Source organism: Carcharodon carcharias, chromosome X (genome assembly GCF_017639515.1).
Source record: "Carcharodon carcharias isolate sCarCar2 chromosome X, sCarCar2.pri, whole genome shotgun sequence".
NCBI lineage: Eukaryota > Metazoa > Chordata > Chondrichthyes > Lamniformes > Lamnidae > Carcharodon > Carcharodon carcharias.
The window spans coordinates 24,284,341-24,428,519 of record NC_054507.1 but is presented as its reverse complement, the minus strand read 5'-3'; the positions used below and the strand labels follow the sequence as shown (position 1 = coordinate 24,428,519).

Here is a 144,179-nt window from a genome sequence, read left to right as displayed (position 1 = left end):
GATTTAAGCAGAGAAACTCAGTCACTGTTCTTTCCTGACTTTATTTTGCAGTCATGTCAGATCTGTCGAAAAGGGGACAAAGATGAGTTTTTGCTGCTGTGTGACAACTGTGATCAAGGATGCCACACCTACTGCCTCAAGCCCAAGATTGTTGAAATCCCAGAGGGAGACTGGTTCTGTCCTATCTGCACTGCCGCGGTAAGGAGCTTACAGTTTGACGGGATTGAGATTCTGAATCGGTTCTCAGGGTCAGACACTGTCTTTTAGTAAATTCCTTCAGTACCGACACTCCCCTGACCTCCCCTCACATCCTTACACATTCTTCTTTATCAGATATTTAGAATTTTTTTTTAAATGTAGAAAAATTTACAGCACAGAAGGAGGCCAGTCTGCCCATCATGTCTGCACTGGCTGAAAAATGAGCCATCCAGCCTAATCCCATTTTCTAGCACTTGGTCCATAGCACTGGAGGTTACGGGACTTCAGGCATCTTTTAAATGAGATGAGGGTTTCTGCCTGTCCTACCCTTTCAGGCAGTGAGTTCCAGACCTCCACAGCCCTCTGGGTGAAAATGTTTTTCCTCATCTTCCCTCTAATCACGACCATGTAGAAGGACAAGGGCAGCAGACACATGGGAACACCACCACCTGGAAGTTCTCCTCCGAGTCACTCACCATCTTGACTTGGAAATATATCGCCGTTCCTTCACTATCGTTGGGTCAAAATCCTGGAACTCCCTCCCTAACAGCACTGTGCGTGTACCTACATTACATGGACTGCAGTGGTTCGAGAAGGCAGTTCACCACCACCTCTCAGTAAATACTGGTCTAGCCAGTGACGCCCACACCCAATGAATGAATTTTCAAAAATAATCCTTCTACCAATCACTTTAAATCTATGCCACCTAGTCACTGACCTCTTAGCTCAGAGAAATAGGTCTTCCCATCCACTCTGTCCAAGCCCCTCACAACCTTGTACACCTCATTCAAATCTCCTCTCAGCCTCCCCTGTTCCAGCCTATCCAATCTTTCCTCATAGCTGCACTTTTCCAGTCCTGGCAAGATCCTTGTCAATCTCCTCTGGGCCAAGGAGACAGTGTAACTGGCTGTGGAGACACTGCAATAGGCTGTGGAGACACTGTGACAGACTGAGGGAACACTGTAATGGGCTGTGGAGACACTGTAATGGGCTGTGGAGCCACTGTGACAGACTGAGGGGACACTGTAATGGGCTGTGGAGACACTGTGACAGACTGTGGAGACACTGTAATGGGCTGTGGAGACACTGACGGGCTGTGGAGACACTGTAATGGGCTGAGGGGACACTGTAATGGGCTGTGGAGACACTGTGATGGGCTGGGGGACACTTGACAGGCCATGGAGACATTGTAACAGGCTGAGGGGATGCTGTAATGGGCTGTGGGGGTACTGTAATGGGCTGTGGGGACATTGTGATGGGCTGAGGGGACACTGTGACGGGCCAAGGGGACACTGTAATGGGCTGTGGAGACACTGTGATGGGTTGAGACACTGTAAAGGGCTGTGGAGACACTGATGGGCTGAGGCGACACTGTAATGGGTTGTGGAGACACTGTAATGGGCTATGGAGAGACTGTGATGGGCTGTGGGGACACTGTAATGGGCTGTGGAGACACTGTGATGGGTTGAGACACTGTAAAGGGCTGTGGAGACACTGATGGGCTGAGGCGACACTGTAATGGGTTGTGGAGACACTGTAATGGGCTATGGCGAGACTGTGATGGGCTGTGGAGACACTGTGATGGGCTGAGAGGACACTGTAATGGGCTGTGGGGACACCGTAACAGACTGTGAGGACAGTGTAACGGGCTGTGGAGACACTGTAATGGGCTGTGGATGGACTGCAACTTACTGTGGGGACACTGTAACGGGCTGTGGGAACATTGTAATGGGGCTGAGGGGACACAGTAATGGGCTGTGGAGAAACTGCAACAAGCTGAGGGGACACTAACAGGCTGAGGGGACACTGTAATGGGCAGAGGGGGATACTGAAACAGGGCTGTGGGCGCACTGTGACCAGCCGTGTTTCTGTTTCCAGGCGAGCAGCCAGTCTGTCAGGAGTGGAGCACCCCAGAGACAAAGCAAACGGAGAAGAGATAGAAGGCATTTTGCAAACAAAGCCAGTGACTTTGAGTATTTTGACCCACACTGTCCCAGAAAATACATGAAAAAACGAAGAAGAAAGTGTCCAATGCGAGGGGGATCGCCGGCTGCCAAGAGGAAGAAAATATCAACCAGAGACCAATCCAGTGACCTCATGCTATGCGAGTAAGAGCCAGGAGAGCTTAGTCCCTGCACAAGGCTGTTTCATTGCTGACGTTTTAACTAATTCCATATTTCTGTTCCGGGATGTCAGTGAAAGAATGTTGATTTTCTTCTGAGTTTTTCTCCTCTCCTGAAGGTGTTGTCTTTCTGTTCTGCAATTCCACAGCACCAGATACCCTCCATTGCCTTACTTTAGTTATTCTTCATGCGTGAGCTTAGACAATGAACGTCACTGGCCCATTGAACTGTGGGAGACATCATCACCACGTCCCATCTGCCACCAGCCATTGACCAGCAGTGGGAACTGTGGCTGATTTTTATTCTCCTACCCCTTTCCTAACACTGAGGCCAGGTGTAACTGCCACCATTTGTGATCAGCACAGATCAGGATTGAACTGATAATTTCAGGTGCTGATCTTTGTCAAGAGTTTACGAAAGTCATGGACTAGCAGGCCCCTGCCAATATCTCTTTATAATTGACTTTTGTATGCCTGCCTCTCGTTGTCATACTCTGTAATCCTATGTCTAGTCTGGGACAAATCCGACTGCACGATTTGAGTCTAATGCTGAGAATTGTTCTCCGCAGGGTTATCCTCATGGAAATGGAAGCTCACGAGGATGCCTGGCCCTTCCTGCATCCTGTGAACCCACGGCTGGTGCCTGGCTACAGGAAGATCATCAAAAGACCCATGGACTTTTCGACCATCAGGGGAAAGCTGATTAGTGGAAAGTAAGTATCATCACAGCGATAGTTGAAGGTTAAAAGGAGAAGCAGTCAAATATAATAGATTCTGGCTGGGGGTTAACAGGAGCAAGGTATGTTCCAAGTGGACCTGATCATTACAGTCAATGGATAAGGGGGTTTCCTGAGTTGTTACCCACTGATAGGATGGGCCTTCTTAATGAGCACATGGAAAGTTTTAGCACATCTCTCAAGTGTCAGCTGTGGTTCAGTGGGTAGCACTCTTGCCTCTGAATCACAAGTTTCTGGGTTCAAGTCCCACTGCAGGGCTTGAGCACAAAATTCAAGTACTGAGGGAGTGCTGCACTGTTGGAAGTGCTGTCTTTGAGATTAAATGTTAAACTGAGGTCCAATCTGCCATGCTTGGGTACATGTAAAAGATCTTGTGGCACTATTTCAGAGCATTGGAGTTCTTCCTGATGTCCTGGCCAATATTTATCCTTCAATCAACCTCACTAAAACAATTTGGTCATTATGACCTTGTTGTTTGTGGGAGTTTGCTGTGCGCAAAATGGCTGCCACATTTCCTTCATTACAACAGCGACTACACTTCAAAAAGTATTTCATTAGCTGAAAAGCGTTTTAAGATGACTGGTGGTCATGAAAAGCTCCATATAAATGCAGATCTGTCTTCCTTTAACCTCTGTTAGAGACAGGGGCCTACCAAGTGGGACACTTCTGGCTTAAATGACTCAGCACCACACTGTGTTTTTAATTCTTTCATGGGATGTGGGTGTCGTGGTTAGTTCAGCATTTATTGCCCATCCCTAATTGCCCTTGAGAAGGTGGTGGTGAGCTACCTTCTTGAACCGCTGCAGTCCCGTGTGACGTATGTGCACCCACAGTGCTGTTAGGGAGGGAGTTCCAGGATTTTGACCCAACGACAGTGAAGGAACAGGAGAGCCCAGTATTGGATAATCTGACAGGCCCCATGTGAAACATTGTTTTAAAAAGGGAAATTAATCTCCTGCACTAACACTTGCTGAGTGTCCTCTACATCCCTGGGTATAACATATCAACAGATGACCCAGTGAAAATCTACACCACCCTGCATCCATCCTTGACTGCGAAGTTAAAGTCTGACAAATACTCTAAAGACAGAATCAAGTTTTCTCCTCCATTGAGTTGGAAGTAGCCACTTTGAGAGGAAGTGGACTGTGAGAAAAGTGAAACAGGAATCTCTGGAATGACATCTTTCAGCACTTCTATATAAACTCTTGCTGTACAAGACAGGATAAAAAAAAAGTGTTCAAAAAGTCTGTTGCATATGTTTCAAAGATGATTGACATCAATATGACTGGGATTGTTGGTTGCTGCTCATGATTTTAATTCTCATGTGTGGACAGGAAAGGGATCACCTTCTTTAATCAAATGATTTTTCTCCCAACATTTTTCAATAACTACAAGCTCATGAATGAGAAAGGTCACTTCAGTGGGGACCAGCATGTGAATCAATGTGGACCATCCTGTGAGACACTGTGCACCAGCCTGTGTGTCAGTGTGAACCAACCTATTTGTCAGTGGGGACCAGCCTGTGTGTCAGTGTGAACCAACCTATTTGTCAGTGGGGACCAGCCTGTGTATCAGTGGGGACCAGCCTGTGTATCAGTGGGGACCAGCCTGTGTGTCAGTGGGGACCAGCCTGTGTATCAGTGGGGACCAGCCTGTGTGTCATTGGGGACCAGCCTGTCAGTGGGTACCAGCCTGTGTGTCAGTATGGACCAGCCTGTGTATGAGTGTGGACCAGCCTGTGTATCAGTGGGTACCAGCCTGTGTGTCAGTGTGGACCAGCCTGTGTATCAGTGGGGACCAGCCTGTGTGTCAGTATGGACCAGCCTGTGTATGAGTGTGGACCAGCCTGTGTATGAGTGTGGACCAGCCTGTGTATCAGTGGGGACCAGCCTGTGTGTCAGTGGGGACCAGCCTGTGTATCAGTGGGGACCAGCCTGTGTGTCAGTGTGGACCAGCCTGTGTATCAGTGGGGACCAGTCTGTGTGTCAGTGGGGACCAGCCTGTGTATCAGTGGGGACCAGCCTGTGTGTCAGTGGGGACCAGCCTGTGCATCAGTATGAACCAGCCTGTGTATCAGTGGGGACCAACCTGTGTGTCAGTGGGTACTAGCCTGTGTGTCAGTGGGGACCAACCTGTGTGTCAGTGGGTACTAGCCTGTGTATCAGTGGGGACCAACCTGTGTGTCAGTGGGTACTAGCCTGTGTATCATTGGGGACCAGCCTGTCAGTGGGTACCAGCCTGTGTGTCAGTATGGACCAGCCTGTGTATGAGTGTGGACCAGCCTGTGTATCAGTGGGTACCAGCCTGTGTGTCAGTGTGGACCAGCCTGTGTATCAGTGGGGACCAGCCTGTGTGTCAGTATGGACCAGCCTGTGTATGAGTGTGGACCAGCCTGTGTATGAGTGTGGACCAGCCTGTGTATCAGTGGGTACCAGCCTGTGTGTCAGTGTGGACCAGCCTGTGTATCAGTGGGGACCAGCCTGTGTGTCAGTGTGGACCAGCCTGTGTATCAGTGGGGATCAGCCTGTGTGTCAGTGTGGACCAGCCTGTGTATCAGTGGGGACCAGCCTGTGTATCAGTGGGGACCAGCCTGTGTATCAGTGTGGACCAGCCTGTGTGTCAATGGGGACCAGCCTGTGTATCAGTGGGGACCAGCCTGTGTATCAGTGGGGACCAGCCTGTGTGTCAGTGTGGACCAGCCTGTGTATCAGTGGGGATCAGCCTGTGTGTCAGTGTGGACCAGCCTGTGTATCAGTGTGCACCAGCCTGTGTATCAGTGGGGACCAGCCTGTGTATCAGTGGGGATCAGCCTGTGTGTCAGTGTGGACCAGCCTGTGTATCAGTGGGGACCAGCCTGTGTATCAGTGGGGACCAGCCTGTGTATCAGTGTGGACCAGCCTGTGTGTCAATGGGGACCAGCCTGTGTATCAGTGGGGACCAGCCTGTGTATCAGTGGGGACCAGCCTGTGTGTCAGTGTGGACCAGCCTGTGTATCAGTGGGGATCAGCCTGTGTGTCAGTGTGGACCAGCCTGTGTATCAGTGTGCACCAGCCTGTGTATCAGTGGGGACCAGCCTGTGTATCAGTGGGGACCAGCCTGTGTGTCAGTATGGACCAGCCTGTGTATCAGTGGGGACCAGCCTGTGTATCAGTGTGGACCAGCCTGTGTGTCAATGGGGACCAGCCTGTGTGTCAATGGGGACCAGCCTGTGTATCAGTGTGGACCAGCCTGTGTATCAGTGGGGACCAGCCTGTGTATCAGTGGGGACCAGCCTGTGTATCAGTGGGGACCAGCCTGTGTATCAGTGTGGACCAGCCTGTGTGTCAATGGGGACCAGCCTGTGTATCAGTGGGGACCAGCCTGTGTGTCAGTATGGACCATCCTGTGTATCAGTGGGGACCAGCCTGTGTGTCAGTGTGGACCAGCCTGTGTATCAGTGGGGACCAGCCTGTGTGTCAGTGGGGACCAGCCTGTGCATCAGTATGAACCAGCCTGTGTGTCAATGGGGACCAGCCTGTGTGTCAGTGGGGACCAGCCTGTGTATCAGTGGGGACCAGCCTGTGTGTCAGTATGGACCAGCCTGTGTATCAGTGGGGACCAGCCTGTGTGTCAGTGTGGACCAGCCTGTGTATCAGTGGGGACCAGCCTGTGTATCAGTGTGGACCAGCCTGTGTGTCAATGGGGACCAGCCTGTGTGTCAGTGGGGACCAGCCTGTGCATCAGTATGAACCAGCCTGTGTGTCAATGGGGACCAGGCTGTGTGTCAGTGGGGACCAGCTTGTGTGTCAGTATGAACCAGCCTGTATGTCAGTGGGGACCAGCCTGTGTTAGTATGAACCAGCCTGTGTGTCAGTGGGGACCAGCCCCATTGAACTAAAATGTGAGAGGTGCCAATTGTTTATAAACATCCAACGATCACATTGACATCACATGCAAGAATAAACTGTTTTGGGCTCCACAGATTGCTGGCTGAACTCACAGTCCTATGCGGGACTTAACCAGACACACACACACATCACAAAGTCTTGTTCCTCAGCCTGTGCTGTCTTAGCTACCCTTAGTTGCCCTTCTGCAATTGGCTTGGGCATCTTTGAGCAAGCTAGGCGTTAATATCAGCTGCCATTCTCACTCTAGATCGCTATACAACTCGCTGTCCCAGAATTGCTTGTGTGTAGACATCAAATGAGGATATGATCATGTTTGATGTGATGCCGACATGGTCGACTAGCCATCTACTGCTCACTGTCTAGGTCCACACATGAATGGCTCTATGGGTATGGTACACACATGGGCAAATTCTGGCAGGGATCATTGGACAGAGATCTCATTTTTCCTTCTCTCCCTGGATTGGTGACACTGAGGCTAGCTGACCTTTCAGAATGCAGCTAACTCAGCTTAGACCAGGGATTGAACTTGGCACTTCTGTACCACACCGGGCAGTGGATTTTCCAACTGAGCTGCAAAATACACAGCACTGTCGAGTGGAATAGCAAGAATAGTGGAGAATGCTGAGAGCTATTTTTCAAGTCACTAAATATTTTGAAATTGTTTCTCTGGACAGATACTTGAGCTGTGAGGAGTTTGCTGAAGACACTACCTTGGTATTCGATAACTGCATGACCTTTAATGAGGATGACTCAGAGGTTGGACGGGCCGGACACACGATGAGGAAATTCTTTGAGAATCGATGGGCCGAGTTTTATCATTCCAGCTAGAGTCGCCAGGAAATTGGGGCAAAATGAGTTCAAGATGAGGCCCAGCAACATTGCCCCTCACTGCTGGAGCTCTGTGTACAATCTGAGCTCGGTGTGAATTGACAAAAGCCATCTCTGGCTGTTGGCTGCTCAGGACTGGAAACAAAATTAGGCTTTGGCAGTTTCGAATGGCTCGATGGTGGATTTGAATCCACAGTATTTAAAAAAAATAACCCTATCCTTAATGTGTCAGTCTTAGCTTTTAGATGCCGAGGTTGAATATGTGGGGAATGGACATCACAACAAGAGGTGCTCTATAGACTGCTTGGATACCATTAGATTTTGCTGCAGTTACTGCACTTCATCATTAATTTCAAGAGGGGTGAGAACAATTGGAAGCAAGCTCTTTCAAACTAGGAAAGGCGCAGGTTAATTATGTTCCATGTTCATCAATTAGTGAAGAGTGGGATTTAAACCTGCATTCTCATGCTCCCACTGTGACACCTGAGAGCTTTCACTAAATTGTTTAAGTAGTCGCCCCCTCAGCCCAAGAGAGTCACTTATTTCCCCATTGCAATGTTTGCTGTGCTGACTCATGACAGTGACATGTATATTTTAGGAACGTGACAGGTCAGCACTCGTCTAGTCGAGGCTTTTCAATTGGCCGGGACAAGGCTTTCTGCTTTGAGTAAATGCAGGGGCTGGGAGAGGTTACAAACCAGATGAACAATACAGTGACAGCCAAGGGCTACGTGCCATACACATAGTCTGACTCTTATCTCATGTTGCCCAAGGTCATGCAGGAAGCATTCCACCTCTGTGGAACAGAGTAGCCACAGAAACACTCATCTTAAAAACAGCATTCCAGACATTCTCTGATTCTTTCTTATGTTCTGACCCTCTCTTCCTGCCCCAACCTCCCCCACCAATGAGGCAGATATCATCACACACAAGTGACATAAACAGTACAAAGAGCTGTGCCTGTAAGAGACGTAGTTACCTGTCGTGTCCAGATTTCACTAATATCTATTTATATTTGTGACATTTAGTAAATAATGTTATTTATGTTTTTTTTTAAACTTTGCACTGAGCTACAGAACTGTACTATATGCTCAAGGTGGGTGGTGATGTCTGGAATGATAAGTTCCCAGTCCACACATCACAATGACACCCGGTAATTCCAGTTCTATTGAAATCCTCGGCCAACCATAACCATTTCTGGAAACGTAGTTACAGATTTAACAAGTGTCATCTGCCGCAATATAGCAATAATTTTTTTTCCCAGGGATGAATATGAATGTCATAGCTCATGCTCAAAGTTGGATATATACAGTCATAGTGAAATCCATGTTATTGTCTTTCACTACATGCCTCTCACTCCCCTGCCACCCTACCACCTCCGCCCCCCCCACCCCAACCACCACCACCACCACCACCACCACCACCACCCCCCCCCCCCCCCCCCCACTGCCCGACTTGAAAATGAACAAAAGCAAGCTGAATGAAAGAATAGTGCGATCAATCACACTGAATTGGGACCCCTGTACCGAGTCACAACATGTGGGCCCCTATTGTGCTCCTCAGAGTTCTCAGTACAGGTTACAGTAAAGTTCAAACTGTGGCTACAGTCCAGACACAGCATTCCCATCAAACCTCAATGAAAGCCATGGTATGATTTGCTGGTGATCATGTCGTGTGTGACTGACAGGATGTTGGGAAGGAAAATAGATTTGATAAAAGGAAGAGTGAATGTGCACAGTAAACTTCGTGGAAGTTTTTCAGACTGCTCCAGGTATGGTTAAACACCACCTGACATACATTACAAAATAGATGTGATTGTGCTTTCTGCTTTTGAGTAGGTGTGTTTTTAGTGAACAATTCTATCTGAATTATGCTTGTATCTGACACACTTGTGATAATAGATGGTGATTGAAAATTTCACTGGTTTAAGATGGGGACAAGGAAAACAATCATGTTTGTGTTTGTAAATAGCTGTATTGCAGCTGGGGAAATAAATTCGCAAGTCAGTCTGAGAGCTAAGATCAAAGATCAGGTCTCTCCAACAGTGATAGATCTGGTTAAAGGAGGAGCGCAGTTTGGTCAACCTCTAGCTTTTCACTTCTTAGAATTGATGTACAAACCCAGACAAAGGTAACTGCTGGAAAGATTTTAAGAGTTTTCATAGCTTCAGTTGAGTTTCCAACAGACAAGGGCCCACAGCACGAAATTGTCAAGTTCACTGCAAAAGGCCACAAAGAATAGCATCCATGGGAAAAATGCCCTTCTGGGGCAGTACAGAGTATTATTCTGAGATTGGGTTAAGATACGTTGGCCAGGATTCTCCTCAATGTTTCCACTGGAAACCTAGCACGATCTCAGTGGATAATGATGGAATATTCTGTCTGTGGGACGGACCATCACCATATCGATCCAACTGGGATTCCACTCCTTCCACCCGCCGCATGCAAGTAGAACTGAGGCCCCTGTCTGTAGGTAATTTCCTTCCATCTGCTCACTTCTTCTTCCCGGAGACACTACAGGGTAGTGATAGGCCCCGGAAAATATCGGTAACATCCTTGAGGTAGCCCTTATGGACAGATCAGGCCTTGTTAGAGGCCTTCTATCCCTCCGGTCTGACTCCAAACACTTATTGGCTGATGGTCCCGATCTCAGCTGAGATTTGCAGTGATTCCAATCTTTGGGGTACTTCTCCCCTTCAAATGTCCTTCAGCTCACTGTTGTCACTGGCAGGTTCCTTCATGAGACTGGAATCTCACTGAAAGCTTGCCACGTGTCTCAGTGAAATAAGTTAGGGTGGGGTGGATTTGGAGAAGTGGATAGAGGTTGCTGACACTCCTGTGCAGTACTGAGGGAAGGCTGCATATTTAAACATGCTGTTAGACCAAGGTATCATTATTTCTTTCTTTCTCTGTGAGGTCAGAGTAGAAGGGATTGGCACAAGGTGCTTGAAACCTGTAGGGTGTTCCATTTTCCAGAACTATCATCCTTCAACTTGATGGGCACAAAATTCACCAAAAATAAGTGTGGTTACAAACAATTTTTAGAATTTGTGTATTATTTATAGAGGAGGGAACTTTAACTGGTATGATACAGTCCTGGAAAGGCCAAAATAATTTGTAATGTTAAATCCTACAAAGGGTCCCTGTTGTAACATATATGCTCAGTGGCAGTGGAAGCTCTAAGTCTCATCCCACTCTAGAGCAGGTACTGTGGACAGTGAGAGTACAGCAGGAAGTAGCCCTCAAGAACATTCTCTTTGCCTCCTGCTCCCACATGTGTATGTAGCTAATGATGAAAGCTGATCATTTTATAAATAATATCAGGTAGTATACAAGAAGCATTAACTCCCTGCTGTAGAGTATTGATGAAAATGGCAGTCATGGACAGGGCTCCTAGATCAACTTGTCAACATATGTAAAACTTTGGGATCTATTCAGTCCTTGACTAGTGTTTTCAGGAATAGAAATATACCACACCCACACACACCTATAAACACACACACATATACACACACATACATACATTCTCCCATTCTCTCTCTCTTACACAGTGGCCCAGAACAGCTTTTGTTTCAGCTGACCTCTGGATGTAGACAACACTTACTAAACACAGAGTGGGAGGGGCAAGAGAAAGGAGGGAAAATATCCTATTATTAAACACTACCAACCTTCACAGAAAAAAGTCCATCAGAAAACAATATTCAAAAACAATCATTTGAGTCAACATGGAAATTAGGTCACTAGGATCAGTCACGCAGAAACTGGACTGGTCTGCATATGGAAGAACCCATTCCTTATTCCTTTTACGTAAAGGAACACCCTTTTATATGACCACCTTTGCTGTTGAGAACTGTTTTATAATGTACAGTTTTTTTTGTGACTGAAAGTTCATTTGTTTCTATATATTTTTAGGACCAACAACCTTTCTAAAAAGAAGCTATTAAAAGAGAGGACCTCTCTGAATCATGCTGTGACGGGTGTTGTAATGCAAGTGCAACTGTAGAATATATTGTGAGTTCAATAAAGTCACATTATAATGAGAAACAAGTGGAATCTGAGGCTTAACATTTTGAATGTTATTCTTTGCATCATTTGTTCATTTATCTCCATAATCTACACAGGTATAAATCTATTGTTTTTAGTGGGGGAGGCTGGATGGCACATTGAGTTAGGATGAGTGTCAGTGGACAAAATGGCCTCACTCCTATTTGGAGAGAAGTATTTTCAGTGAATCCACCTCTACACAGAGGTGGCAAACTTATCTCAGATAAAATCCAAGATTTGGCTGTATACTCCCATAGATTCTAGCTTCATCATGAGGGGTAACATGAAAATTCAATGTACCTTTTGTAAATTAATTAAAGCATTGTAAATGGGGTTCCTGAGCCTCATGTGCTCTGTCATCTTTTATAAACCGCAACTTGTCCTATACCTTTCTCATGACCCACCTTGTTCCTTTCTAATTACTGGATGGATGTGCAAAGCAGTTGATGTGTGTGTTGTTGCCAGCTTAAAAGCCATTGACTGATGCTAAATAGTTTTTCAAGCTCACTGGGATCCCCTTTTTGTGATTGGAAATCACAACTGCATTCTGGAACACAGGATATGTGTACTTCAAATTGAATCCTATTCAGAAGGGCAGCTCTGAGGTGAGTTAATTCCTGCTGTTGTTCTCCAAGACCATTGTTATTTCTTTCTTCCTTGTCCAGAGCACCATCCATACTGACTGCTCTACCATTAACTAAGTGCCACAACATGAATCCAATTCCTTTCACAGAACTAATTCATTTAAAGCCTTCAATCTGTGTAGCACATTCCACGAGCTTTTGCAATCTCCATGGGTCCTTGCTATGGTCTATTAGGTCAAACCCTAATGCTCTCCTCATGGGTTTGTCCAATGTTGGACTAGTCTGTCATTGACAGCAAGCCCGAGCAAACCTTCCAACCATGACAGATGATAGGCTTTGGCAAATGGAAATATTATTTAGAAGCATTTTTGAACATTAGCATGGAAGTGTGTTGATTAAAAAGCACTTAAAGTCTACTTTACACTGTTGATCATAAAAAGAAGAAATACTATCTAAATGTGACTATAGAAGACTATAGAAATGTGAAACCACATTTTGGGATCATTATCTTTAGTAGTGTGTTTTGACTTGGCTGGAAATAACAATTTAAATTTACATAGTGCTTTTAACATTGTAAACTGTTCCAAGCCAATACCAGCTATTACTGCGCACGCAACATTGAACAGTTAAGAGATTACAATTAGTTCACAACATATGTAGTTTAGCTGCCTCAGAATGGAAGAGACAATTACATAGACAGCACAGAAACAGGCCATTTGGCCCCTCAGATCTATGCCTATGTTTGAGATCCACACGCACTTCCTTCCACCCAGTACTTCAACTAATCCTATCAGCACAACCTTCTATACAATGTCTGTCTTGTTATTCTGTACTTTTCACACAGAACGCAGACAGGCTGATGACAGAGCTTAAAGAGACTCACCAGACTCTGACTGTCAGGTGGTCTTTATAAAAAGGTGGAAATGTTGGATTTTTTTAAAAATTCATTCACGGGATGTGGGCATCACTGGCTAGGCCAGCATTTATTGCCCATCTCTAATTAAGGGGAGGTGGTGGCATAGTGGTATTGTCACTGGATGGTAATCCAGAGACCCAGGGTAATTCTCTGTGGTAAAAGCAGAATACTGTGAATGCTGGAAATCTGAATTCTCCGAAATCTGAAATCTAATTCTCTGTGGTGCTGGTTTCAAATCCTATCACGGCAGATGATGGAGTTTGAATTCAGTAAAAAGTCTGATGATAACTATGAAACCATTGTTGACTGTTGTAATGCCCTTTAGGGAAGGCAATCTGTCGTCCTTGGTATCTGGTCTGGCCTACATGTGACTCCAGACCCACAGCAATGTGGTTGCCCTTGGAACAAGGGCCTAGCCAGTGATGCCCACATCCCATGAATGAATAAAAAAAAACTATCCTTGAGAAGGTGGTGGTGAGCTGCCTTCTTGAACCACTGCAGTCCATCCAAATCTGAAACAGCAAGTACTAGAAATATACAGATAAAAGCAAAAAACTGCGGATGCTGGAAATCCAAAACAAAAATAAAAATACCTGGAAAAACTCAGCAGGTCTGGCAGCAATGAGGTTTGGGGTGACATTCAGCACCCACAGGTTTCATTGGGCAGAGTTAAAATCAGGCCCGTGACCTTTAACCTGTGTCTGCCGGTCGTCGCAGTTTCTCTCAGAGGAAAGGAGGAAGCGGCGACTCGGTCGGTGGGTGGGTGAGTGAGGAGGGGGGTGGGGGGGAGAATATCGGCTCCAGGTGCAGCTTCTTCACTCGCTTTTTTTCAACGTAGAATCTGGTTTGGAGCCGAGACGTTTCCTCGGGGCCGCGGCTGAGGGTTGATCTTGTGACCGGGAAAGCAACACCGATAACCGCGGCCTCGGGCCCGGGGAGAGGTTTGGATTCGGGCCGGGTCGGCTTTACAGGGCCTAGTTTGTTGGGAAAAACCGGCGGAGGCTGGGCCTGGGCTCGGGGGGGGGGGGGAAGGTCAGTAACGACGCTGTTTATCGGAAAAGGTGAACCGAGTTAATTTGATCCTGGGTCCGGGACTCCTTTTCAGGGATTTGGAGCAAAACGCCTCCACTGACTGACCAGCCCAAGAAAGGCCTGGGCTGGAGGCAATGATGTGGGGACTGCATTTGGCCCCCCCAGTCCCCTTCCTTGAACAGCCAGGTTTTGCTGCTGCTGCCTGGGTTCATGGCCATTACAGTGAGGAAAGGGATTGTGCACTGTTAAGGTCAGGCTGCCCTGCTTTTGATTTGTGCTTGAAATCATTTATCATTAAAGTCAAGGTTAATTTTATGTACCCACCTCTGGCCAGTGTGTGTACGTTTTATCTTTGCACTCTGGATTTATGCTTACAATTTCTTAAATGGGACACTATGGTATTTAGTGGACAAAGTGCAGTCCTGGTGAGGAGTAGACAATTGAAAAACAATCAATATACCAGCAACTTGGATTTAACTGTGAAGTGCCAGGAATAAGGGAAATTTAAGGGCCAATATAATAAAATAATATAAATAAATCCAAAGTAGATTCAAGTTAACATAAGGGAAGTAGAGTTAAGACATGGCAGGGCAGCTCAGTCAAGTGGAATGCGTGTCCTGTAATATGTGTAAAGTCATGGGCACTACCGGTGTCCTAGCTGACCACGTGTGCAGGAAGTGCTGTCAGCTGTAGAAGCTTGAGCTCCAGGTTTCCAAGCTTAAGCAGCAGCTGGTGTCACTGTGGAGTATCCACGAGGCCGAGAGCTACATGGATAGCACATTGAGTGGTGGTCACACTGCAGCTTAAGGGTCTGAAGACAGAGAGAATGAGTGACCACCAGGCAGTCCAAGAGAGATAGGTAGGAGTCCTCTGGGGTCCCACTCTCAAGATCAGTGTTCCATTTTGGAAGCTGGTGAGGGCGCTGGTTCCTCAGAGGAGGGCAGTCAAAGCTAAATTTGTGGCACCACAAGCAGCTCGGCTGTACAGGAGGGGAGAAAGAAGAAAGGAAGAGCTAGTCATAGGGAATTCAATGGTTAGGGGAACAGACAGGCATTTTTGTGGCTGTAGATGCGACTCCAGGATGGTATGTTGCTTCCCTGGTGCCAGGGTCAAGGATGTCACAGAGCAGCTGCAGGATATTCTTCTGGGGGAGGGTGACCAGCCAGAGGTCATGGTCTACATTGGCACTAATGACTTAGGTAGGAAGAGGGATGCGGCCCTGCAATCAGAATTTAGGGAGCTAGGTAGAAAATTAGCAAGCAAGACCTCTAATGTAGTAATCTCCAGATTGCTCCCAGTGCCACGTGCCAGTGAGTACAGAATTAGGAGGATAAGGCAGATGAATGTGTGGCTGGAAAGATGGTGCAGGAGGGAGAGCTTTGGATTCCTGGGGCTGGTTCTGGGGGAGATGGCATCTGTACGAGCTGGATGGGTTGCACCTGAACAGAGCTGGGACAGAGTTCCTTGCTAGTGCTGTTGGGAGCTTTAAACTAACTCGGCAGGGGTGTGGGGACCAAGAGACAATATTAGAGAGGAATACCAGGGTGCACAAAATACTGGGAGAGACAGATAGCACTAGTCTAGAGAATAGTAAGCTAATAGGTAAAGTCAGGGTAAGAGAGAAAGTAACAATCTAAACCAGGGTTACTGTGTATGTATGCGAATGCACAGGGTATAGTAAATAAGATTGGGGAGTTACAGGCACAGATTGTCATGTGGAATTATGATGTTGTGGCGATAACAGAGACCTGGCTCAAGGAAGGGCAGAACTGGTTGTTAAATATTCCATGGTACAAGGTGTTCAGAAGAGATAGGAAAGGAAGGAAAGGAGGAGGGGTGGGTGGCAATATTGGTTAAGGAGGGCATTGCAGTGCTGGAGCAAGAGGATGTCCCTGAGGGTTCAAGGACAGAATCAATTTGGCTAGAGCTAAGAAACAAAAAGGGTTCAATTACATTGCTTGGTGTAGTCTATAGACCACCAAGTAGTGAGAAGAACATAGAAGAACAAATATGCAGGCATTATAGAGAAGTTATAATGGGGGACTTTTAATTACACTACCACTGTCCCAGGCTATATTTGGGTAAAAGGCAGAGAGGGGCAAAAAGTTCCTAGATTTTGATCAGGAGAATTTTCTACAGCAGTATGTGTCCAATCCAACAAGAAAGGATGCACTGTTGGACCTGGTTCTTGGAAATGAGGTGGGCCAAGTAGATCAAGTGTCAGTGGGAACATTTAGGAGACAGTGATCATTGTATTGTATGTTTTAGGATGATGATAGAAAAGGACGATAGGCAATCCAGAGTAAGAATAATTAACTGGATGAGAGCCGACTTTGATGGGGCAAGAACGGAGCTGGGCCAGATAGACTGGAGTGAAAGATTGGCAGGAAAAACCGTAGCTGAACAATGGGCTACCTTCAATTGGTTTGAGCACAGTAAAGGTATATTCTATTGGAAGGGAAAGGTAGGGCAAGGAAATCCAGAGCTCCCTGGTTGAAAAAGGAGATAGAAATTAAGATAAAGAAGAAAAAGTGTGCTTATGACAGGTATCAGGTAGAAAATACAATTGAGAACCAAGAGGCATACAGAAGGTTCAGAGAGGAGGTGAAAAAGCATATTAGAGAAGCGAAGAGGGATTATGAGAAAAGGCTGGCAGCCAACATAAAGGGGAATCCCAAAGTCTTCTATAGGCATATAAATAGTAAAAAGGTGGTAAAAGGAGGAGTAGGGCCAATTAGGGACCTAAAAGGGAATATACACATGGATGAAGGGGCCATGGCTGAGGTATTAAGTAAATACTTTGTATCTGTCTTTACCAAGGTGGTAGATGCTACCCAGGCCATGGTGACAGATGAGGAAACTTTGTCACTTGCAGCGTTCAAAATTGATCAGGAGGAAGTGTTGGATAAACTGTCGGTATTTAAAGTTGACAAGGCACTGGGACCGGATGAGATGCATCCAAGGATATTGAAGGAAGTAAGAGTGGAAATTGCAGGGGCACTGGCTATAATCTTTGTCTTCCCTAGACTTGGGGGTGGTGCCAGAGGACTGGAGAATTGCAAACATTATGCGCTTGTTCAAAAAAGGTTGCAAGGATAAGCCCAGCAATTACAGACCAGTCAGCTTAACTTCAGTGGTGGGCAAGATTCTAGAAACAATTATTCGGGATAGAATTAATAGTCACATGGAAAAATATGGGTTGATAAGGAAGAACCAGCATGGATTTCTAAAGGGGAAATCGTGTTTAACTAACTTGGAGTTTTTTGAAGAGGTATCAGAAAAGGTTGATGAGGGTAATGCTGTTAATGTGGTGTACATGGACTTTGAAAAGGCATTTGATACAGTGCCATACAACAGACTTGAGAAAAGTTATTGCTCATGGAATAAAAAGGACAGTAGCAACGTGAATACAAAATTGGCTGAAAAATAGGAAGCAGAGAGTAATGGTCAATGGATATTTTTCGGGCTGGAGGAAGGTTTGCAGTGGAGTTCCCCAGGGGTCGGTATTGGGACCTTTGCTTTTCCTGATATATATTAATGATCTAGATCTTGGTGCGCAGGGGACCATTTCAAAGCTTGTGGATGATATGAGGCTTGGGAGTGTTATGAACTACCAGGAGAATGGTGTGGAATTTCAAGAGGGCATAGACAAGTTAGTGGAGTGGGCAAATGAAGTTCAATGTGGAGGAGTGTGAGGTGATGCATTTTGGTAGGAAGAACATAGACAAACAATATAAAATAAGGGGTGAAATTTTGAAGGGGGTGCAGGAGCAGAAATACTTGGGTGTGTATGTGCGTAGATCGTTGAAGGTGGCAGGACAGGTGGAGAGAACAGTTAATAAAGCATATAGTAGCCTGGGCTTTATTTATAGGGGCATAGACTACAAGAGCAGGGAGGTGAAACTGAATTTATATAAGACACTTGTTAGACCTCAGCTGGAATATTGTGTACAGTTCTGGGTACCATATTATAGGAAGGATGTGAACACATTGGAGAGAGTGCAGAAGAGGTTTACAAAAATGGTTCCAGGGATGAGAAACTTCAGCTATGAGGATAGATTGGAGAGGTTGGGACTGTTCTCCTTGGAGAGATGGCAGCTGAAAGGAGATTTGATAGAGATGTTCAAAATCATGAGGGGGCTGGACAGAGTAGATAGGGAGAAGCTGTTCCCACTCGTAAAAGGATCAAGAACGAGAGGGCACAGATTTAAAGTGATTTGCAAAAGAAGCAAATGTGACATGAGAAAAAAACTTTTTCACACAGCGAGTGGTTGGGGTCTGGAATGCACTGCCTGGAAGTGTGGTGGAGACAGGTACAATCAAGGCATTCAAGAGGACATTGTTTCTATTCAAATAATCATCTAATGTGCAAGGGTACGGGGAAAAGGCAGGGCAATGGCACTAGGTCATATTGCTCATTTGGAGAGCTGGTGCAGACACAATGGGCCAAATGGCGGCCACCTGTGCTGTTAAGATTCTGTGAACTCTTAGCCACCTGAAAAATGGTCTACCATACCCTCCTGCTTGCGCAAGGAAATGTGCCTGGTGGGTGGGGTGCATGATGTGGTGTTGGCGGTAATAGTTGGGTGCTAGTTTGCTTCATGTCTTTTTCCCCCAAAAGTGTCAATCATGGGCTCAGTTCATTGCACTTAGCAAGCTGTGGGTTCACGTACCAGGACTTGAGCAGAAAAATCAAGGCCGACACTCCAGTACAGTACTGAGAGGATGCTGCATTGTCAGAGGTGCCAGCTTTCAGCTGAGACATTAAACTAAGGCACCATCTGCCTTCTCTGGATGTAAAGGATCCTATGGCCCTATTACAAAGAAGAGCAGTAAAATTATCCCTGTTGACCTAGCAATTTTTATTAGAGAATTGTTACAGTACATAAGGAGGCTATTCAACCAGTCATGTTTGCTCTGGCTCTCCGAATGAGCAATTTACCAAGTGCCATGCTCCCCATAACCCTGCACATTCTTTCTTTTCAGATAATAATCCAATTCCCTTGTGAATTTGCCCTTAACGAATCTGTGCTGGCTTTACTTAATTAACCTGCATTTCTCCATGTGACTATTAATTTTGTCCTGAATTATTGTTTCAAGAAGTTTCCCCACCACTGAAGTTAAATTGACTGGCCTGTAGTTGCTGGGCTTATCTTTACACCCTTTTTTGAACAAGGGTGTAACATTTGCAATTCTCCAGTTCTCTGGCACCACCCCAGAGGAAGACTGGGAAATTATGGTCAATGCCTCTGCAATTTCCCTCCAAATCCTTGGATACATCTCATCCAGTCCTGGTGTCTTATCAACCTTAAGTATAGACAGTCTATCCAATAACTCCTCCATCCCTCATCAACAGCAGAAAAACAAATTATCTTGACATTATCACACAAAGTACTTAATTGGCTAGGAAACACAGACGTTCTGTGATTGTGAAAGGTGCAAGTCTTTGTATCTAAAACTGTGTGTGTTTCAGATCTGCTACAATGGTGTCCTCCAAGAGGCTTGCAGACCTTGGATACAAGATGTTCTCTGGGTCAATGATGTTACTGACAGTGTACGGTGGTTACCTGTGCAGTGCCCGTGCGTACCGCTACTTCCAGAATCAAAAGGCTTTAAAGGCAGCGGCTGAAGAACAAGCCAATGAAATGATAAAGGACTAGGGGCCGTCCCTACCCTGGGAAGCAAAAGCCTCCATTTCCACGTGACAAAAATGAATGACATTTAACATTATGTAACTACCAGGATCAACAATTTTAAAAACCTATTCATTAGAAAAATTAAGATGTGGATAAATAGTTTTTGAAAATTGTTTCCTGTAAAGCTTTTTTTTGTGGTGTAACTTTGGCCATTAGCTGGCCCATCTTTCTTCAGAAAACTGACTTGCAGCCTCTATCCCTCAAGTGAAAAGCTAAACATTTCCATAAGCATTCATTTAAAACAATGACCCAAGATACCTGTTGTTTGAGACTGTATTTTGACCCAGTGAAGGAATGGCGATTATAGTTCAAAGTGTTGCATGACTTGGAGGGGTAGATGATCAAGTTTTGAAACATTTTTTTTTATATAACAGAAATGGTATGCTGCTGTGTCTTAATATGGCAAATGTAATGTTGGCATTTACTCAAGGGCAATGGAAAATAAAAGGAGGGAAGTTTTACCACAGCTGTACAGGACTTTGGTGAGACTACAGCTGGAGTATATATTGTGTACAGTTTTGGTCTCCTTATTTGAAAAAGGATATAATTGCATTAGCAGTGCAGAGAAGGCTTGAAAAGGTGCTGTTGCAAGAGCCTTAGCGAGTTACTGCAAGTGCATTGTGGCTGGTATGCCTAGCAGCCAGTGTGCTGGGGTTAGAGGGACTGAATGTTTAATGGTGACAGGGTGCCAAACATTGCAGCCTCTTCCAAACCATTACGTATTACTGCTCTTGTACACACACATGGGCATTGGTGTATGTGGGTTGTATGTCAAACTCCACAATAAGTGCAATGCTAATTGGACATTTCTTGATACAAATATACAATAGAAGTATTAGTGTTGAAGTAATGCAGGGCAGTTACCAAGGCTGGCTTTAAACCTTTTAATTAAAAATATTTCCCCACCCTCAAAGCAGATGCCTTATTGGGATGCAGTTCTGTAGGCTCTAGTCACCAGTCACCCTTTGGTACCTTCAGATTCTTTCTTCATATGAGCCACACATGGTACTTTCAATTTTAGTTTTGATAAAGGGTACATAGCCAGATTATTAACCTGATGCTTTATAATGCAGACTTGACCATCCAGGATTTTCTGTAACAATTTACTGAAACTGCTACTCTAAAAATTCAGGAAGTTGGACCTGACAAGTGCAAACCAAATCCTAATGAGCACTAATCAAAGATCAAGTCAAATGCACAAGATGCATCATCATCAGTGTGACAAATCCCTGATGGTTAAGCTTAAGAATTGAGAACAGATTTTCTAAACTTGCTTTTTCCCACAAAGTAAATGTTATATTAAATTTGTCACTCAGTTCAAACTAGCAAGGTCACAAAATCCCGTTTTCTGCCTAAATATCCTACCCACTGCAATGACTGAGCAATCCCAATTCTGAAGTTATAGTTCAACACCCATCCATGAAATATAAACTCATTACGTGAAGGGCTGTGCACTATATCTATCCCGATTCACATTAACTGGCAACTTAGCTATCAAATGTACAGAATCTCAGAATGGGATTTCAATCTTCAGTTCAGACTTCAATCAACTGAGAAAATAAAATGGCAACATTCAATTTAAAATATTTAATGACACTTTTATTGCAGTGTATCCAGTAAAAAAAACATTGAATTAACAAGAACAGAAGAACCTCCACCAACACATCCACAGCTTATCTTGCAAACAATAGTCTGTATTGACAGAAATTTTTATGTATTGATTTAAATGCAAGACAATATTTATTTTGGTAATTATTAAAGTTGTTGTCCTTCCCCATCGTTAAAAGCGCTCCGATCTAGTCACTGGAGTGTTTTTGAGACTCCATGCTGCCTCCTGTGATAGGCTGGCTGGGACTTAACATCTACAGTAATGTTAGACAGTTCAGCATGAAAACAAACCAAAACAGTTGGTGCCACATTCAACAAAAATAGCCTTGAAAGACAAAGCCTCATTGGCTTCCGCACCTGTATCAGTTCAGGCACCCATTATGGTCGATCACTTCAACTCTGTCATGGCAAGGTAGGACTTTCACCATAAAGGTGTATTTCACATGCTTTCAATAATTAGTACTTCCCTCAAGATGCAGATACTCCAGGGTGATGTTGGGTGTTATTCTCACCTCCTCCCAAACATGACAACTCTCACTGGGGTACAATTTTTCACACCACCCATCCACCCACCCTCCAGTACCTTACACTAAGAAGCCATTCCTCCTCCACCGGAATTTCAATAAAGTGGAAATGCTAGCTGTTTTCCTGTCTCTTCTATAGCCCAGAAGAGACTGACACCAGCTGCAGTACTCCCTTCCCTCCACCCCTGTGTTGAGATTGGCAAACCCACTACCAACTTAGTGATTGAACCTGAGATCTTGCTGATCTGTGTGGCTCAGTTCCACAGCAGATAGTAATATCAGTTGAGTCTTCAGGGTTTCTCTTGAAGAAAAAGGAATATAAATCAATCAGTTCATTCCATTTTGGATCAATTTATATTTTTCTTTAAATTTATGGCCCCCTCATGGCAAACTTAAAATATTACAGAACATCACTGATGCTATGATACTGGGATTGAAAAAAATAGTTGCTGCTCGCTTATTCACTGCTAAACCAGTCGACTCCCATGAAACAGCACAACCAGAATTATAACAAACCATCATAAGGTAAATGACACATCACGTCCAGTTATCACTCATACTTTTACAAGTTCCATTACTGTAGGATGACTGGCCCAGCGTTATATTACAAAAATTAAAGAGACCAGTCCATTCAAGAGATTGATTTAAATTGTAAATCTTTTAATAAAGTAAGCAATGTTACATAGACAAAGTCACTTTATTTAAAATGATATCCAGTTTGCAATTTTGAAATCAATGCTATTGTACTTGAGTGATCTCCAGCACAGCCAGAGGATCCATTGGTCCCAACTCCATCCCAGCTTTTCCAGCCTGCACATGTCGTATTACACAGCTAGCATCTGAGTCGGTGTAATCTAGAAACACCCGAATCAAATTCATTATACACAGAATGATGACTTGGATGTCAACAGTGTAGGCACAAGAGTGGCACAGCACTAGTGCTAGGTCATGCCCAGAATTAAAACATGACTAGAGTGAATTCCTGGAGCAAAAAGTAACTTTGAACAATACAGGAGTACTTTTCCCTAACCACCCTCCCCCCCCCATCCCTCTTTTCCCTCCCAACAAGTTAAAGAAAAAGTAACAGGAGTCACACAATAGGGGAAATGACCAGACAGCAGAGCAAGACATTGGTAATTAACTGGCATGTAGTAACAGAGATACTCAAAATTAACGAACAGTGAACATATGCTGTCTCACATTCATGCCAGTTACAAGGGCGTCATGTTGAAAGGGTGCTGAGGAAACATGTGGAAGATACAATGCAGTGAGAAGCTCAATCTCACAATTTTAAAATATCCTAATACTTCAGTCATGTGATGCAAGAACAAACATGCATCTGCTTAGGTCACAACACACACACTTTCTGACATCGTTTGTGCCAGTGAGTTTGGCAAATCTTCTGGAGAATGAGTGCCAGAATAATTGGGAAATTTCCATGAACATAACTTCCACAGACAAAAATAGACATAACATGCATAATAATAAAATGGTTCGCAGAGAATTACAAGGCTAAAGTTCAAACTTGTGGCTCAGGTGAAGTCCAAAACAGAGAGCAAAGGGAGACAGTAATTCAAATTTGGGTTTCCTTCCCCATCGTCTCCAGTTAGCAGAACTCAGATTTAATCATTTCCTTCAGCTCAGGCAATTCCTATTTTTACAAGTCAGCAGTTCCATAAAAACACAAATAATAGAGAACCAGAAAAGCTGAAAAAAGTGAAAGGCACACACTTAAGGTTATAGCATCACCTGTTGGGTCCTGCAATACCACTGCCCTCCCCTGCATAAGCCAGCAACATTCTGTATACACATTATAAAAAGCAAAGGGATTAGACAGGAAACATTGTTTGAAGTGATGGTAGTAGAGATTTGCTGGGTTGTTTGGGGGGGGGGGGGGGGGGGGTGGGGTGGTGGTGGTGGCGGGGGTAGGAAAAAAAGTACTAAAGACTATTCTTTTCTTCCTCCCAGAAGACTGCTTGGGCTAATTTCTCTCTTTCCTCAGAGAGAGGAGGCCCTTAGTTGTTCTCACCTAAAGTCAGGCCTGCTGCAGCAGGCTGCCCAGCCAGACACATTAGGTATTTGATGGATCTACTTCAAAAGTTTAGCATCAGCTAGGATTAAATATGAGCTGTAGCTAGCCTCAAATTAGATCTGCAATACATGCTCAGAGTCTTCTCTGGCTGGATTAAAAAAAATGACAATGCAGGCATTTTACAAGCCTGTTTTTGTACTGAGGAAACAGAATTTGGTATCTATTCTGCCTGCAAAGAAATAAAGGAGGGTTTTGAGTAGATTACTTCTCACAAAGTACTTTTTGTTCTCCCCTAAAACAACATTGCCCCTTTAAAAAGATACAGTCTACAGCTTTTTTTTTGGGGGGGGGGGGAAAGAGAGAGAGAGAGACTTGTGCACTATTTCTGCTGAGCCCATTTCAGCTGACTGGTGTTCTTTGTCACAATTCGGTTCTGGTGATGTCGTTTTCGCCAGTGCCAACACAAATATTATGTAAAATGCATTCCTTATTACAGAATTCAAATGCCCTACACTACAGTCATGTACCTCCCTTCCACCTCTCCACTAAACTACCCACTATCTGGTCCAGCAGTATCACTCCTATATACAATTCAAGACAGTGTGGGGTTTGCTACAATATAATCCCAAAGCTATATTATACCACTGTCTCTATAAATCTGAAAATGGGAGAAATGATTATGGAATCTCAACATCATAGGCTGTATATTTCAAGGAACTTGTTCTTTAGTCAATTCCATTTCAACCCCATGTATTGAAGGTTAAATTAGTTGAGAACCATTTTGTGACACTGGTGAGCCCAGCTGGCAGAAGACCATGCCAATGTAGTAAAAAATGAATCACTTAAGTTTACATGGGGAGGGATGGGGAAAATTGTAAACGTGTACTTTAATAATTAAATAGTGTGTGTGTGTTCAGGGTAAAACCATTTAAAGTGCAGCCTTCAATAGAAATGCAAGAGGAACCAGTGGACCATCAAGTTCTGGCCAAAGGTGGCATGGCTTCAGGTCATCTCCCATAATCCTCTACAGTTTGTCAGCAAAAGCACCACCAGGTGAAGAAGTTTTAGACAGATTCAAAAATCAATTGTTTGCAGGTTTTGTGGGTCAAATAGCATGGAACTAACTGTGGTTTATTTTTTTTTTACCAGGAAAAAAAAAAGTCCTTTGAAGGGTCCAGACTGTCACCTTTATGGTCATTCTGCATTAGGGACCTTAATAGACTTCAGATTCCAGAAATTAACACAAACTGGATGCTTGAGGTCACATCCTTTAAAGGTCTGTAGGGTTTAAATCACAGCACAACTCATTTAAGACAAATTTGACTTACAAACACCATTTTTTGGTCACCATAATGTACAAACCCATTATTGCTGCATAAACCATGTTCTAAAATAAATCCTGCTCAGCTTTAGACTAACATTTTAACCATCATTTAAAAATAAAATCCCTCCTCGGACCCCTTCTATGACCTCATGAACCCAATAGCCAAATCGTTGTGTTAACAGAGTCTCAGTGGTCAACAATTCAAGTCTCCAAATCAGGGGGTATCAGTGACAAATGGAGTACAGAGCACTTAGGATAAGGAAAGAACATGGCAGGTGACACAATTGCATCATTTTACATGCAATATACACAGAGTAGTGTTGCGCCAGAAATTTAGTCTATCCCCCTTCCAGGAGCATGAAAAAGTTCCACTTTCTACACGGCAAGTAGTTTAGACCTAATTTTTCTGGTTGCGTTTAGCAGTGTTGTACATACAAAAATACGTAGGTACAAGTGATTCTGATGAAATTGATCTAAGCTCGGAACGCAAATGACATGATTTACATGAAAACATTAAGGGCTTCAGATTACTAATGCAATATGGATAATTACATCCCTTCAACAAACATCAGTACTTAAAACTGTGCCAATTTAATTCAGACTTTTACCCAGCTCTTTGACACAGACCGATTTTTAAGACAGTTAGCAGTAATGCACTGCACCAGATTAGAGATTTCATCCACCAGCCAGCCTTCATCAAATCAAGTACCAAACAAGTAGTCATCAGGCTGTGGTGTCACCATCCCTATGCACTAACTAACCCAAAGGATGGGCTTAGCAGTTGAATAACTTGGACATTACATTTGGCTAAAAGAATCATTTACATTGTGCTATCCTGTGCTTCAAAGATAAAGATCAGTATGACAATAGCAGAGTGCAGGGAAGGTTACTGGGCAAGTGTTCACATAAAAATACAAAAACCCTTCCATCTCATTTTCAATGCTGTGATTTACTGGCCCTGTACATTAGCTATGCCACTGGCCATCTTTAAATCATGCTTCCAAACACACAATATTCAGCGAACAAGATGCACCTGTTATCATAAAGGGTATCCTGACCAACACTTTACCGCAGTGAAAGAAGCTTGAAAACTTAAGATCCAACCCTAATTGAGGTCAGTGTTTCCTCTGGCAACAGAATGGTCTCAAGAAGGGAGGTGAGCCTGATCGCTGTCTGACAGTTCAGTGATGGCAATTTGGTCCTGGAGCCATTAAAACCAAGAAAGGCCCCGGTTTGCTCCCTGGTCTGCGCTGAGTTAGCTAATCTCAGCCAGATTAGCAGAGGGGACACTGCGAATAGCTTCAATTTCCAGGCTAAAGGGGAAAGCAATTCTCCCTGTTCACGATCTTTATTCCTGTGACTCCTGCATGCGGACAGCAGGTGAGCGGAGGAGAACAATGCAGATGAGCCCAGAGGCAAGAAATGGGACTACATGGGCAACATCCTAAGAGCTGCTGGCACCTATGGAACAACACTCCAGCAAAAGTCAGCAGCTACAGGAGAGAATAAATTGTCGGGGAAGGTGGGGGGGGGGGGGGTGCGGGGGTGAATGAGAAACGAGGAAGGCTGTTCTGAATGTCAGTTACAGGCTGAAAAATTGAATATGGGCTTCATCCCTTCCTAAAACACTAGTAGTGCTAGGAGGTGTGTGTATGATCCCACTCACCCTCTCCTCTTGGCTGCAGCCCAACAAAACAGATGTTTGGGTGGGGGTGGGAAACGAGTGGTGGACAGTTAAAAAAAAATTTAGTCTCATGTAAAAATTTAAAATTTGAAGAGGGAAAATAGATCTAAACAATCTCAAGCTGCGAAGTTCAGGAAAGGACATCAAGTTCAAAAATTGTTTCTAGGCTTCCAGAGCCAGATTCAAAATTTAAAATGAAGAAAAATACATCAAATGACATTGTATTGTGTATTTGCTTTACATCAATGTGTCTTCATTTGAGATAAATAAAAATTCAGGGCTCAGAAATTCAACTTGCTTAAACAACTCTTAAAATGTCCCTTGAACCAGTATTTCCACAGACCCTGTTGGGTATACCACAGGCTCTCCACAGAGCCACAAGTAAAGAATCGTTTTCTTTTCAAAAAAAGAGTTTGCAAAGCTGCAACTAATGCATTTTTTGTGAAGTTTAAAAAGACAAACTCTGCCACTTGTAAATAAAGTTTACAGAACAACTTTCATACAAATTCTCCTTCAGAACCACCTTGGAGGAGTGAGACATGTTAACAGCTATTTGCAGGAAGTGTGGAAAAGTTTAAAAGCAGTCTTGCTTGGAGGAACACACCAGGGGTCAGTAAGCTCAGGAGCAGGTTAAAGCATTGTCCAATGTCATCTCTAAAAAATCAGAGACATTTGGGTGGATTATTATTCAAGGCAGTTAAAAAAGAAAATCAGCATAATTTAAAAAAATACTTCTACTCAGATTTAATTTGACCAGAACCCAACCAGTTTAAATGAAACCTTTATAACCGTGAGCCTTCACTGGTTGGGGAAGGAGAAATTAGTTTTCAATCCCTCCCATCAATAAAAATTAAATGAAAACGTAGTTCAGAGGCTTGCCTGCTTTTTGTGCAGGAAAACACAAAGGAATTGTCATCATCCCTTCAATACATTGCCGTAACACAAAGACTGCCGGCTGCAGCGCTCCCAATAAATGGCAAATGGAATTTGGCAGCTGTAGACTGCCCAGTATCAGCAATGTGGTAGCTGCCTTTTCATTCTACAAACCACATAGGTGGAATTACTTTGTACTGAACAGAAACAAAATTAACTGACCACTCAAAATACTACGTAGAGGCCAACAGGAAAGCTACCTCCCTCAGCATCCAATTTATAAAGAGCGTTTGCACCATGCACTCACACACACACACACACACACACACACACACACACACACACACACACACACACACACACACAGCTGCTCACCAGAACCTAGTGTTTTAATACAAAGCTGTGCTTCAACACTTGGGTCAACAGTGGAATGACACTACAAAAATGACAATTTGGACCCATGCCCATAACTCCTGATTCTTTGGATTTATAGATTACTCAATTCCTTTATATAAAAATACCCAACATGGCAGAGATGGAGAGAATTCAAGCACCAACCCAACAATACACTTTCCATCTGCAGTGACCTGCTTTGCTCCTCCCTTTGAAGCCCCACCAGCATCAAAGATTGATTACATAATCCTCGGTTTTAAATCAGTTTTCTGGCTCTCTCACTCGGCTTGATTTTTCTTTTTGCGCCAACGCGTTACAAAATATAGGATGAGGAAACAACAATAACAGGCCTGAAATGTAAACTACACCTTTAGCAATTCGACAAATTGCACAAAACCCATTTAAAGCACTGCAGGTTGTCAAATGGAATAAGATGGGTCTATAGAATCCTCAGTCTAGCCCCATCCATTCCCATTTAAAGCTGCATCTCAATTTCTCATATTGCTAAAGCACAATGAACGAGAATAAAGGAAAAATGCCTGTATACTTTGCAGGTGTAAGTTACTGAACAGGCAGCCTGTCTCAGATCCCATGCAGCAACACCCAGTTTATTTTTTAATTAAAAATAAAACTGTCCAGTGCTTGGTTATTTTCCGTGAGGCTGTCCCGTCTGTGCCTAACCCACATTCCACAGTTCATGGAGACTAATGGTCTCCAGCCCATGTTCCAGTGGTGAGGTGGCCATTGGTCCCATTCGTGCTGTTGGCTCCTTTGGAGGGATTGTGGTGATGGGGTTTTGTGCCGTTAATCATGGAATCGTCATCATCGGAGCTGCTCTCAATGTCACTGCGATCATCCTTTGAGACCTGCATTGAAGAGAAAAATTGAATGATATTTACGCATCATCAGGTAGGTATGCATTTTGCCTTCTTGCCCATCAGTATCATTTTCAAAGCTGGAATCGTACAACAAAAATACAACTTGTCATTTAGGTCAAACCCGTCTCTCCACTCAGCGTAGTACTTATGTTAGGTTGTGTTAGTTAACCAGCTGCAGCACCACACAGGCTCAGGTTTGTGGACTGGGCCAATTCTCAAACATGACAAGCTCCTGATCACATTGGGTCCATGCTGGGAAGGTGCTGAGCTAAGCTTGAAGCAAGGTGCTTCTCCCACCCCACACCCCCACAAGAGAAAGGAGGGAAAGAAAGAGGACACTTTCATGCAGTCAGTATTGGGAGGAGGTTGACATTCAACTTTAGGAATGGTGTACAACATCAAAGCTCAAGGAGGGGCAAAAAGGATAAATTTAAACTTGCCCCTCCTTCCAAAAATTCCCCCAAGTGCAGAGAGTTGCTTCAGAAGATAAGAATTGTAAAACTTAATTCTCATTAATCCTTCAATGGACTTCTGTAGAATTGTGCTTTTCCCAGGCTACTTATTGACTGGGCAGCAGACAGCAAGTAGCTGCCTTGCTCCTAGGCCTCCAACTGGGATTTTTTTTGTCTGTCAGGTTGTTTGAGTTGGATGATAATGGTGAAGTGGTGGTGAGTCCCTATGGAGAAGGATTTAGCTTCAAGCAGTGGCAGTGTGACTGAGATCAGGAGGAGTTCAGTGGAGTGCATGAAGCTGTATTCATCCACTCTTTGGTGCCATCTATTAGCTCCAGACCACCACCCACAGATTAATAAAAATAAAACAGCATCATGTCAGCAAATCACTAAATAAATTCCAGAGTTAGGAGTCTGCAAAAGGTTAGGTACGCTTGGCGTGAAGTGGTTAAAAACAAAGGAATATTGCTTCTCTTGGACAGGGGTGAAATGACTTTGCACTTAATTGTATAAAGAAACCTTGAGTTTTGAGTCAAAACTCGATGTAATGTAATGACAAAACTGCACAAGTCAATTAGAGTCCCACCATCAAGACCCTTTATAAAAGTTGCACAACTGAAAACAAAGATTAAACTTTTATTCTGTTCAAGCACTGATGAGATGAGTGAACCTTGCAGAAATTACCAAATCGAACTTTGAGGGATTTGGCAATTCTCACGACATAAACGACATAAAGGGCAGGTCAACTCTGGGCTGCTTATACACCCTTTTAAAGTCGTTCATAAAAGTGACATGCTGGTGTGCTGGGAGGTACTGAAGTGCTGTTTGCCAGACTTTGCAAAGTTAAACTCTCCATTGCAGAAGAGGATTTCACTCTTCAACAGCTGCTCCCATTTTATATTTTGACTTTGCTTTTTTTTCCCCTCAAGAACAATGATCCTGAGCCAATGCTGCTAGTCACCTAGCAACCATGTCACAGCAGCGAAGCCTGAAGGCTTGATGCTCTCTCTCTCTTTTAGGCACAGGACTACAAGGTGCAGGGTGACACCCCTGTCCACACCCAGCAATTGGCAGCTGATATCCTGAGGGGATGCCTTGCTCCTGAGCGTCAACAAGTTGCGAGGAGTCCCAGTGTTCCAGGATGATTTGCCCTGGGAATATTTCTTTCCTTGTGGAAAGTTCCTACTTTGTTCCCAGTGGCTTGGGATAAGGGGTCAGCCATTTAGCAGAGAGATAAGGAGAAATTCTCAGTTGGGAGGTTGTGAATTTTTGGAATTCTCTACCCGCAGGGCTCAGTGGTTGAGCGTATTCAAGACAGAGGTTGATAATTCCCTTGGGGCACAAAAAGTCTAAGGGATATGGGGGTAGTACAGAAGGTGGAGTGGGGGTAGACGATAAGCTATGGTCGTACTGAATGGTGGGGCAGGCTCAAGGGGGCCAAATAGCTGACTACAGCTCCTATTTCTGATGCCCTTAATATGCAATCTTCAATTTGCTTTTAGGCAGGGTGAGGCACTGAGCAGCTTGCAACTCAAAGTCCCCATTAACCAGGGCTCCTGAAAAGGCAAAAAAAAAAGAAAAACCACCTACTCTGTGGTAATTTTTCATCATTGTTGCAATTCCCAAATAACTCAGCAGGTGGCACCACAACACCAGTCAACAAACAACAACAACAACAAAAACAATCGAGCTCTAAACTCAGCACCTCAAGAAGTTGCTTTAAATAAAGCAAGGTGCAACAAGAAAAAAGTCCTGGTTTCTGGGAAATGGCTGTTCTCCCCGGATGATGCCCTTGGTAGTCATGCCTCCACGAACATGTGCTTTTGGCTTGCTGGTGCCTGACTGAAATTATTCGCATGACTAGCTGTAAACAATCGGAAAACCGACCAAAAAAATGCCCTGGTTTGCATAACAGTTTCTAAGGAGTAAACACTTCATGTCTTTTTTTATTTAAAGAGATAGAGGCGCAACTTCCAACTCTTCAGGGGAACGGAACTTTAAAAGCAAAAATGCTTCAGAAAAGAACCTTAGAGCAGAGATAAAGGCTTCCAGCGCCATGCAAAAATATTAAAAATTTGCTTCATATGTAAACATTTGTAATGGTGTGCAACAATATATAACAATTTTGGTAATTTAAAAATATGGCTGAGGGCTCTTAAAATACCCCAGATCCAATAGTGCACCAATTTACCAAAAGGCTTGCACACATCATCTAGTTTTGGATGAGCCAAGTTTTGATGTGCAGGTACCAAGTGCAAAACTATTTTGATTTGAAAATGATAAAAGTGACGCATAAAGCATTGCTGATGAGAGAAGCTTAGCAACCCTGTTAGACAACAGCAGGGATACAACCTGCCTTTGGGAAGCTTGCTCCTTTTTGAAGGAGTTCGATTCATGAATATAGTACAATCCATGTTCATTTTTAAGTTTCAGAAGTGCAGGTCAATATTCAGGACACGAAGGGTAAAAGAATAAAAAAGGTGAAGCAAAGGAATGTTATGAATTAGGAGGTCCCAGTTTGACCAGCAAGCTGCCAGGTTCCTGGTCTTTGACAAGTCAGGGGTGGGAGGGATGGGGAGGGGAGTACGGGGTTGAGCAGTAGTCAGGCTCCACCCAATTGGGGGGGGGGGGGGGGCATTGCCCTCTCCACACAATACCTGGATTAGACAACCCAGGAAACTGGGGATAGAATAGAGGGGACAACCCACCCCGCCCGATAAAGTTACTGTAAAAAGATATCCTCGCTCTCTCCACCTCCCAGTCAGTAAATATTTGTACTGGCATAAGATATTGAAATACAGATCAAATAAAATCACAAAAAAAAAAAACAGCCTAGTTACATTCGTTAGTAATAACATTAGCAGATACTGGAGAAAATATATTTACACGTGAATGTACTCATTTAGATACCAAAAAAAGAAAGCCACTCGAACAAAAGATCCGAAACTTCAGGACTTTTGCTTCTCTTTCAAACTTCCTTTTGTCAAGATTAAAAGCAACGAGCCAGCACAGATCCATTAGTCCAAATCACACCTGATGGTGGCAGCACAATACTAACAGTGAGTTTAAACACCTAAAAGAGAACCAGTAACTGAAAGACCAGACCACATAGAAACGGTGTACATGTCTCAACAGAAGAGGTAAACTTTCCATTGGAAATAAAAAACATTACAAGAAAATCTCTTCTGTAACTCATCACTTTTCAAAACTCATCCGTGGGATGTGGACGTCACTGTCTGGGCCAGCATTTATTGCCCATCCCTAATTGCCCACTTGAGAAGGTGGTGGTGAGCTGCCTTCTTGAACCGCTGCAGTCCATGTGGTGTAGGTACACCCACAATGTTGTTAGGGAGAGAGTTCCAGGATTTTGACCCAGCGACAGTGAAGGAACGGTGATATATTTCCAAGTCAGAATGGTGAGTGGCTTGGAGGTGAATTTCCATGTGGTATTCCCATGTGTCTGCTGCCCTTGTCCTTCTCAATGGTAGAGAGGCCACGGGTTTGGAAGGTGCTGTCCACATGCTATGCAATAGTGCTAGAAGCAGGACAGAGGGAACAAATTGCTCAGTTGTGGCTGTAAGAACTAAAAGTAAGTCAGAACAAAGTTTTATTTGATCGTTTGCCTCAGCAGACCAGAAGATGGTTTCGACACGTTTGTATCAGGAATCTCCCCACTGGAACATTGCTAACCTCGGGACACAACAAAAGGATGACAACATTTGGCTGCTACTTTGTCAGGTGTGACATCTTTTCCTTGCAATCCCAAATCTGAGACTTTTTTTCAACCCCTTGCCCCACAACCCTCCCACCCCAACAGCCTTTCTTCCAGAATAAATTATTACAATCTATTCTGCATGTATGGCCTTCAGGACCAATGATCTCCTACTTTCACATTTTTCCTGAATTCACTTTTAAACAGATTTGCTCAAAATTTGAAGTTTCTGTCCTTTGCACTTTTTTTTGAAAAAAAAGAGGGAAGAGTCATTACCCCAGTCATCCAGCCAATTTGTGGCATTTAAAATGGCACAAATAGATCACCTCTTGGCTTTCTCATCTTCAGGAATATCAGCCATGTTTAGCTGGCCTCAACGTAATTCAGTCCCTTCTGCCTCACTGGAGATCAGCTAACAGCATAAACCAGGACTTGAATCTGGAGCACCACAACAGCCAGTAGAATTGCCCAGGGAAGCTCACGAGGAGTACCAATTTCTCTTGTCCTTTGCAGTTAAAGCCCGAGTGTGACGGTGTGATGCAAACGCCTTTCACAGCCCAAGGCTGGAATAGCTGTATGGTTTTATTCTTGAGGCAGCAAGAGGGAGAGAGCATAATGTTATTGACTGACGATAATCACAGCCCTTTATTGCACAGTATATTGGTAACTGGTTATCGCACTGTTACTTCAGGCTGTTAAGATCATGCAAAGCAAAGGGAGTGATGGCACAGAAGAGCATTCCAATTAAGATACCATGCAAAGCAGAAAGAGTTGCAGAGAAATAATCAGGGAAAGTGTTGGACTACTGACTCCAACAGTTGCAACACTTACAAGCAAAAGGTCCCACTTCCCAGACTTCCCGGCGTACAGAGACAGAAAGTATGAAACACAAGGGGGGAAAAAAACAGGAACAAAATGAAACCAAATCTTGTACCACAGAAAAGCTGGTCGAGAAATTCTTCAGTTGGACTGTTTGAGTGAATGAACATACATGGATACACAGAGAAACAGAACACCAAGAACAGCTGCAGCACCAAGCAGATTACTAATTCATTCACCAACAAGATCATTTTCTACAGCTTCACCCTTCCCACATTTCACTGCAAAAACTCTTCATACATTCATTACCTTTCAGGGACTGAAAAAAACTCAATAACTGATTCATTCTGGTATCTGACGTTCAAAACTATAATCAAAATTGTAATTGAAAGTCATGAAGCAAAAATGCCCTCCAAATATCAGAGGCAGAGGGGCAGAGAGAGAGAGGAGAGAGGCAGAGAGACACACACAGCTCCATTTGATGTGCAGGAGGCAGAACAGTCACATGGCTGTTGGTGTTCTGCTGCAAATCGTCACTGGGGCGGTTAAAGGTCAGATCCAGGTTCTGAACATGTTACCAGAGGGCTGGGTGCCATTGTTTGGTGAAAGTGGAAGCGAGAATGGATTACACTCTTCCCGCTCCATCCTCTTGCCAAACTGGATAGTTAAGCAATCAGTGAAACAGTATTACTTATGCATGGGAACACAAACATGCAAATATCATTACAAAAAAAAAAAAATACCTTGGACAATAACCGGGCAAGTGTGCTCTAGATTATTCTTGAATATGTCCCTTCTTGCCTTCCCATCACCCCTCCCCCCACTTTTCTTCTCATCTCTCCTGAAGGGAGAAATATGTTAGGAATGGGTACAAACAGATCTCCAGTACCCCAACACAAAAAGCACAAGATTTCCAGTATCCACAATAAGAGCAGAAAATAATGCTGGAAATACTCAGCGTGTCTGGCAGCATCTGTGGTGAGAAACATTTATTGATGCTTCATGATGTTCCGATGAAAGGTCAACCTGAGACCCAGGTATTTCCAGCTTTGTTTTTTGTTCTTTCTCCAGCACCTCAGCTTAGATAGTCAAAGTGGCAGGACTCAATCACCAAAATGACTCATAGCCAAGCCCCATTTGTTAGAGCAACCGAGTACCACATGTGGAGAGTATGCCCTCAAGTTGCCTGCTTGTTTCAGTGCTAAATTCATCTCTCCGACCCCCACCCAAAAAAAAGGCACAGCTTCTTAGCCACATACTTTATGCATCTGCTAAAGGTCCAAGCTTGTACCAAAATGCCAGGAAATGTTAAATCACAAATCCAAAAAGTTTGCAGCATTTAAATCAGCATCAGAATTGGGTCACATAATTCCAGGTGGTCAGATTTCACCCAAATCCATGACTTAATATCTCCAGAAAATGCACAAAGGCAGATTATCATCCAACAGTGCAGAGATTTCTCTAACAAAATTACAATTGAAAATTAATTAATTTTGTCAACACACAGTCCAGTATTCTTAACCTTTACAGCACAATATACCCTCAACATTCAGTTTATAACCAGGCTACCATTACTCTGGTTCAAAGTTTATTGGTTTGGCTTTTGGTGGACAGAATGTGCAGAGAAAGCAAAGAACACCACACCCATAAATTTAAAAAAAACACTTCCACTAAAAACCAGTGTGAACATTTTTTTTTCTTCCTCCTCTCTCGGGAGGCCAACTCTTGATAGAGTTTGATTCAATGAACTTGAGCAGAGGGTTCTCACAAGGGGCAGCAGAACACTGCCAACTTTACAAGATTTTAAAATTACCTTTCCCTTGACGATAGCTTTATATGCGATGCATATAATGAGGTATGACCAAATGCCATGTAGAACCTGTAGTATAAGCAACAGCAAATTGAAGAACCACCAGGATGGATATGGTCCAATGATCTCCCAACTTTCAAACAGTGTTGTGTTTAAAATCCTGAAAAGGAAAAGACAAACAGAAATCAACCTTCATTTTTGTAAACACTTTCCAACAGACAAAAAGGACCTTTTTCCTCAACAGAAGAATTTCTTCCACTGCGATTTAATCGGACCCTTGACCGTATCCACTCCATTTCCCACACTTCTGCTCTTACCCCTTCCTCTCCCAGACTACAGTAAGGTTCCCCTTGTCCTCACTTTCCACCCCACCAGCCTCTGCATTCAAAGGATCATCCTCCACCATTTCCCCCCTGCCAACATGATACCACCACTAAACACATCTCCCCTCCCCTCCTAGCATTCCAAAGGGACCATTCCCTCCATGACATCCTGGTCTGCTCCTCAAATCACCCTCAACCCTCTCTCATTCCAACACCTGCCCATTTACCTCTTCTCTTTGCACTGTCCCAGGTCCCCAAACACTCCCACGTGGAAACAGCGATTTACTGAAACTTCTTTCAATCTAGTCTATTGTATTCACTGCTCACATCACAGTCTCCTCCACACTGGAGAGACCAAACACAGATTAGGTGACCGCTTTGTGGAACATTCAGTCTGCAAGCATAACCCATAGTTTCCAGTTGCCTGCCATTTTAATTCTCTGCTCCCCTCCAATTCTGACCTCTCTGTCCTCAACCTCCTGCAACATTCCAACAAAACTCAAGAAGCAGCACCTCATCTTTCCATTGGACACTTCACAGCCTTCCGGACTCAGTGAGCTCAATAATTTCAAGTCATAACTATCCCATAATTTTTTTTTTTTAGGCAAAAAGTTGCGATGATTCTGCTTTCCCTATTCCCACCTCCTCCAGACCGATCCTTTGTTTCTACTTGTCCCATTACCACTCCCTCTTGTCTTGCAGTATCATCCCTTTTGTCAATTAATCTCTCCTGACCTCCCCCTCATCACAGACCTTCCCTTTTGCTCTTTCCCCTCCCACTTTCCCTGCCTCTATACTTGCTAAAAAGGATGTCCAGCTTTCTCCAATTCAGACAGAAGGTCATTGATCTGAAACGTTAACTGTTTTTCTCTCTTCACAGATGCTGCCTGACCGACTGAGTATTTCTAACATTTTCTGTTTTTAATTTCAGATTTTTAAGCAGTGTTTGTACTGGAGGTTAATATTCCAGTCTTCGCAAGCATTTGATTTTGACAGAGTTAACACCACCAGGGTCTCTTAAGTCACATGGATAAGCTAAGCAGGACATCAGAGTTTACAGAGAATAATTCAAAGTGCTAGCATATTACAATGCAGCCAAACCCCACCATCAAACCTAAACCCTACCCAAACAAGCTATCGGAACCATCCAGATTAAAAGTCAAAAAACCTGAAGAGAATGTTATTTTCTCCATTTCTCTGGGCAATCTGCCATCAAGCTTTTGCTAAAGAGCTTTTGATTTAGAGGTGGTGCTGAAAGGGTTCAGAATAATTCACTTCCTTTATTCCTCAACTCCTGTAAATCCAAAGTGCTGCATTGAAAAAAAACGCAGTGACATGTTGCCCGTGGAGGGGCAAGGTGTGGGTTCAAATCTCCATTCTCTACATTCCAAGCTCATCATTACATGCCACTTATCCATGCACCATCAACATCTCAGAATAACATGCTCTTTTCCTAAGGAGAAACTCTAAGCTTACACTGGTGAAAGTATCCAGAACTCATGACGCAGGCTCTTTCACCCTCCCTTTTTACTCGCACGGAATAAGTGAGCCATTGTTTGGATGACTTGTAAATGGCCATTTCCTTCCTTGTTGCCGTCTGGGTCGTTGGTGTGAACACATGCAAAGTTATTTTTATAGATACAAAACAATGCCTGTGGGAACTGTGCTCTGTCACCCACACCAATGAACTATTAAAACAAGGCTTTCCATGCTCATGGATATATGCCAGTGTCCAGCCTTAAATTCAGAATGAAGCTCTGAATCAGTTGTGGACAAATGTAAACCAAATATCTGAGTTAATTTTCACAGATAAACCAATGATTTTAAAGAGACATCAATCACCTTGCGGTCTAGTGGTCACATTGCTGCAGTCTGTGGGGCTGGAGGAGGTTATAAGAGATGGGGACAGAGAGGCCATGGGGGGGGGGGGGGAAATTTGAAAATCAGGACGAGCGTTTTAAAAAAAAGACACATTGTTGAGCCGATACAAGTTAGCAAGCACAGGTGTGATAGATAAAAACAAGATACTGCGGATGCTGGAAATCTAAAAAAACAAAAATAGCTGGAAAAACTCAGCAGGTCTGACAGCTTCTGCGGAGAGGAATACAGTTAACGTTTCGAGTCCGTATGACTCATCAGAACAGGTGTGATAGTGTTGGGGTAGACAGCAGAATTTTGGATGGCATCAAGTTTACAGAGGGCAGAAAGCTGGCCAGCAACATGTTGGAATAGTCAAGTCTTGGGGTAACAAAGACATGGGTGCAGGTTTCAGCGGCAGATGAGCTGAGACAGGGTAGAGTCAGATGAAGATCTCTGGTTTAGTTGCTGTGCTGCACTGTGTTATAGTCAGTTTTTCTGCCCATTCTGGCATTAAACCATATAGACCAGAGATGTCAGCTTTGATTCCCAGTATGTACTGTGCTAGCTGATTGCAGCCAGGCTAACAATGAAGGTGCTACAATTAGCTTTTAAGCTCTTAGGGTGGGTGGAGGGTCGTTGGCAGGGGGAGAAATTAGCCAGGGTTACTGCTCCTGATGGTTATTCAATGACCTAGTGCGTGTATGTGAACAATAGGAGGCAAACATCAGGATCCATTGCGATGCCTTCCACTGTTAAAAAGTCTGCCAACACTCACTTCCTTGGCCCATACTTGACTGCTGAGTATTTCCAGACTATTCAACCTTGGAATAGCCACTTGGGAGAGGTGCTGCAGTGCCTGGAATTCACCTAGACACATATACTGCACCTGGATTGAACAGAAAATGAGACCATAAGACTTAGGAGCAGAAGTAGGCTATTCAGCCCATCAAGTCTGCTCTGCCATTCATTGAGATCGTGGCTGATAATCCTCAACTCCACTTCCTGCCTTTTCCCCATAACCCTCGATTCCCTTACTGATTAAAAATCTGTCTATCTCAGCCTTGAGTATACTTAACCACCCAGCCTCTACAGCCCTGTGCGGTAAAGAATTCCACAGATTTACTGCCCTCAGAAGAAATTCCTCCTCATCTCTGTCTTAAATGGGTGACCCCTTACTCTGAGATTATGCCCTCTGGGCCTAGACTCTCCCTCAAGGGGAAACAACCTCTCAGCATCTACCCTGTCAAGGCCTCTAAGAATCTTATATGTTTCAATAAGGTCGCCTCTCAATCTTTTAAACTTCAATGAGTACAGGCCCAACCTACCCAATCTCTCCTCATAAGAAAATTCCTCCCTACCCAGGATCAACCTAGTGAACCTTCTCTGGACTGCCTCCAATGCCAGTATATCTTTCCTTAGATAAAGTTCGCAGTATTCTAGGTGTGTTCTATCTAGTGCCTTTTATAGTTCCAGCAAGACTTCTCCATTTTTATACTCCTTTCCCTTTGAAATAAAGCCAACATTCCGTTTGCCTTCCCTATTACCTGAACTTGTATACTAGCCTCATGTACAATGGACCCCCAAATCCCTCTGTGCTGCAGCTTTCTGCAGTCTTTCTCCATTTAAATAACATTCAGCTCCTCTATTCTTCCTGCTAAGATGCATAACCTCACATTTTCCCACATTGTATCCCATCTGCCAAGTTTTTGCCCACTCACTTAACCTGTCTATATCCCTCTGTAGACTGTCAACCTCACCACTTGCCTTACCACCTACTTTTGTGTCATCCACAAACTTGGCGATAGTACATTCACTTCCCTCATCCAAGTCATTAATATATATTGTAAATAATTGTGGCCCCAGCACTGATCCCTGTGGCACTCCACTAGTTACAGGTTGCCATCCTGAAAATGTCCCCTTATCCCAACTCTCTGTCATCTATTAGTTAGCCAACTCTCTATCCATGCTAATATACTACCCCCAACACCATGGACTCTCACCTTAAGTAGCCTTATGTGCTCTACCTTATCGAAATCCAAATATATTACATCTTCTGGTTCCCCTTTATCTATTCTGCTTGTTACCTCCTCAAAGAATTCTAATAAATTTGTCAGGCATGATTTCCCCTTCCTGAAGCCATGCTGACTCTGCTTGATTATAGTTTGCATTTCTAAATGCTCTACTATTACATCCTTTATAATAGACTCTAACGTTTTCCCAATGATAGATGTTAACTGGCCTATAGTTATCGGTTTTGGTTCTCCCTCCCTTTTTGAATAAGGGTGTTACATTGGCAGTTTCCTAATCCTCTGGGGATTTTCCAGAATCTAATCTTCCTTTTTATATATTTAAAGAAGCTCTTACTGTCCATTTTTATATTACTTGCTAGTTTACCCTCAACATTTATTTCCTCCCTCATTTTTTTGATCATCTTTTGTTGGTTTTTAAAACTTTCCCAATCCTCTGGCTTCCCACTAATCCTTGTCACATTGTATGTTTTTTCTTTCCATTTGATACTATCCTTGGTCAACCATGGTTGGTTTATCCCCTTCCTACAATCCTTCTTCCTCACCAGGATATATCTTTGCTGTGAGTCAGGAACTATTTTTTTTTTTAAATGTCTGTCATTGTTCATTAACCGTCTTTTCTGCTAAACACCTTACCCAGTCCACTCCAGCCAACTCTGCCCTCATTCCTTTGTATTTACCCTTATTTAAGTTTAGCACAGTTGTTTCTGACCCAAGTTTCTCACTCTCAAACTGAATGCTAAATTCTAACATGTTATGATCACTGTTTCCTAGGGGATCTTTTACTCTGAGATCACTTAATAAACTTGCCTCATTACACGTTACCAGATCCAAAATAGCCTGATCCCTGGTTGGATCCACAACATATTGTTCTAGGAAACTGTCCCGAATACACTATGAATTCTTGCTTGTGGCTACATCTGCCAATTTGATTTTCCCAATCTACATGAAGATTAAAGTCACCCATGATTAATGTACTGCCTTTTTTTTTTACATGCCCTCATTATCTCCTGATTTATTCTGTCCTACAGTATAGCTACTGTTAAGGGGCCTATGGACTACTCCCACCAGTGTTTTCTTCCCCTTGTTATTTCTAACCTCCACCCAAATGGATTCTACATCTTCAGATCCAAGATCATTTCTTGCTATCGTACTTATTCCATCCCATACTAACAAAGCTACCCCACCACCCTTTCCTTCCTGTCCTTTTGAAAAGTCACATACCCCTGAATATTTAGTTCCCAGCCTTGAGCTCTTTGTAAGGCTTAATAAGGCTCTGGTCAGACCACATTCAGAATATTGAGAGCAATTTTGGGCCCCGTATCTCAGGAAGGATGTTCGGGCCCTGGAGAGGGTCCAGAGGAGGTTCACGAGAACGATCCCAGGAATGAAAGACTTAACATATGAAGAACATTTGAGGACTCTGGGTCTATACTCGATGGAGTTTAGAAGGATGAGGGGGGATCTGATTGAAACACAGAATACTGAAAGGCCTGGATAGAGTGGACGTGGGGAAGATGTTTCCATTAGTAGGAGAGACTTGGACCCGAGGGCACAGCCTCAGAGTAAAGGGAAGACCTTTTAGAACAGAGATGAGGAGAAACTTCTTTAGCCAGAGAGTGGTGAACCTATAGAATTCATTGCCACAGAAGGCTGTGGAGGCCAGGTCATTGTGTGTATTTAAGACCAAGATAGATAGATTCTTGATTGGTAAGGGGATCAAAGGTTACGGGGAGAAGGCGGGAGAATGGGGTTGAGAAACTTATCAGCCATGATTGAATGGCGGAGCAGACTCGATGGGCCGAATGGCCTAATTTCTGCTCCTAAGTCTTATGGTCTTATGTAACCATGGCTAGAAGATCATACCCATTAACCCCTATTTGTGCCGTTAATTCATTTATTTTCCGAATACTAGTGCATTTAAGAGCCATTAATTTTGCCTTTTTACCATTTTCCCCCCCTTTGACCCTATTTACTGCTTTTTTTTTTACATTTGTACACTCTGCCCCTTCCTATCACACCATGGGTATCATGACCTAAATAGCTGCTCTGCAATGTAGCCATATCCTTTTTCTTTGTAAGCCTACGTATCACTTCTCCAGAACCCTCCCCCCCACCTCTATTTAGTTTAAAGCCCTCTAAGAGATGATTAAAATAAGGTTGACAAGCAGCTTGTTACAAAGCAGCAACATCAAACAGCAAAAAAATGAGCTGACACAGTTAAACAGAGTTCATTACTGCCCTGCAACAACACACACTAGTTCTTTTCAATTAACATTTGCTTTCTCTTTGCCTGTTACAAAGATTTCCCCCTCCAGGTTATGCAACACATGGTATCAAATGGGTTTGTCCTGCAGCCAGCAGGATACCATAACATGGAGGGGGAAATCTTTATAACAGGCAAAGACCTTCCAACTTGCTCAGTTCTCAAACTGGCATTTACTTAAGCATCCACCATTAACACGTAAACATTACTGACTAGAAAATCTTTGAAATTCTCAACCCGAGGGGGCTGTGGCTGCCCAGTTGTTCAAAAGTAAGTGAGTAAGTTCAAAACAGGTAGCAGAAGATTTTTGGACACAATGAATTAAGGGATAGGGCAGGAAAGTGGAGTTGAGGTAGGAGTTTAGCCATGATCTTATTGAATGAAAGAGCAGGCTCAAGGGGACAGGTGGCCCACAGCTGCTCCTATTTCTTATGTTTTTATGAAATGCGCACACAATACTTTGGGAGAATGGATTTTCTGAATTCCACATTTTGCCTTTTATAGCTCCCTGTGTGCTGTGTCTTGTCAGGCACCCCAACACAGCTACACATTATTAAAAGTTTCAAGTGGTGTGACTGGCAGACTGAAGTTTCTTATATAAAACAGAAATTATGGAATGATTAGGTTGTTATAAATAGTTTCCTTTAGTATTGCTGAAAAAAGACATTTTGTTGAAGCTTTTCATCTCGCATTCATCAGGACAATTGCAAGAATACCAATGTCAGGGGAAGCAACAACTTTGTACTGTATGAGAAGAGCGTGCTGATTGGTTGGCAAGTGGACTCTGACTGGTAGAGGCATTGCCATGGAGATTGCACCAGTTAACAGTGACTGACAGTTAACCGCCAAGCATTGTTTGAAATTTAAACCAGGCAGCTTGACTCTGGTCAAGGCATTGCCCTGAGGAATGAACCAGCGAATGGCTATCATTTATTTTGTTTAGCTGAAACAGGTGCAATGTATGTACATGTTCTGTCTGCAAAGAACAGGGCCCTGTGTATTAATATATGTAGCTTCCAGTACACACACACACACACACACACACACACACACAAAAACGCACCGCACTGCAAGCCCAGCTGACAATCTTAAATTGGTTGTCAGTGTAATCTTTGGCACACAGAATTATTTAGCAAACGCTGTCCAATTACAGGATCACATCTAATGTTGGACACTGTGCTTTGAGTTTTGCAAGCACGGGTTGGTTGGGTACGGTCTGTAACCTGCCCGTTGCAAACAGCGGCTGGGACATGCTGTTTGATATGATCCGCCAGTCTTTGGGACATACAGCCTACATACCTAGCATCACACTGGCATTGAAATTCATATACCACATTACTCATTTGTGTGATAGGCAGAACGTCTTTTTGGCTTGATAGCAGCATCCCGTTAGTGGCAAATACCACTCATTTTGCTACTGCATAGTAGCAGCGTGAAACAGCTAGCTTCACCTGTTGCTCAAAGCTTTGAGATACCTTGCCCTCCCAGGGTAACCTGAAGTAGACTAGACACTTTTCAGGGCTGAAAGTGACGGCCTTAGGCCCGTTCATGAGGTTGCGCAATATACAACACGAAATGATCTGATCAGGGTAGCCATTATCCTGCAGGATGTCTTTGCTGTGCCCTATTTCAGCATCAAACCTGCACGGTGAGCAAATGGCTTGGGCCCTATTTAAAAGTTTGCCAATAAGGCCAATCTTATAGTGTGTGGAGCTGTGAGAATCCTAACGCGTATATTGACCAGTGAAGGTAGAGAATCCCCTGGCTGATTTCTCAACTAGTATGTCAAGAAAAGGGAGTTTTTTGAGCACAGGATGGAGCCCATTAAGACATGGAAGGAAATTATTACATGTAGCTACAGATTTAAATGTAGCAAACGTATCACCCACAAATTGGAAACATGCAAGTGGTAGGAGGTTAGGTGTCATTCCATCAAAGACATTTCTGATGACCACTCTGACAAAAGCTAAATATTGCAGATGTCAGAAATCTGAAATAAAAAACAGAAAATGCTGGAAGAACTCAGCAGGTCTGGCAGCATCTGTGGAGAGAGAAACAGAGTTAACATTTCGAGTCTGTATAACTCTTCTTCAGAATTAAACAGAAGTAGAAATGTGATGGATTTTACACTGTTTAAGAAGGGAGTGGAGTAGATGGAGCAAAAAAGAAGGTCAGGGATAGGTGGGAGCTCAGGAGAGATTGACAAACATGTCATGGACACAAGACAAAGGGAGTGTTAACAGTTGTGTTAAACACTAAAGGAAAATGCTGATAGTGGCATAAAGGTAAGATAGCAGAATGTGTTACTAGCAGAACAAGGGCCAGCACTCTGTGAAAGAACAACATAAAAACAAGTGGGGGTGTGGGTGTGGGTGTGGATGAGCTGTTGGGGAAAAAGGATAAATAAAATTAAATAAATACATGAAAATAAAACAATAATTGGATTAAAAAGGGTTAAAGATAGGAGGAGGAGAGTTCATGGTCTGAAGTTGTTGAACTCAATGTTAAGTCCGGAAGGCTGTAAAGTGCTAAATTGGAAGATGAGGTGCTGTTTTTTTTTTTTAATTCATTCAGGGGAATGTGGGTGTCGTTGGCCAGGCAGCATTTATTGCCCATCCCTAATTGCCCTTGTTCAGAGGGCTTTTAAGAGTCAACCACATTGCTGTGGGTCTCGAGTCACATGTAGGCCAGACCAGGTAAGGACAGCAGATTTCCTTCCCTAAAGGGCATTAGTGAACCAGATGGGTTTTTACAACAATCGACAATAGTTTCATGATCATCATCAGACTTTTAACTCAAATACCACCATCTGCCATGGTGGGATTCGAACCCAGGTCCCCGGACCATTACTCTGGGTCCTTGGGTTATTAGTCCAGCGACAATACCACTGTGCCATCACCTCCCCTACTTCCTCCACTTTGCATTGGGCTTCACTGGAACATTGCAGCAGGCCAAGGATGGACACGTGGGCATGAGAGCAGGGTGGTGTGTCAGCAGTACTCAAGCTCTGTACTACTAAACGACAGCTTCCTTTTTAAAAAGATAAGAGTCAAGTGGTTTGTTAGTCCAGATTTGGCCACTATTTGCCATGAAAGGACATACATTGTGCAGCTGCACATTTCAGCAAAGCTGTACTCAAAGCTTCAACTACTTAAAACACTGCTGCTCTATGCAACAGGTACAGGCTGAGATTCCAACAACAATCCCGTACAGCACCAATAAAAGGTTATTTTTAAAGAAAGACTGGGAAATCCCAAGAGGAAGCTGCCTTGAAGCAGATCAACAGCAACTTTCTGCCAGTGAAAACGTCTTTAGTAATTTGCCTCAAATTCACACATGTAGTTTATTTACAGAATATTACAAAAATAGATTTTGCCAGATTTATTTTTCACTCATATTATATACGACACAAATATTTAAGAAAGGTTGCAATTAGAATGCATCAATGCTGGAACAGAGGCCCAGATATAAAAACAACAGCCCCACTAACTGCACCTTAGACTCTGAAACGAAAGTGTCCAACTTTAAAAGGAGAAACTAGTCCTAGTCCCACAGAACAATAGTTACTTTGCATGTATCAGAACACCCAACAGCATTTCAGGAAAAATAAAACAATAAAAAATATATCAGGCTACCCTGGATTCAGTGTTTTTTTGGAACTACATTGTTAATGCTTAATCACATGATCTCTAGATATTATTCAGCACTGGAAACCTAGCCCATTAGCTCTTTACAAAGGCCATGTACAATTGAAGGATGCACAAAAGGCCAGAGTTGGAGGGGGGGGTCAGAGGTCTTGAAGGGTTGCATTGCGGCAGGGGTTACAGAGATTGGGAGAGACAAGGCCGTGGAGAGGTTTGAATTCATGGATTTGAGGTGTTGATGGGTTGGGATCCAATTAGGTCAGCAAGCACAGTGGTGATGAGTGAAGGGGACTGCAGAAGTTAGAATATGGGCAGCAGAGTTTTGGATGATCTCAAGTTTACGGAGGTGGAAGATGGGAGGGCATTCAGGACGCAGTGGATTAGTTGAGTCTGGCAGTAAAATAAAAGGTATGGATGAGGGTTTCAGCAGTCAATGGGCTGAGGCAGAGGTAGAGACAGGAAATGTTACAGGTGGTGTTAGTGGGTGGTCTTAGTGAAGATAAAGGGTTGAAAGCTCAGTTTAGGTTTAAATAGTACATTGAGGTTGTGAATAGTCTGGTTCAGCCTCAGTGGTCCACAAAGACAGAAAATATCTATACATTCCCAAAACTCCACTATTCAAACCCAGTCAGTTGCTCTCCACAGTTAGTCAGTCTGTCTATTTTTTCCCCCAATCTGGATCACTGCGCATACATTGAGTGTCGAGCTAACCTGGGTGACTTTGTGAGACCATATCTCCAGTGATCTCCATGTGCAGATTGGTTCAAGAGGCTCTGTGATTGAAGGACCCCAATGAAGCAGCAACTCTTAATGGGTTGATACACAAAACAGGAGTGCTGCATTATACCTGACCAACAGAAAATGGCTTGGTGAAAATGGAGGGCCGAAGACAGGAAATGAATTATCTAATTTTGAGAATTCTGCCCACGAGACAAAACAAAGGAGTGTGAGGAGTCTACCAGGTGCACTGCCCAAAGTATCTGGTCGAAGATGGCAGTCTCCCACATCAACAGGCTTCAGGCCCCAGGAGGATTACCAAGGTAAGGGCTACCTGGAATTTTTGCCTACTCAAAGCATAAGGCCATACTATGCATGCTATACAAGTTACTTGCAATTTGGTGCCACTTCACTAAGCTGGTGTGCAAAGCGTGTACAAATCTTCTAGTTCATTCACATCCATGTCCATTGTGTTGCAATTCAGACTTAGCGCTGAAATATACTTCTGTTGTCACATAATTCTTTTGAGTACCATCCATAAAGCCTGTGGTCAACAGAAACTACCGGCTTGTTGTTAAGCAGAGCGCTCACTTGGGTGACACTGTCTCCACACGTATATGTTGCATCTGCTTACAGGAAAAGGCTGTACATCACAGACAGGAGCAAAAGGGAGGCTGGAGGCATCTCCGCTACCTACTATTAAAAGGATGAATGCAGCACCCTTAAAATGCTGGGGCCAAAGATTGAAAACACGTACATTTAGCCTATTTAAAAACAACTTATGAAATACTCAGCACTGAAGCACCTTGCAAACTAATTGAGACATTTCATACAAACTAGGAGTAGGCTACTCAGCCCTTCGAGCCTGCTCCGCCATTCAATAAGATCATGGTCAATCCGATTGTTGCCTCAACTCCATATTCCCGCCTACCCCGATAACATTCCACCCCATTATCAAGAATCTATCTAGCTCTGCCTTAAAAATAATCAAAGACTCTACTTATACTGCCTTTTGAGGAAGAAAGTTCCATAGACTCACGACCTTCAGGGAAAACATTTCTCCTCATCTCTGTCTTAAATGGGTGACCCCTTCTTTTTAAACTGTGACCTTGTGTTAATTTAAAAAAAAAACTTCTCAAATGTTTTAAGTTGTGTGAAGCAGCTCACATTATGATTTACACTGTAATAAGACATCAGATCTGGCTGCCATCTCAATACTCTAACAGACAACTGAAGCATTGAGAGAGTTATCTCAAGCTTCAAATTGAAATGGTATATTTTTCAAGGAAGGCTCAATGTTTCATGGCAGTGCCTTGGTAAGTAAAAATAAACAATGTCAATCTACAAAATGGTTGTCCTAGCTATCACTATGCTCCTCTCATACTTGCACAATGCTATGGCACTCATCCCAATCCAGAATTATAACGTAAGAAATGGGAGATGGTGGCCATTCGGCCCCTCAAGCCTGCTCCCTCATTCATGGCTGATCTCCCACCTCGAGTTCACTTTCCCCGCCCTATCCCTTGATTCCCTTAGTGCCCAGAAATCTATCAATCTCAGTCTTGAGTCTCAATGACGGAGCACCCACAGCCCTCTGGGGTAGAAGATTCCAAAAATTCACAAACCTTCCGAGTGAAGAAACTTGTCCTCATCTCAGTGCTAAACAGCCATCACTTTATCTCAAGATTGTGTTCTAGACTCTCCAGCCCAGGAGCAGGGGAGAGAGAAAAAAAAAGACACCCTCTAAGCATCGACCCTGTCCAACCCCCTCAAAGTTTTATACATCTCAATGAGATCACCTCTCATTCTAAACTCCAGAGAATATCAGCCCATTCTACTCAATCCCTCCTCCTAGGACAATCCCCTCACCCCAGGATATAAAATATTTTGATGCCAAGCCCATACGCTCCAATTTCAAAGGACTTGCTATCCTTGTCACTATATTCTCCTTTCTGTGCATTGCTCCGATGATGCTCAACACCAGGTGATAAAAAACAAAGATCAACCTCTCACGTGTCTAAAATGGACCTTTAACATACATTAAAAACAAAGTTTTAACCAACCAAAGAATAATGAACCCAAGTGTAAAAATTCAGGCTGCTGAGAGCTGCAAGTTAGAAACCTATATCCATGTTTAATTGGAGAGTGTGGGCTTGTCGTCAATATATTCCACTTCCTCCTGTATGATGTTGAGTGTTGTGGTTGTGATTGTGATTGGCAGAAAGTCTGGATGAAAAAGATGAGTTTTGAAACGGCTTAGGTACTGGGTAGTTTTTCATTTTCACCTGGTGGGTGTTGGGCACTTTGCAGAGTGGAGGATATAAAGGAGAGTTGCACACTAAATACCTCCTGCCAAATGCTGCTTCCATTGAACTGATCTGTACTCTTCCCTCAGGACTCCTGTTAATCATAGTACCCTGGAATGAAGGGGGCTGATGCTATGGGGCTTGCTTTCTTGCAGGAGGGAAGCGGAGAGAGTCTGCTGCAGAACAGCTGGAGGAATGAGGAAGATTCTCTTCAAAACAGAAAAAACGTTCCTGTCTCATTGCTCGCTTCATTTTAATGGAGAGTTGGAGCTCACTGGAGTTCTAGAGGGGGATCATTTCCACGTTGCAAAGGAGGCCTTAGTAGAATTTCCCCAGCAGATGTATCTCTATATTGTCATATACGAGGTACTGGGACAGAACAGCAAAGCTTCCTCCCACAGGCTCTAACATCTATTCTGGAATGATTCACAAGATGGGCACATGGTTTAAAACGATGCCCTTTGCATACAAAAAAAAAGAACGGGCTGGTCAGATGGGCTGATCGGTGGCAAATGGAATTTAATCTGGATAAGTGTGAGGTGATGCACTTAGGCAGGACAAACAAGGCATGGGAATACACAATGAATGGTAGGACCCTGGACCCTGGGAAGTACCGAGGATCAGAGGGACCTTGGTGTGCATGTCCACCGGTCCCTTAAGGTAGCAGGACAGCTAGGTAAGGTGGTTAAGAAGGCATACGGGATACTTGCCTTTATTAGCCGAGGCATAGAATATAAGAGTAGGGAGGTTATGCTGGAACTGTATAAAACGCTGGTTAGGCCACAGCTAGAGTATTGCGTGCAGTTCTGGAATCCACGTTATAGGAAAGATGTGATTGCACTAAGAGTGCAGAGGAAGTTTACCAGGATATTGCCTGGGCTGGAGAGTTTTAGTTATGAGGAGAGATTGGATAGACTGGGGTTATTTTCCCTGGAGCAGAGGAAATTGAGGGGGGGATATGACTGAGGTGTATAAATTTATGGAGGGGCATAGATAGGGTAGACAGGAAGGAACTTTTCCCCTTTGGTGGAGGGATCAATAACCAGGGGGCACAGATTTAAGGTAAGGGGCAGGAGGTTTAGAGGGGACGTGAGGAAGAATTTTTTCACCCAGAGGGTGGTAGGAATCTGGAACTCACTGCCTGAAAGGGTGATAGATGCAGAAACCCTCATAACATTTAAGAAGTATTTGGATGTGCACTTGCGATGCCATGGCATACAAGGCTATGGGCCTAATGCTGGAAAATGGGATTAAAATAGGTACTTGTTTGACTGGCGCAGACTTGATGGGCCGAAGGGCCTTTTTCTGTGTTCTAGATCTCTGACTCTAAAATCAGCAATATAGTTTTTTTTTTAAAAATCTAGGTAAATAAATATAGAATTCACACTAAGCCAGTAGCTTTTCAAACTTTTCTGTCAAGCTACCCAAAAGGAAACACTGGAAATGAAAGAAATTGCCACTATTAACAACAGAAACACAGTACCACACTTGCAAGTCAAATGTAGAAAAGCAGATCATACAGAACTGTTCCCCCACCCCACCTCACCCATAGTGTCCCATTTTGAAATCCAATGCATTAAGCCACCATATGTGGCTTTTACTCACCAGAGCGGGTAAATGCCAAGTCTACTACTGACGAAGACAAAACCAAATATCACAAATAATGAGTCGCAAAGTCTTTGATACTTGGCATAATTGGCTAATTTAGCAGCCTGCAAGGAGAAACAGCAAAAGAGCTCATTAGTGAACTGTAACACAGAGGACATGGGAAGAGAGATGAAATCAAGGCCATCTTAGAAAACCATCACAAAATGAAAAATCAATCCAGCTTCTCCAACCATTGAATAACATCACACTCAGTACACTAGATATTAATTTAGAACCCTAGATATTAAGAAGCTGTGCATTAACCCTCAGAATTCAGTATGTTAGTGTGCAGGTACAGCAAGCAATTAGGAAAGCTAATAGAACATTATAATTTATTGCAAATTGCATACAGAAGTAGGGAGGTTATGCTTCAGTTATACAGGGCACTGGGGAGGCCACATTGAGTACTGTGTATAGTATTGGTCTCCTTGTTTAAGGAAGGACATAAATGCATTGGAAGTAGTTCAGAGAAGGTTTACCAGACTAATACCAGGAATGGATCAGTTGTCTTATGAGGAAAGGCTGGACAGGCTAGGCTTGTATCCATTGGAGTTTAGAAGAGTAAGAGGCGACTTGATTGGAACATAAGATCCTGAGGGGTCTCGACAGGGTGGACATGGAGAGGATGTTTCCTCTTTTGGGAGAATCTAGAACTAGGGGATCACAGATTAAAATAAAGGGATCGCCCAATAAAGACAGGGATGAGGAGCAATTTTTTTCTCTGAGGGTCGTGAGTCTTTGGAATCGGTTCTTCAAAAGGCGATGAAAGCAGAGTCTTTGAATATTTTTAAGGCAGAGGTGTATAGATTCTTGATAAGTGTATGAAAGATTATCGGGGAGGTGAGAATGTGGAGTTGAGGTTACAATCAGATCAGCCATGATCTTACTGAATGGTGAGGCAGGCTTGAGGGGCTGAATGGCTACTCCTGCTCCTAATTTGTACGCTTGTATGCCCTATTTCAAAACAAATTTGACTTAGCTGAAAAGTAAGACAACATGGTTTGAAGGGTGGGCAGAGGGGTGGGGGAGAAAGGGAGAGAAGTAAAACGTTTTAATACCATTGTGACCATCTTTCAAAAGACAAGTTTGATGAATGATGCCAAAAAATGCAAACCTCTTCAAAACCTTGTTGGGAGCTTCCCACAAATAGTGACTTTCAGGATTCAGGACACATGAAACCTGGGGAGCAGGAGCACCTCTAAAACCTACAGCAATGCAAGAGGCTGCAAGGCAGCAGCTTTGCAGAGGGAAAACTATTTCTTCTCTGTGTCAAGCAACTGCCCAAACACTCAAAGCCCAACAGCCACAGTTAAGGCAAATTACTAAATAATTCCATCACAGAGCGATTTCCAAAAAAATATAACACTAAATTGTATATCTGCAGGTGTTGCAACAAATAGAAAAGTGCTAACTACAAATACCTTGGAACAATTAAAAAGGTTTGTACAGAATTAATCCCGATTATAAACAGTTGCTTGATAAGTGAAAATACTTCCTTCAGCTCAATACTGACAAGATCAAAGCAATGCTGTTTAACTCCCACCAGAAACTCAGTTTAGGCACCGATTCCATTTCCTTCACTGGCTACTCATTCTGAACCTGCAAGAGAGAGACCCGGTGCCCCATTCAATTTGGAGCTGAACGCTGAACCCCGAACCCAAATCTATCACCAAAACTGCTGTCTTCCATCTCAAACAACTCACCTCATCTCCAATGAAATGCTTTATCTGAAATATGCTCTGGTAGCCTCCATCTAACAGATTTCAACTCAAACCTTGAATCCTAGAAAATAGATCACATCCTAACCCACATGCTCAACAAACTGCTTGGTTTCAAGGCCTCAGCTTCAAAATCTTCAACTTTGAGCCCCTTAATGGTCTTGTTGCTCCCTAGCTCTGCAGTCTTCAACCAACTCAATACTTCCTGCTCCCCACCCCCCTGCAGTGATCCCACCAATTTTCAGCCACTTGTTCCCCCCCCAACCAGAGTCTTCAACCCTACACTTAATTCACTTTCAAGTTTCCTCTGTTCCCTGCTACCTCTCTGCTCATCTCCAAAAACCTCCTCAAAACTTCCCGCCAATTGACCCTTCAGTCATCTCCTCTACTTCTTGCTCAGTGTCCACTCACCTTGCAAAGCATCCAAAAACATTTTATAACATGAAAAGGAACTATGTCCATGCAGGTACTGGTTGCTGTTGCTGAAGTTGTTGTTTTTCTACTTTGGATTCAAATCAAGCACCAGCTCAGTGCATTGTTCACATCTGCACAAACTCTGGCAGAGAGCTGTGACAGAGCAGGATTACCCTTAAGCAACACCATTTCTTTTGACGAGTCAGCCAATAATGACAATTTCTGGAAGAATTCCAGCCCTCGCTGATGTGTGTGATTTAACCCCTTGAGCTCATTTACATTCCCCCCCCCCCCAGTTTGCTGAATTTTGCAGAGCTGAAGGAGGAAACGGCCAGCCACCGAGCACTCAATGCACAAAGTCAAACGGGGCGGTCAGGTGCAGAATAAGGTTCCCTTGACTCTGCCTTGAAGTATCTTAATTCCAACCTGTAAGAGCATTTCCTAGTGCACATGTGAAACTTTCAATCTCCAGATCAGCAATCCTGTGGGATATTGTCAATTTTCATTCATTTATGGGCAGTTAGGTGGGCTGGTAAAGTGAAAAAGCTAAACAGAGGCCATCTATACTCATCCTATTTAGAGCCCACACTAGGGCATAGATTAAAAAAAAAGAATTTCAACCTCTCATTAAATTCAACCACAGAGCAGAGCTGAAAGGACCTTTAGAGCTTGAGCAGAGAGAGCCTTATTCTGCACCTGACCTGTTATGAGAATGCTTCAAGTTGTGCATTGGGTGCTTGGTGATTGCTTCTTTCTCCAGCGCTCCAGTGTGACCCATACATGGTCTATCAGAAGGAGTTATTAGGAGCTTAGTGTACTCCACCTCAAAACAGGCTCTGCCAATTGGCATTTGCAATCCCACACACTGAATTCTAAGCCTCAGACATGTCACCACAAAAAAAACACAGAGCTGCTCCTGCCACAGTGTCAAGAAGATATAATAACATTATTGGAAATTATTTTAAAATAGAGTTCTAGTGGGGTCTGCATTTGTCTTTTTTAATTGGTTTAAAGCCAGATAGTCTGGGTGCTTTGATGTATTTGAGTAGTTTTGAGATGTTAATTAGATAAACATAAGGAGGGTAGAAGGTAAAGTGTAAATTTGCATTTGTTAAAAGAAAACATTCAAGACTGTGGGTGAAATCTTACACTTAGCTAGAAGACGCCAAGCAATGTGTTTATTTTTTTCAGCTAATAAAATCGGTGGGATGAAAGGACATTATTGTTAGAAGAGATAAAGTTAAAAGCCCAGTGATACAATGGAAAATCTATACTCAAAGGGAAAGAAATGTATAAAGGGGAAAGGAAATTGTGTGCAAGGTAGAGGCATTAAGATAACAAGTGTGAGAAGCCTCATGCCTGTAAGCCTCAAGTCTGTCTGCAAGAGCCCAGAGCTGAAAGAAACTCACCTTGAATGCGACTGTCCTGTCCAGGGTGGGGTGCTCTGCCTGTTAAATCTGAGTTTTACTGTTGCCTTACCAGGAGTGTAATTGAGAATCAAGTAAATTAGGGGATTTTTGTAGCTATTATAGTAGTAATTTTGTAGACATATGTATGTGTTTACAATCTTTGTATTAATAAAATGTTTAATTTAGTTCTATAAAAAAAAACCTCTCTCGAGACTGTGGTCTTATTACTACTGAATTCAAAGCCTGCATCTCGAAACATACAAATTGCAAAAATGGGTTATGACAGTTGTTTCAAGTTTCCCACTGGGATTTGAACAACTCAGCCCTTACCATGGGCTGTGTCGGAATACACAGCAAGCTTGGACAAGTGGTGATTCGCTGGGGTTGAAATTTTAGGGGACAAAGGTTATACGTTATTTAAACTAGCAAAGTTGAATCGATTCTGGCACGCACAGTAAACAAACCTCAGAATCAAACATTAGGTGGGTGAAAACTTCAAATAAGATCTTGCTGTGCAAGATAATAACAGTCCAAACTCCCAATTTTTTTTCCAAATTTGAGATGCTCATTTTATGAACATTTAATGCATAACAATAATCTTCCACCTACATGCAACATGTTATTAATATTTAAAAAGGTAACAGCCGAGGGGCTTCAAGAGTGGGTAAAGCCTGATGTCGCTATTCTCATGCAATCTCAGGCCTATAAAAATACTTCAGGAGCAAAGATCAAGTAGTTTACAACCATTATCTGAACCAGGAAATGAGATTTCACTCCTAGAATCACACTCTGATGGGCTTTTCTTCCTTTAATAATTCACAAATTTACACTTGCTGTCAGGGTTTCCTTTGCAATTATTTTTGTGTTGTGCTGGAGACAATTGTCACAACAAATGTCAGTGCTTTCCACACTCCTGATTAAAACTGTTCACAGATTACTACCATAAATTTATCAACGGCCAAATCTGGTTAATGCAAGGTGGCTTTATGGCCCGCATAATTTATATGGAGAATCATGAATACCCAGAAGTGATCACAGACAATGTCTATTCCACTATGCAATAGAATAATCTCACCTCTAAAAAGAAATCAGATGCGTCATGAAGGCACATGACGAGTGTTCCAACTCGTACCATATTGTTGGAGTAAGAAAATGTAATCAATCCAACCGTTGCAAGATGATGGAGAAACATGATAAGAAAGTCCTGCAAGGTAAAAAAGGTGGGCATCAAATCGATGAGCAACTGAACACTTTGTACAGATAATGTACCATTTGAATAGGACTGATCTAAAGTAGCTGCTGGATTCTCTTCTTCCTGCTGTATCTTTACTCCGGGCGTCAACATACCACATCATGGAGTCACTGGGGTTGGTGGGAGGAGGAATTTGTGGACATAATTCTCTATGTGCAGTGATTCAAATTTCAGCCATTTCACAGAGGCACCAAGCAGATGCAACTCAGCATAAAGAGTGACCCAGGATTCCTACTGCACGTACCTTCTAGTGGCTGGTTACTGACAGAAGTCTGGAACCAGCTGACTAACTGGTTCTATTTGGCAGGGGGCCGTAGCACACAACAAATGGAGGGACTCCAACCTGATTCATCCCACAGTAGTAGCTGTCCCATGATTTATTCCAGTGCAAACCACATGGACTACATAGGGTGCAAGGGCAACTTGATTTACTCAAACAATAGAACTCATAGTGGCATGCACATGCAAGCATACACACAATAAAAGCTGGTTACATTTACAGTGTTCAAGATTAGAAATACTGAACTAAGCAGCTGCAATTTTATTACCCCTAGTCTAAAATCTCATTGCTATCAACTTAAAAAGCCCACATCAAATCTCAATCAAAACATTTTACCAAAACTCCTGGCTTCCTACCTTGAACTAAAACAACCCATCAAAATTACTATGGAAAGAACTTCAACAAAAAGCATAAAAGCCACCAATTCTGGAATTCAAACAACAAAAGAAAACACAGGAAATTGTGGAAACACAGCAGGTAGGCTCTGTGGGCCAAATGACATCCTTCAGTTCTGATGGATTCTAACAGCCAGTTGACATAGATTGGGGAACGAGGAATGACCAACCATTCTCTCCACAGACATTGACCTGCACAATGCTACCAGCCTTTTTTGTATTTAAGACCGCACAATTTTGAACAAGTACAACATTTAAGAAGGATTTAGATGAGCGCTCGAAATGCCATAGCATACAAGGCTACAGACCAAGTGCTGGAAAATGGGATTAGAATAGATAGGTGCTTGATGGTCAGCATAGACACGATGGGACGAAGGGCCTGTTTCTGTGCTGTATAAAACTCTATGACTCTACACATATAATCAGTTTCCCTCAACTACCCCTAGCTGTCTTAGCCTTGACATGAAGGGCCAAACAGCCTCCTTCTGTACTATAACAAATCAGTGATTCTGTGAAAAGAATCTACAGTCCCGCTTGTGTTCGTTTTCAGCTTTCAATCAATTCTTTGAAACTCATAACAAAAAACATTCACTAATCCAATTTGCTTTTAATTTTGTCTTTGTTTTAAAACAAAATGTGATTCTGAAAAAATATGATCTATTTTCAGATTCAGATGAGCAATAATGTCACATGTACAGTTAGAATCAGGAGACTGTATGATGTTTAGTCAATCTTTTCGTGAAAAGCAACTAAGACATTGATTAAAAATTCTTACACCTTCTCCAAAGCAAAATATGAACTTTAGTCTAGGAACTAGTGCCATCTAGTAACAGGAACACCAAGATGCAGAGAACTTGAGGGCTGGGAAATAGCAAGAAGAATTCTCTTGGCTTTTATACAAGAGGACTGGGAGGTTACTTTCACAGGTTTATATATTTTCTCATCACAGGTTCAATGTACACAGAGACTCTGAATTTGTATCATAGTTTACTAGTGCAGGAAATGTTTGCCCAAAATTCCTCCACCATCTAATTTAGCAGAGGGTGTTAATCCATTTAAAATAGAGAGCAGTTTAGAAGCGCTGTCTGAGCCTGAAAATTACATGACAACCCTATATGGCCTAATGCACCTGCTAAAATAGCAGACAGGTGAATTTCATACAACTGTGCTTTTCAAGTAATTTTAACCCAGATTTCCTGTCCAATTCCCCTCCCCTTCCCAACTCAGCCCTCTCCACCCCCGAATAAATACGGGGCCATTATTCTCACGATAATAGCCCATGGTGTCATTTCACAGCCAAAGTTTCTTTGCAGTCTAGGGCCCTAGCTCTTGCTCCCCGTTCTTATCAAATAAATGATCTAGAAACAAACCATGGACTTCTGGTTTGTATTCAGTTCCATAATTGTTGTTTCAAGTCAAAAGAGGGCAAATCAATATCTGCAATACAAAGTTAGAAACCAATACAATTCAAGTAATTTCAATTCATATAAGAGTCCTTTTTGATTTCCATTTATCCCTGCTTCTCCTAATTCTGGCTCTTCTTCTCATGCTCCATATGGTTGAATTGGCTACATTTATATTGTGATCCCCGTTTAGTGCCCAATGCAGATCAAATCAACAACATGCATCATGACCACAGTAAACGTATTGATAGACATTGGTATGGAAAGTTTTTTACAAAAGCTATAATGATAATGATTCAAAATCAGAGAATGAGTGGTGGATGAAGGGGAGAGCTAAGCTACAAATGGCCTTCCCCTAGGCCTTTGCAACGCTGCCTGAGAGATGTTCCAGAGAGCAAGTGCTGAACCTCTATTTGACACCTCCCACTGATGGCAAAGCTATGAACTAAAATTACTGCATGGGCAGTTACAGGCACAAATACACAATCTCCCACACAATAACATGCAGACTTATCCAGTCCAGATTTTTTAAAATGCCTCTCCGTGGTATGTGACTTCAGAAAATTTAGATGACGTAAAAGGAGCATGAACACCCTGCAGTTGAAGTTCAAACAGCCAAAATGGCATTGCCAATCCTATAATACTTGGTTTCAGCTTCTGGACAGTTAACACATAAGAAATCTAATCCTCCCACAGCTGGTAAGGCCCTTGTATCATGATTGAAAGAGGAAGGTAATTAAGCACAAAAGGCTAAATAGAAGTAAAATGAATGGACAGAATGCTGGACAAAGCTCCAAACACACTAGAAATACAGACTCCTACAATCAGCCGTCAGACACAGCAAAGCCAATGCCGGCAGCCATGGCTACGAGCAGTGAATGGACAGAGATGGAAAAATGCTGGCAATAAAGAAAACAAAAAGGAAGCCAAGAGGAAGCAGTTCAATCAACTGCAGATGAAAGAATCAGTCAGCACGAAATGGCAGCAGCGTGCACAAATGGTGATGTACAATAGGTATGAGACAGAAATAGCAGGAATCTGAATGCAACCAGCCACACTGCATCTGTGACAAAAGGGGATTTTGTCTCCACTTTTAAGTGCAGTTTATAGACAGAAGATGGAGATGGTAAGAGTTTGTTTTAGAAACTGCTGACAATCCAGAACATGCACACTTTTGCCCCTCCAACACATCCCATTGACCTGTACTATTAGTGAGGATATTTTTAAGATTGCACAAGATTTAGTCTGTCTCAGAATCACCATTTAAAAAAAAAAGAGGATGCGACACCCTCCCTTTAGAACGATCTACCTTCTGCTTCTCTGGACTTTCCTACATTAAAACATTTTTTGTCATCTACTACTTTTTTTTTAAAAAAAACATGTCATTTTTGATTTCATTTCCCAGTCAGGAGGGTGCTAACCTGGTTTCTCTTTATCATTCCTCCATCTTGACTTTAGAGCAAGACATGAGCAAAGACAGTTTTGGTGAGTGGAAGAAGAGAATTAGTTCTTCTTCCTTGTTGGGTAAGACTGAGCATCCACCCAACACCCCTTCACAGCAACAGTGGTAACTTTGGGAACTTGTGCAGATGTGTAAGTCAATGGCACAGGGCAGTGGGGAACCAAACAGCTGTATTACCATACGCCAGATGTCCCCATTTTGAGGATAACCCAGATCGCAGCAACTCACACTGGTTAATACAATATACTTTTAAAACCAGACTTCACAAGCGATCAACTAGAAGAACTTCATCTCGCCTAACCCTTCATCCCATATGAAGTATAGGATATTGGGCCACACCTGCAACTCCAAACACAACATATCGCCTGTGGACAGGAACAAAGTAAGAACATTCAGGAATTGGAGGTGGGGGAAAAAAAAAGAATTGAAGGGGAGACTGGGATTAAAAAGAAAAAGGGAAGCAATCCTTGTATCATCTGGAAGGGAGTCCAGACTGTGTGGAATAGCTTTCATTACCAGAGCCCCAGCAGGTCACTAGCGAACTTGGAGAGCCCTGGGAAATTCAAGGAGGGAGAATTTTTTAAAAATAACAAAAATAAAAATGTTAAAAACTGATCAGTTTTCAGATGCACATCACTCCATAATTGAGAATTGAGATCAATGAACTTTTGTTTTTACACATTAAATTCATCTGTAGTAGCACATAAAACCCACACTGCACCAAAAGTAACTGATTACAACACTTGAATTGAGTAATTTTAGACCAGAGCAAAGTTTGGATCGCTGAACTTATCAGCTTCATTTGACAGGAACCAGCACTAATTGGATGTTAAACAACACTAGGGGTACTTTTTAAAAAGGCACAACCAAGTTTAAGCTAAAAATATAGCAGAAGTTACACACGATTATCTCAGAGCCAGGAACATTTAGCTTGCGTATGGTCTTCAATTTTGAGTCAAGATAATTGATCAAATATTAAATTCATATGACATACAGCTGACTGGTCACAAGACTCTATTCCAAACCAAAGCTGCTAGTTTTTACTTTAAAGATTGAGTCAAGCCATTTTAAACCACTTCCATCATTAGTTTAGACATAAACCGACCGACTTGGGAGTGTAAATCATCAAGAGGATAAGCAAGAAGAGGACTGGACTCACACACTTTCCCATTCTATAACTAGCTCAGAGATGTGTAAAAGACAGTCAAAGGGCAAAGCGCACTCTGAAATTTCCCAGTTCTTTTTACCACCACCACAACACACATCTCTCCTCCTCCTCCTCCACCCCCCACCAAAAATACCAAACATTTCTCACTTTGGCATTACCAAAACGCAACACCTCACACTTGCGGACATTGCAAATTTCAATTTTTAACCCATTTCATCAACATCATTTGGTCTTCTAAAGAATTAACTGTACCTATTTCCATATCACCTGCAAATTTTGACACCACTTCAAGGTCCATCTCAAAATCACTGATATACATAGCGAAGAGAAGCAGCCCCAGAACTGAACCTTGCAGAGGCACCAGCAACCGCTGAAAAATTGTCTTTAACTTCTCCAATGGTTTTCTTAAAAACATTCGAATCAAGATTGTAATCCTCGCCCTAATTCTATACACCTTAAATCTTCTATAATAATCTCCCCATGTGGAACCCTACAAAAGCTTTTCCCAAAGTCCACAGACACTACATTCACTGCATTTTTCTTCATGTCTGTTACCTCCTAAAAGAATTCTGCAAGGTTTGTAAAGCATAGATATCCTGGTGAAGATCAACAAATTCAATGTAGGCTAGGGATCAAACCTGAGGCCTTCCTGGTATGTATGACTCACCAAGTCACTGGACAAACTCAAGTCATTAGGGAACTTGTTAGGCATTTTTAATGAGGAAAGGGCTTTCAATTTTGATTGAAGGTAAACCTTAAGTTCCACAGAAGCAAATATATTGGGGATTGAAGTTACAATTAGTGCATTGGTAGAGTCACAGCAATACAAACCAACCTTTTCCTAGGATTTATTTACTGAATATTGCATTCAAAAACAACTTAATTTCCTTAAGTAGCCCTTATATCTAATTATTAGCGACATAACTCAGAATTCTCCACTGTTGATTTTAACCTAAACTGCATTGCTGCTTGTGGCAGTGTTACATTTTCCTGACTAGACAACTTTTATAGCAGCAGTTTTAAAAAAAGGTTATTCTGCTTTGGGCCAGAAAATAAGTGAAAAAATACGTTAGCTCTGAACTTCAAACTGTCTGACCAGAGTGCACACACACTTGCTAAGAGCACTTACCACCTTTGGCTCACATTCAAAATCAGTAAAAATTTTAGAAAGACAGCCCTCAGCAACAATTCTAAGCACCCTAGATATTAGGAAACAATTCTTTCAAATCTAGAGCAAAGTAGGATGTTTTGACACAGTGTAGTTTGCTGTGCCCAGTAGTTTGGATTAGGGATGGAAATATGTATAAACCAGCTAGAAGCATAGCCGGTTTGCCAGACTGCGCGGGGCTGATAGTTCAAGAGAATGAAACAGCAGCAAGCATCACTCAGGAGGTGAGGTTGAAAGCACAAGCTGTCAGTCCCCTCCCAAAAATCATCCCTCCCATACAAAGCCTCAGGAAATGGCAGTCTACAGCTCAATACTAAAGATGCACAAACGCAACCAGAAGTGTTCTATTCAGCCTGCTGCATTTGGGAACTCACCATCAGGGAAAAACGTGGAGATGAAGCCCAAATCCAATTTAATTGGTTGCAGTGATAGAAGCCACTTCAGTCTGGCTACACTACAGCAGTGGTTATAGTTACTGAACTAATAATCCAGGCATCTGGAATAATAATCCAAAAACGTAAATTCAAATCCCACTGTGGCAGTTTGAGAATTTGAATTCATTTAGGTACATTTCACAAAAGTAGTCACAAATCTATCAAACTGAAAGAAGAAGGAAACCTGCCTGATCTTGCCTATGTGTGTGATTCCAGTCCCACAAAGTGACCGACTCTTATTGCCTTCTGAAGTGAAGTGGTCGATCATCCAAAGAGTTAATAAAAAAAATAGTTTAAAATTCTTTCCTTACCACAACAATCCTAAAGAAATAGTACACAGCCATTGACAATAACTTCTGCTTATATACTGCCTTTAATGAAAAAAAAAATTATGGTGCTTCACAAGAGCGTTATACGCAAAATTTGACTCTGAGCCAGACAAGGCGATATTAGGACAGATGGTTGGGGGGACTGGCGCACGCGGGTGGGGCACAAGGGGGGGACTGGCACACGCAGGCAGGGACCAGCGCACACGGATGAGGCGCGGCGGTGCACACAGAGGGCACATAGGGTGCAGAGCATGCACAAGGAGCGCAGAGATTACAGATAGGGAGGAGTGAAGCCTTGGAGGGATTTCAAAACAAGGATGAGAATTTTAAAACCAAAGTGCTGCCTTACCAGGAATGTGTGTTGGTCTGCAAGCACAGGGGTTGATGGGCGAATGGGACTTGGTGTAATTAAGGACACAGACAGAGTTTTGGATGACCTTAAGTTAACAGAGAGTGGAATGTGGGAGACCATTCAGGAGTGCATTGGAATAGTCAGGTCTCAAGGTAATATCAACATGAAGGTTTCAGCAGCAGATGAGCCAAGGCAGGACAGAATGGTTAAGGAAGTGGAAATACAACATCTTGGTGGTGGTGCCAATGCCGATGTGTGGTCAGAAGCAACAACCAGGTTGCGAGCAGTCTGGTTCAGCCTCTGAGAGTTGCCAGAGAGCAGGATGAAGTTGGTAGGTAGGGAATGGAGCTTGTAGCCGGGACCAAAAACAATGGATTCAGTCTTCCCAATATTTCATGAATGAGGTTATGAATGAGTTATAGATAACTATGCAACACTGAGCTGGGCAAACAAGATTTGTTCTACTCCATGTCAAGGTGTTCTGTTGAAACAAGCTGGCACAGACACAGAAAACTAAAATCAATTCTTTGAAAGAAATATTCAATATAGAAGAAGTTCTAGATAAGGGACATCAGCATTAAGGAACAAAAAAAGTTAGCTATTTAAATACTGTTTAACCATAGCACAGATAAGCGCAAGGTAAAGTTCCCCTAACTTTGTCACATGAAGTGTGCTCCAACTGCACTAGAGAGCTATTTCCAACAATCAGGTTTTCAGAATCATGTAACAGTACAGCACAGTGGGGCCATTTGACCCATCAAGTCTGCTCCAGCACTTTCAAAGAAGGAATCGTGAAGAAAAAATTACAAATCACTCAGTTTATAAGTAGTTTTATGTTGGGGAATCATCGCTAGACCCTCTTCACTTCGGTCCCACTGTCAATCTGCTTTGCAACCGTTCTAAATGGGGTTATTAAAATAATATTTGTGAACAAATATAGCACAATCTGGTCTGTTTAAACATACTTATTAACAGAGCACGAGATTGGCTATTGAACTCTAAACTGCTTATTAGCAGAACCAAAGATTTAAAAAAAAAACTATAATGGGAGCAGCATTTACAAACTGCTGCAATTACTGGCCACTTTAGAAAATACTACACCAGTGGTTGGAACTCAATAGGATGGCAGCTGCTTACCTTTCTTTTAATATCTGTAAACTGTGAAAACATCAATGACCAGTAGAATGACAATTCCATTATGTAATAATAATACATGTCAAATACCAGTTGCTGCAAGAAAGAAAAATCTAGTTACTTGTCAATGTATACTTACAGTACCACCGTATCAGTACTCCATATATAAATAGTGCAAATATCATAAGCTGACAAGCACTTGAAATGATACAACTGAATGAATCTTGTTCAGGTTTACCCACTCTTCATATATATATATTTTTCATCAATTACATTCCAAATTACCTAGAAACAAAAAGATAATTGACAGCACTAGGAACTGCACAGAGAGTCCCACACATTTTAAAAAAGTGTAAAAGTTCTCGTCAATTAATGGAGACTTTCATCCCAGAGTTCTGAAAAGTCATCAACCTGGAACACGCACCATGTTTCTCTCCACAAATGCGGTCTGAACTGCCTAGTGTTTCCAGCATTTTTGGTTTATATTTCAGGCCATCATGCCTGGGTTGAATTCAGACCATGACCCCAGAGATGAAGAGGCAGTGTTGCACCAAGAGGACTTCCCAGAACTCCATAAAAGCTCAATTAAAATGCTCAGTTCTTAAATAAAGATTAAAATCAGGTGGTTTTTTTTAAAAAAAAAGCATCATTTCTGTTTCTGGACTCGCATAACTAGCACCAACCTCTAAAAATTATAGCATTAATCCGTGCTACTCGGTATCGATACAATATTCCGTTCCAGGAAGAAAGGGAAAATGTATGGCAGGAGAATTACAGAGTGAGCGACTTTATCAGGTGATGAAGCAGTACAGCAATTAGGGAATACATTTCTCAATTTCTGCAGATTTAGAAACTGGCTCCTTTCAAATAATCATCTGTTCACAGCATGTGCAAAGTGCTCCTTTCACTATTGGTGAAACCAGAAACTCAAATCCTAATGAGGGGTTTTGTTTACATATGCAGTTATAATAAAACAGTAAACTAATTTCCTGAAAATTACAGGGAGCTCTAACAGAAGACAGGTCATGCTCTACTGCACAAAACAGAATTTGTTTACTTCCAAAATAAAAACAGGAGTCAAATCACCACTGTGTAACTCTCACCTGATAGGGGTAGTTATACCAGCAATGTCGCGTGTCCCAGAACCAGGGAGCCTAGAAGAAAGCAGAAGCAGAGTTATGTATGGCAGTGACCATAACACCGGACTGGTGTTTAATCGAAACATTTCAAAATGCATCTTTTCTCCAACCAGCCTCCTCCTAATTGTTTTTTCTTAAAAGATGGCAGCTCACAGGCCAACATCCTGTTCCACCACCCACTGAAGACTCAGCACCTTAACCACTAGCCATTCTTGTAGCAACAGTCTGAGCAGTGGGCTGGTTGACCATGGGTGGCAGCACAACCTAGGCTACTTCTTTCATTGGGCAGCTGTAAACATGAACTGCCTAATGATCCCTCCTGGCCCTCCAAGGCAAAGAAAGCGACTGTAACACCATTACAGTTCCACCGAGATCCATTAACTCAGCACATACCATTGACTAAATTGAGACCTCCTTTCCTCTGTATGATTTACTCCCATTCCACATGATAAATTCACCCACTGAACCAGTGGAGCAAGATTTACACACTCGTGTTACGAGCAGAATCTCAAAAGGGCAAATTACTACCATATTTAGACACGAAGAACAATGCTTATTAACTTTGTTTTGTCTACCCAGCCCACTGCAGAGTTAGAAGAGTAAATCATGTAACCCCAAAAACTACAGCCAGCACTGGTTTTACATATTTGCATAAAGTTCAGTTTAAAAAGACTACAAACAGGAGGAGACTCCGTGCCCCATTAAAAACAAAAAGGATCCTATTTGGACTTTTACTCAAATCAGAAGGTCTTGGTTTCACAGACTCGAGCACATAATCCAGGCAGACACTCCACTGCAGTATTGAGGGAATGCTGCACTATTACAAGTGCTGTCTTTTGGATGAGATGTAAATAAGACCCCATCTGCCCTCTTTTCAAAGAGAAGAGCAGGGAAGTTCTGGCCAATATTTAATCATCAGCCAACATCATTTAAAAAGAGATTATCTGTTCATATATCTCGCTGCCATTTGTGGGAACTTGCTGTGTGAAAGCTGACTGCCACATTTCTCTACATTACAACAGTGAATACATTTCAAAAGTACTTGGTTGTCTGTGCAACTCTAATTGGTTACCTGATTGACACACACTCATTCCTTAAGGACAGCAATCAGTAGCAGACAGACTTAATGACTTTGCAACACATCATCAGGCTTAGATTGGTACTCAGGGGTAGAATGGAACAGTTGTACAGACTGCAAAGTCAGTCTAGTTGTGGTTCAACTGGGGTTAGAAAGATCCATGACAGCTCTTGGTTAACATTTTAGCAGCACCCCTATCAAAAATATCAGTTCGCGTGCAGCAAGTGAACACTAGCAAGCTGCTACAACAACTTATATTTATATAGCACCTTTAACGTAAAAGACCACCCCAAGGTGCATCACAGGGGCATTATAAAACAAAGTATGACACTGAACCACAAAAGATGATATTAGGTCAGATGAGCAAAAGCTCGGTCAAAGAGGTAGGTAGTGTCTTAAAGGAAGAAATTAAGGTAGAGATGGAGAGTTGCAGGGGGGGGGAATTCCAGAGCTTGAGGCCTTGGCAGCTGAAAGCACAGCCACCAATGGTGCAACAATTAAAATCAGGGATGCACAGAGGCCAGCATTAGAGTACAACACATATCTTGGGAGAGTTGTTAGGAGATTAGAAAGGGTGGGTGGCGGGGGGGGTGCAGTGAGGTGCAAGTCAATCAATGAATATTCTAAAATCATGACATTGCTTGACCAGGAAGCCATTGTAGGTCAGCGAGCAAAAAAGTGATAGGGGAACAGGACTTGCAGCAAGTCAAGACACATGCAGAGTTTTGGATGACCTCGAACTTATGGAAGGTAAAATGTGGAAGACCAGCCAGAATACTGCATTAAAAACACTGCAGAAACAAGTAAAAAGTTGCTCTTGTATTTTAGGACCGTAGCTGACAGCAGGCGCTGGGATCTCCCTCACTCACCTCTATGTCACTGTATCCAAGTGTACATCAAACAGAAGGCCCACATAAAGGCACCAAGCTTGTCACTGGGTTAGAGTTTCTCCCATATGTTGCAATTCGTCCACATTTCATGCTACAGAAATCCATAGACCAGCACCTGATGGAAACTATGAAAAAGGCAAGTGGCAAAGCAGCTGCTCTCCCAAAACAGCAATTAACTCAGTGAATGCTAACGTGCCTAAATGGTACAGGAAGCAGCATAGTGGCTGAACGCTCTGCATGTGTAACACCCACAGCGACAAAATAACACTGAGCAACAGTGGACTCAGTGGAAATCAGAGCACTTAATTGCGCCACATGTTGGTGCTCAGCAGCCCCCATGGGGAAGGGACAGGAAGGAGCAGCACGTGACAAACCCAAAGTGGTGGGATACAAGATTGATTCCCAACTCCACCTATTTCCCATCCAAGCCAAAACTCCCTCCTACTGGAGTGAGGATGCCAAACCAATCGGGATGATAATGGTCACTAAAACAAATCAGGCAACTCCCCCAAAAGGCAGCAGTGCAACACAGAGATTTGGAAGCAGGTTGCCAGCATGCCTGCCTTTCCAGTTATCGAAGAGGGGTAGACCAGCAGGATCTGCAAAGAGAATACACAAGAGAAAAAGTATGTAGCTCTCTTGATGGTTTAGTAGATAAAAGGCACCACCTAAATGTGGCACCGAATATTTGAAGCTCAAAAGGTTGCAAGTTTACTCTATGGTCTAGGTGAAGTTAGTGGTCATCAGTCAGTCAAAATCATAATGGCACAGGAAGCAGCCATTTGGTCAATCGAGCCCATGGATTGCTCTACCAAGAGCTGGCAATCAGTCCCATTCCCCAGCTCCACCCCTGTAGTCCTGCAAGTTTATTTTCTGCAAGTGTTCAATGTCCTTATGAAATCATTCATTGTCTCTGCTTCCACCACCCTTGTAGACAGAGTTCTAGATCGTTCCCCTCAGTGCGTTAAGAAGTTCTTCCTTACATTCCTCTTGCATCCTTGTCCAAAATCTTAAATCTATGTCCCCTAGTCCTTGTATTACCAGCTATTGGGAACAACTTTTCCTTGCCTACCTTCTCCAAAGCTGTCGTAATCTTGTACGCCTGTCAGATCTCCACTCAATCTCCTTTGCTCCAAGGAGAACAACCCCAGCTTCTCCAACCCTAACTTTGTAGCCAAAATCCCTCATCCCAGGAACCATTCTGGTAAATCTCCTCTGCACCCTTCAAGGACCCTCGTCCTTCCTAGTCAGAGCAGCAAAGGGGACACTAGAATTGGCCTCCAGCCCCCTGGATTATTAGGGGTGGTGAAAAAGGGTGATGAGGCCTCACCGTTATTCAGTGACCCTCTGCTAGAGAACACTATGTGTGATTCCTTCTCTTCTTCTGCTCTCTCACTTTGATGGTCAATCACTGTTTAGCTTACTTGCTAAAAATGTCAATGAGTGCCTGCATAATTGTACTCCAGCAAAGAATCAACAGCAACTAGAGAGAAGGAAGGGAACAGAAATGCATGTATTCAGATTCAAAATGTCTTGCGCCTGTACTTCAGGAGACACAGAGCAGAAAACCATTATGCTGAAAACACTGCAAGAGAGAGACACAGACACAGATTTTTAAGTTCTGCTCTTATATGGTGCAAGAATTCCAAAGCATGGCAGCTCCTTGTTGAAGTAGGAATGTGCTGCAAGACCTGTCAGTGCAGAATTAAAATCAGCTTTATGAGGCCTGTCAAAGATTTCCTGTATAACTTGGTATATTTGCACAGTTACACGGAAAAATTCTGTTACACGGAAAAAGATTATTTATTAAATGAAAAATCTCGTGTGTGTGTGAACCTCAGACTGCAAGGTTCTCACACATACAAACCCGATAATGTATTTGAGCTTCCTTGAAAAAAATTAAGAGGTAAAGAACATAATGGTAAGGCATGGGATAAAAGCTGTGCCATGCCAGCCTGGAAAGATCTCAGGCACAATTTCTGGTCAATGTAAGCTAGCTAATGTCAGACGGAGCAGCCATACAGATGTGCCCTGGCCTCAGTGCCAGAGTTAGATGGTAAAAGGGCATCCAGGTCGCCACTATCCATCAAAAGAATACATTTTGCTAATGTGGATGACATTGGCATTTATTGCCCATTCCCAGTTGCCTTAGGGGTATGGTAGCGATGGGCATTTTCCTTGAACTACTAAAGCCCTTGTGCCAATGGTTTTCCCCACAATGGTGTTTGGCAGAGAATTCCAATACTTTGACCTAGCAATGAAGAAATGGCAAAACATACCCAAATTAGGATTGTGAACAACTGGAGGTGATGGCGTTCCTGTTTTTGCCCTTGGCATTGGTAGAGATCACAGGGGAGGGAGGCAACGTTGAAGTGCAGTGACTGCAGTCCATTGCTGCAGACGCAGTGCAGCCATGATGGAAAGGGTGCAAGAGGTACAGATTAAGTACTGGCTGTCATTGAACTTGTGTTGTTGTAGCTGTACCAATCCAGGTAAGTAGTGAGTATTCCATCACATCCCTTACTCAAGTCTTGTAAATTGTGGAAAGCTTGAGGGATGACAAGATGACTCATTCATCACGGACTCTGTCCTGTTCTTACAGTCATGGTGTTGAAACTCTCTAGCAGTCCCTTGAAGTGAGGAGGATGCTTGCCACTGAGCCCATGTGGAGTCTTTCAAATGTGGGGAGGCTGTTACGCTGCAGCTCCCAAGTAATTAGGAAAGCGAATAGAATGTTATCATTTATTGGGAGGGGAACGGAATACAAAAGTAGGGAGGAAATGCTTCAGTTATACAGGGCATTGATGAGATCACATCTGGAGTACTGTGTACAGTACTAATCACCTTATTTAAGAAAGGATGTCAATGCGTAGGAAGCAATTCAGAGAAGGTTTACCAGACTAATACCTGGAATGAGCAAGTTGTCTAGGAGGAAAGGGTAGACAGGCTAGGCTTGTATCCACTTGAGTTTAGATGAGTAAGAGGCGAATTGATTGAAACATAAGATCCTGAGGGGTCGCGACAGGGTGGATGTGGAAAGGGTGTTTCCTCTTCGGGGGCGGGGGGGGGGTGTTAGAACTAGGAGTCACTGTTTAAAAATAAGTGGTTGCCCATTTAAAACAGAGATGAGGCATAATTTTTTCTCTCAGGGTTGAGAGTCTTTGAATATTTTTAAAGGCAGAGGTGGATAGATTCTTGGTAAACAAGGGGTGACAGGTTATCAAGGGTAGGTGGGATACAGATTTGAGGTTACTACTAAATCAGCCATATCTTATTGAATGGCAGAGCAGGCTCAAGGGGCTGAATGGCCTATGTTTGTATGTACCATATGGTTCTGGCTGCCGGGGAAACTCTCCCGCTCTGACCACCTGCCATAGGCGTATTGGAAGGATTTACAGGTTAACAGTCAATCTACTAGGCCATGCCATAAACTCACCTCCCATGGCTATCAAGTTCTGGGGCCACAAACCCAGAGCTTCTGGCTCAGAGGCAGAGACACTACCCACTGTGCCTCAAGGTACAACTGGGACAGTCAAGTTTCTGGCGAATGGTGGTCAGGGCCCCTCTTGCTGGAGGCAGTCATTAGCTGACACTTATTTGGCACAAAAGTCAACTAACACTTCCAGTTCGTGCCTAGGTGCTGTCCAAATCTTGCTGTAGGCAGCACCCACTCCTGACCTCTTGACAGAGGAAAAAGGTCATTGATGAAACAGCCAAAAATGGTTGGGCTTAGTCAGCATCTTAAGTGGGAGGGAGAATTTTTTTATAGCACATTTCTTTTTGCCACAGTGTACAGTCCACAAAATTTTAAAAAAAGTCTTCAGAATCTCAACCTTTCCAGAGCTGAGCCACAACATTAGGAGGTGGAAGCAAATTAGTCAGTTACAGCCACTCAACACCACAAATATATGCTCAAAATTGACAAATTATGGTTTCCAATGCTTGCAAGGATGTTTGGCACATGAATTGCCATAGCATACAGGGCTAAGGGCCAAGTGCTGGCAAATGGAATTAGAATAGATAGGTGCTTGATGGCCAGCACAAACATAAATGGGCCGAAGGCCCTGTTTCTGTGCTGTATAACTCTATGACTCTATGGCAGAGACTGTTCACACTCTTTGCAACCAGTGTCCTTGTATGAAACAATTCTGGGGTAATTTGGCTATCGTCCTGGCTGATGTCAAGCTTCGAGTGTTGTTGGAGCTGCACTCATCTAGGCAAGTGGAGAGTATTGCCTCGCACTCCTGACTTGTGCCTTGTGGACAGGCTTTGGGGATTCAGGAGGGGGAGTTACTCATTGCAGGATTCCCAGCCTCTGACCTGTTCTTGTAGTCACAGTATTTATACGGCTGGTCCAGTTCAGATTCTGGTAAATGGTAACTCCCAGGATGTTGATAGTGGGGGATTCAGCAATAGTAATGCCACTGAATCTCATGTGGAGATGGTTAGATTCTCTCTTGTTGGAGATAGTCATTGCCTAGCACTTGTGTGGCATGAGTGTTCCTCGCCACTCATCATCCCAAGCCTGGATGTTGTCCATGTCTCACTGAAGCAGTCAGTCAGTGTCCACATGCAGCACCTGTGGAGTCACAAGTGGTGCAATCATCCACAAACATCCCCACTTCTGACTTTATTTTTAGATTTTGCATTTTTAACGTTACCATGAATTACATCAATCGTACAAAAAAGGGAGTGAGTGTATAAGGTAAGTAATGCAGAGTCTTCAGTCTCCCTATAGCAATAGTGAGGCAGCAACAACCAGCACACTGCCAAATAGAAACATCAAAAATCAGTAGCCACTGCTCTTCAAGATGATGGAAGGAAGGTCATTGATGAAGCAGCTGAAGATGGTTGGGCCGAGGACACTACCCCGAGGAACTCCTGCAGCAATGTCCTGGGACTGAGATGATGATTGACCTCCTACAACCACAACAATCTTCCTTTGTGGTAGGTAATGACTCCAACCAGTGGAGAACTCCCCACCTCCCCGGTTCCCATTGACTCCAGTTTTGCTATGGCTCCTTGATGCCACACTCGGTCAAATGTTTCCTTGAAGTCAAGGGCAGCCGCTCTCACCTCACCTAGCGTTCAGCTCTTTTGTCCATGTTTGGACCGAGGCTGTAATGAGGTCAGGAGCTGAATGGCCCTGAAGGAACCCAAACTGAGTGTCAGTGAGCAGGTTATTGCTGAGTAAGTGCCACTTGATAGCACTGTCAATGACACCTTCCATCACTTTGCTGATGATCAAGAGTAGACTAGTGGGGTGGTAATTGTCCAGGTTGGCTTTGTCCTGTTTTCTGAGGACAGCACATAGCTGGGCAATTTTCCACATTGCTGGGTTGATGCTAGTTGTAGCTGTACTGGAACAGCTTGGCTGGGGGCACGGTTATTTCTGGAGCACAAATCTTCAGTACTATTGCTGGAATGTTGTCAGGGCCCAAAGCTTTTGCAGTATCCAATGCCTTCAGCCATTTCTTGATATCACATGGAGGGATCAAATTGGCTGAAGACTGGCATCTGTAATGCTGGGGTCCTCAGGAGGAGGCAGAGATGGATCATCCACTCGGCACTTCTAGCTGAAGATGGTTATAAATGCTTCAGCCTTGCCCGATGTGCGGAGCTCTCTCATTGAGGATGGGGAGCCTCCCCCTCCAGAGAGTTGTTTAACTGTCCACCACCAATCACGGCTGGTTGCAGCAGGACTGCAGAGCTTAGATCTGATCCGTTGGTTGTGAAATCACTCATCTCTGTCTATTGCATGCAGCTTCTGCTGTTTGGCATGCAAATAGTCCTGTGTTGTAGCTTCACCAGGTTGACACCTCATTTTCAGGTACATCTAGTACTGCTCCTTGCCATGGCCACCTGCACTCTTCATTGAACCAGGGTTGATCCCCTGGCTTGATGGTAATGGTCGAGTGGGGGATTATGCCTAGCCACGAGGTTACAGATTTTGGTTGTATACAATTCTGCTGCTGGTGGCAGCCCACAATGCCTCATGGATGTCCAGTTTCGAATTGCTAGACCTGTTCTAAATCTCCCAGGTCAACTCCCTTCCGACTGTATACCAATGTACTGCCACCTCTAGTGGGTCTGTCCTGTCGGTGGGACATAGTCAAGGATTCATACTTTACAGACAAAGTCAGGCTGTTGCTGGACTAGTCTGTGGGACAGCTCTCCCAATTTCAGCACAAGCCCTCAGACATTAGTAAGGAGGACTTTGCAGGGTCCACAGGGCTGGGTGTACTATTGTCGTTTTCGGTGCATAGGTCAATGCCGGCTGGTCTGTCCGGTTTCACTCCTTTTAGACTTCATTGTGGTTTGATACAACTGAGTGGCTTCCAAGGCCATTTCAGAGGGCAGTTAAGACTCAACTGCTGTGGGTCTGGAGTCACATGTAGGTCAGACTGGGTAAGGACGGCAGATTTCCTCCCCTGAAGGACATTAGTGAACCAGACGGGTTTTTACGACAATTGACAAGGATTTTGTGGTCACATCAGACTACCTTTTAATTCCAGATTTATCAATTAAATTTAAAATTTCACTAGCTGTTATGGTGGGATTTGAGCCAGTGTCTCCAAAGCATTAGCCTGGGCCTCTGTATTATTAGTCTAGCGACATTCCCACTATGCTAACGCCTCCCCAAGAGTTACCAGCACTCATGTCACACCAAACAAGATGAGACTTGAACTCTTAAATGCGGATTAGCTTGGAACAGTAACTTTTAATAGCCACCAGAGAGGAGGTTGGGGGGGGTGCGTGTGTGTGTGTGTGTGTGTGTGTGTGTGGTGTGTGTGAGTGAGTGAGATAACACATGTAAATGATATATTTACTGCAACATGAATTGCGCTGCCTTGCTGCAATATTGGCAAACTCCAAGAAAGTTGGCTAAGCACTTTTGTACAGGTAGGTACATACCCATTTAAATATTCTTGTTGGCACCAAGTGACCATAGCTGCAATAGTCAATGCAAATCGGAAGAGTAAAGACATCACTGGCTTGGAAGCCGGAACTAAAAAACATGACCTCATCAGTCGCTTAGCAACAGACCATGAGGTCTGGCATCGGTCCATCCAGTTACTAAAAGCTTCAAAAAGGAGAAATCGGTGATAATAGAAAATGCCCTAGAGCCTCATTTCTGTGCTTGAGCTATTCACCACAACTTTTGCCATCAAAGCAGTGGAGATCAGACTGGAAGATCAATCAAATCTGCTTAAAGAGACAAAAATCAGCACCTGCATCCCACTTTTCCATGACACACCAGCTGAACAGCAACACAGGACCGCATTTCATTGTTTTAATTCTTTCAGACGAGTACGTTAATCTTTCTTTCTCCCTCCTCCAACCCCCTCCCTCATTCTTAGAATCAGAATGGTTACAGCATAGGAGGCCATTCAGCCCATCATGTCTGTGCCAACTTTCTCCTCTTTCTTTCCAAAGACCTCTCCCTTTAGCCTTGCACAAAAAAACCCCATAAATGCTCCCAAGAACTGTGCATGAAAAATATTGTTGCCATACTGTTGGCTAAGATCGATGGGAGCAGATTATTTTTGGAATTGTGTGGTTTGAGCAGAATGCTAAGCAAACTTTACAATAAAAATCAAATCTTCAGCATGCTAAAACGGGTTGTAACTTAGTGACTCAACACAGTCGACATTACTTGCAATATTTTTTAAATAAGGAAGAATTGTTCTAAATGTAAATTGGATTTGTATTATTAAATTTTACGACGATTCAAAGTCAGTCTATCCAATGAACAGCTTGCTCAGAAGAGGCCGGATAAATGAGACAAAAGCACAGAAATGAATGCACTTGGTGTAGATAAAGCCTCCAAAACATTATGACCCAAAAATTCCAATAACCAGTCAACAAATGGCACCCACCTTAAGTTAGATTTGCCCTTATCCATTTAACTGCCATGATATTTTGTGTGGCAAGTTGCTTGAACTGGGAGATCGAAATGAGGAACCTGGGGTCTGAGTGAACAAGGTAACCAACTGTACCTCCTTAACTTTGGCAGGAAGAATAGTAAAGCAGTTTATCATTTGAATGGAGAGAGTTTGCGGAACTCTGCAGTACAGAGGGGTCTAGGTGTCCTGGTACGTGAATCTCAAAAAAAGTTAGTACGCAGGTGCAGCAGGTGATTAGGAATGCAAAATGAGTGTTGGCATTTATTGCAAGAGGAATAAAAGTAGGGAAGTGTTGCTGCAACTGTACAGGGCCTTAGTTAGACCACACAGTTTTGGTTTCCTTACTTAAAGGATATAATTCCATTAGAAGCAGTTCAGAGAAGGTTCACTGGACTCATTCCTTAAGAAGAAAGGTTGAGCAGATTGGGCCTGTACATATTGAAGTTTAGAAGAATGAGAGGTGATCTTATTGAAACATGCAGGATCCTGAGGGGACTTGACAGGGTTGATACTGAGAGGATAAAAACAAAAAACTGCGGATGCTGGAAATCCAAAACAAAAACAGAAATACCTGGAAAAACTCAGCAGGTCTGGCAGCATCGGCGGAGAAGTACAAGGTTAACGTTTCGAGTCCTCGTGACCCTTCAACAGAACTAAGTAAAAATAGGAAAGGGGTGAGATAAAGGGCCCGCTTCTACCTCCTACCCAAAATCCACAAACAGGACTGTCCCGGCAGACTGATCATGTCAGCCTGTTCCTGCCCCATGGAACTCATTTCTCGTTATCTTGACTCCCTTCTCTCTCCCCTCATCCAGTCCCTTCCCACCTACATCCATGATTCCTCTGACACCTTATGTCACATCAACAATTTCCAGTTCCCTGGCCCCAACCACCTCCTCCTCACCATGGACGTCCAATCCCTCTACACCTCCATCCTCCACAGGATGGTCTGAGGGCTCTCAGCTTCTTCCTCGAACAGAGGCCCGAACAATCCCCATCCACCACTACTCTCCTCTGTCTGGCTGAACTTGTTCTCACACTGAACAATTTCTCCTTTAACTCTTCTCACTTCCTCCAAATATAAGGTGTGGCTATGGGTACCCGCATGGGCCCCAGCTATGCCTGTCTCTTTATGGGGTATGTGGAATATTCCTTGTTCCAGTCCTACTCAGGCCCCCTCCCACAACTCTTTCTCCGGTACATCGATGATTACTTTGGTGCTGCTTCATGCTCTCGTCGGGACCTGGAAAAATTTATTAATTTTGCTTCCAATCTCCACCCCTCCATCATTTTCACATGGTCCATCTCTGATACTTCCCTTCCCTTCCTTGACCTCTCTGTCTCAATTTCTGGTGATAGACTGTCCACCAATATCCATTACAAGCCTACCGACTCCCACAGCTACCTTGACTACAGCTCCTCACACCCCGCTTCCTGTAAGGACTCCATCCCATTCTCTCAGTTCCTTCACCTCCGTCGCATCTGTTCCAGTGATGCTACCTTCAAAAACAGTTCCTCTGACATGTCCTCCTTCTTCCTTAACCGAGGTTTTCCACCCACGGTCGTTGACAGGGCCCTCAACCGTGTCCAGCCCATCTCCCACGCATCTGCCCTCACGTCTTCTCCTCCCTCCCAGAAACATGATAGGGTCCCCCTTGTCCTCACTTATCACCTCACCAGCCTCCGCATTCAAAGGATCATCCTCCGCCATTTCCGCCAACTCCAGCATAATGCCACCACCAAACACATCTTCTCTTCACCCCCCCCCCGGTGACATTCCGTAGGGACCGTTCCCTCCGTGACACCCTGGTCCACTCCTCCATCACCGCCTACTCCTCAACCTCACCTACGGCAACTCCCCATGCATACACAAATTATGCAACACCTGCCCCTTCACTTCCTCTCTCCTCACCGTCCAAGGGCCCAAACACTCCTTTCAAGTGAAGCACTTGCATTTCCCCTAACTTAGTCCACTGCATTCGCTGCTCCCAATGCGGTCTCCTCTACATTGGAGAGACCAAACGTAAACTGGGCGACCGCTTTGCAGAACACCTTCGGTCTGTCCGCAAGAATGACCCAGACCTCCCTGTCGCTTGCCATTTCAACACTCCACCCTGCTCTTTTGCCCACGTCTGTCCTTGGCTTGCTGCATTGTTCCAGTGAAGCTCAACGCAAACTGGAGGAACAGCACCTCATCTTCTGACTAGGCACTTTACAGCCTTCCGGACTGAATAATGAGTTCAACAACTTTAAATCTTGAACTCCCTCCTCAATCCCCACCCCCCTCCTTTTTGTTTTTTCCAATAATTTATATAGATTTTTCTTTTCCCACCTATTTCCATTATTTTTAAATCTATACCTTTTATGCCCTTTTAGTCTTATTTCACCCCACCCCCACTAGAGCTATCTGTACCTTGCGTGTTCTGCTATCCATTCTTAATTAGCACATTCTTTTAGATAATATCACCACCTTCAACACCTTTTTGTTCTTTTGTCTGTGACATCTTTTGGTTATCTGCTCCTATCACTGCTTGCTTGGCCCTACAACCACCGCCCCACTTCTCCCCCCAACCCCCCACCTTAAACCAGCTTATATTTCACCCCTCTCCTATTTTTACTTAGTTCTGTTGAAGGGTCATGAGGACTCGAAACGTCAACTGTACTCTTCTCCGCCGATGCTGCCAGACCTGCTGAGTTTTTCCAGGTATTTCTGATACTGAGGGGATGTTTCCCCTTGTGGAGGGGGGTGGGGCCACAGTTTAAATATTAGGAGTCTCACATTTACGACTAGGAAATAAGGAGAAACTTCTTCTGAGGGTCATTAGTTTGTGGAATTCTCTTCCCTAGCAAGCAGTGGAGGCTGGGTCATTGAATATATTCAAGGCTGAGTTAGGTTGATTAGGGAGTCAAGGGTCATGAGGAGCAGACAGGAAAGTGGAGTTAAAGCCACAATCCTATTGAATGGCAGAGCAGGCTCGAGGGGCCAAATGGCCTACCCCTGCTCCTAATTCATATGTTCTTGTGTTCTGTTTAACTAATCAGATTGAGCGATTGTGAAGTGAACAGCATAACATCTGAATTAAGAAGTACAAATTAGAGTGGGTGAACTCAATGTCAAATCAGGTAGAAGCAGAGGTGAAAAATACTGGATTGAGAGAGAGAAAAAAAAAGAGACAGAAGTACAAAAAGAATTGATTAAAATACAATTAAACCCCAAGGAATGAGACTCAACATTTGTAAGTGTTAACTTCCAGTGCCAGTGAGATTTTCTGGCCATAACGAACACTCGTCACCCTCTTAAAAGAATACTTCTGACTTGAAGTGACAACGTAACTTTCAGGGGCAAGTTTATTTCATATCTACGGTTTAAGTACTGGAATCTCACACCAATGTAATTGAATAATGGGTCGAACAGCGAGATGTTATTTTCGCAAAACTAAATGATGACAGAGCAGCAAATCCCAGACAGAATTTTTTTGATTTCCGTGCATCTGCCCTCAATTGAAGTTGCTGGGACATTTGCATGAAAATAATGGCAAATGCCATTGGTATCATTTATTTTGACAGCAATCTTTAGGCTAATATACTGGTCTGCTCCTCCCACTCCCAAATCCAAGCTGATATAACAGTATAATGGTTCATGCCACGTCATGAGTTCTGGAGCTACTCCAGACTTAAGCAAAATAGAGACAGGTTCAATGAAAACGTGAAAGCCCTGGGTAAAGGCGGAAGACTTATCTCCTGAAGCAAAGCCGTAGCTAGTGCTTTGAGGGGTGGGGGGACTGTTTTCAATTCAATCTTTTACTACACAAGCCAGTTGGCACCAAGGGCAGGGCGCACAAAGCTCACAGCAGGAAGCCCATTAGAAACAGCTGCCCATGGGAGTTGCATTGGCAGCAATTTACACACCACTGGTCAGGATCACTCAATACAAATACACTTTAGTCACTCTTTACACTGTGGCAGAAAAGCTGGAGGAGAACAAAACACTACCAGAGCGTTCAAGTATATAGGTTGGTATTAAGTGTAGCACCACAGTTTGTGGCATGTGGGTTTTCTCCACAATCTCCCACATACTTGAGCTTCTGATTCCAGCCAATGTTATAGTGGACAGGTATGAAGTATAGCCCGCTAGATCCTCACGATGAAGGTGTTTTAAGCAGCCAGATACACCAACCATAATTGTTCCAAGTCAGTTAAAGGAATTAAAAGATAACCAAACACCACCACCTAAAATACACAACCAAATGGCATCTGCACTGATACTCAAAATGAAAAAAGGGAATAACTTAAAATGCAACAAAACACAACCTGCACTACTCTAACATAATAGAAGCTGACTGCTTGATATTGTATCACCATGGTTCCCATTAAGTATTTCCCCAAATACCTCACTCAACATAGGCTATTCAGATGTCACTTGCCCAGTTTAACTATGCGCCAGCCTTGATTCAGTAGTAGTGCCCTCTAATCAAGAGGTCATCGGTTCAAACCCTGCAGAGGCTCCAACACAAAGTCTAGACGGACACTCCAGACACTAAATCGCAGTTTTGCCTGGCCTCCCAGGTGGATGCAAAAGATGCTGTTGCACTATCCGATGTGCAGAGGAGCTCTCCTGATGTCCTGACCAACATTTATCACCCAACCTGTATCATTATAAAAAGATTCTGATCATTTGCTTCACTGTTTGTGGGAGCCTGCTGTGCATAAATTGGCCACTGTGTTTCCCTACACTACAGCGTTTCCCTACACTACAGCAATAATTACACTTCAAAAGTACTGCATTGGCTGTGAAGTACTCTGGGACATCCCAGGTAGTGAGAGGTATGATAGAAATGTAAGCTCTTTACCTTAATTCATATCTAAACCACAGCCCTCAGCCTACCAATTATTTCTGCACTGAAGTATAAACCAGTAAATTCACTCACACAGATGTACATTGGGAAATAACAAAACACTAAATGATATTTATTACAGACTGCCACCTACACTGCACATTTGATAATTCCACTCCAGCCACTTTGGAGGACCATTACTGTTGTAAAGAGAATGGTCAATCATCTTGACCAAAGAAAGAATTGACAAGAATGCTTTCTTCTCTTTGGGGGAGGGTGGTGCAGATATATGGACAAACATTCACATACAGCACTTACCTTCCATAGAAATCTCACTCCATAGAAGAATATATAGAAATAAAATACAAGTCTCCACCTGCAAATACAAAACACTTGAAATCAGAAAATGGGAGGGGGGGGGTGCGGTTATCCCCATCAAATCTAAAAGGAGCTCAGTCGACCAATCTGGATTCCAATGAAAAATTTAAAAAGTTTTTAAATAGTGCCAGTTTCAGCCAGTTTGCTCCTCCCTAGTGAGCAAGACTCCAGCCTTACTTCAGTGCTTCTCGGAGAAGCACTGCTACATTCAGTGACTCAATAGATGAAGGGTCATTGGCCACAAGCCTCCCTGATTATAAAAAACAGCTGCTTCTCAAACACAAAAATAAATGAAGAGAAAAACAGCTACGTTTATTCTTCCAGTCACAGTGGCCACACAGCATAAACATTATATTGCAGGCCCTTAACAAGGAGTCAGTGATCACAGAATTTACTGGAGCTTTTAAAGCAAGTCTTCAACCAGTCTCACAGCCACTGCCATTAACAACTTAAGTGAATATTAGGAGCCACTCACCAGCACCTCTCAGTGCTGCAATTCCTTCTTGGGCAGGTTCTTTGAGGTTTCCCTATGCTGGCAACCTGCAGCACTCAATGTTGTCTATTACACATGCATAACACAATGAACTCAGTTTTACAGGTCAACACAACAGGGTGGGCCTAGCTCACAAATGTCCCGACCATACACCTGAATCACATTAAATGCTCACAACCCCCCAGATTTTTATTTGGAGCTTTTCAAGTGAAGTTATGAAATGTAGGCATGTAGGCTTTTGGCCTTTAAAACGCTATTCGGCACAATTAAATTTTGAAATAAATTTAAATGTCTTATTTTCTGTCAGTCCTAATAAGTGAAAAGTCATTTCAGGATAGTTCAATCCCTCTATGGGGTCAAAGCCCAATTTTAGTTAAAACAACCTGACCATCGCGACTGCAGCCAAAAAAAGGCAAGTATGCACTTGTGACCAGATCTATGCCACTGTAACCAGCTGCAGGGTAGCCTGGGGCAACTTATCAGCACATTCCCCCACCTAGGGGGTTGGCACTTGGTTGTAACTCTTTCGAGTACAAACACGTTTCCATCTGTTTTTTCAGATGAAGTTACATTGTTTGCCATTGTGAGATTTGAACTCTTGATCTTAAGGTTACAAACCCAGTACCATAACCATTTGGCTATTTAGGCCAAGCCTTGGCACTTGGTTGTACTTGCACTTTAACAGCACAGTTAAGATTGGAAACTTGGGTAACCAGTGAAACACCACCCAGTGACTGCACAGCATTATGCAGTAGAGTATTAATGCAACGTAGCACTGAAGGGGAAAAAAGTCTTATTATTGCGTGATTGAAAGAACAGGTTCTACCATCAGGGTCTCTACTAAGAAAGTTGCCATGTATGATTAGAGAATGTGCAAAGCTAACTCTAAGCCACTTGAGCGATATACCTAGTGGGCAGCCGGAGCCACAGATTCATATCTAGTAAGTCAACACCTTCAGGAGAGCAGGGTTGAAGCCAAAAAGGAAGAAAGTTAAAGATCAAGGATTAATTATCTCATTCAACACTTCCTTCCTTTCTATCTATCACTGCAGTCAATCAATTGTTGGGGCACAGGTGCTGAAGATGCCCAAATGCTCAGGACAGGCGTGTGTGTGTGTGTGTGTGTGTGTGTGTGTGTGTGTGTGTGTGTGTGTGTGTGTGTGCGCGCGTGTGCGCGCACGCGCGTGCAAGAAGGAGTTTATGGAGGACAAAACAAAAACAGAATTACCTGGAAAAACTCAGCAGGTCTGGCAGCATCGGCGGAGAAGAAAAGAGTTGACGTTTCGAGTCCTCATGACCCTTCGACAGAACAGTTCTGTCGAAGGGTCATGAGGACTCGAAACGTCAACTCTTTTCTTCTCCGCCGATGCTGCCAGACCTGCTGAGTTTCTCCAGGTAATTCTGTTTTTGTTTTGGATTTCCAGCATCCGCAGTTTTTTGTTTTTATCTCCGAGTTTATGGAGGAGTCCAATAGTGAGAGGTGGAGTGGAATTAAGAATCTCAAGCAAAAACAAAATACTGCAGATGCTAGAAATCGGAAATAAAAACAGCATTTTTGTTCTTTTAATCTTTAAAGCACTTGTGGGTTACTGCCCTTTGCTACGGAGATAAATTTAGATCCTTTGTAATGTAGAGGTGCACTGCCATTCCAGGAAGTCAAATCAGTGTTTGCATAAAAATTAACTGCAAAATAAAAAAGCCAAACCAGAACTTGCTGGCAATACACAGCAATTTCATTAGCATCTATGGGGGGGGACACATTTCAGCATTGACCTTTCCTCAAAAAGGGATATACATCAGAATGTTAACCCATCTTCTTTCAAATACTGATTGATCTGCTGTTTACATTCCCAGTATTTGCAGAAGCGACAATCCTAATCATTCATGACCAATTTTAAGGAGCAGTGCAAATGGTGAGTCTCATGCCACTGTTGCGGCAGTGAGGTGATCAGCAAAACAAATGGTTCAATTCTGCAGGGACTCATTATGTATTTACTGAAATTAACATTTTGGAGACTGGAATCTTTTGGAACAAGTAAATTGTTGGTATATTTCAATAGCAACAAAACTACTCCAGATTCTCCAAATTAATTGGAAGCGGCCTAGTGCAGAGCATGCTAGCATATTGATGCACTGAGCGTTTGATTTGTGGGGATTCATAGGCACCAAAAGGTAAAAGCAGATGGAATATGCCCTGGAGAGCAGAAGGGTGTCACGCTGGGAGGAGAGAAAAACTTCACCTGGGAACAATTCAATCTAGGCCATACTCTTTCCTCCCAAAAATAAATCACAGGATAGCATCTGCAGAGGTTGGGAGGTGAGGCTGCTGCCTAGGACCTCAGACAGCTTCTCAGAGTGGTGCCTTCATGGGAATCACTGCAAAATGGTTTGTAAATTTCTAAAACAAATAGCTTCATATTTTGAAAGTCAAAAAGAGGAGTACTACAGAACTCAATAGGTCAACAGTAAGGCCAACACTTTTACACGGACCAGCATATGGAAGTCAATCTATGGCCCCACCACAGTGCTAGACCAGTACCCTGTCCCATCATCTTTCTCCTTCCTCGCTGGTTCTCAACATAATATTTAGGAAGTGTAATGTACTCTGTTAAGAGAAACATGTGCATACAAGAATAAGAGAAACAGCTTTCCAGGGGAGGCTAGACCACAAACCCCATTTAAGTTCTTCTAGGACAAGCTAGGTCAAATACAACTCCATCAAACTAAGAAAAAAAAACGGTACAGCATTTCAGAGCTGGCCAAGATCCCAGAGGTGCAGCAAGAGATCAATAAGAAATGCAGTTTTCTGTTGGACAATGCATTATTGGATTGTGTAGCAAGTGAAGGTTTGAAATTGTTTCTCAGTTATCAGTAATGTGCTTATATTCTACCCTATGATTTAGATATTTTCCTCCTCTAAGCCAAGTGGAAAGCTCTCAAAAATGATTTGATTTTGGACGATTACCATTAAAGAGAATTAAATGTCAACTGCCTAAAGTGCGGATTTGTTGTGTCAGCTCCTGCTCACCTGTTAATTCAGGAAAGTTTATGGGTGGGCAGGGGCTGGTGAGCTCCATTCAGAAAGCCTGGGACTATCACAGAAAACACCAGGCCACAAACTCACTTAATTCTTTTCCTCTTGCTCGATGGTGTTGGCTTCTTCACTGCAGTAGAGCTCAGTGGGTGCCAGTATTTTGCCCAAGTGGCTACAATGAAGGCCACCGATTTATGCGACTAAGTCAAATTCCATTACCTTCTAGGGTTTTACTACCATTTTGGGGGAAATCCAATTCCACTCTATTAAAATTGGGGCCATTGGTTTACAGTGACTGAGTAAATAAATTTCCAATTTTTAGTACATGGATCTCTAGGATTTCCTTTGACGTTTTGGAAATCAAACTGCCCACTTCCATGCACACCATAAATCAGTGGCCTTGGTCATTGTTCACGTGCAAGCCAAGGCAATGAGCACCAGCAAGCTATCTGACTATAGAGGACGTGTATCCGAGCTGGATCCCATCTGCACAGACACACAGCAGGTGTTGAATAGCAACTCAGGAGTGGCAGCCCAGTTGATTTTCCTCTGCCCCAACCTACAGCTACCACTGTACATTATGGAGCCTCCACCCCTATTCTGACTCAGATCAGGAAATTGATCCTGGGATTTTCCCAGTCTGTATTTATAAGCAAACGAATTAGGAGCAAGAAAAGGCCATTTGGCCCCTCAAGCCTGCTTCGCAATTCAATGAAGATCTGATTGTAGCCTCAACTCCACTTCCCTGCCTAACCCCTATACTCTTATATTCTTGATTGAAGAGGGAGTCAATCTAACTCAACCTTAAAAATATCCAAAGACCCTGCCTCCACTGCTCTCTGAGGAAGAGTGTTCCACAAACTCAAGACCCTCAAAAAAAAAAAAATTTTCTTCATCTCCATTTTAAATGAGACACCCCTCAATTTTAAACTGGAGTCCCTTGTTCTAGGTTCTCCCATTAGGGGAAACATCCCCTCCAAATCCACCCTGTCAAATCCCCTCAGTATCCTATATGTTTCAACAAGATCACCCCCCATTCTTCTAAACCCAATGGATACAGGCCCAACCTTTGCTCATAAGATCCTCATCCCAGGAATCAGTCGAGTGAACCTCCTTTGAACTGCTTCTAATGCAATTATATCCTCTCAAATAAGGAGACCAAAACCATACACAGAATTCCAGATGTGGTCTCACCAATGCCCTGAAGGAAAATATCCCTACTTTTATATTCCATTCCCCTTGCAATAAACACCAACATTCCATTTGCCTTCCTAAACACTTGCTGCACCTGCATATTAACTTAATGCGATTCACATACCAGGACACCCAGATCCCTTTGTACCACAGAGTTCTGCAATCTCTCCCAATTTAAAAAAAAACGTGCTCAAGAATTGGAGAGTTTTACCTCCAAGTCATCAGAATTGCCATGTTTTGTGTTATCACTGCCATCATTAAATCAATGGACTCCAATATAAAACTCCAGAACAGCTAGAATGCTTGACTCTCAATGTTCAAGAGACAACAAACACCCATTTCCAGGTATAAAAACAAAGTGCTGAAAGAAACTCAGCAGGTCTGGCAGCATCTGTGAAGAGAGAAAACAGCATTAATGTTTTGAGCCCAATATGACTCTTCTTCTGAAGAATTGTCATATTGGACTCAAAACATTAACCTCATTTCTCTCACCACATTTGTTGCCAAACCTAAGTTTTTCCACACTTTGTTTTATTTCAAATCTCCAGCATCTGCAGAATTTTGCTTTTATACCCACTTCCAGAGGCTATACTTGCAGACAACAATATCAAATTACCGAACACGAAGGCATATCAGTCTGTTTGTAGCTCCGTAATATTCATGGTAGTCCAAGACTTTTCCCATAGTGCTGCATTTCCTCTTCCTTGCTTTCCCAGTCTGTAGCCAGCCATGAAACATAGGAGTGTAGCTTGGTAATAGTCATGCATTTCCCTCACACACCCTCAAGCTCAGGAGGCCGGGATTTTCCGGTCCTGCCAGCAGTGAGCATCATCATGGGCAGAACGGGAAAATTGGGAGAGTGGCTAAAAGTCAATTGATTTTTGGTCACTCACCAAATTTTCCCCTTCCCACCTGCGGTGAAGCCCATTGCTGTACCCAGGCAATAAAGTGCATGGACCACACCGGATTCACCTTCCATTTTTACTCAGGGGGCCAATCAAGTCAACACTTCTCTTTTTAAAAAAATAAAATCAGGTGGAGCTTTTCACAAGAAGTTACTAGGTTTATTATACTGATCATTTAAACTGTAGCAAACACAAGCAGTGGCTACATTATTGTTGGTCTCTCTCCTTGTGCAACTTCAGGAGAACATACACTGGTGAGGGCAGACACATGGCAGATGAACACAGAAAAGTGTGAAGTGATTTATTTTGATGGGAAGAACAAAAGGTGATGTAAACTAAATTGGTAGAATTTAAGGGGCTTCAATCACTCAAATTTTCGAAGATGGCAAGACAAGCTGAGAAGGCTATTTAAAAAAAAAAAGTGTATGTGATTCTTAGCTTCAGTAGAATGATATCAGAGATAAGGGATTTCAGTTAAGTGGTAGGCTAGAAAAACAGAGTCCCCTTAGAGTAGAGAAGGTTGAGGGGTGATTTGACAGACGTGTTAAAAATCAGGAAGGGTTTTGAGAGAGCAAGTTAAAGAGAACTGTTCCCACTGGCCAGAGGGTTGGTGGACAGAGATTGAAAGTTATTGGCATACATGCCAAGAGGCAACATGAGGAAAACATTTCTTTTTAATGAACACAGCAAGGGTGGTGGGAGCAGATTCAATAGTAACTTGCAAATATTCAAAGGGTAAAAATTTGCAGGGCTCTGGAAAAAGACCGAGGGAGCGAGACTAATTGGACAGCTCTTTCAAAAAGAGCTGGCACAGGCATTATGGGCCAAATGGCCCCCTCTCGTGCTGTATGAAAATAATTCTAACTCATCGAATCAAACTAAAGGGACAAAGCTTACTAACATTGGTCAGCAAGAATGAATTGCTCCAAAAGTCACTATGAAATATGGGCAAAGATAACCGAAAAGAAAACAGGCAAAATGCAGTGGGCTGTGCAGAAACTTGGTTTTGGCGCTGGTGGATTACAGAAGTCTTGCGGGAGTGGGAATTCTTCATTTTCACTGAAAACAATAAGCCAACTGTACAAGCTGATGGTACTACTGTTGCCATTCATGCTCTGCCGCCGCTGCCTAGGCTCGTCCGCCATTGCTGCCTGTGCTCTGCCGCCTTTGCCACTCGTGCTTTGCCGCTGCTCTAAACTCAGCCGCCATTGCCGCTCATGCTCTGCCGCCGCTGCCCTAGGCTTGTCCACCATTGGCACCTGTGCTCTGCCGCCATTCTTGTTGGCTCGGTCAATATCACTGCCACTTGTGTCATTGCCTCTTCTAAAATAAGCTGTTCAGTCTGCTGATAAGATTTGGCAATGCATTAGAAGCATTGAAATGCCAAGCGGGACCACTGCCAAATGCTTATGATGACCAGGAACTGCATTTTTATTTGTTCCTTGGTCATTATGGCCCTTGGGGGTCAAACCTGGAAAAGGATTCCTAAACTCCAGCAACAAACCCAGGATCCCACGTAATGAAAATGGATTTTCACTTATTCAGTCACCATAAACCAGTGGGCCCAATTATGGGCAAACTCCATTCCAATTTCTGCATGTAGATGTAGTGGAAGATTATTATTTATAAAAGCAAATTAAAAAAACATACAAAATAAACATGCATCACAAAATAAACATGCATCACATGCCAACACTATCCATTATTCTTTAAAGAAATCTTGGAAACAATCAGGATATTCTAAGGAAGGAATATCTGGGAAGAAAACACCATTCACTTACATCTTTTTTCTTCAATTGATTTGTAGTTTTTGCAAGACTTTTTCAGATAGGGGTGGGCAAGGAAATCAGAAGCAACAAATTGCATGGACTTTTCATTGCCAATGGAAGTTAAAAGTGACAACTGGTACAAAAGTTTGTAATCTCATTCATTTTTAGGAGAAGGGAAGAAATAAGGAGTTTGCACAAAGATTATGCTTTGTAGTTGCCCAAAAAGTTGAGCATTTTTAGCAACACACAGATGCTTATTTACGAACTGATGCTACAGTTATAATACTACTACACAATGAACTTTGCACAATAGGACTTAACATTAATCAAGTACAATTGGAGGCATAACAGTTGAAAAAAAATAGGCGTACATGCTCTCACAGAATTTTGTGAGGGTGCTGGGTTTATCTTGGTTCCTTCGATGTCGAAACCAGCGCTGAATTTTGCGGACATCCCAGTCGAGCTGCTTTGACAGGCCTTCAAGTCTTTTCTCATCAGGAGACTGATCAGAAGGAAAGAGAATTGATTATTAACTTGTATTTATGGTTTCCAGAAACAACTCTAGCAAAAACTGAAAGTTCAAAAACATGGAATGTAGCATGTCTGTGGAGTTGGGGAAGGAGGAGGGGCACAAATGAAATGCGAGGCTAACAAATGTGGGGGAGGCGGGAAAAATTTCTTTCCTGAACATCTTTATTCCTTATCTTTAAAATGTACAGAATTTATTAAATTAAAATTTCAAATCCAGCCAAGTTACTTATGATTGTAGAGTTCAAATTTAAGACTGCAGATTCCTAGCCTACACTGACCTCGTTCACCACAGAAATAGACCTTCAGGATCAGTAGGAGGAAGATAAAGTAGAAAAAAAATACTCTGCATTGTTACCCAAAAAGGGTACTGCAGGACTCAAGAGAAATTCTGTGTTTACATAGATTAGCACACAGGCCTAGCCAACCTCCCAGAGCAAGGAAATAAAAGGGGAACTAAAACGTTAAAGGGATGCAGGGGCACAGTTAACATTTCATTGAAATATTTCATCACATTTGTTACACATTACCCATTTTGGAGTTTAATAGGAAACATACATTATTCAATTAATTAACAGAATCGTTACAGCACAGGAGGCCATTCGGCCTGTTGTGTCTACACTGGCTCGCCGTAGGAGTAATTCACCCAGTGCTATTCCCCTGCCTTCTCCCTGTAGCCCTGCAGCTTCCTCCTTTTTCAGATAAAAATGCAATTCCCTCTTGAATGCCTTGATTGAACCTGCTTCCACCACATTCTCAGGCAGTGCATTCCAGATCCCAACCACTCACTGCATGAAAACATTTTTCTACATGTCGCCATTGCTGCTATGCAGCTCTATCTTTTTAAGTCTTCCAACTCTTACTTTTCTTCATGTCTTCCATTGCTGTTCTTCATTTTTACACTATTCTTGAAACTAAAGGAAAAAGCATGCAGAAGTGCCATGTTATCGCATCTCTTCTGTCGACCATAGTTATATTATTTGGTAAGTAGAGCTCTTGTCCAGTAAGGTTATATATTGGGCTAAATTCTTTTCTGAATACCTCCTACTGCTCATCTGCAGATTTACCCAATAATAGTTTTGATTCAGTTGCCGTCATCCCATTAAAGTTCCCAAAGTCTAGAATTTAAGTAACTGCGATAGGATTCTTTCAAACCCAACATGGAGTTCAATCATATTAAGATCACTCTTAGGTAAATGCTTCCTTACAATATTAAAACAATAGCACACTTGGCTGGCATGCATTAAGGCAGTATCAAGAGGTTGCAGCAAACAAGAAGAATGGTTCTTCAGTAACAATTCTGTGATATTGTCCCATCCCCACAATGGATTCCTACAGTATATTGCAAGATATTGCAAGGGAGGTGTAAATAAAGCTAGTTCATGAATGGCTGCCTGCCAGAAAGATGGCAACGAGGCTGGGATGGGATGTTTTAGAGAAATTAGAGACTTCTGTGAACTTCTAAAGTTGCTTTTGAGGAAATTTGAGCAATCTGAGTAATTGAAATAAAATGGCACTGAAGATGTATTTGGGGACAATGGGGGAATTCAACCCTAACAAAGAGGCCTGGTGTGATTACAGAGATGACACATTTGGCTGTAAGGGAATAAAATAGGAGATAAGCATAAAGTAAAATGTTTTCCTCACTACGATGGGGTCAGATACATTTGAGGTGATATCTAACCAATGTTGCCCACAAGACCCCTGTACAATGGACTATTCCAAAATTAATAAGATCTACACCATGCGGTGACAGTGGTATTGTCACTAGCCTAGTATTCCAGAGGCCCAGGATAATGCTCTGGGAACCCAGGTTCAAATCCCACCATGGCAGATGGTGAAATTTGAATTTAATTCCAGTTTTTATTGATCTGATGATGACCATAAAACCATTGCCAATTGTCGTAAAAACCCATCTGGTTCACTAATGTCCTTAAGGGAAGGAAATCTGCTGTCCTTACCTGGTCTGGCCTACATGTGACTCCAGGCCCATAGCAATGTGGTTGATGTGTATATGCCCTCTGAACAAGGGCACTTAGGGATGGGCAATAAATGCTGGCCTAGCAAGTGACACGCACATCCCTTGAATGGATAAAAAGCTAAGAACGGAATGCACTGAGAATTGCATTTATGAAAAGAAGCAGTTGCCAAAATGAGACTGTGGCAGATTACAATCTCGAATTAAAGAAACTCTCGTCACTGTGGGCATGGAGGAGACAGGCAATCTTGGACACATTCATAGGAGGCCTAAAGAACCATAAAATCCAGGCCAAATTTTTGAGCAAAGGCAATAAGCTGATGTGGAACAAGACCCACACTGAGGTCACAGCCATTGAAATGGAAGGAGGAGATATTTGCAAACTGCAAGGAAGTTCTTTTCCTGAGCTGGCAGGGGAGGTCCACTTGATTTCAACGAGATCCAGGCCATGGCGGCCAAGTTCACGGTCTCAGAGTCAGAAATTTGGATGCTACCATTGCCAAGGTAGCCACCAACAATTTAAATGTCCCCATTTCCAGTCAAAGTGCTACACCTGTGGGAAAGTCAGTTATACCCAGATGGTATGCAGGTGTAGAGGAAACAAATGCTCTAGGTCATGATAAAACTCCAGGTAGCAGCCGTACAACAGGTCGTGGTAGATCTAAAGCTAGTTCAGGAGTCTGGAAATTCTCAAACGTGCATATGGCAGATATGGAAACAAAAGTTGATGTTACCGAGCAGGAAGACCAAGAGTTGCACTCAGTCAGAGAGCAAGAAAAACAGCACATAGCGGATGAGAGTAAAAAAGGGCTGAAGACATAATTCCAGGGCCACAGTAAAAACGAAAATTGGAGGTTCATAACTTGCTTTCAGTATTGATACAGCTGCAGCAGTGTCCATTATCTCAGAAAGTGTGTACAAGTCCCCAATTCACATTCGTTATGCAAATGTGGTGTGAAACTGACTGGTTACTTCAATAACAGTATTCCAGTGTTAGGTGTAGTTAGTGTTAGAGTGGAATACGATGATGCATCTTATTACTTGTCATTAGTAATAGTAGGAATGAGTTGGCTTAAAACAGAGTTAAGCTGGGCTGAGTTACTAATCCCTACTGTAAGTATGTCTGACATTAAGTGTTAAGAAAGCAATGTTATCTTTCAGCAAGGAGGACCAAATGAGAAAATTAGGCATCGGTTATGGTATTTAATATCATAATGCTAATACCAACATTCTTTCAAGACTTCCCATGAAGGCCCATTCATTTCTAGCCACTGAGTTACCTGTGAATTATTTTACATACACAAACGACATGCCAGCGTAATTAGTGAAGAAACTCACAAGGATGCGTGTTCAGGACAGTGCTCAATTAGGTCGTGGACAGCTGGCCTAAAGAGACACAGAAATGAACTGAGTGTAGATCAAGGCTGTTTCTTATGGGGCTTAAGAGCCATTGTTCTGCCAAGGTTTAGTGAGACTGTTAGCGGAACTTCATCAAGAGCACACAGGATAGTCTGTATGAAAACAGTAGTAAGCAGCTATTTTTGGTATCCAAAAAAGGTAGAGAAAGGTATTGAAGAGTTGGTGAAAAGTTGTGAAGTGCATCTCAGAATAAGAAATGATTCCATCAAGGCTTCTTGCATTTCATGGTCAAGCACAAGAAAACCATGGGAACGAGTACACATCGATTTCTCTGGAGGAGGGAGGGAAAAAGTACCTGGCTTTGGTCAATAGTAAGTGGATAAATGCTAAGTCCACACCCTATACCATAAGTGCCAACAACTAATAAGGTTTTGAGAGGTTGGTTAGCAATTTATGGATTGCCAGAGATGTTGGTGTCAGATAATGGTCCACACTTCACGTCAGAAGAGTTTGAAATATTCCGGAGTAAGAATGGAGGTCGAACACTAACACCACTACATCACCTAGCATTGAAAAGCACTGCAGAAAGAAGTGTACAAATTGTAAAGACGTTGCAGAAGTGTTTGCTGGATGACAAACTAGGGAATAATTTCCATGTTTTTCAATACAGACTAGACAATTTCTCTCAAAAAAACCCCACGCCTCCACGACAGGATGAGCATCTATTCCGAGAGTACAATGGAACAATTCCCTCTAGAGGCCGACTGTCTAACTGCAAATCTCACCCAGTTCCATGTGCTGAATGCCAAAGCTTGGCAGTTATGAATTTCTCAGAATGTCAATTATGGAGAATTTTTTTTCCAAATTCATTTACAGGATGTGGGCTTCGCTGGCTAGGCCAGCATTTATTGCCCATCCCTAATTGCCCCTTGAGAAGGTGGTGGTGAGCTGCCTTCTTGAACCGCTGCAGTCCATGTGGTGTAGGTATATCCACAGTGCAGTTAGGGAGGGAGTTCCAGGATTTTGACCCAGCGACAGTGAAGGAACGACAATAAATTTCCAAGACAGGATGGTGAGTGGCTTGGAGGGGAACTTCCAGGCGGTGGTGCGCCCATGTGTCTGCTGCCCTTGTCCTACTAGATGGTAGAGGTCGTGCGTTTGGAAGATGCTGCCAAAGCAGCCTTGGTGAATTCCTGCAATGCATTTTGTAGATGGTACACACTGCTGCTACCGTGAGTCGGTGGTGGAGGAGGGAGTGAATGTTTGTGGATGTGGTGCCAATCAAGCAGGCTGCTTTGTCCTGGATGGTGTCAAGCTTCGAATGTTGCTGGAGCTGCACTCATCCAGGCAAGTGGAGAGTATTCCATCACACTCCTGAAATGTGCTTTGTAGATGGTGGACAGGCTTTTGTAGAGTCAGGTGGTGAGTTACTCACCGCAGGATTCCTAGCCTCTGACCTGCTCTTGTAGCCACAGTGTTTATATGGCTAGTCCAGTGGGGGGGTTGGGGGGGGGAGGGGGGGTGGTGGTGGGGATGGTTAGATTCTCTCTTGTTGGAGATGGTCATTACTTGGCCTTGTGTGGCACAAAGGTTACTGGACAATTGTCAGCCCAAGCCTGGATATTGTCCAGCTCTTGCTGCATTTGGACATGGACTGCTTCAGTATCTGAGGAGTCATGAATGGTGCTGAGCATTGTGCAATGATCAGTGAACATCCCCACTTCTAGCTTTGATGGAGGGAAGATCATTGATGAAGCAGCTGAAGACGGTTGGCTTAGGACACTCCCTGGAGGAACTCCTGCAGTGATGGCCTGAAACTGAGATGATTGACCTCCAAAAACAACAACCATCTTCCTCTGCCCCCCCCCCAACCAATTCTGATTGACTCCAGTTTTGCTAGGGCTCCTTGATGACACACTCGGTCAAATGCCGCCTTGATGTCAAGGGCAGTCACTGTCCCCTCACCGCTGGAGTTCAGTTCTTATGTCCATATTTGAACCAAGGCTGTAATGAGGTCAGAAGCTGAGTGACCCTGGCAGAACCCAAACTGGGCATCAGTGAGCAGGCTATTGCTAAGTAAGTGCCGCTTGATAGCACCATTGATAACCCCTTCCATCACTTTACTGAGAGTAGACTGATAGGGCAATTATTGGCCAGGTTGGATTTGTCCTTTGTGTGTACAGGCCATACCTGGGCAATTTTCCACATTACCAGGTAGATGCCAGTGTTGTAGCTGTAGTGGAACAGCTTAGCTAGGGGAGTGGCAAGTTCTGGAGCATAAATCTTCGGTACTATTGCTGGGCCCATAACCTTTGCAGTATCCACTGCCTTCAACCATTTCTTGATATCACGTGGAGTGAATAGAATTGACCGAAGGCTGGCATCTGTGATGCTGGGGACCTCCGGAGTAGACCGAGATGGATCATCCACTCGGCACTTCTGGCAGAAGATTTTTGCGAATGCTTCAGCCTCATCTCTTACACTGATGGGCTGGGCTCCTCCATCACTGAGGGTGGGGATATTTGTGGAGCCTCTTGTGAATTCTCTTCCACTTTACTCAAATCTCAGCATGGGAGGAGGGAGGAAAATGAGGATAGATCAAAGCTGGAGCAGAGCATACAGCACACAACAGAACTGCAGTGCACTGAGGCAGCAAGCAAACTGTTAATGTACATGTTATCCAAGTTACGTCACATTACTTTAAAAGGCTGCTGCAACATTCCTTTCAACAGCTTTATGAACACCATGTACTGTTATAGGCAGGGGCTCATTTAGTAATGCAACCAGAAGGTACAGAGAGCCCCTTTAACTTAGTGTGATTAGTTCTGGTAATAATGAGACAAAGGCCTCCGGGTCAACAGCCTGTTCGCAGATTGATTCGCTGCTGACTGCTTCCATTGGCACCCCCAGAGCCCATCGCTCCTTCTCTCTTCCTTTCTAATTGTGTGCCCTCCCAAACGGCACTGACCATTTATTGGATGAGCAGTCAGGAGCCCTGACTAGTTCCCTGCCACCACTCTCCACCCATCCCCCCACTCCTTTAACCCAGGGGTACTAAGGCTAATTGTAGTCATACTACAGCTGCTCTAATAGATCGATACACTCATACACTCAGCATAGACCAGGGACCTTCCTAAATCAGATGGCTCAAAAAAAAACACTGTGACCATCTCCGACATTGGGAAGATGATTTGAACACCATCAGTAGGGGACCCTTCTGTGTTCTTAGTTCCACAAATGAAAGAGTATCTTTCCCCTGTTCTCGAGTCACCAATTAAAAGACTATGTTCCCAATATGCCTCACACTGCAAAAGTACAAAGGCCATACATGGAGAAACTGGGATATCCGTACACACAGACATTCTAGACTAACAGCCAAAGAACATCCAAAACTTTGCCTGGCATATGCAACACTGCACCAATTCCCACTCACCCATCACCCACTGACCTAAAATTAGGTGGTCAGTATTGGCTCGGTGGCAGCATGCTCACCCGAGTCAGAAGGCTGTGGGGGTCACATCCCAATCCAGGGACTCAAGCACATAATCTAGGCCATCACTTCAATACAGTACTGAGGGAGTATCACACTGTCTGAGCTATATTTCAGATGAGATGTAAAAGAGGCTCCATCTACTCTCTTAGATGGATGCAAAGGGTCCCAGGGCACTATTGTAACAACAAGAAAGTTCTCCTAAACAAAAACAGAAATACCTGGAAAAACTCAGCAGGTCTGGCAGCATTGGCGGAGGAGAGCACAGTTGACGTTTCGAGTCCTCATGACCCTTCAACAGAACTAAGTAAAAATAGGAAAGGGGTGAAATATAAGCTGGTTGGGGGGGGGGTGTTGTTGTTGTTGTTGGGGCAAGCAGCCAGTAATTGGTGGAGACAACCAAAAGATATCACAGACAAAAGAACAAAGAGGTGTTGAAGGTGGTGATATTATCTAAAGGAATGTGCTAATTAAGAGTAGAAGGCAGGACAGACAAGGTACAGATAGCTCTAGTGGGGGTGGGGGAATTTTAGAAGGTAGACATAAACAATGGGTGGAAATGCATTTAAAAATAATGGAAATAGGTGGGAAAAGAAAAATCTATATAAATTATTGGAAAAAACAAAAAGGAGGGGGAAGAAACAGAAAGGGGGTGGGGATGGAGGAGGGAGTTCAAGATCTAAAATTGTTGAACTCAATATTCAGTCCGGAAGGCTGTAAAGTGCCTAGTCGGAAGATGAGGTGCTGTTCCTCCAGTTTGCGTTGAGCTTCACTGGAACAATGCAGCAAGCCAAGGACAGACATGTGGGCATGAGAGCAGGGTGGAGTGTTAAAATGGCAAGCGACAGGGAGGTCTGGGTAATGCTTGCGGACAGACCGAAGGTGTTCTGCAAAGCGGTCACCCAGTCTGCATTTGGTCTCTCCGATATAGATTTTTCTTTTCCCACCTATTTCCATTATTTTTAAATGCATTTCCACCCATTGTTTATGTCTACCTTCTAAAATTCCCCCACCCCCACTAGAGCTATCTGTACCTTGTCTGTCCTGCCTTCTACTCTTAATTAGCACATTCCTTTAGATATTATCACCACCTTCAACACCTCTTTGTTCTTTTGTCTGTGACAGCTTTTGGTTATCTCCATCTATTAATGGCTGCTTGTCCCAACAACAACCACAACCCCCCCCCCACCCCCCCACAAACCACCACCACCACCCCAAACCAGCTTATATTTCACCCCTTTCCTATTTTTACTTAGTTCTGTTGAAGGGTCATGAGAACTCGAAACGTCAACTGTGCTCTCCTCCACCGATGCAGCCAGACCTGCTGAGTTTTTCCAGGTACTTCTGTTTCTGTTTTTGTTTTGGGTTTCCAGCATCCACAGTTTTTTGCTTTTATATTTAAGAAAGTTCTCCTAGTGGCCTGGCCAATAGTCATTCCTAAACTAAAATCTCTGGCAGTTATCGCTTTGTAGTTTGTGGGATCTTGCTATGCGCAAACTGTGATGCATTTTCTGCATTAGTGACTACAATTCAAAAGTACTTCAATGGCTGTGAAGTGCTTGGGGCATCCTGAGGTGATGAAAGCTGTCAAACATGAGAAAGCTTTCTTTCTATCCATTGGCTCTCAGTCCCAAAGCCCTAAATTTTAAATTCTAATCTTTGTGTTTAAGTCCAACTGTGGTTTAGCGCCTTCCATCTCTTGTAACCACCCTCCAGCCCTACAACACACCCTCTTCAAACTCTGCCTTCTCGCAAGTGCCTCTCTTCAACCAACTAGGCCTTACACTCTGGAGTTGTCTCTCTGAACCTGTCTGCCTCACATCTCCCAATTAACAAGGCCCAACTCAAAACTCACCTCTTTGACCAAGCCTGTGGTCTCCCCGCCCGATATCTCTCTCTTTGGCTCCATTTGTCTGATTACACCTCTGAGAAGCGACTTGGGGACGTTTCTTTATGGTGAAAGGCACTATATAAATAAAAATTATTGTTGTTGTTGGGGGGGGCGAAATGGAGCAAAGAAAGTACAGGGCTGAGAGAGGAGAGATTGGAGTGGTGCAATCAGTTTTGAATTACTCCAGCAAAGAGCAGGCACAGACACAAGGGGCTGAATGGCCTCCTTCCACTTCTACACAAAATTGCAAAGCACTAAACTAAAAGCAAGCAAAAAGAAGTCTGGTTGGTAAGCTTAGGGTCAGGGTTTATAATGCCAAGACATCAAAATAATCAGAAAAAACCCACTGATCTTTAAGCAGAGACACAAAATAGGCTTTTGAAATTTCAATATATTAAAAAAGGGGGCTTTTTGGAACAATTTCAAATGCTGCGCCACCTTCTGAAGATCCCCAGCTTTCAATTTAATTTGAATTTTCTGCCACATGGAACTTTCTTCGCTCGTCCTTCTTACTCTCTCCACCTCACCCAGACAATACAACTGCAATAAATTGGTTTGATCAAGAAGTCATCTAGAGTCTCAGACAGACTCAACATGAATAACCTATAATATGTGAATGAGTCATTCTGCCAGTTCTACCATTTATGATTGCTATTAAAGGAAAGATTTACAATGACCACTTTACAATACAAGCCCCATTTCATAAAATGGAAAACTATGGCAGAGAGTCACAGTCAATAAGCTAACTGTTTATATTGGAGTCAAGATGAGCTTTATTGGTCTCTGTATAAAGCATTGAAAACAATCTCTTTTATCCACACAATTTACCATTTATAGCTTCAGCAGTCCACCATTTGTTCATCTCCTCAAAAGGTTCTGGAGCCTTTAGTGAAAGTGAGACACTCCAAACATGTACAAAAGGACCAATGCTAGCTTAACTGTTACAGTTATATACCTATCCAAATTGTCAGTAGTGTTCTACCAAGTCGAAGTCATGGAATCAATTTTTTGTTTAACTAATCCATTGGATCTGAATGTCACTGGAGAGGCCAGCATTTGCTGCCTCATCCCTAATTGCCCCTTGAGAATGTGGTGGTGAGCTGCCTTCTTGAACTGCTGCAGTCCATGTGGTGTAGGTACACCCACAGTGCTGTTAGGGAGGGAGTTCCAGGGTTTTGACCCAGTGAGAAGGAATATAAAACACTAAAATCCAACGATTAAGAGTTTGAGTGTCTCCGGACTCCGGACTACCCATGAAAATTCACAGTCCCATTAATGGATTTTTCAGATCCTTTCCATTGCTCTTACGGTGGTCTGCAGGAGTTATCACCACACAGTAAATATACTGGCAAATTATTTCAGCCACTGATCTTCAAGATTGCAGAAAAATACAAGTGATCATCCTCGTTCATGTACCTACAAAACAAAAGGCCTACATTTCCCAATACCCCTCATCCAACTGCTGCTTAAACAACTTGTGGTTTTTAAATGCCCACTACCACACCCAGAGCTTCGTTCCATGCCTTGATCACTCGACATGTGAAATATTTCAGTATCAGTACAAAACTTGCCTTTTACTAGTTTCTAATAGGCGGGTGTCTACTCCACTAAAGTCCCTCAGAATTGGCCCATCATATCTCAATCTCTTCAACTGCATCATTTTGATACTCTGAATGGTCAGGTCACCCTTTTTTCCACCCTGTGATTAACTTTCACTTCCTTGTGTTAAGTTTGGTCTATCACTGACTCACTGGTCTGCCCACTTGACATTCATTTTGGCAGGTCTTTCACTGCCTCTTCAGGCTCAACTGTGAATCCCTCCCTCCTTCTCAGTTTGGTACAGCCTGCACATTTGGCCAGTATGGACCAAGTTTCTAAATCCAAATGCAGAAAATAAAATTTTTTTTTAAATCAGAAGAATTCCCAACACCAACTTTGGGGAATCCCAATGAGTACTTTCTCTGCAACCAGACAACTCCTCCAGGAAAATACTCCTGCTCCCTAACAAAAACAAAAATTGCTGGAAAAACTCAGCAAGTCTGACAGCATCTGTGGAGAGAAAGACAGAGTTAACGTTTTGAGTCCGTATGAATCTTCTTCAGGACTCCTGCTCCCTACTCTTCAGCCATATTGAGGTTTTACCTTGAATTCCCCCACCACTTACAAGCTTGGCAGCAGCCTTTCAGCAAATTTTCCAGAGCACACATTAGCCCAAATTTAAACTTAATGCCCAGCTGTCAGGGCGCAAGAAGTCCCATACATCACAATAATGGAACAATGCATTAGTCACCCTGTATTTTTAAAATAACCTGATCAATCTACAGGATCAGTCACTGGAGCTGTACTGAAGTCTCTCATTTCATATTTATGTTGCCATTAAGAATTCAATTTCAGACTCTTTTAATCTTTGCAATAATCTACAGATACTTACCTGTAGGACTAGAATTTTTTTTTTTAAATGAGGGGTGGAAATGTTACACATCTTTCAGCTTTCTTTCCTAGTGAAACAATTTCTCAAAAGATGATAAACCAGCAGTATCATACACCTACACACCAGTCAGCTTTCAACACTGCATTTCAAGACTTGCTTTGTGTAGCTGATAGTATCTTATGCATTGAAGATACTGTTACTGCAGTTACAGTGAGAATATCAAGTTTCTAAGGTTAGCGCTACAAGCAGGGTTTCATATAACCATTTTGCTTCCTATTGCTTCTTGGTGTCAGCTTAGCTCAGTACTCAGAAGATTACGGGTTCAAGCTCCACTAAGGATGTAAGCCTATAATCTAAGCTGACACTTCCGTGCAGTACTGAAGGGAGTGTTGGATTGCTTGACATGCTGCCCTTTAGAGATCTCAGACGGAGGCATAAATCAGCCTGCTTGAGTGGTTCTGAGATCAGATGGCATCATCTGAAGAGCAGCAGAGTGCTTTGCTGGTATCCTTGCCCACATTATCCCTCAATTTAACACTACACAGAAGACCAAAACAGATTATCTAGTCATTCACTGAGTGCAAATTTGGCTGCTGCATTTGCCTCCATAACAACACTTCAAAAATAATCCACTGGTTGTAAAAGCACTTTTCAGACAGGACAATGACATGTGAGGAGCTACATAAACACAAGTTCTTCCATTCCATTCGTTGTTGGAATTATTGCAATTTTGGGAAATTAAAAAAAAACTTTTAAAATTACCACCACACCTTTACTTAACAAAAATGTGCTTTCTGCACAGACACGATGGGCTGAATGGCCTCCTCCAGGGCTGTTTTGTTCCAAGATTTCAGATAACACAAACTCTCTGTACTGGCACTTTTACCATAATGGAGCGCTATGTACTGCAGATAGACAATTGCTGTGTGAGGAGTGGCACTGCCCATCCAGAGCCCTGACAAGCTCAACAGCAGCACATCCCCACTTTTGGCATCATTTTCCCCACCAAGGCCTGAACCTTGTCAGAGGGACTTTTCTTTTATTATTTTAAAAAAAGCGAAGAGCTGGAAAAAGAGCAAAGGTTGTCTATCATGAAATATACACTATGGGTTACCATGAAGCCTCTACTGTCAAGGTCACAGAACTGTCATCTGTGAAGTGGAAGTGGTCAGAGTTAAATAGTGCTGCTTGAGAAAGGTTAAACCGATATCACGAAATTTCACAAGGGGAGCTCCTAGGAGAAAGGTCATCGATATTTCACTCTTGAACCTGTGCAACAGAACATTGCTGAGCAAATTAAAACTTCTAAACAAGATTGAAAATCAAAAGGGCAATTGCTGCATAGGTTAATGAGCAGGCCCAACCATTGACAGTTTAAATCTGCATACAATACTAGTACACTGATGTACATTGGATATCAACCTCCCAAATTTCTCAATCTTGTGTTTAAATCCCTTCATGGCCTTGCCCCTAAATATCCCCAACCTCCCACAAACACTCCATTCCTAACTCCAGTCTTTTGTACATTCCTCCTCTCTTTTCCCCACCTGACTGCCTCCACCCCCCTGCCACCACTGGGGCAATGCAGTCCGAGTCCCAGCCCCTCAGCACTTCTTTCCCTAAACCGCATCACCTACAAATACACCCACAAAACCCATCACTTTGGCTATGCTTTCAGTCAAACCTGCTAGGTCAAGTTCTTGGCTCAGCCCAGTTTTTTCCCCCCCCTTATGTCACTGAAGCCCCATGCGACATTTTTCTACATAAAAGGCATTGTATAAATGCAAGTTGATACCGAAGGTCCAGCCTCCTCCCCCTTCCCCTCCGCGGCTCAAGAAACTGCTCAAATGTAGCACTAGATCAGCACATGCCATGTTCAATTCCTAATTTGATCTCAGCTGGGCCACAACAATTTATCTTAGCCCTTCAAGGGGACGGCTAGGGAAACAGAATGAAAATCGGAGAGTGAATCTCTGTCCCCTTGCTAAAAAGGGCTCACTTCTGGACATGGGCTCAGGTGTGATGCTCTCCGAGAGATAGCCTTACACATGTAAAACAACTACTTCAGTGGTGTACCACGGAGCTTCTGGTTATCTGTAGACTGTATCCCAAGCAGGGTCAGCATCTTCAATGGAAAAGGAGGCAGGGAGGTGGTGGCAGGGATACAACCCTAGAACAAGAGGAAAGTAAATCCGGGCTTTTCAAATACAACTGTTGGTCATTTAACTGACCGAGTACTGGGGTTTTCTACAGTTTTCAGGGCAGCTGCAGCCAACAGGCCTCAGCAGTCTAGTGCACAAAAGCTCAGGCATCCCAGTCCCATTCTCACATTTCTTAGCCATTGGCTAGACTCATTTGAATTTCACAGCACCTGTAAGTTTGGAAAGGACTTAACACTGCCTAACAGAGAAATCCTAAATCAGAATGTCACGATCGATTATTATTCACAGCCTGAGATATGCACAAAACCCAAAACAGTGCTTCATGGTAGATTACTCCCACATAGGCAGATCTCCTGCAATATTATGTTATAGGACAGGAATTTTTGGCCATCTATCACACAAATGTACTGTTCTGTTGCCAAGATGGAGCTGGCTCTTTAAAGTTTAATAGCTGTAAATAATCACAGAATTAGTACAGCGCAGCAGGCAGCCATTTGGCCCATCATGTCTGCACTGGCTTTTCAAACGAGCAACTCACCTAGTGCCATTCTTCCACCTTCTCCCCATAATCATACACATTCTTCCTTTCCAGACAACATTGAATGCTTCAATTGATCCTGCCTCCACAACACTCAGGCAGAGCATTCCAGACCCCAACCACTCACTGCATGAAAAAGGTTTTTCCTCGTATCACTATTGCTTCTTTTATCAATTACTTTAAACCCGTGCCCTCTGGTTCTTGATCCTTTCACAAGTGGGAGCAGTTTCTCCCTATCCACTCTGTCAGACCCCTCATGAATTTGAATACTTCTATCAAATCTCCTCTCAGCCCTCTTTACTATATAAAAAAAACTAAGCTCAATTAAAGGCTGATTGTGGCACTAAGAAGTTTTAACTGTGTGAATCCCCATCAAGGTCAGAAGAAACCAAAAGGAGATAATAACATTTTTTAAAATGTTACATCCTCACTGATATATTTGTTCAGTTGTGACTTGTAGCTATTTTATGAATGATATTTGAGTCAATCAGGTGCATAATGCAATATGACAACCATACTGGACACAAGATCATAATGCAGATAGAAAAATTTAGTGCCATAGGAGGAGGAAAATAAAGTGGAAAAATGTCAAACATTGATGATGTGGTTTCTTGCTGACCTCCCAAAAGTTTCGCCATTTAATATTATCATTTACTTCAACCCCCCAGTCCATTAGCAAAGATCACTGCTCTACTCACTCAGGGAACTGGGGTGTGGGTTAGGGAGGAAAATCTTGACTATAGATGCAAGTGCTTTCTGCAAATAAAAAAAACAGAAGTCTCAGGAGGCCAAGCACGCACCTTAGTAATTGATGTAAAGACTTTTTCTAGAATAGCGTTGGGCTGTGCTCTGCGAGGTCCATTCGCTTGAATTCGAAGGCTCAGGGCACATGGTTTGGCAATAAACCTGTTCAAAAAAGAACATACACTTAAGTTTCACTCCAACCTATTTGAATTGTAGACAGAGCTTAACGCTATAAAAGGTGCAGCATCTCCCCTGCCAATTCAACTGTTTCCAGACTAAACAACATGCTGAGTGGTACAAACCATGGAATAGTTACAGCACAGGAGGCCATTCAGCCCATCATGTCTTTGCTTTAAGAGCAATTCAGTTGGTCCCCCTTACCCACCCTTTCCCCCAGAGCCCTCAAATTTTTCTTCAGATAACTATCCAATTCCCTTTTGAAAGCCACAATTTATCCTGTCTGCACCACAGAGGCAATGCATTCCAGATCCTAACCATTCTCTACATAAAAAAGCTTTTCGTCAAGGGTTCTCAACCCTTCCACGAATGGGAGTGATTTCTCCCCATCTACTCCTGCCAAGACCCCCTCATGATTTTGAATCCCTCTATCAAATTTCCTCAACTCTCTCTAAAGAGAACAGCCCCAGCTTCTCCAATCTATCCACGCAACTGAAGTCCCTCATTACTGGAATCATCCTTACAAATCGTGCCTGCATACTCTCCAAATCCTTCACATTCTTCTTAAAAGTGTGGTGCCCAGATCTGGACATCGTACCCCAGTTGAGGCCAAACTGGTAGCTTGCCTAAACAGTCATTCATATGTTGCATGTAGACAAAGGAGTACTGGCAGGCTGTTCAACTTTGGAGGGTATAATAGATCTCTCTGCTGCCTCTCTACTTGACCTCTGCACCTGCATTTTCCAGCATGGGTCAATGAATAGTAGTCAGGAGTGGGGATTAGGACGGATTCTCTTCTCCCTTACCCAGGGGAATGCCCCTGCTATATCCAGTTGGTGTCAGTAAACAATGGGAATCAAAGCTGGAAGATTCAATTTGTATGGCGCAGCTAAGTGTTGGCTTTCCCGCCCTTGATCTCTCGCTCTCCTCCTATGAGAGGCATCTCAAAGCCCACCTCTTTGACCAAACATTTGGGTAGCCTGCCTGAATAATTGCCTTGTATGGCTCAAGAATCAAATTTTGTTTGGTAAAGCTCCTTGGATTGTTTTACTACATTTAAAGAGGTGCTATATAAATGCAGGCTGGTATTTGCCAATTGAAGCTAAGAAGCTTTGATTTATTCTGCCTGCACCACACAGGCAATGTGTTCCAAATCCTGACCAACCATTCTCTACATGAAAAAGCTTTTCCTCAAGGGTTCTCAACTCTTCCACTAATGGGAGCAATCTCTCCCCATCTACTCTTGCCTGTTTGGCATGCTTATACAATTAAGTAATTTAATCCAGAGCATAAACAGAGTGGTCATATCTCTGCAACAAAGTGCCTTGCAAAACGACTGTACCACAGGAGGTATGCACAACTGGTGACTAATAAATGCAACAATTGCTTCAAGTTCTTTTACGTTTCTGTCGCGAATAGGAAATTAGCTTATAGAAGCTTCTCAGCAATTGCCGAGACAGCAAGAGTTATTGGAGCAGGTTGTCCCTGAAATCTGGATAGCGGAGGCTTTTCTTTCCTGTGATCTCTTCAACAGATCCAGATTTGAGCAAGTTCAAACAGAAACTGTTGTCGCAAAAACTGCAGCAAAGTCTGCATACCCAGAAGCCCAAGAATCACCACTTGAATGCACAAAGTGGGCACTATTGCTATTGGCAACAAAAAGTACTTTAACATGACATGAGTGCACGTAAAAAAAGGGAGAACCTGGTCTCCTCAACAATGGCTATACTCCAGAATTCAACACTGAAGTTACAGCACAGAAACAGACCATATGGCCCAATAGGTCCACATAAGTGTTATGCTCCACATAAACCTCCTCCCACATACCCACTTTACAGCATCAACATATCCTTCCATTCCTTTCTCTCGTATGTGTTTATCCAGCTTCCCCTTAAATGGATCTATGTTCATCTCATCCACATTCTCCTCGGTCTCTGGATAAGGAAAGGTTTCCCTGGAATTCACGATTGTCACTCATAAATCCAATCTTATATTTATGGCACCCAGTTCCGCTCTTCCCCACAACTTTATTGCAATACAATAGACCTAGTAAGCTACTGAGGGCAGTTATTGTTTTAATTTTAGAATTCCCAGAGACAAGTATCTATGAGCTGGCTCCTGTGTTTACACTTCCCTTCACCCAGACCCCAGTTTCTGGGGGTTAACACATTGCCAGTTGGATAAGGAAACTGGCATATAAAAGCCAAGAGCCAACTTAATAATAGGAGTTCCCTGGAAGCCAAATCCAAACACCCACCATCATAAAGGAAGCTTCTAACACAAGTCCAAAAATTCTATTGTTAGCAAACAGAAGCTGGCTTCAGTAAAATATTTGTGGGCTGCAGGACCTATGGGGCAGTGTATAAAATGACTGGGCACGGTATGAGACTCGGTCCCCAGTCCAGAGATACAAGTGGGAGAATACCACTGGCCCATTCTCTCAAAACTAGACAAAATATCAAGCATGAGGGTAAAAGCACTTTTAAAAAGTAATTTGTCAAGGCTCCTTCGACAGCACTTTCCAAACTCGCAATCTCTACCATCTAGAAGGACAAGGGCAGCAGACGCATGGGGACACCACCGCCTGCAAGTTCCCCTCCAAGTCACTCACCATCCTGACTTGGAAACATATCAGCCATTCCTTCACTGTCGCTGGGTCAAAATCCCGGAACTTCCTAACAGCACTGTGGGTGTACCTACGTCTCGTGGACTGCAGCGGTTCAAGGCAGCTCACCACCACCTTCTCAAGGGCAATTGGGAATGGGCAATAAATGCTGGACTAGCCAGCGACACCCACAGTCTGTGAAAAAATAAAAAAGGACGATCTTCATTGGTTCAGTTGACTCCTCTCACTTGCTCCAAAACAAAAAGGCCATTTGTTCCATCAACTCTGCACAATGTTTCTCCCCACAAGCTACCTAGTCTAATCCCAACTCATCTGTTCACTCCCCATACCCTTTAATACTGTCTGTCTGCTCACTCCTGGGAATTCAGAGTTGTTTTTGCACTATAAAATATGAATTTCCCAATAGGAGAGCGGGAATTCAGTGTTTTTTTTTTAAAACAAATTACATCAGATGATTTGAATTAAAAATAGATTGCATACTCCCCCCCGCCAAACTACCCAGTTCCCTTTTGAAATCATTCATGAGCTTTGCTTTTCACAATGAGTTGCAGCAAATAATTCCACATTCTAACCTCCTGCTGTGTAAAGACATTTTCCTAAGCTCTCCTTTAACTCTTTGTGATCATCTTAAATTTATGCCTCTTCCTATTTTGTTAAAAACAGTGGAAATGCCACAAACACAACCATTTTTTCCATTCACTGACCAATGGGACGAGCCATCAAAAGATTATCCTATTGTAACCCTCTTAAAGACCTCCATCAGGTCACCCCTTAACTTTTGTCAGGTCTCATGATAAATGCCCCAACTTCTCAAGTCACCAAGCTACACCCAAAACTCCAGCTGCAACCTGACCAAGGTCTTCTACAAGTTCAACATTACATCTTTGCTTTTGCATCCCACACTTCTAGGTATAAGTCCCGAGATTTGGTTCATCTTGTTACCGCCTGATTTACTGTTTAATGACTTGTGTAGCTGCACAAAGTTCCCTCTGCTCTTTGATTCCATTTCAAATTCATGGGTAAGATTTGTGCGTTAGAAGCAGGGAGAATTATAGAGGTGTTTCAAACCCATCAAGTGACTCCTGCTGCAGTGTGCGAGTGTACCTGTCAGGCGAGGACAAAAATCAGACACAGCAAGGCTAGTGAAAGAGCTATTGCACTTCAATGAGATATTATTGAAGGGCAGTTGGTGGCCACCAAAACATATCATTCCTCTGTGACCCACTGCTAAGAGAAAACAGTAAACAATATTTATTTTTATAAATACACCTGCCTAAACAATGCAGGAATTGCTGGGATAAGGGCAGTAACAGAAGCAGAGGAACACCGACCATAAGGCGTAGGAGCAGAGGTAGGCCATTCAGCCCATCAAGTCTGCTCTGCCATTCAATGAGATTATGGGTGATCTGAATCCTCAACTCCACTTTCCTGCCTTTTCGCCATAACCCTTGATTCTCTTACTGATTAAAAATCTGTGCATCTCAGCCTTGAATATACTTAACCACCCAGCCTCTACAGCCCTGTGCGGTAAAGAATTCCACAGATTCACTACCCTCAGAGAAGACATTCCTCCTCATCTCTGTTTTAAATGGATGACCTCTTACTCTGATATTATGCCTTCTGGTCCTAGACTATCCCACAAAGGGGAAACAACCTCGCAGCATCTACCCTGTCAAGCCCCCTAAGAATCTTCTATGTTTCAATAAGGTCGCCTCTCATTCTTCTAAACTCCAACGAGTACAGGCCCAACCTACTCAACCTCTCCTCAAAAGAGAATCCCTCCCTACCCAGGATCAACCTAGTGAGCCTTCTCTGGACTGCCTCCAATGCCAGTATATCTTTCCTCAGATAAGGAGGACCAAGACTGTTCACAGTATTCTAGGTGTGGTCTAACTAGTGTCTTGTAGTTTTAGTAAGGCAGGGGGAGGATTAAATTGTTACAAGCTTTTATTTTAAAAGAAATCACTGTTCTAGAACAAAATCAGCTTCTTATACAACAATCCCCATTATAGGATGGGCTATACAATCCACCCGCCTGTGCTCAGAGCATTAAAAAAAAAAACAGGCGAGAAAGTGGTGCGCACACAGATTTGAGGGCAATTAACCTTATTACAATGTATTTCATACAAGGTGACAGCTTAAAAATTAAGCCCTGTTCACATACATTGAAATTTTTACAGGACAAACAATTTTGTAACCATAGCATTTGTAATTATGAAAAGGTTATACTAACATTTAGAATACCACAAACTAGCCAATGTACAAATGACAGTCTAGAGATAGCTATACCCAGACACCCCCACGTTTTTCTTTAAATTCTTTTATGGGACGTGGGTGTCACTGGCTAGGCCAGCATTTATTGCCCATCCACAATGGCCTTTGAAAAAGGGTGGTGAGCCCTCACCTCCTTGAACCACTGCAGCTCATGTGGTGTAGGAACATCCACAGTGCTGTGAGGAAGGGAAGACAAGATGTGGATTTGAGTATTCTTTTAGAGTATTTACAAGTCTGAAAATAAAATGGGCTGGTTTAGAATTTCAGGGAGAATTTAAAACAATATCAAATTTTACACATTTTTTTTCCTTACTTTTCCTTCGTCACTCTGTCACTTTTTCATTCTTCATTTCTCTTTCAGTACCTGATTTGACATTGAATTAACCCCCCCCCCCAGCCTTTCAGCTCTATTTCCCCAATCAATAAATCTCTGGTTAAGGAGATGCCCTGTTGGATTGCCCTGTTCACCCAGGTCCCAGATGCTTGGTCTCCCTCACTGCATCATTACCAACTTGCACTTATAGCAACTTTTCAGGTCAAAGAAATTTTGCCCACAGAATGAAGGGGTAACTTGCTAACCAACAGTAGACGTCGTTAGATGTGCTGCTACAACAAAATCTGGCCCACTTTCACTCACATACCCCTGAACATACCATCAACTGTGAGAATTCCTCCCCTCCCATTGAGAGAGAGTGTACAGGATAGTTACAGGGAACTAGAAAGGGAAGGAATGCACTCATTTTAAAAAGTTGAGTATGACAGGATTTTAAAAATCGAAAGTTAACATACAGGTATGGAAAGCAATTCTTTCTCTAACAGTCCCTCAAAGCAAAGAAGGCGCTTGCCACAGAGTGCAGCCCATGGCAAGAGCTTGTGCATAGATTCTTTTAACATGGGGAGGCTGTTGCACCTGCAGCTACCACACAGTTCTGGTTAACCAGAAGACTCTCACCACCTGCCATAGGCATATTGGAAGGATTTGCAGGTTGATACTCAACCTGTTTGGCCATGTTATGAAGGCTCCTTCCTTGGCCATCAAGTCCTGAGGTGGGACTCGAACCCAGAGCTTCTGGCTCAAAGATAGGGACACTACCACTGCACCGCAAGACCAGCAAGCAATTAGGAAGTTAACTGTATGCTAGCCTTTATTGCAAGGAGGATATAGAGTACCAGAGTAGGGAAGTCTTGCTGTAATTGCATAGGGGATTGGCAAGACCACATATGGAGTATTGTATACAGTTTTAGTCTCCTTTACTCAAAGAGAAATACATTTGCCATGCAACAAAGGCTCACTCGACATTCCCAGAACAAGAAGGCTGCCCGATGAGGGGAGATCAAACAGAATAGGCCTATATTCTCTAGACTTCGAAGAGGTATAAGATGTATAAAATTCTTAGGAGGGCTCGAGAAGGTAGGTGTGGACAGGTCATTTCCCTTGGCTGGAGAGTTTGGAACTAGGGGTCAACTAATTAGGACTGAGATCAGGAGACATTTCTTCACTCGGGGTAGTGAATCTTTGAAATTCTGTACCCCAGAAGGCTGTGGATACTTAGTTCATGGGTACATTCAAGACAGAGATCGCTAGACATTTGAATACTAAGGAAATCTAGGGGATAGAGTGGGAAAGTGGAGTTGAGGTAGGCCATCAGTCATGTTCTTATTAAATGGCAGCGCGTGCCTACTCCTGCTCCTATTTCTTTAGGTTATGTTTGAGTTCTGAAATATACCAAGTTGTATAAATCAGAAGGCCTGCATTCAATCCCTGATTCACACTGACTTAGCTGGTCTCAGTAAAAATGGTTCACCAGTTTAACAGGGTTCCCATTCCCATTTTGTGTCATTCCTTCCCAAAATGAGCTCCAGCAATGGTCCTTTGGGTGCCAGGGATAGGCAGGGTTAACAAGCTGGGTTTCTCTGCAATAAGAAAGAAAGGCTTGCATTTATAAAGCACTTGCACTGCCAGACATTGCAAAGTGCTTTACAGCCAATGACGTACTTTTGATGTATAGTCACTGTTGTAATGTGGGAAATAAGAGCCAACAGCTGATATTTCTGATAAAAGCTACAGTTGCCTTTGAAATGGAGTCTTGAAATGATGCATTTTCCAAATTTGCAATGAATGTGTTTAAAAAAAAAACCATGTCTGGAGAGGTATGATACAGGCATTTTAATATTGGATTGGTAGAAATCAAAACATTTACCCTTTAATACATGGGAGGAAAAAAAATTGCATCCCAATCCCACAATGGAATGGTGGTTTGCATTTGTGCTTCTATTTACAAGAGGGAGAAATAAGCTCCATTTCACTGCTTCTGCTCTGCTCTCGTGGTGTGTGTGAAAGAAAATTAGATGCAACTTCAACTTTTTATCCTCAATGTTCCTAATCCATGGCTTTAGCCTGTTTTAACTATATCATTTTCCTAGCTGGAAAGTTTCTCTCCAAAAAACACATGTTAATTTCTGACCTAACACCCAATTATCCTGGCAAAGGAATGAACGCCAATTGATAAAAGGAGCCTTTAAGAATCACCATTATAGACTCAGACTCTGATATTTACACCACAGGAGGTGGCCAATCAGCCCATCGTGTCCACACCGGACAACAAAGATTTGACAATACTAATCCCATTTTCCAGCACTTGGTCCATAGCCCTGGAGGCTAGGACAACACAAGTGAATATCTAAATACTTCTCAAAATGTTACAAGAGCTTCTGACTCCACCACTCTTTCAGGCAGTGAGTTCCAAACTCCCACCACCCTCTGGGTGAAAAAAAATCTCTCTTCAATTCCTCTCTTTGCCTTCTACCTCTTACTTTAAATCTATGCCACCACACCCCCACCCACCCCGGTTATTGACGCCTCTACTAATGGAAAAAGTGCCTTCCTATCCACTCTATGTCCCTCATAATCTTATACACCTCTATCAGGTCCCCTCTCAATCTTCGCTTCTCCAAGAAAAACAACACCTGCTTATCCAAACTTTCCTCATAGCTCAGACTCTCCAGCGTAGGCTGAATCCTGGTAAATCTCCTCTGCACCTTCTCCAGTGCAATCACATCCATCCTATAATGTGGTGACCAGAACTGCACACAGTACTCCAGTTGTGGCCTAACCATTTTAGACACTTTGTGCTGGGAGATTATTAACTCAGCCACTAAGACTCTCAAGGATGCAACCTCATTCAAATCAAAAGGGATATCTTGTATAAAAACCCAGTGAGCAATCAGAAGCTCTTTTGAAAATAAATCACTACACATTGTGCGGTACAATGAGAACTCTCCATTCCTTCCATGAAGCATTTCAATAAAAGAACTATCAGGCATTTCAACCTCAGTTTTAGAAAAGATTAACCTTTTCTAACTACAACTGTCCTGTTTCTACGATGCCACAGCAAGTACCTTACATCACCAAATAGTTCAATGGCTGAGATCCAGATCACTAAAAAAGGCAAAAAAAAATTGCTTGGATGCTTTCCACCTTTTACAGTGTGCACCAACTATGAAATGGGTGAATTTCATCCTAATTATTCCAACACAGATCAACTGTGTTTTTGATTAAAGGTAACTTTACGAGTTCATCTCCACCTCTTTCTCCCTTCAGCAAGCAACATTCCCAGCATCATCACATATTTGGGAAAGATACCACATACAACTCAAATTGGGGGTATAATTGGGTACTGTACTTACTCACCCTTGCTCTCCTCCATTGTCCCCCATTGTTTTTTTGGTATCACCAGTTAAGACTTCCAAGGTTTTTTTTTATTCTTCCATAGGATGTGGGCAACACTGGCTAGGATAGCATTTATTGCCCATTCCTAGTTGCCCTTGGGAAGGTGGCAGTGAGCCTTCTTGAACCACCACAGTCCATGTGGTGTAGGTACACCCATAGTGCTGTTAGGGAGAGAGTTCCAGGATTTTGACCCAGCAACGGTGAAAGAACAGCAATATTGTTCCAAGTCAAGATGGTGCAGGGCTTGGAGGAGAAATTGCAGGTGGTGATGTTCCAAAATACAGAAGACTACCCGATTGTAAACCAATCAAGAATCGAAACAGAGGAACAGTCACAAGCAAGCCCGTTTCTTGGAATGGGGTCCTCCATGAGACTAAACTCCAATTGACACAACTTCCACTACAGAACCAATGGAGGCACTGCAAAAACCATACAAGTGGAGAGCAGCTAATTCAGCATAAATGAGGATCACACCACAATTTCCTTCGGTTTCCATGGCCCTATTATAAATTTCAGTGACTGAGCCATTTAGGGGAACTTACACAAATCAAATCAATTCCAAAATCTGGAAGGCCTTTTTCCAGTTTGCAACAAAAAAGTTAACTGAACCAAATGGATAACATTTATGATGTAACATCATTCACACTCCTTTGTATTCAAACAGAGTAAAGCTCTTGAAAGACCTCTCACCATGGCAACGGTGCTCTTTCGGCCAAGCAAAAGGTCATTCAAAAGATGAACAATCATACATCACTACACAGAGGTCTGAGCAACTGAAATAAGGCAGCACATCAATGGAGTCCTACCTTTCAAAAGGATGGGAATTTGAACATGAAAGCTGCTGCATCATAAGTAGGAGCTGAACTACAGGAACAGTACAAGAGTCCAGAGCTCCTCCTATTACAGTCTGAATGAAACAAATACATATAAATAGCAAATTAAGCTCATTGCTTTCATCCACACCACTCGCTCATCAAACAGCTCACAAAAGGTGATCAACACGAGATTGAAATTCAGGATGAATTATAAAAGCTACAACGTTTTAACAGCTGCATGGATTTTGTCCAAAATTGAGTCACTGACATAACAGCTCTCACATTGACAAACTACAGTTTACAGAGAGCAACAAACTACAGTTTAGAGTGAGCAAGTGCAGACTCTCTCAACCAGGGGCGGCTGGTTAATTAATTATAACTGCAAACTCAATTGGAAATATCTGGTTTTACAGTGGATCGGTGTGTAGTGTCAATATTTGGTAGGAGGAGCAAAAAGAAAAAAGTCAGGAGGATGCAGAATTTTCAGATTATAATGGAAGCAACCGGGAGGCAAAATGCAGGGTTTTTGTGTATAATATCCAAACATCATGCCTCGATTACCTCAGGAAGGTGGCCACATTTAACATTTGATTCCAGACCAAGAACTTTGTTGGCAATTTAGTCCTAGTGTCTTCAACCATTACTTTACTCACCTGCTGGATATCAGGAGAATAAGATTCAGAGCAAGGGCCCCATTTTCCTGCTTGGAAGCCGATGGGCTATTATAAAAATTTATTCACCTTTACAGTACATTCATTCTCCATTCAGCATTCTTGCCACCTTATGTCACGTGTGGATGAGCTATAACAATACCACATGTTACCAAGGACATGTTACACAATTGCCTCAAATTCCCAGCAATTGTACTCAATAGCTTTGGGAATGCAAAGCCTAGTTTGCAACGATGAGTCAATAGGCAACATTCCATCCTCATTACACAAACTTACAATGTATCCATTAGAGCAAAGCACAGACAATTATGTACAGACTCTGGTGATAGTAAAGTGGACAGCTCTATGAGTCACAATGTATAGTCTGGGCTTCAAATGAAGACTTTGCGCCCCAGAGTTACATATTTTGCTCCCTGCTCTGGTCTCCAACTAAAAATTGGACAGTGGCTATTACACCACCACTTGGGTTTGATGGCATATCAAGTTTGTAACATGACCAAAGACCACCTGAACTGGTGGCCAAAACAGTGATCCTTACTTGCAGTGGTGGTAGTACTCAATGCCCAAGCCCACATTACCCAAGCATTTTAAAAATCAGCCAACATTACTTACATTGGAGCTCTCCTTTCTGGTGTGTCCAATGGTATATTGGTATTATATTGATATATTGAGTAATTGGTATATTGAGGTAACAGAGCTAGCTGCCATTTCAAATGTCATCATACGTGACACATGCATACACGAGTTGGGAGAGCAAGAGGTCATGCACTGCATAAATAGAAAACTAGTGGGAGGGGAAGAGGCAACGAGGTTCTACAGTGGCATAGTGGTAATGTCACTGGACTAGCAATCCAGAAGCCAGGATAATGCTCTGGGGACAAGGGTGCAGATCTTACCACGGTGTTATGACATGGCAGGTGGTGTGTACCAGGCAGACCAAATCCACAATGGAAACTTGGCCACGCTATCATTACGATTTTGCAATTTGTATTTATTATGAGAAGACTTGTGTACTGAATTCAGAAGTATTGAGTCCACTAACACCTTTAGAGATTTTGAAAACTAAAATCAAAACATTTAAGAAAAGATTTCAAACTGTAGTGTTACAGTTACTTAATACTATAAAAAATCCCAAAATCCCCAGTTAATGTGACTCCCAACTACACACCCCTTTAAGGCAACATTCCCAAAATAGATTTTAAATTTAAATAGGCAAGCCAGCAAGTTTACCACAGCACACACTCGACAGTGGAATTCCAAAGGCTTTCCTCCACATTTGGTTACTGGACCTCTGCAGACATCTGCAAGAAGGGGCTGAGGCTTCCCCAAGGCTGTTTTATATGGTCCTTTTAGATCTTACATGGACCCCCAACACAGCCTTCCACTCTTTATATATGTTAATCTGTAAATTCCATTGTTTAAATGTCTTTGAAAATTTACTTTTCCCATAATATAGAAACCTTTCATTTTGCCAAAATGGTCAGTACCTTTTGGGAAAAATAAACATACTGCTTGGCCTTGCTTATCATGTTAGTTATAAACATCCCATCATTCCTTTGAAACCTAAACAACCCCTTCACTTATATAAAAATGCAAATTTCCTTCACACCCTACATGCTGCCCTCATCCTTGTTTACTTATTAGCATTAAGTGCTTTTTATCCTTACTTCTTTTGATTCATTTCAAACTTACAGTCTTACTCTAATTCAATTAAATCACACAGATAGAACCATCTACACTCACCCATAAACCTACTTTACAATAAACCACAATAATATAATTTAAAATGTTAGTTTCATGACAATGGCAGCTGGTGGAATTTAAATTCAATTAATGAATCTGGAATTGAAAGGTAGTCTCAGTAATGGTGACTATGACAACTATCACTGATTGTTGTAAAAACCCATCTGGTTCACTAGTGTCCTTTTAGAGAAGGATATATGCCATCCTTATCTGGTCTGGTCTACATGTGAGTCCAGGCCCACAACAATGTGGTTGACTCTTAACTGCCCTCTGAAATTACTTAGCAAGTCACTCAATTCAAAGGGCAAAAATGCTGGCCTTGCCAGTGACGCTCACAATAAAAATCTGCTTGTTAAACCTCACTTACTTTTTCCCCCTCCAGAACCTTTTGCTTTTATTTGCTGTTTATAGACACAATTCTACAGCCTGCAGATGCAAAGAATAGGATTGTACAGATACTGCATCTTGGCAGGATATATTTTATCTTGTGACGTTTCATTGTATTTTGTTTCATTACTGAACTTGGATAGTCAAGTTTATTCGGAAATGGAATCTGGTAGTTTGCTTTTAAGTGTTAAATTTTTCTCTTTCAGCTTACCATCTTCCACATCTCTCCTATCACTGGTTAATATATGAGAATTCAAATCACTTTTTTTTGGGTGGTGGTGGGGGAAAAGAGAGAAAAAGGAAGGAGAGGGAGAATTACATTTTTACAATTGCAGCCACCATTTTGTAAAATGGAAAGCCAGTGTCCTTGCCTAGGGTAAGTAACGGGAAGCTGCCAATCCCCATTATCAGGGTCACTGGTTTGCAGTGACTGAGTCAAAATCAATCTTCATTACTTGGAACTCCAGGACTTCCACCGTTTTAGGAAACCAAAATCAGTAGTTCCCTTTTTTCTACGAAACTGAACGCATCAAAATGACCAGATTCACTCTTGCAATCAGGGTCAATAAGTGAGACAGTCACAAGCAAGATAGGAAATGGTTTGTAAAGATAGGAGACCATGCCAAGTTCATGAAAAGACTCCACATTCACTAGATGGATTCACTTCGTCCAAGATCCTTAAAACACAAGCTGACTTTTGTCCCAGTCCGAGTTGGACTTAAATCAAAGTCCTCGGGTCAAAAGGCCAATCCACTGCATGAAGCCAGTCCCACACTCAATAAGCAGAGCAAAACTCCTATCCCACTTTAAAATCAATGCCTATATGCGTTTTATGTACCCTGTACAAAAATGTTTTAAAAAAGTACCAAAAGCTAGTTTCTATCCAACTTTCAAAGATCAGCCAATTTCCCCTTTTTGGATCACTTCACAATGAACAAAATTCACAGTAACCTTGAAACCACAAGACAAGAGCAGAGGATGGGGGAGGCAATCCGATTACCTCTTACCTTTGTTCCCCCTCCCCCCACTCACTTTGGTCCTTACAATGTCTTGCTCTCTATTCCAAAGTAGAATAAAGCCTGCAGGGCCAATATCTCAGCAAAAACAAATCTGGCAACATGAAACAAACCTGATACTTACTTCCTAAATGTAACTCTCAGCGCAGGATGGGAAGAGGACTGTACAAGAAAAAGCCTGCATAGAGGGCAGCTTTTGAGGGTTCAAAGGATACACCAGTCCTATTCCTACATGGAGTATAATCCATAAATCGAACAAATCAGTACTAACTTAAAGCTCGATTCCAGAACAATTTCCCTTCCTGCCTTTGTGGTCAATTTGTCCCTCTCCATCTAAAATTACCCGAGCTGCCTCACTAAGAGCTGGGGTAGTTCAGATCGCAAATATCTGCCATTACTTGGTCAGCTGGCTTAATTGTGATGAAATAGTGAGAGAAGGCACCACTCCCACAGTACTGCACTGGTATTAAAGCCAAAGCCCAGCCTGGATACTTCTCAACTAGTCCCAGAGCTATTAATTTATAGTCTTTTGGCAACACAGAACCTGAGCATTGCTGAAAAAGAGACATTGAAGTTGTTCATCTTGCACTCTTCAGGGCACTTTGCAAGAATACCAATATAGGGGGAAGACAACAATTTATACTGTATGTGAAGAGAGTGCTGATTGATTGACAAGTGGGCTCTGGTAGAGACATTGCCATGGAGAATGTGTCAATGATAGTGACCGACAGTTAACTGCCAAGCATTGTTTGAAATTTAAACCAGGCAGCTTGACCCCGATATTCCTAAGGACAATGCCTTGACCAGGGTCAGCAAATGGCTGTCACTTATTTTGTTTAGCTGAAACAGGTGCAATGTGCATACATGTTCTTTCTGTCTGCAAAGAACAGGGCCCTGTGTCTTAATAACTCCCAGGACATGCAAATGCACTACACTGAGCATCTTAAACTGGTTGTCAGTGTAATTCTTAGCACATTGAGGATTATTTAGCAAATGTCGTCCAATCGCAGAATCGCATCTAATGTTGGACACTGTTTTGAGTTCTGCAAGCACGGGCTGGTTGAATATGGTCTGTACCCTGTCTGTTGCGAACGGCAGCCGGGATTTGCTGTTTGATACGATCTGCACAGCCTACATACCCAACATCACACTGGCACTGAAATTCATACCACATTATTCATTTGTGTGATAAGCCAAAAAGACATTCTGCCTGAGGGCAGCATCTTTTTAGTGGCAAATACCACTTGTGTTGCTACTGCATAGTAGCAGCGTGAAACAGGTAGCTTCACCTGTTGCTCAAATTTGAGACACCTTGCCCTTCCAGGGTAATCAAAAGGTAGACTGGGCACTTTTCAGGGCCAAAAGTGATGCCTTAGGCCTGTTCCTGAGTTCGCGTGATATACAGTGCTAAATGGTCTGATCAGAGTAAGCACTATGCTGCAGGATGCCTTTGATGTGCCCTATTTCAGCATCAAGCTTGCATGGTGTGCAAATGGCTCAGGCCCTATTTACAAGGTTGTCAATAAGACCAACCTTATATTTTGTGTGGCACTGTAAGAATCCCAACGCGTGTATTGACCAGTGAAGGTAGGCTTGCAGTAGACCGTGGTAGAGAATCCCCTGGTGGACTTCTCAACTAGTATGTCAAGGAAGGGGAGCTCATTTGACTGCTCCATTTCAAAAGGCGAATTTGAGCTGTTATGACCACAGCTGGTGTTAACTGCTGCACAAACCAATCAATAGGAAACTTGGCTTACAGGCCACAGCCTTTTTCACACTATGATAACGAGAAGACAATGTACTGATCTCAGCAACAAAAGGTCCTGTAAAACTTTTGGGTTTTTTTAAAAATTTGAAGAAGTTTTATTAACAAAGAAAAAAAACTTAAGCACACAAGATTACAGTTACACAATTAAGGTTAGTTTTACAAGAAAACATTCCCCCAAAAACCTCTCTAGTTGGTCAAACCCACAAGTAACCACTTTCCAGGCAACTGTCCTTTATAGATGTGTAATACTGGATTTCATTTTTAAACAAGGCAAACTGCTGTAGCTTCAATAAAGGTGTACCACATGACCGTTACCCTCTTCCACTCTGCGGTGGAATCTACTTCAGAATAAAACAGCTTGCTGCAGCCCAAGACTTTTCCGGCTTGACTGGATGGGTGATTCAAACTGTATTCTCTCCCAGTACAGAGCTCCAGCTATCCACAGTAACTCAAATATACCTTTTTCCCCTTTCATCTCATTTCCATTGTTCTCACACCCCTTTGAAACTCAAAGCCTTCCAAATATAAGATCTTTCACGTTCCTATCTTGTCTTTGCTTTTGGCTCAATAAAATATCATATCCTCACTACTAATTTACCTGTGGACTACTGCAAAATAGACTCCTACAAGATGGAAACATTTTTCTTTTTACCTCTGACTCCCTTTTGATATTCAAACAAACTCTCAACTTATGTAAAAATGCAAATGTTTGACCGAACCTATTTACTTGTACCTCAACTTAACATCTCCATCCTTTTCATGTTTCGATGGCGTAGTGGTATTGTCACTGGACTAGTAATCCAGAGACCTAGGGTAATGCTGTGGGGACTCCGGTTCGAATTCCTCCACGGTGGAATTTGAATTCAATAAAAATCTGGAATTAAAAGTCTAATGATGACCATGAAACCATTGTCGATTGTTGTAAAAACCCATCTGGTTCATTAATGTCCTTTAGGGAAGGAAATCTCCCATCCTTAGCTGGTCTGACCTACATGTGATTCCAGGCCTACAGCAATGTGGTGGTTAACTCTTAAATGCCCTCTGGAATAGCCGAGCAAGACACTCAGTTGTATCAAACAGCTACAAAGTCACTAAAAAGGAATGAAACAAGAAGGACCACCCAGCATCGACCTAGGCACCAGAGGAGACAACGGCAAACTCAGCCCTGTCGACCCTTCAAAGTCTCCTTACTAACATCTGGGGACTAGTGCCAAAATTGGGAGACCTGTCTCAGACTGTCAAGCAACAGCCTGACATAGTCATACTCATGGAATCATATCTTACAGATAATGTCCCAGACACCACCACCATCATCATCCCTGGTTACGTCCTATCCCAGCAACAGAATAGACCCAGCAAGGGTGGCGGCACAGTGGTATACAGTCGTGAGGGAGCTGTCCTGGGAGTCCTCATCAACAACTCTGGACCCCATGAAGTCTCATGGCATCAGGTCAAACATGGGTAAAGAAACCTCCTGCTGATTACCATGTACCACCCTCCCTCAGCTGATGAATCAGTGCTCCTCCATGTTGAACACCACTTGGAGGAAGCACTGAGGGTGGCAAGGGTGCAGAATGTAATCTGGGTGGGGGACTTCAATATCCATCACTAAGAGTGGCTCAAAAGCACCACTACTGACCAAGCTGGCCGTGTCTCAAAGGACACAGCTGCTAGGCTGGGTCCGTGGCAGGTGGTGAGGGAACCAACAGGAGGGGGAAAAAAAAAAAAACATACTTGACCTCATCCTCACCAACCTGCCTGCCGCAGGTGCATCTGTCCATGACAGTAATTGGTTGGAGTGACGATCGCACAGTCCTTGTAGAGACTAAGTCCCACCTTCACATTGAGGATGCCCTCCATCATGTGTGGCACTTACCACTGTGCTAAATGGGATAGATTTTGAACAGATCTCGCAGCTTAAGACTGGGCACCCATGGAGGTGCTGTGGGCCATCAGCAGCAGCAGAATTGTACTCGAACACAATCTGTAACTTCATGGCCTGGCATATCCCCCACTCTACCATTACCATCAAGCCAGGGGATCAACTCTGGTTCAATGAAAAGTGCAAGAGGGGATATCAGGAGCAGCACCAGGCATACCTAAAATTGAGGGGTCAACCTGGTGAAGCTATAACACAGGACTACTTACGTGCCAAACAGCATAAGCAACAGGTGATAGACAGAGCTAAGCGATCCCACAACCAACATATCAGATCTAAACTCTGCAGTCCTGTCACATCCAGTCATGATTGGTGGTGGACAATTAAACAATTCACTGGAGGCCGCAGCTCCACATATATCCCCATCCTCAATGATGGGGGAGCCCAGCATGTCAGCGCAAAAGATAAGGCTACAATCTTCAGCCAGAAGTGCTGAGTGGATGATCCATCTCTGCCTCCTCTGGAGGTCCCCAGCATCACAGATGCCAGGTCTTCAGCCAATCCAATTCACTCCACAGGATATCAAGAAACAGCTGAAGGCACTGGATAATGCAAGGCTATGGGCCCTGACAATATTCCGCCAATAGTACTGAAGACTTGTGCTCCAGAACTTGCTGCGCCCCTAGCCAAGCTGTTTCTAGTACAGCTACAACACTGGCATCTACCCGGCTATGTGGAAAATTGCCCAGGTATGTCCTGTACACAAAAAAGCAGGACAAATCCAACCTGGCCAATTACTGCCCCGTCAGTCTGCTCTCGATCATCAGTAAAGTAATGGAGGGGGTCATCAACAGTGCTATCAAGTGGCAATTGCTTAGCAGTAACCTGCTCACTGATGCCCAGTTTGGGTTCCGTCTGGGCCACTCAGCTCCTGACCTCATTGCAGCCTTGGTTCAAACATGAACAAAAGAGCTGAACTCCAGATGTGAGAGGAGAGTGACTGCCCTCAACAATCAAGGCCGCATTTGACCAAGTGTGGCATCAAGGAGCCCTAGCAAAACTGGAGTCAATGGGAATCAGGGGAAAACTCTTCGCTAGTTGGAGTCATACCTAGCACAAAGGAAGATGGTTGTGGTTGTTGGAGGTCAATCATCTCAGTTCCAGGACATCACTGCAGGAGTTCCTCATGGTAGTGTCCTCAGCCCAACCATCTTCAGCTGCTTCATCAATGATCTTCCTTCCATCATAAGGTCAGAAGTGGGGGATATTCACTGATGGTTGCACAATGTTCAGCACCATTCGCGACTCCTCACATACTAAAGCAGTCCGTGTCCAAAGGCAGCAAGACCTGGACAATATCCAGGCTTGGGCTGACAAGTAGCAAGTAACATTCATGCCACACAAGTGTCAGGCAATGACCATCTCCAACAAGAGAGAATCTAACCATTTCCCTTTGACATTTAATGGCATTACCATCACTGAATCTCCCACTATCAACATCCTCGGGTTATCATTGACCAGAAACTGAATTGGACTAACCATATAAATACTGTGGCTACAAGAGCAAGTCAGAAGCTAAGAATCCTGTGACAAGTAACTCACCTCCTGACTCCCCAAAGCCTGTCCACCATCTACAAGGCACAAGTCAGGAGTGTGATGGAATACTCCACACTAGCCTGGATGAGTGCAGCTCCCAAATCACTCGGGAAACTTGACACCATTCAGGACAAGCAGTACACTGATTGGCACCACATCCACAAACATTCACTCCCTCCACCACCAACGCACAGTGTGTACCGACTACAAGATGCACTGCAGGAACTCATCAAGGCTCCTTAGACAGCACCTTCCAAACCCACGACCACTACTATCTAGAAGGACAAGGGCAGCAGATAGATGGGAACGCCACCACCTGGAAGTTCCCCTCCAAGTCACTCACCATCCTGACTTGGAAATACATCACAGTTCCTTCATTGTCACTGGCTCAAAATTCTGGAACTCCCTTCCTAACAACACTGTAGGTGTACCTACACCACATGGACTGCACCAGTTCAAGAAGGCAGCTCACCACCACCTTCTGAAGGGGCAACTGGGGATGGGCAATAAATACTGGCCCAGCCAGCAAAGCCCACATCCTGTGAATGAATTTTTAAAAATGCTTCCAAGCCTCCAGACAACCAGATTCCTATTAAACTCTTGCCCAGCTTAATTAAATCACACAGAAACAAAAAAATAACATTCTCACAGAGCACAGGATGGAGCCCATTAAGACATGCAAGGAAATTATATGCAGCTGTGAATTTAAATATAGCAAACGTATCATACGCATATCAGAAACATACGAGGGGTAGGTGGTTAGGTGCCATTCCATCAAAGACACGTTTCTCATGGAACCCAACGAAGATGCCTGAGAGCTGGGCCTACAGGGGATCCCATGGCAACACCATCTATTTGGGCATACATGGTGTCATTAAAACTGAACTCAACTCAACTGTCCGAGTTGATAAGTTCAATGAATACTGATTCAAGCAATGGTGGCAGGTCCAGGTCTAGGAAAATCGGGTCAAAACCAGTCGCAACAATTCACCCACTCATTTGGCGAATTCATGTTGTGCAGAACCAATCATAGATAAGATGGGACGTAAAGGGTCATCACTTTTGTGTATCTTGGGCAGACTATACATATGCGGACACAGAGAACCGCAAGGACGAACCCGTCATATAAATACCATGGCTTCCTGATGCAACATTATAGTGCATTTGAAATTCAGGTGTATTTCCAGATTTTGGGGGGGGAAAATTGTCTAATAGCGCGAGAGAGCCAGTGTGCAAGAGTAGAGAAACGGAGACACAGTTTGCCCTCTTATCAGTTCTCCACTGTGGGAAAGATGCCAACCTTGGAAGTACAATGTTGTGGGCACCAGCCAGCCTTCACCATCTGACCCAATGGAAATAATTCACATTCCAGCCTCAGAACCTTAGTTCTAAAGATCAAGGTGTGGAACCAGTTTGGATCGAGATAAGAAATAGCAAAGGGGAGTCATCAATTATGGGAGTAGTTGATAGGCTTACAAACAATAGTGTAGGACATGGTATACTGGAAGAAACAAACAATGGGGGCTTTTAAGAAGGGCACTGCAAATATCATGGGTGATTTTAATCTACATATATAGGTCCGGCAAATCAGATTGACAAAAGTAGCCCTGAAAATTAGTCCACATAGAGCGTGTTTTCAGGACAATTTCTTAAGAGCAACACATTCTAGAACCCACCAGCTCTAGAATAGTCTGGTTATGTGCAATGGGGAAGAATTAATTAATGAGCTCAAAGTAAAAAGAACCTCTAGGTAGCAGTGATCATAACATGATTGAATTTTAAATTCAGTATGAAGGAGGCAAAAGAGAGAGAGAGTCTAAGACTAGTGTTTTAAACTTAAATAAAGGCAATTACAAGGGTATGAAGAAGATGGAGTTGGCTAAAGTGAACTGGGAAAATAGGTTAAGGGGTATGTCAGTTGAAACGAAGTGGCATACATTTAAAGGAGATGTTTCAAAACATTCAGCAAATATACATTCCAGTGAGAAAGCAAGGCTCCAAAGAGACAAATGCACCATCTGTAGCTAACTAGAAGATAGTGAAAAAACTGGGTAAAATTTAAAAGCCAGTAAAGAATGACTAATTTCTCACTCACTACTTTTTTTTAGAGTACGAGAGAAAGCTAGCTAGAAATAACAGTAAGAATTTCTGCAAGTGTTTAAAAAGGAAAAGAGTAACCAAAATAAGCATGGGCCCTCTAAGAGAGAGGGGCTGGGGAAATAAGGAAATAGAGGAAGAGTTGAATAGATATTGTGTGTCTATTTTCACTGTAGAAGACACAGAACATGCCAGAAATACATGCAACTCAAGAAGTGAAAGTGGTAGAGGAACTTAAAGTAGGCACAATCTCTAGGGGGAAGGGTATTGAGAAAACTATTAGCACTAAAGGCTGACAAGTCCCCAAGACCCGATGGACTCCATCCTAGGGTCCTAAAAGTGGCTGCGGAGATAGTAGATGCATTGGTTAGTTTTCCAAAATTGCCTTGATTCTGGAAAGGTGCAAGATTGGAAAATAGCAAGCGTAACTCCTCTATTCAAGAAAGAGACAGAAAGCAGGAAACTACAGGCCAGGTAAGCCTAACATCTGTCATAAGGAAAATGCTAGAAAGGTGGTTATAGCAGGGCACTTAGAAAATCTCCATATAAATAGCCTGAGGGGACTTGACAGGTTGGATTCTGAGAGGATGCTTCCCCTTGTGGGAGGGACTAAACTAGTGGACACAGTTTACAAATAAGGAGTCTCTCATTTAAGATGAAGATGAGAACCATTTTTCCTCGGAGGATCATTGGTCTGTGACATTCTCTTCCCAGAGAGCAGTGGATATAGGGTCATTGACTATTTTAAAAGGCAAAGTTAGATTTATTCTTGATCAGCAAGGGTATAGAGGATAGACAGAAAAGTGGAGTTAAGGCCACAATCAGATCAACCATGATCTTATCAAATGGCCTACTCCTGCTCCCAATTCGTGTCCTCACATGTAACGGAATGTCAGAATACTGACTACAAGAGGAATCACAGCCATGCCTGACCCTGCATTCAGCCACACAAGCACATTTCCAGCAGGGGTCATTGGGTATTAACCAGAAGCTGCAACCCTGGCCAGTTACCCTCTCCCTAACCAAGTGGTGTTGAGGCCAATGGTATTACTTAAAGCATAGCTTGGGACCTTCTGGTCTAGAAGCAAACCAGGTAGTGTTGTTACCTATAGAGCCAGGGGTGGCATAAAACAGACGAGTTCTATAATGTTAAAAGGAATAATGATTCAGATATTCCTAACATGTTGTGGGTGAATATTGTCAAGTAAGGACCTGCTTGATCACAGCAAACTTGCTCCAAGTTTTCTGAAGGCTCATCCCACCCACTTGTAAGTAACAAAATGGCACCAATAAAGTCAGGTCACATTGAATAACATCCAAGTCTTGTGCAATTCCAGAGCACTGATCAGAGTGCCAAGTATTATAACTGGCCATAAAAAGCAAGGCACTGTCTAAACACAGCAATTCATGGTGTGTGGGGGAAGAGAACAGCTTTGTGTCACAAAACATCAGGCTCAATCCACCACTTCCAAACCCCCTTGTTCGAAATGGGGATCAGCAAGACATCCTCCACCCCAGAGCAAGCCTTTGGAGTGGGGGGGGGGGGGGGTTCAAATGCGGCCACTGCAGGCCGAACCAAAATAGGCAAAAGTAAGTGATGTGACTGTTCCCAATACCATACATGTCTTATCAACCCATTGATGATGTGCGGTAGAATGGTGGGTGCTCAGCAGCAATTAGGAGGCAATGGCCCAGAATTTGCTGGGAAGAAAGGGGCAGGTTTAATGCTCTCGTCCTTATTAGTGTGCAACTTGTGCAGAGGAAGAGATACCCCGCAAGTTGTGCATGACAAATTGCTGGACAATTCCCACCATTAGCTCGCTGTCAACCTCCTGGTGAGTTAAGAAATTGCTGCATTTGTGTTGTTAAAGCAAATCAAACACACCACAAAGTTAGGGCTGGTACATGATGCAAAGATCCTTTTAATGGCAGATTTACATTCCTGGAACGTCACTCAACTTCCCCTCCCAGGAACATAGCATCTGAAACTGTATTCTCATTCCTGCAGATAGTTAAATTGTTCAGTCTTTTGTCTCTCCTCTTTTAATCCATTCTTTCCTTTGGTATCTAATTCACCCCATTTGTCTCCATTCTTAAATCTCAAGGATTCATTCACTAAGTTGCTCCTGTTATCAACTTCCAGCAAGTTGTAGCACTAAAATATCTGAGCTAAAAGGAAGAGGAAAAAAAATGTAATGAGGCACACTGTGAGATGCCCGTTCCAGCAAATACTGGGCCAATAACAAGAGGGTTTGAGATATTCTGAACCTAAGAGCAAAGCTCAAAGTCAATAACTGAAGTGCAAACAAATCATATTTTAAGCACTATTTCACACAAAAAAAAAACCAAACATACTTCAAACAGTGTGCCCACACACAAAATGGCTCCCTCCAATTCAGCAAATATTTATACATCACCTTTGACAATCTCAGGACACCCCCAAAGCACTTTTAAAAGTAAAGTTCTGTTGAAGAGTCATACGGACTCAAAACGTTAACTGCGTTCCTCTCTGCAGATGCTGCCAGACCTGCTGAGTTTTTCCAGGTATTTTTATTTTTGTTTTGGATTTCCAGCATCCACAGTTTTTTGCTTTTATTTAAAAGTATAGTCACTGGTGTAACGTAGGAGCCAATTTGCACACAGCATGATCCCATAAACGGCAATGAACTAACGCCCAGGTAAATGGTTTTCTCAATTATGTTGTTCAAGACAAATATCGGCTGGACATCAGGGAGAAATCCACTGCTGTTCATCCAGACAGTGCCATGGCATCTTTTTACAGCCATCTTAGCATTGTGGTAGGTGTCCCTATTTTGGGCAGTTATCTTAGTGTCCTTTCCAGGTCCAGATCCTGCTGCAAGTCATCAGTGGGATTACTCCAAAGAACCACACCAAGAACAGTTAAATAGAAAAACAATTGCAATCAAAGGCACAGATGTACATTTCAGAAGTTGCAGTAAGCTGAACTGAACACCTGCCTTTGAGACAGAGAGCCAGACGCAGAACACACTCTCATGAAAGAAATAAAAAATGACTAGTCAGGCTAAGAATGGAAAGGTGACAAGAAACACCAATTAAAAATACAATGCCAATTTTTTTCCCCCCAATACCTATTCAACACCAAACACAGACCACAAAACGCACCATATCAATTCAATGTACAATCCTGCCAATGGGAAACCCATTTTCAGAAGCTGATATCTTTTTTAAAAAAAGACTTTGTATTCTCCTGACCCTGCTTGCATTTGATTTCCTGGACTCCTGGCTTCCTATTCTATCCACAGGACTCCACTGCAAGGCTTGGCCGTTGTGACTCTGCCACTCAACTCCATCCAGTTTTAATGTAATCGGTTCAATCCACAGTGCTCGTCACCACCTGCTGCAGTTAACCATGGAGAACTGAGGACCACACCTTAGTTTACTGCTAATTTTTCAGCTTCACTCTGCTACTGTTTGGCCCTGGGCAGAAACCCTGATTTTCCCCTTGAACAAAAATCCATTTCCCTGCTGTGGCTGCTACTTTCTACAAAGCCTATTCTCTGCTGAACTGTCTCTTTTTCACTACCTGGTCTGTTTCCTCCTAGGAATATTTCACCCTAGACTGAACTAGTTCTTGTTGGTCCCCATCCTGCTCCATTACTGCTGAATGACCTTTTTGCTTTCTGTTGCTGCCGACTCCATTCATCCTTCAGAAACCATCCGTTACCTGTGCTGGAATAGGTGGGACTTGCTCTTCAAGCTCCAACGGCTGCTCCCAATCTTGCGGGCTTGTTATTTATACTATTTTCTTTTGACCCCTTCTTTCCCATCAGCTCCCTGCTCTTGGGTATTTTTACCTCCCCAATCCCTACCCCTAACCCTTACTTAGGAGGATAAACACCAGCATGAACCCATTGGGCCATATGGCCAGTTTATGTCACGTAAATACCATGTGCCCATCATTACTATTGTGCATCATCCCAGGCTTGAACCACACACCACCCACCCCCCGGCCCCCAAACCCCCTGTCTGCCTTTAGAAAGGCTGCAGTTACCCTCTGTGCCTCTCAGCCATCTAGAACGTACTCTTACAACCTGCCAACAAACAACATTCCTCCAATTCTGGTCCTCATGTACCCTCATTCTCTTCACCGCACCATTGGCATCCGTGCCTTCAGCCAGCTAGGCCCCAAGCTCTGGAATTTCTAAACCTCCAAAACAAAAGGTTTTTGAATAAGGCGTAGGAACAGTTTGGAGAGAGAAGGATGCTCAAGTGTCAGGTCAGTCAGAAACCATCCCAGCTGGGCTCAGCTGAGCAACCATGCAGTTCACTGATATTCTGACAGCTGGAAGATGCCAAAGTCAATAACCAATTTGAGACTTCTAATAATAGGACACTCCACTTATTCCACTCACTTGAAAATACATTCTAGATGTTGCCCTTTGCAAACACACTGCAACGGACTCTTCCAGGTATAGCAACCAGCAGAGCAGAAGGGAAAACATGCAGCTTAACACAAGGCAAGTTTCCAACCTACAAGTTTCTGAAATCTGACTTAAATTTTTCCTCTGTCCATCAGGTTGCACTGTGTATGTACAATTCCCTCCAGATTATTCAGAACCAACAGTCAAATGTGCAAGGAATAAGATACCCATAGTTAACAAGGGCAGAATCAAATGGCCAACTAGTCTGGACAGCCGGAAAGTAGATGTCTGCATCCCAGTAGGCCATCATAACAAAAGCAGAAGCTTCTGGCTAAATGAAAACAAAACTCCCAAGAACTATTAAAATCGGAGTTTAAGAAATGGGGGTTTTGAATTTGATGAAATATACCTCGCAGGACTTCACGCAATGAAACCTCCCGGAATATGGTCAAACCAGAGGTGGCAACACCACCTGTGAAGCATTCATACTGAACAATCATCCTGGTGACTATTTAAAACAGAATGTTTTACTTGTCCCTCTACTGGTCTGAAAGCAGTTACTTTGAAAGGCAGAAGTATCCCAGGCCCAGTCTCCCTCAAACAACAAAAAAAATTGCCTTCTCTTGCTTACACTGGGCATTATTCCAATGTTTTCTACCTGAAATCATAAACAGCTGCCCTCAAATATCTTTTGAACACAAAACGATCACCCTTTCAGATCAAAAACAAAGCTTTTCATGTAAACAAAACACAACAGCCCACAATTAGGCTTTGGTGCAAAATATTTATGCAAAATTTCATTTGTTTTGAAAGAAGTTCAGACATCATTAACTGCATGCAGGCGAGTAGATTAAATTGTTAAAATTTCAAGGCTATAATGATTCAAATCTGAAATAAACGTCTAAAAGGTTAGATCTTGAATTCTAACAAAAAAAAGCAGTAATTAATGTCTGTCTCGCTAATAAAGCATTAAAGCAGTTGGTAAAAGTGAAATTTGACAAAAAAATTTATGCTGCTGATTGAAATAATTTGGGAAATATTTGAAGAAATCCTCTTGCGTAACCTCCACTTGTGTGGAGAGAATCTCAAGTGCTGTACAGAGATCCCACAGGATCAAATCAAAGTCCTGGCTTTTAGGACTCAGGCTTTCAAGTAACATAATTAAATGAAGGTGTTCAAAAGGTGCAAGGTATCATTTTGTAGCTAGGTTATTGGTAACAATATTATATTTCACAAGAAATGTCAATTACTGAAGAAAAAGTTAAAAATGACAACTAAAGTAATTTTGAATTTGAACTATTTTATGAATTAGGTTTTCAATTGCATCTGCAGGAGAGTCCAGTTAATTTTCATTTCAGCCAAAAGAGGTGGTGCCTGCTTTAAAAAATACTATGTCCGCTGGAGGCAAGTGCCACTGGCAAGGCCATTTATCAACCATACCTAGTTGCCCCAAGGTGGTGGGTCTTCTCCTTGAACCACAGTCCTTGCGATGATGGCTCAAATTTACAGTGACAATAAGGGAACAGCAATGTATGCCCAAGACAAGATGGGGCACGACTTGGTGGTGATGGTATGCCCACAAGGTTGCTGCTCTTGTGCGTCTTGGTGAAGAAGGTCGCAGCAGAGAGAGTGTCGTCAAAGTAGCCCTGGTAAATTGCTGATGTGTGTTCTGTAGCTTGCATATAATGGCAAGCACAGTATTCTGGATGGTGTTGAACGCCAGTGGTTCTGGCATAAGCTGAACTGAGCATCAGTAAGCAAGTTATTGGCGAGTAGACGATGGCACCATCGATGACTCCTTCCATTACTATTATGATCATTGAGAGGACATTGTTCAGGGTGAGGAACACCAATTAGCCAGGTTAGATTTATCCTACTTGTTGTGGATAGGACATACCTAGGCAAAAAAGTGCCCATTGCCAATTAGATGGCAGTGCCACAGCTACACGCTAGCAGTACAGCTAGCTTTGGCATACAAATTACAGTACAACTGCCAGGATATTGTCAGGGCCCATAGCCTTTTGTGTCCAATGCTCTCAACTGTTTCCTAATGTCACATGGAATGAACCAAACTGGTTGGACATTTGATATCTGCTACGATAAAAGCTGCAAAGTGGAGCCAATCAGTTGGCACTTTTGCCTGAAGACACTTATAAACACTTCAACCTCCTCTCTTGCACTCAGGTGATGAGCTTCACCATGGTGGGAATGTTCGTGGAGCCTTCATCTTTCCTGTCAGTTGCCTGGCTCTCCACCAACAATTCTCAACTGGATGCAGTAGAGCTACAGAACCTTGTTCTGGTCAGTTTGTTATGGAGTGCTTACAGCTGCCCAAGCCTGTTGCTTTTGGTGTTTAGCATGCAGGCAGCCTTGTGCAGTCACCTCAACAGGTTCATATCTCAATCTAAGTATGCCTGATGCTGCTCCTAGCATGCCCTGCTACAATCTACAATAAACCAGGATTTATCACCATGTTTGGTGATCCAAGAGTGAGAGAACTTCCTCTAGTGGTGTTCAATATGAAGGAGCACTGGGCTGGATGTGGCGATCAGCAGCAGGCTCCCATGACCTTACTTCAGCTGAAGGATGGAGGCTTCATGGAACTTAGTCGTTCCCACCTGACTGTTAACCACTGTGCCCCCGCTCCAGGTGTGACAGAACATGTCAGGGATGATGGAGGAATCTGGAATATTTACTGATAGATATATGTTTCTGTTACACACAGCAGCAAGAGAGAAGCAGAATTAAGCAAATAAAGTCATCCAAAATGCTTCTTGCTAGTCTCTCACTAAATGGAGAAATATACCGGAAATTAGTCAAAGATACAAAGAAGCCTTCAAGAAAATTAAACTGCTATTCCTTTAATGTGTTTGAAATGCCTCTGAACAATGCTTTCAGTACAAGGGCTGCTCAAGAAGCTCGAGGCTTCAAATAGCTGGGTTGTCCAAAGCAATCTTTCCAGCAGCATGAAGGAATCGCCACCAGGGCAGTACAACTATAGCTCTCACCATGTACCAGTGTGGCTGCATGCAAGCAATTTGGTGAGAAAACTTGTAGCTTGTAAGAAGAGAACATTTTTTTTTAAAAAACTGGTTGACAACAAGACTGACACTCAAAGCATGTGCGGCCTTGCAAGGCCCACCCCTCTTCTACATCTGTGGATCAATAGAAAGTTACCATGCACACAAGACCCCAGAAAAAAAACATGTCCAAAGCAAAAGTGATCCTTTATATATACACAAGTAAAGTTTTGAACTAACATTTTTCTGAGGAAGCTACTGGAGAAAGACAATATCGTCTACTATATTCCAGGGAATGCTTATTTAGCAAGCACAGCACGTTGCATGTGCATAACTTCACACTTTTGAAATTTCTAATCCACAGACATCCTGGAAAGCAGAAGTATCTCCTGCTCTCCACAGCAAATCAGGTTACCCATCGTCACTTCAAAACACAAAATGTGGGGAGCTCCTGAATTTTTCTTCCAGGGCCCAAAAGTCAAAGACATTCACTGCTGCCTCTGACCATCAACCTGCCATTCGTCACTAGCCCCTCAGGCATCCCTTATGCCAATCTCTCCCATCTAGCGCTCTCCCCCAACCCCAAAATTAGTTCTTCTATTAAGTCACTTGTCCCCAGTAGCTCATGACCACCCACCCTCCTGTTCTCAGTCTGTTGATAAGAACAGCCTGTTCTCATCCTTTGGTTTGGCTCCCACATCTTTCAAAACTAAGGTCATCGGTTAAAAGTAGAAGTCAGAAGGTAATACAGGTGAAGCATTTCATCCGCTGAGGCAGGCTTGCAAGGTGCATTATACTGTTTTTGAGAAAGGTCAGGTCCTGGAGAAGCAATAGATAGAAAGCAACACAGAACATGTGTGGGCAAAACAGAAACAAGTTTGATTGCTTTCCCATCCTAGCTCAACAAATGAAAAACGAAGATAACATTTGTGGACTATGACTTGCATGCTATTACACCTTTCCAAGTGTATAGGATAAACTGTATACTTGGGGACCAAGTATCACTATGCAAAGCAAAACCCAGCCAACCTAGAGATACTGCAAATACATTTGAACTAACTGTAATGATTTTAACTGTTTCTAATTTCTACCTAGCAACCTATCATAATTCTTTGTTTAACTAGGCAGTGATGTTCATATAGATGTGGTAAAATAGGATCAGTTGATGCATTTTTTATGCCCAAAGTCATTGATGAAGATGCTAGAAAATGGAGCTTTATCATTACACTCACTGAGTCCACACTAACTCGTTTGGTTTTTAAGCAACATTCTAGGCACCTATAAACCCTGGATGTAAGTGACTGAAATCCAGTCCGGTCTGTATACGTGCTGTCAAAAGGATAACAATTGGTTCTGATACCCCTTTAAGTATTAAGGCTAAAATTGGATAGGGTTTGCAGCATACCATCAATGACACATTTACCTCGTCTACAGTCTCACCTTGAAGGGTGAGGGAAAAGCCCTAACTACAACACCCACATCCTACCATGGGGGTGCAGCTCAACAGGGTTCCAACCTTTGTACTGTATCGCTAAAACATACTCCAATACAGGCTAATCACTTGATGCTCATAAATCACTAAATATTTACTTGTTCAACACAGCAGTGTTTGAGATTGGTTGACCTCTGTACTTGCAGTTCTTCAAGATATGAAAATGATAACCCAGCCCACTGTGCTGCCAGCTACAGTTCAAGGCCTTTTTAATGTGGAATATGTTACATTCTTTTATCTTTTTCGATAGGATAAAGCCATCAGTTATCGTGCTTTAAATCACAAGGCTATTGGATTGTTACTCTCTCCTTTTATATGTGACAATATGGCACATTTATTATTGCACATATCTTGTTTACAATACATACACAGCTCATACATCATTTAAGGAGGGAGGTGGGGACAACAATTATTTGTTTCTCTAATAACAACAGAAAATGCTGGAAATACTCAGCAGATCAGGCAGTACTGTGGAGAGAGAAAGAGTTAACATTGTTGGGTCAATGTCCTGACATCAGCTACTCCCGAGCACATCAGCATCAACCCTTTGTCTCATCGTCTCACCCAGTTTTAATTTCTCTGCTTATAAAAAAAAAGCAGATTGAGTGTTTCCATTTATGTTCATCTGACTAAAAAGGATTGCTGTTTTACCTCTCGTTCTCAGTTTTGTACTGGTTCAGTTTATGAGGAATGACAAATCAAAAACTCTCCGGTCCACCCAGACTGCCCCACACAACTGTAATACATTAAATGCACTCTCCAACTCAGCCAAAACCATGGGAACATCTGGGAAAAGCAAAGAGACAGATTAAAATCTAAACCAATTTGGATGGGGGAAAAAGAAATTTCGGCGCTTGGTGAAATGGGCAATTCAGAATCATTTCCTGAGCAAATTCACGGCTCATTTCAAAGTGGAGATGAGTCAACTGCTTCATCCAGTGGTCAAACAATTCCACACATTATGAGCCAGAAAGTCTGGGCCCACCTAGCATTTGAACCTGTCTACTCAAGCTTAGGAGTTTGGTCAGCAGTCACTCATGCAACTAAATGAAACGTCAGGTCATTGAGTAGATGCATGAAAGGCCATTGGAGGAGAGCTTTACATAATTTTGAAATACCCAGATGGTTTGGATTAAGTGTACAAGCAATCCCCATGGTTCGCAAACTAAAACAGCGGGCTGATAACAACAGTTTTTGGCCAAATGGAAAGGGACCCAGCAGGACAACAACAGATTGACTTTTTGCATTTTGAACTCTGTAACATTAGCAGCAGGAGCAAGGGAAGGTGATTAGTTTAGACTATTACACATGTAACAACAAACATGGTTGCTCAACCAACACACAACTTAAGTCTAACGATGACACTGAAGAGACAAAATTAAAAAAAAGGATGGCGGGGGGCAGGAGAGCTCAAAACAATTTTATAGCAGGGCTGACAGCAAATGTAGTGGGACACCCTTGATGATTTGTGAATGCTTTCTGATGAGACACACATCCCACTCACACATGGCTAACAGGAATATTCTTGCACAGGCTACTGGAAAAAGGCAATATTTCATTTCTGGAAAGTTCCCAAAAAAGTGTCCCTTGCAGTGAGTTTTATCAGACACTGATGTGGAACGTAAGATTTCATTTCCGAGTGCAGATCAGGCTGTTCAACTTGCAACCTTCTGACAAAGAAGTTACAGTTTTCCTGGCCCCGAACTGCACAAATAGCCAGCAATCCTAAATCACTAAGGTTCAAAACCAGAAACATTCTAAGTTGGTAAACACATTGTCTGATGTGATACAGAGCAGGAAGATTCAAGGTTCAGCCACTGATCTGTGTTGTCATTTATCTCAGCCAGCAAGAAGGTGGGCAAGACAATTTCCCTCCACACACCTGGGCTAGGAAGGGGGGTGGGGGAACCCAGCCAGGATTCCCTTCCACCCTAATCTAATGACCCATTGCTGGAAAGAACATCTGTGGGAGTCAGACAATGCAGCTGAGTCAGCTCCACTCAATGCCTTCACTATTAAGAATGTTCACCAACACTCAGCTGGCATTACTATGGAACCGCAGCCCAGGGTGAATAAATACTTGTGGTGAGGAGGAAATTATCAAGATACGGTATTGAGTAATCCTCAACATTACTTCTCTAAAGCTTGCCATTTTTCAGAACCCTCCCATCTCAACACCGACATTCTACAGACAGTGGTCACTCCGCCACTGTCAACAGAAGATCCATTTTGCAAGGTTAGCAGGTTGTGTAGTCATTCTCTCTTACCTTATTCAGAAAGTTATGTGATGAAGAAAGACAGCCCAGACAAAAATTAGTAGAATTCTCTCTTTGCCACCTTCCCCTCCCCACAAAAAAGAGTGAATTTGAACAGTCACAGATGGGACCTAAACATCTCTCTAGGTTTGATGTTGGAGCTCCCATTTTAGAGCTCAGATCATCAGAGAACTTCCCCAGTACACTGCACAAACCTGTATTCCAATTACAGCAAACAAACAAGGATATTTAACCAAATTGGACTGAATCATATCTGGGGATATGCTTACCTTACAAACAGGAGTCAGTCTGTAAAGTAGAGCTCCAGCACTTAGACATTGATTGTGCCTGAGTCCAGGGGTTCCTGCCCGTTACATATAGTTAGACATAAACACTCAAATCACACCCTCCTAAAACTTACATCTTCGCCAACCTCCCTTTCCTTCCTAGATAAAAACAAAAAAACTGCGAATGCTGGAAATCCAAAACAAAAACAAAAACAGAATTACCTAGAAAAACTCAGCAGGTCTGGCAGCATCGGCGGAGAAGAAAAGAGTTGACGTTTCGAGTCCTCATGACCCTTCGACAGAACTAGCTGTCGAAGGGTCATGAGGACTCGAAACGTCAACTCTTTTCTTCTCCGCCGATGCTGCCAGACCTGCTGAGTTTTTCCAGGTATTTGTGTTTTTGTTTTTGTTTCCCTTTCCTTCCTCCCAATTTGCTCTGTTGAAGGAGTCAACCCTTACTGTGATATAGTGGCATAGGTCTTTGCCTAGATAGTAAAATGTTGACAAGTTATTTAATTGTTCACACATCATAAGCCCAATCCTGCACTCGCCAAACACGTATTTTGTGGCAGAGCTCTCTGAAAAGCGATCAGAATGGGTAACCAGAGTTGACCATTTTCCTTGTTTTCTTCTCCCTAGGCCAGGGACAGTAAAGCCAATTGTGGTCCTCACCGCGTGCCCTGGTAACTTTGCACAAGCCCGGAATCAAACCTACAGCTATGATAAAAGCAAAATACTGGGGATGCTGGAAATTTGAAGTAAAAACAGGAAAATGCTGGAAAAACTCAAAAGGTCTGACAGCATCTGTGGAGAGAGAAACTGCATTAACATTTCGAGTCCATATGACTTCTTCAGAACTCTGAAGAGTCATACAGACTCGAAACATTAACTCTGTTTCCCTCTCTGCAGATGCTGTCAGACCTGTTGAGTTTTTCCAACATTTTCCTGTTTTTATATCAAACCTACAGCCTTCTATTGTGCATGGCCCACTACCAAAACAGGCAGCTCGCTTTCGCATTGAGCCACCAGGAGCAGTTGGATATAATAGCAATAGCAGGAAACAAAAAAACTAACACTTGTATTTGAGCCAGTCAATAAATAATACCAGGAGGGTAAAAAAAATTATTGTGGTATGTTGCAGCTTAAACAGAACTTACAAAACATTCCAATAGAGGCCCCAGGAGCACAGTACTCAAATAGAAACCAAAAACCTCCACATACTAGTCTCTCCTGTCACTCTGAAATCAAAGCCTGTCAGGGCTGCATTTGATAACTAAACAGGAACGTAATCCGACTTTGCATATTTAGATGCGAGTGGTTACCAGATTGTATCAAAGGTATCACAGACCTGTCATAATCCTCACGCCTTCAATGCAATAGGTACCCAGAGGGAAGCAAAAAGCACAGGCGCTGATATACGACCTAACAACATCCTGTCCTACAGACCACTAAGTTGCCTGCAAGTTCTTGACGTTAGTCAGAGAGATTAGAGGTCACGTAACTCCAGGCCATCCTCTCACACCAACCAGTAGCTGATTAGGGTGATCATAAGCTCTGGGAACAGGGGGGTGGATGCCCCCTCAATCCAAAAAAAGGAATTTTTCCAGAGGTGCTATACTAATTGTTCTAAAATTTTATTTATGCTAATTGACCCATTTATTATTTCTTCAACAGAAAAAAGTTGACATTGGAACGCAATTGCCTGAACTGTTGCCTGTTGAACAAGTATTTACCAAAAACACATTTCTCTGCAAAGTGTTGGCAAGAATCCTGTTTCAAGAATCACAGCACTTAGTGGACACACTTCCTTCTTCGGCCCTCCCACTACTCACTGACAGAGCCCTTTAATGATTGACAGCCTAAAACGACGAATGGGAAGCACGAAAGCAACGCGCGGCTGACAACCGAGGACCCCAATAAACCAATCAACGATACCCCCGCCCCACAAAGGGGGCGGGACCTCAGAGCCGCTCCAACAACGTGTGATTGACCAAAGCATCCCTATCAGTCACGGCGCCATCTCCCTTCCCCCAACCTCCTCTTACCTCTCAAACGCCAGGCGGACGAGGAAGATGCCAAACGCCAGCGGGAAGGCGAAGAGCAAGTCGCCGGCTTGCGGGTATTCGGTGTCCTCCGTGTTCTTCAGGTCGGCCCAAGTGACATTGTGAGGGAGCCAGAATCTCTCGTTCCAGAACCAGGCTGAGAAGCCGGCCATGTTTTAGTGGATGAAGCTAGTTCGACCTCCTCCTCCTCTTTCTTCACGCACTCCGTTTCTCTCAGGCGGGGCAGCGCCGAACGGCCTAATAACCAGAGGCTGACGTCACCGAGAAGGGGCCCTGCCCTTTTTTCATAACGTCATCCAACGCGAAAAGTGCCCAGTACCGCTGAAAATGAAGCGGGCTGTATCTCGATACGATATATATTCTAATAAGGTATTATTGAGGCACCTCTAACAGTCCCGGCAATACTTTAAACATCAGCCATCAATAAACCGCCAAGACAAAGGCTTTTTTAATGATGCCCTGGCAATTGTGTCCCGGTTGAATACAACATTGAAGCCTGCACAACCCTATTAACTCATCAAAAGAAACCACCAACTTAATTTACTATTAACATGGCAAGCTACATTGCGCAATGTATAGCTGGTCTCTGAACTGGAAATAGATGCTGGAAGTTTGAGTTATGTGGCGACTGATTTTTGAGATGGGCAGCTGCGAGATTTCAGAAAAATGTGACATTTTTTTCTCTCTCTTCCAAAGCCTGTAATCTTCTAAATTCAGAGATAAAACCATGTACCAAACTAAATAGTACACCATTGGCAATTCATGAAGCTTTCATGTCGAAAAAATACTATATGTGGTACCTGTAACTTACAGGTTCTTCCACACTTGTAAAAGAACTTCTACAATACAATACAATAAACAGAAGATCAGCTAATTCAAAGTATTATCTCCAACCTCCCTTTCCTCTTCAAAGTCATGGAACTCCATGTTTGAAGTTCTGATGAAGAGTCATACGGACTCGAAATGTTAACTGTATTCCTCTCTGCAGATGCTGTCAGACCTGTTGAGTTTTTCCAGTTATTTTTGTTTTTGTTTCAGATTTCCACCATCCGCAGTATTTTGCTTTTATATTTGAAGTTCTCCAATCAGTTTTCCACCCCTGTCATAACACTGAAATGACCCTAATCAAAGTTAGAAATTAGATGTTCTGTGACTGCAACCACATCCTTCCTGACCTGCCTGCAGCCTTTGACATAGTTGACCACACTATCTTCCTCCAATGCTTATCTTCTGTCAGCCAGTAGGACTACCTTCATCTGGTTTTCACTCTCATTTGTCCAGACATAGCCAGAAAATCACCTTCAATGGCATTCTGTTCTCATCCTGCATAATTATCTTTGTTATCCCTCAAGGATCTACCCTTGGCCTCATCCTATTTCTCATCTACTATTTCTATTCTACATGCTAACCATTGGCAACATCATTCGAAGATGCAAGTTCAGATTCCAGATATACACTGATGACATTAAGCTCTTCCATTCTACTATCTACTTCAAACACTTCACTGTCTCTGTATTGTCAGACTGCTTGTCTGTCACCCAATCTGAAACATTGGGAAGACTTAAGCCATTGCCTTTAGTTCTTGTCAAAAATCCATTCCTGAGCCAAAAGTTCCATTCCCCTCCCTGGCTACTGTTTCAGGCTGAACCAGGCTGTTCCCAAACTTGGCACCCTATCTGACCCAGAGCTCAGCTTTTGACCCTAAATCATCTCCATCAAAAAGACCACCTACTTCCAGCTACATAACATTGACTGCCTTCACCCCTGCCTCAACCTATCTGCTGTTAAAACCCTTGTACGTGCTTTTGTTACCTCCTGACGACTATTTCAATGCTCTTTTGACTCTACAACTGACTAGCTTAGACAATATTTTCTGAATGAATCTTGTACAAATTTGGTTTTAATTAAGTGGACAGGGACAAAATGTTCATTTCACATAATGTGGGGAAGTTGTGAATTAGACCTACTTCTTAATATGCTTTATTTGGGTCACTGCAAATGCTAGCTTCCATTGTCAAGCCCATATTTCCTATGAACTAAAACTTGAAGTTATGTAAGAAATATATGGGAAAGTGTACCTCTAAGATGCACGATGATCCTTTCCACCATTTAGGCAGGCGCCAGAAATATTGCTTGTCCAAGGTATGCTCAGTTTTTTCTGAACTAGTGGAAAACACTATGCTGACAGACTATGAAGCTCATGCTAAAACTGTTAATTATTATTTATTAAACATGAGTGAAATTATACAGAATGGAAAATAGATCAGTTTAAAGGAACAATGCTTCATTCTCACTATTTTTCTTGAACCCAAAGTGGTTTCTGAGTTTTTTAACAAACATCAATAATACACTCAGTGTATGATCTGTACATGTGACAGAACTGTATGCATTGAACTAATGAAATCTTACCATATTTATCCCCAGATGGAGGCAGCTTCTGGCAACAAAACTGTTGATCAAGATAAATTTGAAAGATACAAGGGCAATCTCTACTTTACCTGACTGAAGCAATTCGCATATCATCGGGACAAAGCAGGGCTTCCTGGTAGGACTGCTATTATAAATAATGTCTCAGTCTCCCAATGATCCATATGAACTATTTCTATCCTATGGGTGAGCTTTGTGTTTTCTAACAATGGTTAGCTAACACAAAGAGCTCAGTCCGAAGTGTCTATGTGTGTCTGTTGGAAACTACAGATTAACCATTTTCCAAAAAAATCCATAATTTGATTAGCTGTCATTGAAGGGCGACTGAAACAATCACAGAAATAGGAACAAATTAAATTAAACATCGTAGTGACTTCAGATAGAACTGCATATTCTAGTCACAACCGTGTATTCATACTCACACAGAAGAGCAGTTGTAAACACCTTTTAGCTGGTGGCTTACAGAAAACAATTTAACTTTATCCAGACTTCTTCTCCAGGTAGCATCCTCAATAATTCGAGGGTTGCCAAATCACAGCTTATACCATAATTTTACTATGGGATAGGGTGAGGAGGCATGCCCCAAGTCTACCTCAGCTGGAATGAGGACCAAACCCCATGCTGATAGTATTATTCTGAACCTCTTGCTAGCCATCTAGCCAACTGAGCTAATTGCATGCCTGCCCCCTCTTACTCAGACTACTCATAAGAAATACCAAGGGAGATCCATAATACATATATTAAAGAAAGATGGTAGGGCAAACGCATGTCTGATTCTGCTGATTATACTCGTTTACGTTACTATTCTCTATGTTCCTATTTTTACTGAGGGGGGGTAGATTCACAGAACACAGCAACACTGAAACAGTGTAGAATCTGTGAGAACTGGTACCCCCTCCACCTAAATGGCCACTTTTCACATGTGAATCTGGACAACAAATGATGGAAAGGGTCCACAATCAAACCTGATCATGTCAGGAACATAATCTGTAAATTATGACACCAGCAAATTTAATTCACAGAGATGGAACTTCAGAAAATGCAAAAGCATAAAGCCTTTTGTATACTGTATATAGAGAGTTGTCTGTGAGTTTGAAGCTATCTGTCACACACTTCAGGAATTCTGATGCTGTCATAAGTAGTCATTAGAATCGAGTTTGTATCACAACACACTTACTGCCAACTGCTATTATGTACAAGAAAATAAATCTTTCATAAAAATGTTATTGTTTCTCTTTGAAACATCTCAAATCACTTCACCAACAATGAGGTTGAATTACATTGTCTTCACCTGCTGTTAATGAGGCTTCAAGATGGAGTTGGTAACCATACCATCTTATTAACCGGTGATGCAGTCAGCTCCATTTTGAAAGCGACCTGCTACTGGGTGTCCAAAGTGCCTGACAGTTTCAAGTGACAAGGCCCTTTTACTATGGAAATCGGGGTCAGAACTGATCGGTGTCTAACAGTAACTCAACCAGTTCCATGGGCAATGGAGCTGAAGAGGCCTGCCAAAGTGTTGAATTATTTTGGCGGACCTCGTGCAGGTTCCTCTGGTGAAATAATTTGGGCCATTGCTGCCTCAAGACTTTTTGAGTTTATGACCCCCCTGCCCACCCTGTAACTTACCTAACTGGCAGCCATCCCTGGATCCTGTCTCAATCCAGTGAGCTGCTTCAGGACCCCAGTTTGGCACACCGCAGCTTGCCTGCCAAATTTAAATTAGACTGGAGCCACTGGATTGGGCAATCAACCAGTATACACCACCATTCAGATCACCCAAAGGACAAAATAGACCCCAGTAAATTACGTTTGAAGTGCAATAGCTATTGTTATGTAGGCAGACACAGCAGCTATTTTCAGTGCACGGCAAGATCTCTCAAACAGCAATGACTTGTTTTTCAGTGGTGATGGTTTGTAGGAGGAATGTTGGCCAGAATACTAAGAGAACTCTGTGCTGATTATCAAATAGTCCCATAAAATGCTTAAAGTTTACTTGAATCATCAGAACTGGCAGGCAGGGCCTCAGTTTAATATCTCATCCAAAGAATGACACCCCCAACAGCGCAATACTCCCTCAGTACTGCACTAAAGTGCAGATGATGTTTTTTTTTGAAAAATATACTTTATTCATAAAATATCTGTAAGAATATTCCAAACCATTTCAAAATCGCCATCACAAAAGGACAATCAGATTCAACTTTTACACATGTATCACAAGATGCATCAATACAATCAATGAATATTGCAATCATTTCAATATGGTCATTATAGACAATCAGACAATGGGAGTTATCAACATACATCATGTTACACTCTGAGGTGCTTCAATACAATTATAATAAATTAATATTCAATGCATACCTTCATTGTGAGCTGTACAGCCTGAGGGGCTCTCAACAATTCCCAGCCCCTCAGTGCACTGTGGCAGAAAGGTCTTAGACAGCAACCTTTTCCCATTGTGGCAGATGATGTGCTCAAATCTCTGGTGTGGGATTTGAACCCACAACCTTCTGACTCAGAGGCAAGAGTGCTACCCACTGAGTCAATCTGACATATTTATCAACATGTCGTATGTTAATGAATAGTTATAAATCGATAGTTGGCCAGTAAGTTGTTTTTCCAGGTTCTTTTTCTCGTCCCTTCAGCGAACTGAAGTTTGCTGTTGAAGTACAGATCAACCAGCTTGGAATGCAAATCCAAGAAGCATTGTGTTGAAAAATGTGACAGTCATGTGACAGGGAGGGCCTGTAATACCAGGCATAATGTTGAAAAATATTCTAAAAAGGACAACAGCCATTTGTTGCAGGGCATTAATAGAGTGAAAGGTTTCGGTAATGTCACAAATGACAAACAAGCAGCTTGACCAATTTATCGATGCTTCTGGAAACCCAAAGTGTTCTACTAACCTGAACTACACTCCTAAATTTCTATTGCGTATACAATATTAAAAAGGGTTACAATTTGAGGAAGCAGTATAACATGTAGTACAAAACAGTTTTTTTTTGTTGTTGTTCTTCCCTCCCAAAGGTATTGTCTAATACACTCCCAGCTGTGCTGGCACTTCACCTCACCCAAGCATCAACTCGTCATGTGTGAACCTAGACAGTGATGGCCAGAGAGCTATTAGATCCCAAGAAGAGCTCACAGCAGAGTCTAATTTTGTCAGTAACTGATGTGTGCAGACACAGTCTGCTAGCAGGGGCTCAATGGATAACAATCAGGAACTGACCAAATATCCCCTCCAAAACTCAGAAGTGCTAAGGAGCAATTATATAACACCAATTACCACTCAAGCTAACTCAGCATAAATCAGGGATGGAACCTGGGAAGCTTCCTAAGCTACAAAGCTAATCTACTCACTGAGTAAACTTACTGAGTTATCAGAGGAAGTAGTTCACAGCTTAATAGCAAAAAATGCAAAGTCTGGGAGATGTGTTAGCATCTAACTTTCTGGTGGCCACTCCTTTTCAAAGATTGAAGTAAATTTCCTTAATCTGTCAATTTCCCCTTTCCTCCCAAACATAAATATGTTTGCCAAAAATAGAATTATGGAAAGCTCCTTCCCTTATACTTTTGGAATGCATAACAAGTAAAATAGATTGGAATGAATATAATGAATCTGGCATTTGAGGTTAGAATTTTGACCAGTATTTCTAGACATAAGATAAAATAATATTTTTCATTATTTTTCTTGTGACTCATCAGAAAGCATTGTGAGTCTTCAGGAAGTGAGATCATGGGTGAATTATAAAAAAAAACTAAACCAAATAACTCAATCCTTGTCCCACACATATCACAGTCAGAACTGTTCTGCTTTGTTCTTCCTGCTTGCTATTCTCAAGGCAGTATTACATTGATAGATTTATGTAATATGTAGATTACTGTAGACCTGCAGACTTTGGCTGGTTAATCATTTATGTTATTAATTAACCATATTAAAACTATTGTTTGGTTATTAAATATAAAAAGCGATTTCAAATCAAATTTCCTTCCACATTATTTTACGATGCCAAGAACAGAAAATGTTTTGACATATAAAGAAGACCAGTGCCCTCTAATGGTCAGTAAGATGGAGAGAGCAACTGTGCTGTACTATTCTATGATTCTAACAGTATAAGGCCCTATAAATTATTTGGATCCGAGGTTGTTAAGGTCTCCAGATGATAACTGAGCAACACAGAAGACTGCCCAAAAATGGAAGAGCATTGCATTGATTGATTCCCAAATTTTGTAATCACTGTTCTGAATAGTACACAGAAATTGGATATTGAGGGACTGGAAATCCCTGCATTTATTATACGCCATCAGATTTGATGGTGCTAGTGGGTGATGTTTATCACATCCAGCACTTTTGGGGGAAAAAAGCCTCCAGTGGTATAAAACCCTTATGTTAACAACTGTTTCTCTGCATTTACAGAAGAATGGAGAAAATTCACAGCTCCCTCTTCCCCTTTCTCTGAAGGTATTGACTCAGACTGAGATACAATACTGTGGATTTTGGAAACGCTCCGGTCTGTCATCAGCTATTCAATTGTGAGGAGCAGGAGCTGAATCATAACTGAGTTCAATTGTGTCCTCACATACACTTTCCAGCAGGGGTCACCTGCACATGTATATAGACATTAGATCAGAGTCAAGCTTAGCCTGTGATTTCAATCCATGTTTTTTTTGCTTTAGGTTTTTTCTCTCCTGCTGTCATAAGGTGCTGACTCATGCTCAAGTATGGTTACATGGGTCTGGGTTCACCCAATTCCTTAGTCAACTGATTGTTCTCACTAAAATTGGTATCACTTGGAAATTTCTCACAAAAATACATAGCAATAGTTGGTACGAAAGTAGAACCATTC

General features: G+C 42.9%; 3 protein-coding genes across 13 annotated transcripts in view; 2 read left to right on the top strand and 1 right to left on the bottom strand.

Annotated features, from left to right (window-relative positions):
• LOC121273352 (bromodomain adjacent to zinc finger domain protein 2B-like) overlaps positions 1-9,167 on the top strand; it is a 161,329-nt gene extending 152,162 nt beyond the window's left edge. For all 6 annotated transcript variants that reach the window (XM_041180528.1, XM_041180523.1, XM_041180527.1 and 3 more), the window contains 4 exons: positions 52-198; positions 2,077-2,306; positions 2,890-3,033; positions 7,619-9,167. In XM_041180528.1, coding sequence (XP_041036462.1) covers positions 52-198; positions 2,077-2,306; positions 2,890-3,033; positions 7,619-7,772 — 675 coding nt within the window. In that variant the 3' untranslated portion in view covers positions 7,773-9,167. The remainder of the gene's footprint in view (positions 1-51; positions 199-2,076; positions 2,307-2,889; positions 3,034-7,618) is intronic.
• A 4,781-nt stretch (positions 9,168-13,948) lies between these two features.
• LOC121273326 (cytochrome c oxidase assembly protein COX14) lies at positions 13,949-20,547 on the top strand. 5 transcript variants are annotated; one of them, XM_041180467.1, is made up of 2 exons: positions 13,949-14,070; positions 19,821-20,547. In XM_041180467.1, exon 2 carries the CDS (start codon positions 19,831-19,833, stop codon positions 20,005-20,007), a length of 177 nt encoding a protein of 58 aa, XP_041036401.1. In that variant the 5' UTR covers positions 13,949-14,070; positions 19,821-19,830; the 3' UTR covers positions 20,008-20,547. The 5 variants fall into 5 exon arrangements, with proteins under 5 accessions (XP_041036401.1, XP_041036400.1, XP_041036399.1 ...); XM_041180466.1 differs by having other exon boundaries at positions 13,969-14,074; XM_041180465.1 differs by having other exon boundaries at positions 14,010-14,078.
• A 7,913-nt stretch (positions 20,548-28,460) lies between these two features.
• On the bottom strand, positions 28,461-137,143 carry LOC121273347 (ceramide synthase 6-like). Of its 2 annotated transcripts, XM_041180517.1 has the most exons (10): positions 136,885-137,143; positions 102,660-102,765; positions 87,854-87,984; positions 80,028-80,085; positions 64,964-65,014; positions 63,864-63,956; positions 55,559-55,687; positions 50,901-51,007; positions 36,156-36,312; positions 28,461-29,347 (listed from the first exon to the last, which is right to left on the bottom strand). In XM_041180517.1, exons 1-10 carry the CDS (start codon positions 137,052-137,054, stop codon positions 29,186-29,188), a joined length of 1,164 nt encoding a protein of 387 aa, XP_041036451.1. In that variant the 5' UTR covers positions 137,055-137,143; the 3' UTR covers positions 28,461-29,185. The 2 variants fall into 2 exon arrangements, with proteins under 2 accessions (XP_041036451.1, XP_041036452.1); XM_041180518.1 differs by lacking the exons at positions 102,660-102,765; positions 136,885-137,143 and adding an exon at positions 96,693-96,753.
• Positions 137,144-144,179: the final 7,036 nt, after the last annotated feature.

Bases quoted from the DNA above. Each gene is read 5' to 3' on its own strand.
- LOC121273326 (XM_041180464.1), top strand. From the start codon at position 14,482: ATGATGTGGGGACTGCATTTGGCCCCCCCAGTCCCCTTCCTTGAACAG. The intron at 14,598-19,820 runs GTCAGGCTGCCC...TGTGTGTTTCAG, and splicing joins AGGGATTGTGCACTGTTAAG to ATCTGCTACAATGGTGTCCT.
- LOC121273347 (XM_041180517.1), bottom strand. From the start codon at position 137,054: ATGGCCGGCTTCTCAGCCTGGTTCTGGAACGAGAGATTCTGGCTCCCT. The intron at 65,015-80,027 runs GTAAGTGCTGTA...GCTTTCTTCTAG, and splicing joins GAGTGAGATTTCTATGGAAG to GCTCCCTGGTTCTGGGACAC. The intron at 55,688-63,863 runs GTAAGCAGCTGC...TTTACCTTGCAG, and splicing joins TTACAGATATTAAAAGAAAG to GACTTTCTTATCATGTTTCT.